Source organism: Procambarus clarkii, unplaced genomic scaffold, assembly GCF_040958095.1.
Source record: "Procambarus clarkii isolate CNS0578487 unplaced genomic scaffold, FALCON_Pclarkii_2.0 HiC_scaffold_438, whole genome shotgun sequence".
Taxonomy (NCBI): domain Eukaryota; kingdom Metazoa; phylum Arthropoda; class Malacostraca; order Decapoda; family Cambaridae; genus Procambarus; species Procambarus clarkii.
In genome coordinates, this window is record NW_027189471.1 from 6,549 (window position 1) to 150,727 (window position 144,179).

Below are 144,179 nucleotides of genomic sequence, written 5' to 3' on the forward strand. Positions count from 1 at the left end.
GTGTGTACTGGTGCATTATGGTGTGTTTAATGCACACTTTAGTGCGCGCGGCACTAGCTGGAAAAACAAGCGGGTTGTGCTCAAGCGTAAACACAAAAAAGTTTATAATCTTTTCACGCTGCTAACCTCAATTCTCGGGCTACGTTTTTCATTTTGGTATCAATGCGTTGGCAATAAAATTCTCTACAAGATCATATGCATAAAATGTCACCGAAGCATTTGGTATCCCACCACGAAGTAAATAAACACGAAGATGACTCGCCGTGACACCCAAACAGGAAGTAAATGTTCATACTCTTTCGTTTGTTGCCAGCCTCACAGTCATCCTACAGCGCTCATTTTGATATCACTGAACTCACAATAAAATTCCCCACCCAGACATATGCCTATCAATGTCTAATTATGGTATCGGGTGACCCGCACGAGTGTGGGAACTGGGCGAAGCATTAGCCGTGATTTCAGCAGGGAGGACACTGGTGTGATGCAGGGCTTTGAATGTTTATACTGATTTCACTGTCCTGACATTATTTCTGGAGCTACGTATTTCATTTTTATAGCAATGTGTTCGCAATAGAAAGTTCTATAAGAACATGGGTAGAGTTGGCTAACACAGCGTCAAATAAATTTGCGGCGAATAAAATCTTACGCGTGTTTGTACCCGTGAGCGTCAAAAGTTTTTACTTTGCTCATGTTTTTCAAGTTTATACTTGTTTCACACCGTTTTTTTTTTGTATAGTGTTCGGAATAAAATTCCCTACACAGACATATGCATATCAAATACAATTCCTTGGAATTCACAGCTGTAGAGATGACGGAAAACACACAACCGGAACCCGCTCTTGACACTCCAACTCACACCCGCAACACCCACAAAAAAAGTTTCTCTTGTTTCATGTATACTTACTTTAGTTTTCGTGCTACAGTTCTCATTTAGGTATCAAAATATTCCTAAGAAAATAGACTACAACACTGAAACAATCTAAGACAATTATGTGTACTTACCAAAGCAAAGACGATTGTAGTAAAATAAGTTGAGCATTTTATCTCCACTCCACCTCCTTCAGGTACTGATTCCTGAAGTTGCTCAACAGATGTTCCTAGGTGGAGTGAAGCTGATGTAGGTGGTTATTTCTTGTCCACCCAATACACCCTTTTCCTGTGATAAGTGGTGTAACAAGGTATGACGCAAAGTGGAACATCGCATGTCTTGCACGCTATACCAGTTTCCTTCCTGATACCCGACTTTGAACACACTTCACACCTGCGACGTTTGGGGATTTTTACCAGCTCATGTTTCAATTTATAGTTCAGGCGAGTCTCTGCTATAACAACACGTCGCTGTTGTCTCTGGGTTGGCAATAAACTACTGTCTGAATCGTCGCTCTCACTATTGTTTTCAAACACTAATGTGGAATATGAATTATCTTCATCAGATTCAGCTTCAGCACTAGGTGTAGACGTGAAGAGAGGGCGCCTCACACCCGACGGGCCAGGTGTTGACGGGTCGGCAGCAGGATACACAGGACCAGTGTCATGATTTATGTCTGGAGCATGAACTAGATGTGGAGATGGTGTAGTTGTTACAGGCCACTCTGCCTTGTCAAATTTCAATAAAGACCAAATAGCAACTTCATGGAACTAGAGCAGAGTTAGTTTCCTTCGATCATCTGTGTTGGCCTTGTACAATGCATGTACAATGCATTGAGTAAAGACCAAATAGCAACTTCATGGAACTAGAGCAGAGTTAGTTTCCTTCGATCATCTGTGTTGGCCTTGTACAATGCAACCACAAGTTGACATTGAATGTGAATTAACAATGAGACAAGTAAGATTTATACTAATACATTTATACTAACTCTGTTGAGCGTTGACCATTTATACATCAAATCTGTTGATGTGAGCACTTTAGTTTAGTCTGCCGTTTAAAGAAAAAAGAGCATATCAATGGTATATCACAGAAAACGAATTTATCATAAACTCATGTATTTGTCTTATCATATTGAACTGCATTCATATTTTTAATATATAACAATATGAATATACAAATTTCTGTAAATCCCCTACCTTGTTGGAATCTGTGGAAATGAATGAGCAAATGTGCTGGCTGAAGGCGCTGAAGGAAACCACATTGGTTTCATTTTGGATACAAATGTCCATGGAAATTCAAAATGGAAACTAATTATATAGTTGAACCTGCAGAGACGAGTTTAAGAATCTGTGTTGAGAGTGATGGACACAGCCTTCACAATTATACTTCAGAGAATGTAAACATCTAAGAGTCATTAGAAATATGTGCAGAATAATAAACCCTACATTGTTTGAGTTAGGGAAAACACCATTTGTGATATATAGATACTATAGCTGTTCCTAAAGATTCACCCTTTTTTGCACCAGCAAGATAACATATAAGATTTTAAGAGTTGACGAATGTTAATATTCTTGTTTGATAAACTGTGAACTTGAGACATAGTTAATAAGAACATATTAACACAACAAAATGTTTTCAGAATCTTTAACACCACTTTCCAGCAACTTATATAATTTATATAAATTATTTTAGAGAATAATACATAAATTATATATTTAAACATGATATAGTGTTTAGTGGAATGTATAAGGAGTCAAATTGTGTTAAAAAGAGCAATTTTTAGAAAATTTGGAAAAATACTTTTTTCTGTTCAAATTATAACTAAATGGATTTTAAAGGTTTCACTCAGCCAATATATATCATTCACAATTTATTAATGAATTTTACAAAAAAACACCATAAATTTTATATTTAAACATGTAAAAACTATTTGTTTTACATTTGGAAGAAAATAATTGTAGAAAAACAATTTATAATTAAACCTTTGTGTTTGGATTTTTTGAGTAAAAGTTTCTCAAAGGCTTTCCTGCACCATTCTCAATGCAAATCATTCCCACACCTATGGGAACAGATAGGCGAACGTTGTGTAGATGATTTGTGTTTGCTGGGTGGTCACATATGTCCCAATCCTCCCTCCAGTTTTCAAAATATCCCAAACATCCCAATTTCGAGGCCTGAGCCATATTTTGGTGCCAAATTCTGGCTCTCTACATGTATTCGCAGTTTGATATTACGACTTTTTATACCCAACATATGCCAAGTACTGAAAGAGGCGTTTGGTCACATTTGTCCCAATCCCCCCTGCAGTTTTCAAAATATCCCAAACATCCCAATATCGAGGCCTGAGCCATATTTTGGAGCCAAATTTTGGCTCTCTGCATGTATTCGCAGTTTGAAATTAGAACTTACTATACCGAACATATGCAAAGTACTGAAAGCGGCAATGAGTCACATTTTGCACAAAATCCCCTGCAGTTTTCAAAATATCCCAAACACCCCAATTTCGAAGCCGGAGCCATATTTTGAAGCCAAATTCAGGCTCTTTGCACGTATTCGCTGTTTGATATTACAAGTTTTTATACCCAACATATGCCAAGTACAGAAAGCCGTGTTTGGTCACATTTGTCCCTAACCTTCCTGCAGTTTTCAAAATATCCCAAACATCCCAATATCGAAGCCTGAGCCATATTTTGGAGCCAAATTCTGCTTCTCTGCACGTATTCGCTGATTGATATTACGAATTTTTATACCCAACATATGCCAAGTACTGAAAGCGGCAGTGAGTCACTTTTTGCACAAACTCCCCTGCAGTTTTCGAAATATCCCAAATATCCCAATTTCAAGGCATGGGCCATATTTTGGAGCCAAATTCTGGCTCTCTGCACGTATTCGCAGTTTGAAATTACAACTTTTTATACCAAACATATGCCTAGTACTGAAAGCAGCGTTTGGTCACATTTGTCCCAAACCTTCCTGCAGTTTTCAAAATATCCCAAACATCCCAATATCGAGGCCTGAGCCATATTTTGGAGCCAAATTCTGGCTCTCTGCTCGTATTCGCAGTTTGATATTACGAATTTTATACCCAACATATGCAAAGTACTGAAAGCGGCAGTGAATCACATTTTGCACAAACTCCCCTCCAGTTTTCAAAATATCCCAAAATCCCAATTTCAGGGCCTGAGCAATATTTTGGGGCCAAATTCTGGCTCTGCACGTGTTCGCAGTTTGAAATTACGACTTTTTTATACCCAACATATGCGAATTACTGAAAGCGGCGTTTGGTCACATTTGTCCCAAACCTCCCTCCAGTTTTCAAAATATCCCAAACATCCCAATATCGAGGCCTGAGCCATATTGTGGAGCCAAATTCTGGCTCTCTGCACGTATTCGCAGTTGGTTATTACGACTTTTTATACCCAACATATGCCAAGTACTGAAAGCGGCAGCGAGTCACATTTTGAATAAACTCCCCTGCAGTTTTCAAAATATCCCAAACTTCCCAATTTCGAGGCCTGAGCCATATTTTGGAGCCAAATTCACGCTCTCTGCACGTATTTGCAGTTTTAAATTACGACTTTTTATACCCAACATATACCAAGTCCTGAAAGCGGCAGTGAGTAACATTTTGCACAAACTCCCCTGCAGTTTTCAAAATATCCCAAACATCCCAATATCGAGGCCTGAGCCATATTTCGGAGCCAAATTCTGGCTCTCTGCACGTATTCGCAGATTGATATTACGACTTTTTATACCCAACATATGCCAAGTACTGAAAGCGGCGTTTAGTCACATTCGTCCCAATCCCCATTGCAGATTTCAAAATATCCCGAACATTCAAATTTTGAGGCCTGAGCCATATTTTGGAGCCAAATTCTGGCTCTTTACATGTATTCGCAGTTTGATATTATGACTTTTTATACCCAACATATGCCAAGTACTGAAAGCGGCGTTTGGTCACATTTGTCCCAATCCCCCCTGCAGTTTTCAAAATATCCCAAACATCCCAATATCGAGGCCTGAGCAATATTTTGGAGCCAAATTCTGGCTCTCAGCATGTATTCGCAGTTTTAAATTACAACTTTTTATACCCAACATATGCCAAATACTGAAAGCGGCGTTTGGTCACATTTGCCCCAAACCTCCCACCAGTTTTCAAAATATCCCAAACATCCCAATTTCGAGGCCTGAGCCATATTTTGGAGCCAAATTCTGGCTCTATGAACGTATTCGCAGTTTGATATTACGACTTTTTATACCCAACATATGCCAAGTCCTGAAAGCGGCGTTGAGTCACATTTTGCACAAACTCCTCTGCAGTTTTCAAAATATCCAAAACATCCCAATTTCGAGGCCTGAGCCATATTTTGTACCCAAATTCTGGCTCTCTGCACGTATTCGCAGTGTGAAATTACGACTTTTTTATACCCAACATATGCGAAGTACTGAAAGAGGCGTTTGGTCACATTTGTCCCAAACCTTCCTGCAGTTTTCAAAATATCCCAAACATCCCAATATCGAGGCCTGAGCCATATTTTGGAGCCAAATTCTGGCTCTCTGCACGTATTCGCAGTTTGATATTACGAATTTTATACCCAACAAATGCCAAGTACTGAAAGCGGCGTTTGGTCATATTTCTCCCAAACTCCCCTGCAATTTTCAAAATATCCCAAACTTCCCTATTTCGAGGCCTGAGTCATATTTTGGAACCAAATTCTGGCTCTCTGCACGTATTTCCAGTTTGAAATTACGACTTTTTATACCCAACATATGCCAAGTACTGAAAGCGGCAGTGAGTCACATTTGGGACAAACTCCCCTCCAGTTTTCAAAATATCCCAAATATGCCAATTTCGAGGCCTGAGCCATATTTTGGAGCCAAATACTGGCTCTATGCACGTATTCGCAGTTTGGAATTGCGACTTTTTTATACCCAACATATGCCAAGTGCTGAAAGCGGCGTTTGGACACATTTGTCCCAATCCCCCCTGCAGTATTCAAAATATCACAAACATCCCAATTTCGAGGCCTGAGCCATATTTTGGAGCCAAATTCAGGCTCTCTGCACGTATTCGCAGTATGAAATTGCGACTTTTTTATACTCAACATATGCCAACTACTGAAAGCGGCGTTTGGTCACATTTGTCCCAAATCTTCCTGCAGTTTTCAAAACATCTCAAATATCCCAATTTCGAGGCCTGAGCCATATTTTGGAGCCAAATTCTGGCTCTCTGTACGTATTCGCAGTTTGATATTACGACATTTTATACCCAAAATATGCCAAGTGCTGAAAGCGGCAGTGAGTCACATTTTGCATAAACTCCCCTGCAGTTTTCAAAATATCCAAAACTTCTCAATTTCGAGGCCTGAGCCATATTTTGGAGCCAAATTCAGGCTCTCTGCACGTATTCTCAGTTTTAAATTACGACTTTTTATACCCAACATATGCCAAGTCCTGAAAGCGGCAGTGAGTCACATTTTGCAAAACTCCCCTGCAGTTTTCAAAAATCCCAAATATCCCAATTTCGAGGCCCTGAGCCATATTTTTGAGCCAAATTCTGGCTCTTTGTATGTATTCGCAGTTTGAAATTACGTCTTTTTTATTCCCAACATATGCCAAGTACTGAAGGCGGCGTTTGGTCACATTTTGAACAAACTCCCCTGCAGTTTTCAAAATATCCCAAACATCCCAATATCGAGGCCTGAGCCATATTTCGGAGCCAAATTCTGGCTCTCTGCACGTATTCGCAGATTGATATTATGACTTTTTATACCCAACATATGCCAAGTACTGAAAGCGGCGTTTAGTCACATTTGTCCCAATCCCCCTTGCAGATTTCAAAATATCCTGAACATCCAAATTTTGAGGCCTGAGCCATATTTTGGAGCCAAATTCTGGCTCTTTACATGTATTCGCAGTTTGATATTACGACTTTTTATACCCAACATATGCCAAGTACTGAAAGCGGCGTTTGGTCACATTTGTCCCAATCCCCCCTGCAGTTTTCAAAATATCCCAAACATCCCAATATCGAGGCCTGAGCAATATTTTGGAGCCAAATTCTGGCTCTCAGCACGTATTCGCAGTTTTAAATTACGACTTTTTATACCCAACATATGCCAAATACTGAAAGCGGCGTTTGGTCACATTTGTCCCAAACCTCCCACCAGTTTTCAAAATATCCCAAACATCCCAATTTCGAGGCCTGAGCCATATTTTGGAGCCAAATTCTGACTCTATGCACGTATTTGCAGTTTGATATTACGACTTTTTATACCCAACATATGCCAAGTCCTGAAAGCGGCGGTGAGTCACATTTTGCACAAACTCCCCTGCAGTTTTCAAAATATCCAAAACATCCCAATTTCGAGGCCTGACCATATTTTGTACCCAAATTCTGGCTCTCTGCACGTATTCGCAGTATGAAATTGCGACTTTTTTATACCCAACATATGCCCACTACTGAAAGCGGCGTTTGGTCACATTTGTCCCAAATCTTCCTGCAGTTTTCAAAATATCTCAAATATCCCAATTTCGAGGCCTGAGCCATATTTTGGAACCAAATTCTGGCTCTCTGTACGTATTCGCAGTTTGATATTACGACATTTTATACCCAACATATGCCAAGTACTGGAAGCGGCAGTGAGTCACATTTTGCACAAGCTCCCCTGCAGTTTTCAAAATATCCCAAACATCCCAATTTTGAGGCCTGAGCCATATTTTGGAGCCAAATTCTGGCTCTCTGCACGTATTCGCAGTTTGAAATTACGACTTTTTTATACCCAACATATGCCAAGTACTGAAAGTGGCGTTTGGTCAATTTGTCCCAAACCTCTCTGCAGTTTTAAAATATCCCAAACATCCCAATTTCGAGGCCTGAGCCATATTTTGGAGCCAAATTCTAGCTCTATGCATGTATTCGCAATTTGAAATTAAGACTTTTTAAACCCAACATATGCCAAGTACTGAAAGCGGCGTTTGGTCATATTTGTCCCAAACCCCCATGCAGTTTTCAAAATATCCCAAACATCCCAATTTCGAGGCCTGAGCCATATTTTGGAGCCAAATTCAGGCTCTCTGTACGTATTCGCAGTTTTAAATTACAACTTTTTATACCCAACATATGCCAAGTACTGAAAGCGGTGTTTGGTCACATTTGTCACAAACCTCCCTCCAGTTTTCAAAATATCCCAAACATCCCAATTTCGAGGCCTCTGCAATATTTTGGAGCCAAATTCTGGCTCTCAGCACGTATTTGCAGTTTTATATTACGACTTTTTATACCCAACATATGCCAAATACTGAAAGCGGCGTTTGGTCACATTTGTCCCAAACCTCCCACCAGTTTTCAAAATATCCCAAACATCCCAATTTCGAGGCCTGAGCCATATTTTGGAGTCAAATTCTGGCTCTATGCACGTATTCGCAGTTTGATATTACGACTTTTTATACCCAACATATGCCAAGTCCTGAAAGCGGCGGTGAGTCACATTTTGCACAAACTCCCCTGCAGTTTTCAAAATATCCAAAACAATCCAATTTCGAGGCCTGAGCCATATTTTGTACCCAAATTCTGGCTCTCTGCACGTATTCGCAGTTTGAAATTACGACTTTTTTATACCCAACATATGCGAAGTACTGAAAGAGGCGTTTGGTCACATTTGTCCCAAACCTTCCTGCAGTTTTCAAAATATCCCAAACATCCCAATATCGAGGCCTGAGCCATATTTTGGAGCCAAATTCTGGCTCTCTGCACGTATTCGCAGTTTGATATTACGAATTTTATACCCAACATATGCCAAGTACTGAAAGCGGCAGTGAGTCACATTTTGCACAAACTCCCCTGCAGTTTTCAAAATATCCCAAATATCCCAATTTCGAGGCATGAACCATATTTTGGAGCCAAATTCTGGCTCTCTGCAAGTTTTCGCAGTTTGAAATTGCCACTTTTTTATACCCAACATATACCAAGTACTGAAAGCGGCGTTTGGTCATATTTCTCCCAAACTCCCCTGCAATTTTCAAAATATCCCAAACTTCCCAATTTCGAGGCCTGAGTCATATTTTGGAGCCAAATTCTGGCTCTCTGCACGTATTTCCAGTTTGAAATTACGACTTTTTATACCCAACATATGCCAAGTCTTGAAAGCGGCAGTGAGTCACATTTGGCACAAACTCCCCTCCAGTTTTCAAAATATCCCAAATATGCCAATTTCGAGGCCTGAGCCATATTTTGGAGCCAAATACTGGCTCTATGCACGTATTCGCAGTTTGGAATTGCGACTTTTTTATACCCAACATATGCCAAGTGCTGAAAGCGGCGTTTGGACACATTTGTCCCAATCCCCCCTGCAGTATTCAAAATATCACAAACATCCCAATTTCGAGGCCTGAGCCATATTTTGGAGCCAAATTCAGGCTCTCTGCACGTATTCGCAGTATGAAATTGCGACTTTTTTATACCCAACATATGCCCACTACTGAAAGCGGCATTTGGTCACATTTGTCCCAAATCTTCCTGCAGTTTTCAAAATATCTCAAATATCCCAATTTCGAGGCCTGAGCCATATTTTGGAGCCAAATTCTGGCTCTCTGTACGTATTCGCAGTTTGATATTACGACATTTTATACCCAACATATGCCAAGTACTGGAAGCGGCAGTGAGTCACATTTTGCACAAGCTCCCCTGCAGTTTTCAAAATATCCCAAACATCCCAATTTTGAGGCCTGAGCCATATTTTGGAGCCAAATTCTGGCTCTCTGCACGTATTCGCAGTTTGAAATTACGACTTTTTTATACCCAACATATGCCAAGTACTGAAAGTGGCGTTTGGTCAATTTGTCCCAAACCTCCCTGCAGTTTTAAAATATCCCAAACATCCCAATTTCGAGGCCTGAGCCATATTTTGGAGCCAAATTCTAGCTCTATGCATGTATTCGCAATTTGAAATTACGACTTTTTAAACCCAACATATGCCAAGTACTGAAAGCGGCGTTTGGTCATATTTGTCCCAAACCCCCATGCAGTTTTCAAAATATCCCAAACATCCCAATTTCGAGGCCTGAGCCATATTTTGGAGCCAAATTCAGGCTCTCTGTACGTATTCGCAGTTTTAAATTACAACTTTTTATACCCAACATATGCCAAGTACTGAAAGCAGCGTTTGGTCACATTTGTCCCAAACCTCCCTCCAGTTTTCAAAATATCCCAAACATCCCAATTTCGAGGCCTGAGCAATATTTTGGAGCCAAATTCTGGCTCTCAGCACGTATTCGCAGTTTTATATTACGACTTTTTATACCCAACATATGCCAAATACTGAAAGCGGCATTTGGTCACATTTGTCCCAAACCTCCCACCAGTTTTCAAAATATCCCAAACATCCCAATTTCGAGGCCTGAGCCATATTTTGGATCCAAATTCTGGCTCTATGCACGTATTCGCAGTTTGATATTACGACTTTTTATACCCAACATATGCCAAGTCCTGAAAGCGGCGGTGAGTCACATTTTGCACAAACTCCCCTGCAGTTTTCAAAATATCCAAAACATCCCAATTTCGAGGCCTGAGCCATATTTTGTACCCAAATTCTGGCTCTCTGCACGTATTCGCAGTTTGATATTACGACTTTTTTATACCCAACATATGCGAAGTACTGAAAGAGGCGTTTGGTCACATTTGTCCCAAACCTTCCATCAGTTTTCAAAATATTCCAAACATCCCAATATCGAGGCCTGAGCCATATTTTGGAGCCAAATTCTGGCTCTCTGCACGTATTCACAGTTTGATATTACGAATTTTATACCCAACATATTCCAAGTACTGAAAGCGGCAGTGAGTCACATTTTGCACAAACTCCCCTGCAGTTTTCAAAATATCCCAAATTTCCCAATTTCGAGGCATGAGCCATATTTTGGAGCCAAATTCTGGCTCTGCACGTTTTCGCAGTTTGAAATTGCCACTTTTTTATACCCAACATATGCCAAGTACTGAAAGCGCCGTTTGGTCATATTTCTCCCAAACTCCCCTGCAATTTTCAAAATATTCCAAACTTCCCAATTTCGAGGCCTGATTCATATTTTGGAGCCAAATTCTGGCTCTCTGCACGTATTTCCAGTTTGAAATTACGACTTTTTATACCCAACATATGCCAAGTCTTGAAAGCGGCAGTGAGTCACATTTGGCACAAACTCCCCTCCAGTTTTCAAAATATCCCAAATATGCCAATTTCGAGGCCTGAGCCATATTTTGGAGCCAAATACTGGCTCTATGCACGTATTCTCAGTTTGGAATTGCGACTTTTTTATACCCAACATATGCCAAGTGCTGAAAGCGGCGTTTGGACACATTTGTCCCAATCCCCCCTGCAGTATTCAAAATATCACAAACATCCCAATTTCGAGGCCTGAGCCATATTTTGGAGCCAAATTCAGGCTCTCTGCACGTATTCGCAGTATGAAATTGCGACTTTTTTATACCCAACATATGCCCACTACTGAAAGCGGCGTTTGGTCACATTTGTCCCAAATCTTCCTGCAGTTTTCAAAATATCTCAAATATCCCAATTTCGAGGCCTGAGCCATATTTTGGAGCCAAATTCAGGCTCTCTGTACGTATTCGCAGTTTGATATTACGACATTTTATACCCAACATATGCCAAGTACTGGAAGCGGCAGTGAGTCACATTTTGCACAAGCTCCCCTGCAGTTTTCAAAATATCCCAAACATCCCAACTTTGAGGCCTGAGCCATATTTTCGAGCCAAATTCTGGCTCTCTGCACGTATTCGTAGTTTGAAATTACGACTTTTTTATACCCAACATATGCCAAGTACTGAAAGTGGCGTTTGGTCAATTTGTCCCAAACCTCCCTGCAGTTTTAAAATATCCCAAACATCCCAATTTCGAGGCCTAAGCCATATTTTGGAGCCAAATTCTAGCTCTATGCATGTATTCGCAATATGAAATTACGACTTTTTAAACCCAACATATGCCAAGTACTGAAAGCGGCGTTTGGTCATATTTGTCCCAAACCCCCATGCAGTTTTCAAAATATCCCAAACATCCCAATTTCGAGGCCTGAGCCATATTTTGGAGCCAAATTCAGGCTCTCTATACGTATTCGCAGTTTTAAATTACAACTTTTTATACCCAACATATGCCAAGTACTGAAAGCGGCGTATGGTCACATTTGTCCCAAACCTCCCTCCAGTTTTCAAAATATCCCAAACATCCCAATTTCGATGCCTGAGCAATATTTTGGAGTCAAATTCTGGCTCTCAGCACGTATTTGCAGTTTTATATTACGACTTTTTATACCCAACATATGCCAAATACTGAAAGCGGCGTTTGGTCACATTTGCCCCAAACCTCCCACCAGTTTTCAAAATATCCCAAACATCCCAATTTCGAGGCCTGAGCCATATTTTGGAGCCAAATTCTGGCTCTATGCACGTATTCGCAGTTTGATATTACGACTTTTTATACCCAACATATGCAAAGTCCTGAAAGCGGAGGTGAGTCACATTTTGCACAAACTCCCCTGCAGTTTTCAAAATATCCAAAACATCCCAATTTCGAGGCCTGAGCCATATTTTGTACCCAAATTCTGGCTCTCTGCACGTATTCGCAGTTTGAAATTACGACTTTTTTATACCCAACATATGCGAAGTACTGAAAGAGGCGTTTGGTCACATTTGTCCCAAACCTTCCTGCAGTTTTCAAAATATCCCAAACATCCCAATTTCGAGTCCTGAGCCATATTTTGTACCCAAATTCTGGCTCTCTGCACGTATTCGCAGTTTGAAATTACGACTTTTTTATACCCAACATATGCCAAGTACTGAAAGCGGCGTTTGGTCATATTTCTCCCAAACTCCCCTGCAATTTTCAAAATATTCCAAACTTCCCAATTTCGAGGCCTGATTCATATTTTGGAGCCAAATTCTGGCTCTCTGCACGTATTTCCAGTTTGAAATTACGACTTTTTATACCCAACATATGCCAAGTCTTGAAAGCGGCAGTGAGTCACATTTGGCACAAACTCCCCTCCAGTTTTCAAAATATCCCAAATATGCCAATTTCGAGGCCTGAGCCATATTTTGGAGCCAAAAACTGGCTCTATGCACGTATTCTCAGTTTGGAATTGCGACTTTTTTATACCCAACATATGCCAAGTGCTGAAAGCGGCGTTTGGACACATTTGTCCCAATCCCCCCTGCAGTATTCAAAATATCACAAACATCCCAATTTCGAGGCCTGAGCCATATTTTGGAGCCAAATTCAGGCTCTCTGCACGTATTCGCAGTATGAAATTGCGACTTTTTTATACCCAACATATGCCCACTACTGAAAGCGGCGTTTGGTCACATTTGTCCCAAATCTTCCTGCAGTTTTCAAAATATCTCAAATATCCCAATTTCGAGGCCTGAGCCATATTTTGGAGCCAAATTCAGGCTCTCTGTACGTATTCGCAGTTTGATATTACGACATTTTATACCCAACATATGCCAAGTACTGGAAGCGGCAGTGAGTCACATTTTGCACAAGCTCCCCTGCAGTTTTCAAAATATCCCAAACATCCCAATTTTGAGGCCTGAGCCATATTTTCGAGCCAAATTCTGGCTCTCTGCACGTATTCGTAGTTTGAAATTACGACTTTTTTATACCCAACATATGCCAAGTACTGAAAGTGGCGTTTGGTCAATTTGTCCCAAACCTCCCTGCAGTTTTAAAATATCCCAAACATCCCAATTTCGAGGCCTAAGCCATATTTTGGAGCCAAATTCTAGCTCTATGCATGTATTCGCAATATGAAATTACGACTTTTTAAACCCAACATATGCCAAGTACTGAAAGCGGCGTTTGGTCATATTTGTCCCAAACCCCCATGCAGTTTTCAAAATATCCCAAACATCCCAATTTCGAGGCCTGAGCCATATTTTGGAGCCAAATTCAGGCTCTCTATACGTATTCGCAGTTTTAAATTACAACTTTTTATACCCAACATATGCCAAGTACTGAAAGCGGCGTATGGTCACATTTGTCCCAAACCTCCCTCCAGTTTTCAAAATATCCCAAACATCCCAATTTCGATGCCTGAGCAATATTTTGGAGTCAAATTCTGGCTCTCAGCACGTATTTGCAGTTTTATATTACGACTTTTTATACCCAACATATGCCAAATACTGAAAGCGGCGTTTGGTCACATTTGCCCCAAACCTCCCACCAGTTTTCAAAATATCCCAAACATCCCAATTTCGAGGCCTGAGCCATATTTTGGAGCCAAATTCTGGCTCTATGCACGTATTCGCAGTTTGATATTACGACTTTTTATACCCAACATATGCAAAGTCCTGAAAGCGGCGGTGAGTCACATTTTGCACAAACTCCCCTGCAGTTTTCAAAATATCCAAAACATCCCAATTTCGAGGCCTGAGCCATATTTTGTACCCAAATTCTGGCTCTCTGCACGTATTCGCAGTTTGAAATTACGACTTTTTTATACCCAACATATGCGAAGTACTGAAAGAGGCGTTTGGTCACATTTGTCCCAAACCTTCCTGCAGTTTTCAAAATATCCCAAACATCCCAATTTCGAGGCCTGAGCCATATTTTGTACCCAAATTCTGGGTTTCTGCACGTATTCGCAGTTTGAAATTACGACTTTTTTATACCCAACATATGCCAAGTACTGAAAGCGGCGTTTGGTCATATTTCTCCCAAACTCCCCTGCAATTTTCAAAATATCCCAAACTTCCCAATTTCGAGGCCTGAGTCAAATTTTGGAGCCAAATTCTGGCTCTCTGCACGTATTTCCAGTTTGAAATTACTACTTTTTATACCCAACATATGCCAAGTCTTTAAAGTGGCAGCGAGTCACATTTGGCACAAACTCCCCTCCAGTTTTCAAAATATCCCAAATATGCCAATTTCGAGGCCTGAGCCATATTTTGGAGCTAAATACTGGCTCTATGCACGTATTCGCAGTTTGGAATTGCGACTTTTTTATACCCAACATATGCCCACTACTGAAAGCGGCGTTTGGTCACATTTGTCCCAAATCTTCCTTCAGTTTTCAAAATATCTCAAATATCCCAATTTCGAGGCCTGAGCCATATTTTGGAGCCAAATTCTGGCTCTCTGTACGTATTCGCAGTTTGATAATACGACATTTTATACCCAACATATGCCAAGTACTGGAAGCGGCAGTGAGTCACATTTTGCTCAAGCTCCCCTGCAGTTTTCAAAATATCCCAAACATCACAATTTTGAGGCCTGAGCCATATTTTGGAGCCAAATTCTGGCTCTCTGCACGTATTCGCAGTTTGAAATTACGACTTTTTTATACCCAACATATGCCAAGTACTGAAAGTGGCGTTTGGTCAATTTGTCCCAAACCTCCCTGCAGTTTTAAAATATCCCAAACATCCCAATTTCGAGGCCTGAGCCATATTTTGGAGCCAAATTCTAGCTCTATGCATGTATTCGCAATTTGAAATTACGACTTTTTAAACCCAACTAATGCCAAGTACTGAAAGCGGCGTTTGGTCATATTTGTCCCAAACCCCCATGCAGTTTTCAAAATATCCAAAACATCCCAATTTCGAGGCCTGAGCCATATTTTGGAGCCAAATTCTGGCTCTCTGGACGTATTCGCAGTTTGATATTACGACTTTTTATACCCAACATATGCCAAGTACTGAAAGCGGCAGTGAGTCACACTTTGCACAAACTCCCCCTGCAGTTTTCAAAACATCCCAAACATCCCAATTTCGGGACCTGAGCAGTATTTTGGGGCCAAATTCTGGCTCTGCACGTATTCGCAGTTTGAAATTACGACTTTTTTATCCCCAACATATGCGAATTACTGAAAGCGGCGTTTGGTCACATTTGTCCCAAACCTCCCTGCAGTTTTCAAAATATCCCAAACATCCCAATATCGAGGCCTGAGCCATATTTTGGAGCCAAATTCTGGCTCTCTGCACGTATTTGCAGTTTGTTATTACGACTTTTTATACCCAACATATGCCAAGTCCTGAAAGCGGCAGTGAGTCACATTTTGCACAAACTCCCCTGCAGTTTTCAAAAATCCCATATATCCCAATTTCGAGGCCTTGAGCCATATTTTTGAGCCAAATTCTGGCTCTTTGTACGTATTCGCAGTTTGAAATTAACACATTTTTATACCCAACATATTCCAAGTACTGAAGGCGGCGTTTGGTCACATTTTGAACAAACTCCCCTGCAGTTTTCAAAATATCCCAAACATCCCAATATCGAGGCCTGAGCCATATTTCGGAGCCAAATTCTGGCTCTCTGCATGTATTCGCAGATTGATATTATGACTTTTTATACCCAACATATGCCAAGTACTGAAAGCGGCGTTTAGTCGCATTTGTCCCAATCCCCCTTGCAGATTTCAAAATATCCCGAACATCCAAATTTTGAGGACTGAGCCATATTTTGGAGCCAAATTCTGGCTCTTTACATGTATTCGCAGTTTGATATTACGACTTTTTATACCCAACATATGCCAAGTACTGAAAGCGGCGTTTGGTCACATTTGTCCCAATCCCCCCTGCAGTTTACAAAATATCCCAAACATCCCAATATCGAAGCCTAAGCAATATTTTGGAGCCAAATTCTGGCTCTCAGCACGTATTCGCAGTTTTAAATTACAACTTTTTATACCCAACATATGCCAAATACTGAAAGCGGCGTTTGGTCACATTTGTCCCAAACCTCCCAACAGTTTTCAAAATATCCCAAACATCCCAATTTCGAGGCCTGAGCCATATTTTGGAGCCAAATTCTGGCTCTATGCATGTATTCGCAGTTTGATATTACGACTTTTTATACCCAACATATGCCAAGTCCTGAAAGCGGCTGTGAGTCACATTTTGCACAAACTCCCCTGCAGTTTTCCAAATATCCCAAACATCCCAATTTCGAGGCCTGAGCCATATTTTGGAGCCAAATTCAGGCTCTCTGTACGTATTCGCAGTTTAAAATTACAACTTTTTATACCCAACATATGCCAAGTACTGAAAGCGGCGTTTGGTCACATTTGTCCCAAACCTCCCTCCAGTTTTCGAAATATCCCGAATATCTCAATTTCGAGGCCTAAGCCATATTTTGGAGCCAAATTCTGGCTCTCAGCACGTATTCGCAGTTTTAAGTTACGAATTTATATATCCAACATATGCCAAGTAGTGAAAGCGGCAGAGATCACATTTTGCACAAACTCCCCTGCAGTTTTCAAAATATCCCAAACATCCCAATTTCGAGGCCCGAGCAATATTTTAAAGCCAAATTCAGGCTCTCTGTACGTATTCACAGTTTAAAATTACGAATTATTATACCCAACATATGCAAAGTACTGAAAGCGGCGTTTGGTCACATTTGTCCCAAACCTCCCTCCAGTTTTCAAAATATCCCAAACATCCCCATTTCGAGGCCTGAGCCATATTTTGGAGCCAAATTCTGGCTATCTGCACGTATTCGCAGTTTGATATTACAAATTTTATACCCAACATATGCCAAGTACTGAAAGCGGCAGTGAGTCACATTTTGCTCAAACTCCCCTGCAGTTTTCAAAATATCCTAAATATCCCAATTTCGAGGCATGAACCATATTTCGGAGTCAAATTCTGGCTCTCTGCACGTATTCACAGCTTGAAATTACGACTTTTTTATACCCAACATATGCCAAGTACTGAAAGCGGCGTTTGGTCATATTTGTCCCAAACTCCCCTGCAATTTTCAAAATATCCGAAACTTCCCAATTTCGAGGCCTGAGTCATATTTTGGAGCCAAATTCTGGCTCTCTGCACGTATTTCCAGTATGAAATTACGACTTTTTATACCCAACATATGCCAAGTCTTGAGAGCGGCAGTGAGTCACATTTTGCACAAACTCCCCTGCAGTTTTCAAAATATCCCAAACATCCCAATTTTGAGGCCTGAGCAATATTCTGGAGCCAAATTCTGGCTCTCTGCACGTATTCGCAGTTGAAATTACGACTTTTTATACCCAACATATCCCAAATACTGAAAGCGGAGTTTGATCAATTTGTCCCAAACCTCCCTGCAGTTTTAAAATATCCCAAACATCCCAATTTCTAGGCCTGAGCCATATTTTGAAAACCAAATTCTAGCTCTATGCATGTATTCGCAATTTGATATTACGACTTTTTAAACCCAACATATGCCAAGTACTGAAAGCGGCGTTTGGTCATATTTGTCCCAAACTCCCCTGCAGTTTTCAAAATATCCAAAACATCCCAATTTCGAGGCCTGAGCCATATTTTGGACCCAAATTCAGGCTCTCTGCACGTATTCGCAGTTTGAAATTACGACTTTTTATATCCAACATATGCCAAGTACTGAAAGCGGCAGTGAGTCACATTTTGCATAAACTCCCCTGCAGTTTTCAAAATATCCAAAACTTCCCAATTTCGAGGCCTGAGCCATATTTTGAAAACCAAATTCTAGCTCTATGCATGTATTCGCAATTTGATATTACGACTTTTTAAACCCAACATATGCCAAGTACTGAAAGCGGCGTTTGGTCACATTTGTCCCAAACCTCCCTGCAGTTTTCAAAATATCCCAAATATCCCAATTTCGAGGCCCTGAGCCATATTTTCGAGCCAAATTCTGGCTCTTTGTATGTATTCGCAGTTTGAAATTACGACTTTTTTATACCCAACATATGCGAAGTACTGAAGGCGGCGTTTGGTCACATTTTGAACAAACTCCCCTGCAGTTTTCAAAATATCCCAAACATCAAAATATCGAGGCCTGAGCCACATTTCGGAGCCAAATTCTGGCTCTCTGCACGTATTCGCAGATTGATATTACGACATTTTATACCCAACATATGCCAAGTACTGAAAGCGGCGTTTAGTCACATTTGACCCAATCCCCCTTGCAGATTTCAAAATATCCCAAACATCCCAATTTTGAGGCCTGAGCCATATTTTGGAGCAAAATTCTGGCTCTCTGCACGTATTCGCAGTTTGAAATTACAACTTATTATACCCAACATATGCAAAGTACTGAAAGCGGCAATGAGTCACATTTTGCACAAACTCCCCTGCAGTTTTCAAAATATCCCAAACACCCCAATTTCGAAGCCAGAGCCATATTTTGAAGCCAAATTCTGGCTCTCTGCACGTATTCGAAGTTTGATATTACGAGTTTTTATACCCAACATATGCGAAGTACTGAAAGGGGCGTTTGGTCACATTTGTCCCAAACCTTCCTGCAGTTTTCAAAATATCCCAAACATTCCAATATCGAGGCCTGAGCCATATTTTGGAGCCAAATTCTGACTCTCTGCACGTATTCGCAGTTTGATATTAGGAATTTTATACCCAACATATTCCAAGTACTGACAGCGGCAGAGATCACATTTTGCACAAACTCCCCTGCAGTTTTCAAAATATCCCAAACAGCCCAATTTCGAGGCCTGAGCCATATTTTGGAGCCAAATTCAGGCTCTCTGTACGTATTCGCAGTTTGAAATTACGACTTTTTATACCAAACATATGCAAAGTACTGAAAGCGGCGTTTGGTCACATTTGTCCCAAACCTCCCTCCAGTTTTCGAAATATCCCGAATATCTCAATTTCGAGGCCTAAGCCATATTTTGGAGCCAAGTTCTGGCTCTCTGCACGTATTCGCAGTTTTAAGTTACGACTTTATATATCCAACATATGCCAAGTAGTGAAAGCAGCGTTTGGTCACATTTGTCCCAAAACTCCCTCCAATTTTCAAAATATCACAAACATCCCAATTTCGAGGCCTGAGCTATATTTTGGAGCCAAATTCTGGCTCTCTGCACGTATTCGCAGTTTGATATTACGACTTCTTATACCCAACATATGCCAAGTACTTGACGCGGCAGTGAGTCACATTTTGCACAAACTCCCCTTCAGTTTTCAAAATATCCCAAACATCCCAATTTCGAGAGCCATATTTTGGAGCCAAATTCAGGCTCTCTGTACGTATTCGCTGTTTGAAATTACAACTTTTTATACCCAACATATGCCAAGTACTGAAAGCAGCGTTTGGTCAAATTTGTCCCCAACACCCCTTCAGTTTTCAAAATATCCCTAATATCCCAATTTCGAGGCCTGAGCAATATTTTGGAGCCAAATTCTGGCTCTCAGCACGTATTCGCAGTTTTAAATTACGACTTTTTATAGCCAACATATGCCAAGTACTGAAAGCAGCGTTTGGTCACATTTGTCCCAAACCTCCCACCAGTTTTCAAAATATCCCAAACAATCCAATTTCGAGGCCTGAGCCATATTTTGGAGCCAAATTCTGGCTCTATGCACGTATTCGCAGTTTGATATTACGACTTTTTATACCCAACATATGCTAAGTCCTGAAAGTGGCGGTGAGTCACAATTTGCACAAACTCCCCTGCAGTTTTCGAAATATCCCAAATATTCCAATTTCGAGGACTGAGCCATATTTTGGAGCCAAATTCAGGTTCTCTGTACGTATTCGCAGTTTCAAGTTACGACTTTTTATACCCAACATATGCTAAGTACTGAAAGCGGCGTTTGGTCACATTTGTCCCAAACCTCCCTCCAGTTTTCAAAATATCCCAAACATAACAATATCGAGGCCTGAGCCATATTTTGGAGCCAAATTCTTGCTCTCTACATGTATTCGCAATTTGATATTACGACTTTTTATAGCCAACATATGCCAAGTCCTGAAAGCTGCGGTGAGTCACATTTTGCACAAACTCCCCTGCAGTTTTCAAAATATCCAAAACATCCCAATTTCGAGGCCTGAGCCATATTTTGGAGCCAAATTCTTGCTCTCTACATGTATTCGCAATTTGATATTACGACTTTTTATAGCCAACATATGCCAAGTCCTGAAAGCGGCAGTGAGTCACATTTTGCACAAACTCCCCTGCAGTTTTCGAAATATCCCAAATATCCCAATTTAGAGGACTGAGCCATATTTTGGAGCCAAATTCTGGCTCTCTGTACGTATTCGCAGTTTTAAGTTACGAATTTTTATACCCAACATATGTCAAGTACTGAAAGCAGCGTTTGGTCACATTTGTCCAAAACCTCCCTCCAATTTTCAAAATATCCCAAACCTCCCAATTTTGAGGCCTGAGCCATATTTTGGAGCAAAATTCTGGCTCTCTGCACGTATTCGCAGTTTGAAATTACAACTTATTATACCCAACATATGCAAAGTACTGAAAGGGGCGTTTGGTCACATTTGTCCCAAACCTTCCTGCAGTTTTCAAAATATCCCAAACATTCCAATATCGAGGCCTGAGCCATATTTTGGAGCCAAATTCTGACTCTCTGCACGTATTCGCAGTTTGATATTAGGAATTTTATACCCAACATATTCCAAGTACTGACAGCGGCAGAGATCACATTTTGCACAAACTCCCCTGCAGTTTTCAAAATATCCCAAACAGCCCAATTTCGAGGCCTGAGCAATATTTTGGAGCCAAATTCTGGCTCTCTGCACGTATTCGCAGTTTTAAATTACGACTTTTTATACCCAACATAGGCCATGTCCTGAAAGCGGCAATTAGTCACATTATGCACAAACTCCCCTGCAGTTTTCAAAATATCCCAAACATCCCAATTTCGAGGCCTGAGCCATATTTTGGAGCCAAATTCTGGCTCTCTGTATGTATTCGCTATTTGAAATTACAACTTTTTATACCCAACATATGCCAAGTACTGAAAGCGGCGTTTGGTCAAATTTGTCCCCAACACCCATTCAGTTTTCAAAATATCCCTAATATCCCAATTTCGAGGCCTGAGCAATATTTTGGACCCAAATTCTGGCTCTCTGCACGTATTCGCAGTTTTAAATTACGACTTTTTATACCCAACATATGCCAAGTACTGAAAGCTGCGTTTGGTCACATTTGTCCCAAACCTCCCACCAGTTTTCAAAATTTCCCAAACTTCCCAATTTCGAGGCCTGAGCCATATTTTGGAGCCAAATTCTGGCTCTATGCACGTATTCGCAGTTTGATATTACGACTTTTTATACCCAACATATGCTAAGTCCTGAAAGCTGCGGTGAGTCACATTTTGCACAAACTCCCCTGCAGTTTTCAAAATATCCAAAACATCCTAATTTCGAGGCCTGAGCCATATTTTGGAGCCAAATTCTGGCTCTCTGCATGTATTCGCAGTTTGATATTACGAATTTTATACCCAACATATGCCAAGTACTGAAAGCGGCAGTGAGTCACATTTTGCACAAACTCCCCTCCAGTTTTCAAAATATCCCAAATATCCCAATTTCGAGGCATGAGCCATATTTTGGAGCCAAATTCTGGCTCTCTGCACGTATTCACAGTTTAAAATTGCGACTTTTTTATACCCAATATATGCCAAGTGCTGAATGCGGCGTTCGGTCACATTTGTCCAAAACCTCCCTCCAGTTTTCAAAATATCCCAATATCGAGGCCTGAGCCATATTTTGGAGCCAAATTCTGGCTCTATGCACGTATTCGCAGTTTGAAATTACGACTTTTTATACCCAACATATGCAAAGTACTGAAAGCGGCGTTTGGTCACATTTGTCCCAAACCTCCCTCCAGTTTTCGAAATATCCCGAATATCTCAATTTCGAGGCCTAAGCCATATTTTGGAGCCAAATTCTGGCTCTCTGCACGTATTCGCAGTTTTAAGTTACGACTTTATATATCCAACATATGCCATGTAGTGAAAGCAGCGTTTGGTCACATTTGTCCCAAAACTCCCTCCAATTTTAAAAATATCACAAACATCCCAATTTCGAGGCCTGAGCTATATTTTGGAGCCAAATTCTGGCTCTCTGCACGTATTCGCAGTTTGATATTACGACTTCTTATACCCAACATATGCCAAGTACTTGACGCGGCAGTGAGTCACATTTTGCACAAACTCACCTTCAGTTTTCAAAATATCCCAAACAACCCAATTTCGAGGCCTGAGCCATAGTTTGGAGCCAAATTCAGGCTCTCTGTACGTATTCGCTGTTTGAAATTACAACTTTTTATACCCAACATATGCCAAGTACTGAAAGCGGCGTTTGGTCAAATTTGTCCCCAACACCCCTTCAGTTTTCAAAATATCCCTAATGTCCCAATTTCGAGGCCTGAGCAATATTTTGGAGCCAAATTCTGGCTCTCAGCACGTATTCGCAGTTTTAAATTACGACTTTTTATACCCAACATATGCCAAGTACTGAAAGCGGCGTTTGGTCACATTTGTCCCAAACCTCCCACCAGTTTTCAAAATTTCCCAAACATCCCAATTTCGAGGCCTGAGCCATATTTTGGAGCCAAATTCCGGCTCTATGCACGTATTCGCAGTTTAATATTACGACTTTTTATACCCAACATATGCTAAGTCCTGAAAGCGGCGGTGAGTCACATTTTGCACAAACTCCCCTGCAGTTTTCAAAATATCCAAAACATCCCAATTTCGAGGCATGAGCCATATTTTGGAGCCAAATTCTGGCTCTTTGCACGTATTCACAGTTTAAAATTGCGACTTTTTTATACCCAATATATGCCAAGTGCTGAAAGCGGCGTTCGGTCACATTTGTCCCAAACCTCCCTCCAGTTTTCAAAATATCCCAAACATCCCAATATCGAGGCCTGAGCCATATTTTGGAGCCAAATTCTGGCTCTATGCACGTATTCGCAGTTTGAAATTACGACTTTTTATACCAAACATATGCAAAGTACTGAAAGCGGCGTTTGGTCACATTTGTCCCAAACCTCCCTCCAGTTTTCGAAATATCCCGAATATCTCAATTTCGAGGCCTAAGCCATATTTTGGAGCCAAGTTCTGGCTCTCTGCACGTATTCGCAGTTTTAAGTTACGACTTTATATATCCAACATATGCCAAGTAGTGAAAGCAGCGTTTGGTCACATTTGTCCCAAAACTCCCTCCAATTTTCAAAATATCACAAACATCCCAATTTCGAGGCCTGAGCTATATTTTGGAGCCAAATTCTGGCTCTCTGCACGTATTCGCAGTTTGATATTACGACTTCTTATACCCAACATATGCCAAGTACTTGACGCGGCAGTGAGTCACATTTTGCACAAACTCCCCTTCAGTTTTCAAAATATCCCAAACATCCCAATTTCGAGGCCTGAGCCATATTTTGGAGCCAAATTCAGGCTCTCTGTACGTATTCGCTGTTTGAAATTACAACTTTTTATACCCAACATATGCCAAGTACTGAAAGCAGCGTTTGGTCAAATTTGTCCTCAACACCCCTTCAGTTTTCAAAATATCCCTAATATCCCAATTTCGAGGCCTGAGTAATATTTTGAAGCCAAATTCTGGCTCTCAGCACGTATTCGCAGTTTTAAATTACGACTTTTTATACCTAACATATGCCAAGTTCTGAAAGCAGCGTTTGGTCACATTTGTCCCAAACCTCCCACCAGTTTTCAAAATTTCCCAAACAATCCAATTTCGAGGCCTGAGCCATATTTTGGAGCCAAATTCTGGCTCTATGCACGTATTCGCAGTTTGATATAACGACTTTTTATACCCAACATATGCTAAGTCCTGAAAGTGGCGGTGAGTCACAATTTGCACAAACTCCCCTGCAGTTTTCGAAATATCCCAAATATCCCAATTTCGAGGACTGAGCCATATTTTGGAGCCAAATTCAGGTTCTCTGTACGTATTCGCAGTTTGAAGTTACGACTTTTTATACCCAACATATGCTAAGTACTGAAAGCGGCGTTTGGTCACATTTGTCCCAAACCTCCCTCCAGTTTTCAAAATATCCCAAACATAACAATATCGAGGCCTGAGCCATATTTTGGAGCCAAATTCTTGCTCTCTACATGTATTCGCAATTTGATATTACGACTTTTTATAGCCAACATATGCCAAGTCCTGAAAGCGGCAGTGAGTCACATTTTGCACAAACTCCCCTGCAGTTTTCGAAATATCCCAAATATCCCAATTTAGAGGACTGAGCCATATTTTGGAGCCAAATTCTGGCTCTCTGTACGTATTCGCAGTTTTAAGTTACGAATTTTTATACCCAACATATGCCAAGTACTGAAAGCAGCGTTTGGTCACATTTGTCCAAAACCTCCCTCCAATTTTCAAAATATCCCAAACCTCCCAATTTCGAGGCCTGAGCCATATTTTGGAGCAAAATTCTGGCTCTCTGCACGTATTCGCAGTTTGAAATTACGACTTTTTATACCCAACATAGGCCAAGTCCTGAAAGCGGCAATTAGTCACATTATGCACAAACTCCCCTGCAGTTTTCAAAATATCCCAAACATCCCAATTTCGAGGCCTGAGCCATATTTTGGAGCCAAATTCAGGCTCTCTGTACGTATTCGCAGTTTGAAATTACGACTTTTTATACCCAACATATGCAAAGTACTGAAAGCGGCGTTTGCTCACATTTGTCCCAAACCTCCCTCCAGTTTTCGAAATATCCCGAATATCTCAATTTCGAGGCCTAAGCCATATTTTGGAGCCAAATTCTGGCTCTCTGCACGTATTCGTAGTTTTAAGTTACGACTTTATATATCCAACATATGCCAAGTAGTGAAAGCAGCGTTTGGTCACATTTGTCCCAAAACTCCCCTTCAGTTTTCAAAATATCCCAAACATCCCAATTTCGAGGCCTGAGCCATATTTTGGAGCCAAATTCAGGCTCTCTGTACGTATTCGCTATTTGAAATTACAACTTTTTATACCCAACATATGCCAAGTACTGAAAGCGGCGTTTGGTCAAATTTGTCCCCAACACCCATTCAGTTTTCAAAATATCCCTAATATCCCAATTTCGAGGCCTGAGCAATATTTTGGACCCAAATTCTCGCTCTCAGCACGTATTCGCAGTTTTAAATTTCGACTTTTTATACCCAACATATGCCAAGTACTGAAAGCTGCGTTTGGTCACATTTGTCCCAAACCTCCCACCAGTTTTCAAAATTTCCCAAACATCCCAATTTCGAGGCCTGAGCCATATTTTGGAGCCAAATTCTGGCTCTATGCACGTATTCGCAGTTTGATATTACGACTTTTTATACCCAACATATGCTAAGTCCTGAAAGCGGCGGCGAGTCACATTTTGCACAAACTCCCTTGCAGTTTTCAAAATATCCAAAACATCCCAATTTCGAGGCCTGAGCCATATTTTGGAGCCAAATTCTGGCTCTCTGCATGTATTCGCAGTTTGATATTACGAATTTTATACCCAACATATGCCAAGTACTGAAAGCGGCAGTGAGTCACATTTTGCACAAACTCCCCTCCAGTTTTCAAAATATCCCAAATATCCCAATTTCGAGGCATGAGCCATATTTTGGAGCCAAATTCTGGCTCTCTGCACGTATTCACAGTTTAAAATTGCGACTTTTTTATACCCAATATATGCCAAGTGCTGAAAGCGGCGTTCAGTCACATTTGTCCCAAACCTCCCTCCAGTTTTCAAAATATCCCAAACATCCCAATATCGAGGCCTGAGCCATATTTTGGAGCCAAATTCTGGCTCTATGCACGTATTCGCAGTTTGAAATTATGACTTTTTATACCCAACATAAGCAAAGTACTGAAAGCGGCGTTTGGTCACATTTGTCCCAAACCTCCCTCCAGTTTTCGAAATATCCCGAATATCTCAATTTCGAGGCCTAAGCCATATTTTGGAGCCAAATTCTGGCTCTCTGCACGTATTCGTAGTTTTAAGTTACGACTTTATATATCCAACATATGCCAAGTAGTGAAAGCAGCGTTTGGTCACATTTGTCCCAAAACTCCCCTTCAGTTTTCAAAATATCCCAAACATCCCAATTTCGAGGCCTGAGCCATATTTTGGAGCCAAATTCAGGCTCTCAGTACGTATTCGCTATTTGAAATTACAACTTTTTATACCCAACATATGCCAAGTACTGAAAGCGGCGTTTGGTCAAATTTGTCCCCAACACCCATTCAGTTTTCAAAATATCCCTAATATCCCAATTTTGAGGCCTGAGCAATATTTTGGACCCAAATTCTGGCTCTCAGCACGTATTCGCAGTTTTAAATTACGACTTTTTATACCCAACATATGCCAAGTACTGAAAGCTGCGTTTGGTCACATTTGTCCCAAACCTCCCACCAGTTTTCAAAATTTCCCAAACATCCCAATTTCGAGGCCTGAGCCATATTTTGGAGCCAAATTCTGGCTCTATGCACGTATTCGCAGTTTGATATTACGACTTTTTATACACAACATATGCTAAGTCCTGAAAGCGGCGGTGAGTCACATTTTGCACAAACTCCCCTGCAGTTTTCAAAATATCCAAAACATCCCAATTTCGAGGCCTGAGCCATATTTTGGAGCCAAATTCTGGCTCTCTGCATGTATTCGCAGTTTGATATTACGAATTTTATACCCAACATATGCCAAGTACTGAAAGCGGCAGTGAGTCACATTTTGCACAAACTCCCCTCCAGTTTTCATAATATCCCAAATATCCCAATTTCGAGGCATGAGCCATATTTTGGAGCCAAATTCTGGCACTCTGCACGTATTCACAGTTTAAAATTGCGACTTTTTTATACCCAATATATGCCAAGTGCTGAATGCGGCGTTCGGTCACATTTGTCCCAAACCTCCCTCCAGTTTTCAAAATATCCCAAACATCTCAATATCGAGGCCTGAGCCATATTTTGGAGCCAAATTCTGGCTCTATGCACGTATTCGCAGTTTGAAATTACGACTTTTTATACCCAACATATGCAAAGTACTGAAAGCGGCGTTTGGTCACATTTGTCCCAAACCTCCCTCCAGTTTTCGAAATATCCCGAATATCTCAATTTCGAGGCCTAAGCCATATTTTGGAGCCAAATTCTGGCTCTCTGCACGTATTCGCAGTTTTAAGTTACGAATTTATATATCCAACATATGCCAAGTAGTGAAAGCAGCGTTTGGTCACATTTGTCCCAAAACTCCCTCCAATTTTCAAAATATCACAAACATCCCAATTTCGAGGCCTGAGCTATATTTTGGAGCCAAATTCTGGCTCTCTGCACGTATTCGCAGTTTGATATTACGACTTCTTATACCCATCATATGCCAAGTACTTGTTGCGGCAGTGAGTCACATTTTGCACAAACTCACCTTCAGTTTTCAAAATATCCCAAACAACCCAATTTCGAGGCCTGAGCCATATTTTGGAGCCAAATTCAGGCTCTCTGTACGTATTCGCTGTTTGAAATTACAACTTTTTATACCCAACATATGCCAAGTACTGAAAGCGGCGTTTGGTCAAATTTGTCCCCAACACCCCTTCAGTTTTCAAAATATCCCTTATGTCCCAATTTCGAGGCCTGAGCAATATTTTGGAGCCAAATTCTGGCTCTCAGCACGTATTCGCAGTTTTAAATTACGACTTTTTATACCCAACATATGCCAAGTACTGAAAGCGGCGTTTGGTCACATTTGTCCCAAACCTCCCACCAGTTTTCAAAATTTCCCAAACATCCCAATTTCGAGGCCTGAGCCATATTTTGGAGCCAAATTCCGGCTCTATGCACGTATTCGCAGTTTAATATTACGACTTTTTATACCCAACATATGCTAAGTCCTGAAAGTGGCGGTGAGTCAGATTTTGCACAAACTCCCCTGCAGTTTTCAAAATATCCAAAACATCCCAATTTCGAGGCATGAGCCATATTTTGGAGCCAAATTCTGGCTCTCTGCACGTATTCACAGTGTAAATTGCGACTTTTTTATACCCAATATATGCCAAGTGCTGAAAGCGGCGTTCGGTCACATTTGTCCGAAACCTCCCTCCAGTTTTCAAAATATCCCAAACATCCCAATATCGAGGCCTGACCCATATTTTGGAGCCAAATTCTGGCTCTATGCACGTATTCGCAGTTTGAAATTACGACTTTTTATACCCAACATATGCAAAGTACTGAAAGCGGCGCTTGGTCACATTTGTCCCAAACCTCCCTCCAGTTTTCGAAATATCCCGAATATCTCAATTTCGAGGCCTAAGCCATATTTTGGAGCCAAATTCTGGCTCTCTGCACGTATTCGCAGTTTTAAGTTACGACTTTATATATCCAACATATGCCAAGTAGTGAAAGCAGCGTTTGGTCACATTTGTCCCAAAACTCCCTCCAATTTTCAAAATATCACAAACATCCCAATTTCGAGGCCTGAGCTATATTTTGGAGCCAAATTCTGGCTCTCTGCACGTATTCGCAGTTTGATATTACGACTTCTTATACCCAACATATGCCAAGTACTTGACGCGGCAGTGAGTCACATTTTGCACAAACTCACCTTCAGTTTTCAAAATATCCTAAACAACCCAATTTCGAGGCCTGATCCATATTTTGGAGCCAAATTCAGGCTCTCTGTACGTATTCGCTGTTTGAAATTACAACTTTTTATACCCAACATATGCCAAGTACTGAAAGCGGCTTTTGGTCAAATTTGTCCCCAACACCCCTTCAGTTTTCAAAATATCCCTAATGTCCCAATTTCGAGGCCTGAGCAATATTTTGGAGCCAAATTCTGGCTCTCAGCACGTTTTCGCAGTTTTAAATTACGACTTTTTATACCCAACATATGCCAAGTACTGAAAGCGTCGTTTGGTCACATTTGTCCCAAACCTCCCACCAGTTTTCAAAATTTCCCAAACATCCCAATTTCGAGGCCTGAGCCAAATTTTGGAGCCAAATTCCGGCTCTATGCACGTATTCGCAGTTTGATATTACGACTTTTTATACCCAACATATGCTAAGTCCTGAAAGCGGCGGTGAGTCACATTTTGCACAAACTCACCTGCAGTTTTCAAAATATCCAAAACATCCCAATTTCGAGGCCTGAGCCATATTTTGGACCCAAATTCTGGCTCTCAGCACGTATTCGCAGTTTGAAATTACGACTTTTTTATACCCAACATATGCGAAGTACTGAAAGCGGTGTTTGGTCACATTTGTCCCAAACCTTCCTGCAGTTTTCAAAATATCCCAAACATCCCAATATCGAGACCTGAGCTATATTTTGGAGCCAAATTCTGGCTCTCTGCATGTATTCGCAGTTTGATATTACGAATTTTATTCCCAACATATGCCACGTACTGAAAGCGGCAGAGTCACATTTTGCACTAACTCCCCTCCAGTTTTCAAAATATCCCAAATATCCCAATTTCGAGGCCTGAGCCATATTTTGGAGCCAAATTCTGGCTCTCTGTACGTATTCGCAGTTTTAAGTTACGAATTTTTATACCCAACATATGCCAAGTCTTGAAAGTGGCAGTGATTCACATTTTGCACAAACTCCCCAACAGTTTTCGAAATATCTCAATTTCGAGGCCTAAGCCATATTTTGGAGCTAAATTCTGGCTCTCTGCACGTATTCGCAGTTTTAGATTACGAATTTTTATACCCAACATATGCCAAGTAGTGAAAGCGGCGTTTGGTCATATTTGTCACAAACCTCCCTCCAATTTTAAAAATATCACAAACATTCCAATTTCGAGGCCAGAGCCATATTTTGGAGCCAAATTCTGGCTCTCTGCACATATTCGCAGTATGAAATTGCGACTTTTTTATACCCAACATATGCCAACTACTGAAAGCGGCGTTTGGTCACATTTGTCCCAAACCTTCCTGCAGTTTTCGAAATATCCCTAATATCATAATTTCGAGGCCTGAGCCATATTTTGGAGCTAAATTCTGGCTCTCTGCACGTATTCGCAGTTTGATATTAGAACTTTTTATACAAAACATATGCCAAGTACTTGACGCGTCAGTGAGTCACATTTTGCACAAACTCCCCTGCAGTTTTCAAAATATCCCAAACATCCCAATTTTGAGGCCTGAGCCATAATATGGAGCTAAATTCAGGCTCTCTGTACGTAATCGCAGTTTAAAATTACAACTTTTTATACCCAACATATGCCAAGTACTGAAAGCGGCGTTTGGTCACATTTGTCCCAAACCTCCCTCCAGTTTTCAAAATACCCCAAACATCCCAATTTCGAGGCCTGAGCAATATTTTGGAGCCAAATTCTGGCTCTCAGCACGTATTCGCAGTTTTAAATTACGACTTTTTATACCCAACATATGCCAAGTACTGAAAGCGGCGTTTGGTCACATTTGTCATAAACCTCCCACCAGTTTTCAAAATATCCCAAACATCCCAATTTCGAGGCCTGAGCCATATTTTGGAGTCAAATTCTGGCTCTATGCACGTATTCGCAGTTTGATATTACGACTTTTTATACCCAACATATGCCAAGTCCTGAAAGCGGCAGTGAGTCACATTTTGCACAAACTCCCCTGCAGTTTTCAAAATATCCAAAACATCCCAATTTCGAGGCCTGAGCCATATTTTGTACCCAAATTCTGGCTCTCTGCACGTATTCGCAGTTTGAAATTACGACTTTTTTTATACCCAACATATGCGAAGTACTGAAAGCGGCGTTTGGTCATATTTCTCCCAAACTCCCCTGCATTTTTTAAAATATCCCAAACTTCCCAATTTCGAGGCCTGAGTCATATTTTGGAGCCAAATTCTGACTCTCTGCATGTATTTCCAGTTTGAAATTACGACTTTTTATACCCAACATATACCAAGTCTTGAAAGCGGCAGTGAGTCACATTTGGCACAAACTCCCCTCCAGTTTTCAAAATATCCCAAATATCCCAATTTCGAGGCCTGAGCCATATTTTGGAGCCAAATACTGGCTCTATGCACGTATTCGCAGTTTGGAATTTCGACTTTTTTATTCCCAACATATGCCAACTACTGAAAGCGGCATTTGGTCACATTTGTCCCAAACCTTTCTGCAGTTTTCAAGATATCCCAACCATCCCAATTTTGAGGCCTAAGCCATATTTTGGAGCCAAATTCTGGCTCTCTGCACGTATTCGCAGTTTGAAATTACGACTTTTTTATACCCAACATATGCCAAGTACTGAAAGTGGCGTTTGGTCAATTTGTCCCAAACCTCCCTGCAGTTTTAAAATAACCCAAACATCCCAATTTCGAGGCCTGAGCCATATTTTGGAGCCAAACTCTAGCTATATGCATGTATTCGCAATTTGATATTACGACTTTTTAAACCCAACAAATGCCAAGTACTGAAAGCGGCGTTTGGTCATATTTGTCCCAAACCCCCATGCAGTTTTCAAAATATCCAAAACATCCCAATTTCGAGGCCTGAGCCATATTTTGGAGCCAAATTCTGGCTCTCTGGACGTATTCGCAGTTTGATATTACGACTTTTTATACCCAACATATGCCAAGTACTGAAAGCGGCAGTGAGTCACACTTTGCACAAACTCCCCTGCAGTTTTCAAAACATCCCAAACATCCCAATTTCGGGGCCTGAGCAATATTTTGGGGTCAAATTCTGGCTCTGCACGTATTCGCAGCTTGAAATTACGACTTTTTTATACCCAACATATGCGAATTACTGACAGCGGAGTTTGGTCACATTTGTCCCAAACCTCCCTGCAGTTTTCAAAATATCTCAAACATCCCAATATCGAGGCCTGAGCCATACTTTGGAGCCAAATTCTGGCTCTCTGCACGTATTTGCAGTTTGTTATTACGACTTTTTATACCCAAAATATGCCAAGTGCTGAAAGCGGCAGTGAGTCACATTTTGCATAAACTCCCCTGCAGTTTTCAAAATATCCAAAAACCTCCCAATTTCAAGGCCTGAGCCATATTTTGGAGCCAAATTCAGGCTCTCTGAACGTATTCGCAGTTTTAGATTACGACTTTTTATTCCCAACATATGCCAAGTCCTGAAAGCGGCAGTGAGTCACATTTTGCACAAAGTCCCCTGAAGTTTTCAAAAATCCCAAATATCCCAATTTCGAGGCCCTGAGCCATATTTTTGAGCCAAATTCTGGCTCTTTGTACGTATTCGCAGTTTGAAATTACGACATTTTTATACCTAACATATGCAAAGTACTGAAGGCAGCGTTTGGTCACATTTTGAACAAACTCCCCTGCAGTTTTCAAAATATCCCAAACATCCCAATATCGAGGCCTGAGCCATATTTCGCAGCCAAATTCTTGCTCTCTGCACGTATTCGCAGATTGATATTATGACTTTTTATACCCAACATATGCCAAGTACTGAAAGCAGCATTTAGTCACATTTGTCCCAATCCCCCTTGCAGATTTCAAAATATCCCAAACATCCAAATTTTCAGGCCTGAGCCATATTTTGGAGCCAAATTCTGGCTCTCTACATGTATTCGTAGTTTGATATTACGACTTTTTATACCCAACATGTGCCAAGTACTGAAAGCGGCGTTTGGTCACATTTGTCGCTAACTTTCCTGCAGTTTTCAAAATATCCCAAACATTCCAATATCGAAGCCTGAGCCATATTTTGGAGCCAAATTCTGGCTTTCTGCACGTATTCGCTTAAATTACAACTTATTATACCCAACATATGCAAAGTACTGAAAGCGGCAATGAGTCACATTTTGCAAAAACTCCCCTGCAGTTTTCAAAATATCCCAAACACCCCAATTTCGAAGCCTGAGCCATATTTTAAAGCCAAATTTAGGCTCTCTGCACGTATTCGCAGTCTGATATTACGAGTTTTTATACCAAACATATGCCAAGTACTGACAGCGGCGTTTGGTCACATTTGTCGCTAACTTTCCTGCAGTTTTCAAAATATCCCAAACATTCCAATATCGAAGCCTGAGCCATATTTTGGAGCCAAATTCTGCCTCTCTGCACGTATTCGCAGATTGATATTAAGACTTTTTATACCCAACATATGCCAAGTACTTGACGCGTCAGTGAGTCACATTTTGCACAAACTCCCCTGCAGTTTTCAAAATATCCCAAACATCCCAATTTTGAGGCCTGAGCCATAATATGGAGCTAAATTCAGGCTCTCTGTACGTATTCGCAGTTTAAAATTACAACTTTTTATACCCAACATATGCCAAGTACTGAAAGCGGCGTTTGGTCACATTTGTCCCAAACCTCCCTCCAGTTTTCAAAATACCCCAAACATCCCAATTTCGAGGCCTGAGCAATATTTTGGAGCCAAATTCTGGCTCTCAGCACGTATTCGCAGTTTTAAATTACGACTTTTTATACCCAACATATGCCAAGTACTGAAAGCGGCGTTTGGTCACATTTGTCATAAACCTCCCACCAGTTTTCAAAATATCCCAAACATCCCAATTTCGAGGCCTGAGCCATATTTTGGAATCAAATTCTGGCTCTATGCACGTATTCGCAGTTTGATATTACGACTTTTTATACCCAACATATGCCAAGTCCTGAAAGCGGCAGTGAGTCACATTTTGCACAAACTCCCCTGCAGTTTTCAAAATATCCAAAACATCCCAATTTCGAGGCCTGAGCCATATTTTGTACCCAAATTCTGGCTCTCTGCACGTATTCGCAGTTTGAAATTACGACTTTTTTTATACCCAACATATGCGAAGTACTGAAAGCGGCGTTTGGTCATATTTCTCCCAAACTCCCCTGCAATTTTTAAAATATCCCAAACTTCCCAATTTCGAGGCCTGAGTCATATTTTGGAGCCAAATTCTGACTCTCTGCACGTATTTCCAGTTTGAAATTACGACTTTTTATACCCAACATATGCCAAGTCTTGAAAGCGGCAGTGAGTCACATTTGGCACAAACTCCCCTCCAGTTTTCAAAATATCCCAAATATCCCAATTTCGAGGCCTGAGCCATATTTTGGAGCCAAATACTGGCTCTATGCACGTATTCGCAGTTTGGAATTTCGACTTTTTTATTCCCAACATATGCCAACTACTGAAAGCGGCATTTGGTCACATTTGTCCCAAACCTTCCTGCAGTTTTCAAGATATCCCAACCATCCCAATTTTGAGGCCTAAGCCATATTTTGGAGCCAAATTCTGGCTCTCTGCACGTATTCGCAGTTTGAAATTACGACTTTTTTATACCCAACATATGCCAAGTACTGAAAGTTGCGTTTGGTCAATTTGTCCCAAACCTCCCTGCAGTTTTAAAATAACCCAAACATCCCAATTTCGAGGCCTGAGCCATATTTTGGAGCCAAACTCTAGCTATATGCATGTATTCGCAATTTGATATTACGACTTTTTAAACCCAACATATGCCAAGTACTGAAAGCGGCGTTTGGTCATATTTGTCCCAAACCCCCATGCAGTTTTCAAAATATCCAAAACATCCCAATTTCGAGGCCTGAGCCATATTTTGGAGCCAAATTCTGGCTCTCTGGACGTATTCGCAGTTTGATATTACGACTTTTTATACCCAAGATATGCCAAGTACTGAAAGCGGCAGTGAGTCACACTTTGCACAAACTCCCCTGCAGTTTTCAAAACATCCCAAACATCCCAATTTCGGGGCCTGAGCAATATTTTGGGGTCAAATTCTGGCTCTGCACGTATTCGCAGCTTGAAATTACGACTTTTTTATACCCAACATATGCGAATTACTGACAGCGGAGTTTGGTCACATTTGTCCCAAACCTCCCTGCAGTTTTCAAAATATCCCAAACATCCCAATATCGAGGCCTGAGCCATACTTTGGAGCCAAATTCTGGCTCTCTGCACGTATTTGCAGTTTGTTATTACGACTTTTTATACCCAAAATATGCCAAGTGCTGAAAGCGGCAGTGAGTCACATTTTGCATAAACTCCCCCTGCAGTTTTCAAAATATCCAAAAACCTCCCAATTTCAAGGCCTGAGCCATATTTTGGAGCCAAATTCAGGCTCTCTGAACGTATTCGCAGTTTTAGATTACGACTTTTTATTCCCAACATATGCCAAGTCCTGAAAGCGGCAGTGAGTCACATTTTGCACAAAGTCCCCTGAAGTTTTCAAAAATCCCAAATATCCCAATTTCGAGGCCCTGAGCCATATTTTTGAGCCAAATTTTGGCTCTTTGTACGTATTCGCAGTTTGAAATTACGACTTTTTTATACCCAACATATGCAAAGTACTGAAGGCGGCGTTTGGTCACATTTTGAACAAACTCCCCTGCAGTTTTCAAAATATCCCAAACATCCCAATATCGAGGCCTGAGCCATATTTCGCAGCCAAATTCTTGCTCTCTGCACGTATTCGCAGATTGATATTATGACTTTTTATACCCAACATATGCCAAGTACTGAAAGCAGCATTTAGTCACATTTGTCTCAATCCCCCTTGCAGATTTCAAAATATCCCAAACATCCAAATTTTCAGGCCTGAGCCATATTTTGGAGCCAAATTCTGGCTCTCTACATGTATTCGTAGTTTGATATTACGACTTTTTATACCCAACATGTGCCAAGTACTGAAAGCGGCGTTTGGTCACATTTGTCGCTAACTTTCCTGCAGTTTTCAAAATATCCCAAACATTCCAATATCGAATCCTGAGCCATATTTTGGAGCCAAATTCTGGCTTTCTGCACGTATTCGCTTAAATTACAACTTATTATACCCAACATATGCAAAGTACTGAAAGCGGCAATGAGTCACATTTTGCAAAAACTCCCCTGCAGTTTTCAAAATATCCCAAACACCCCAATTTCGAAGCCTGAGCCATATTTTAAAGCCAAATTTAGGCTCTCTGCACGTATTCGCAGTCTGATATTACGAGTTTTTATACCCAACATATGCCAAGTACTGAAAGCGGCGTTTGGTCACATTTGTCGCTAACTTTCCTGCAGTTTTCAAAATATCCCAAACATTCCAATATCGAAGCCTGAGCCATATTTTGGAGCCAAATTCTGCCTCTCTGCACGTATTCGCAGATTGATATTAAGACTTTTTATACCCAACATATGCCAAGTACTGAAAGTGGCAGTGAGTCACATTTTGCACAAACTCCCCTGCAGCTTTCGAAATATCCCAAATATCCCAATTTCGAGGCCTGAGCCATATTTTGGAGCCAATTTCTGGCTCTCTGCATGTATTCGCAGTTTGATATTAGAACTTTTTATACGCAACATATGACAAATACTTGACGCGGCAGTGAGTCACATTTTGCACAAACTCCCCTGCAGTTTTCCAAATATCCCAAACATCCCAATTTCGAGGCCTGAGCCATTTTTTGGAGCCAAATTCAGGCTCTCTGTACGTATTCGCAGTTTTATATTAGAACTTTTTATACCCAACATATGCCAAGTACTGAAGGTGGCGTTTGGTCAAATTTTGAACAAACTCCCCTGCAGTTTTCAAAATATCCCAAACATCCCAATATCGAGGCCTGAGCCATATTTCGGAGCCAAATTCTGGCTCTCTGCACGTATTCGCAGATTGATATTAAGACTTTTTATACCCAACATATGCCAAGTACTGAAAGCGGCGTTTAGTCACATTTGTCGCAATCCCCCTTACAGATTTCAAAATATCCCGAACATCCAAATTTTGACGCCTGAGCCATATTTTGGAGCCAAATTCTGGCTCTTTACATGTATTCGCAGCTTGATATTACGACTTTTTATACCCAACATATGCCAAGTACTGAAAGCGGCGTTTGGTCACATTTGTCCCAATCCCCCCTGCAGTTTTCAAAATATCCCAAACATCCCAATATCGAGGCCTGAGCAATATTTTGCAGCCAAATTCTGACACTCAGCACGTATTCGCAGTTTTAAATTACGACTTTTTATACCCAACATTTGCCAAATACTGAAAGCGGCGTTTGGTCACATTTGTCCCAAACCACCTACCAGTTTTCAAAATATCCCAAACATCCCAATTTCAAGGCCTGAGCCATATTTTGGAGCCAAATTCTGGCTCTATGCACGTATTCCCAGTTTGATATTACGACTTTTTATACCCAACATATGCCAAGTCCTGAAAGCGGCGGTGAGTCACATTTTGCACAAACTCCCCTGCAGTTTTCCAAATATCCCAAACATCCCAATTTCGAGGCCTGAGCCATATTTTGGAGCCAAATTCAGGATCTCTGTACGTATTCGCAGATTTAAATTACAACTTTTTATACCCAACATATGCCAAGTACTGAAAGCGGCGTTTGGTCACATTTGTGTCAAACCTCCCTCCAGTTTTCAAAATATCCCAAACATCCCAATTTCGAGGCCTGAGCAATATTTTGGAGCCAAATTCTGGCTCTCAGCACGTATTCGCAGTTTTAAATTACGACTTTTTATACCCAACATATGCCAAATACTGAAAGCGGCGTTTGGTCACATTTGTCCCAAACCTCCCACCAGTTTTCAAAATATCCCAAACATCCCAATTTCGAGGCCTGAGCCATATTTTGGAGCCAAATTCTGGCTCTATGCATGTATTCGCAATTTGAAATTACGACTTTTTAAACCCAACATATGCCAAGTACTGAAAGCGGCGTTTGGTCATATTTGTCCCAAACCCCCATGCAGTTTTCAAAATATCCAAAACATCCCAATTTCGAGGCCTGAGCCATATTTTGGAGCCAAATTCTGGCTCTCTGGACGTATTCGCAGTTTGATATTACGACCTTTTATACCCAACATATGCCAAGTACTGAAAGCGGCAGTGAGTCACACTTTGCACAAACTCCCCTGCAGTTTTCAAAACATCCCAAACATCCCAATTTCGGGACCTGAGCAATTTTTGGGGGCCAAATTCTGGCTCTGCACGTATTCGCAGTTTGAAATTACGTCTTTTTTATACCCAACATATGTGAATTACTGAAAGCGGCGTTTGGTCACATTTGTCCCAAACCTCCCTGCAGTTTTCAAAATATCCCAAACATCCCAATATCGAGGCCTGAGCCATATTTTGGAGCCAAATTCTGGCTCTCTGCACGTATTTGCAGTTTGTTATTACGACTTTTTATACCCAAAATATGCCAAGTGCTGAAAGCGGCAGTGAGTCACATTTTGCATAAACTCCCCTGCAGTTTTCAAAATATCCAAAACTTCCCAATTTCGAGGCCTGAGCCATATTTTGGAGCCAAATTCAGGCTCTCTGCACGTATTCGCAGTTTTAAATTACGACTTTTTATACCCAACATATGCCAAGTCATGAAAGCGGCAGTGAGTCACATTTTGCACAAACTCCCCTGCAGTTTTCAAAAATCCCAAATATCTCAATTTCGAGGCCCTGAGCCATATTTTTGAGCCAAATTCTGGCTCTTTGTACGTATTCGCAGTTTGAAATTACGACTTTTTTATACCCAACATATGCCAAGTACTGAAGGCGGCGTTTGGTCACATTTTGAACAAACTCCCCTGCAGTTTTCAAAATATCCCAAACATCCCAATATCGAGGCCTGAGCCATATTTCGGAGCCAAATTCTGGCTCTCTGCACGTATTCGCAGATTGATATTATGACTTTTTATACCCAACATATGCCAAGTACTGAAAGCGGCGTTTAGTCACATTTGTCCCAATCCCCATTGCAGGTTTCAAAATATCCCGAACATCCAAATTTTGAGGCCTGAGCCATATTTTGGAGTCAAATTCTGGCTCTTTACATGTATTCGCAGTTTGATATTATGACTTTTTATACCCAACATATGCCAAGTACTGAAAGCGGCGTTTGGTCACATTTGTCCCAATCCCCCCTGCAGTTTTCAAAATATCCCAAACATCCCAGTATCGAGGCCTGAGCAATATTTTGGAGCCAAATTCTGGCTCTCAGCACGTATTCGCAGTTCTAAATTACGACTTTTTATACCCAACATATGCCAAATACTGAAAGCGGCATTTGGTCACATTTGCCCCAAACCTCCCACCAGTTTTCAAAATATCCCAAACATCCCAATTTCGATTCCTGAGCCATATTTTGAAGCCAAATTCTGGCTCTATGAACGTATTCGCAGTTTGATATTACGACTTTTTATACCCAACATATGCCTAGTCCTGAAAGCGGCGGTGAGTCACATTTTGCACAAACTCCTCTGCAGTTTTCAAAATATCCAAAACATCCCAATTTCGAGGCCTGAGCCATATTTTGTACCCAAATTCTGGCTCTCTGCAAGTATTCGCAGTTTGAAATTACGACTTTTTTATACCCAACATATGCCAAGTCTTGAAAGCGGCAGTGAGTCACATTTTGCACAAACTCCTCTGCAGTTTTCAAAATATCCCAAATATCCCAATTTCGAGGCATGAGCCATATTTTGGAGCCAAATTCTGGCTCTCTGCACGTTTTCGCAGTTTGAAATTGCCACTTTTTTATACCCAACATATGCCAAGTACTGAAAGCGGCGTTTGGTCATATTTCTCCCAATCTCCCCTGCAATTTTCAAAATATCCCAAACTTCCCTATTTCGAGGCCTAAGTCATATTTTGGAGCCAAATTCTGGCTCTCTGCACGTATTTCCAGTTTGAAATTACGACTTTTTATACCCAACATATGCCAAGTCTTGAAAGTGGCAGTGAGTCACATTTGGGGCAAACTCCCCTCCAGTTTTCAAAATATCCCAAATATGCCAATTTCGAGGCCTGAGCCATATTTTGGAGCCAAATACTGGCTCTATGCACGTATTCGCAGTTTGGAATTGCGACTTTTTTATACCCAACATATGCCAAGTGCTGAAAGCGGCGTTTGGACACATTTGTCCCAATCCCCCCTGCAGTATTCAAAATATCACAAACATCCCAATTTCGAGGCCTGAGCCATATTTTGGAGCCAAATTCAGGCTCTCTGCACGTATTCGCAGTATGAAATTGCGACTTTTTTATACCCAACATATGCCAAGTACTGGAAGCGGCAGTGAGTCACATTTTGCACAAGCTCCCCTGCAGTTTTCAAAATATCCCAAACATCCCAATTTTGAGGCCTGAGCCATATTTTGGAGCCAAATTCTGGCTCTCTGCACGTATTCGCAGTTTGAAATTACGACTTTTTTATACCCAACGTATGCCAAGTACTGAAAGTGGCGTTTGGTCAATTTGTCCCAAACCTCCCTGCAGTTTTAAAATATCCCAAACATCCCAATTTCGAGGCCTGAGCCATATTTTGGAGCCAAATTCTAGCTCTATGCATGTATTCGCAATTTGAAATAACGACTTTTTAAACCCAACATATGCCAAGTACTGAAAGCGGCGTTTGGTCATATTTGTCCCAAACCCCCATGCAGTTTTCAAAATATCCAAACATCCCAATTTCGAGGCCTGAGCCATATTTTGGAGCCAAATTCTGGCTCTCTGGACTTATTCGCAATTTGATATTACGACTTTTTATACCCAACATATGCCAAGTACTGAAAGCGGCAGTGAGTCACACTTTGCACAAACTCCCCTGCAGTTTTCAAAACATCCCAAACATCCCAATTTCGGGACCTGAGCAATATTTTGGGGCCAAATTCTGGCTCTGCACGTATTCGCAGTTTGAAATTACGACTTTTTTATACCCAACATATGCGAATTACTGAAAGCGGCGTTTGGTCACATTTGTCCCAAACCTCCCTGCAGTTTTCAAAATATCCCAAACATCCCAATATCGAGGCCTGAGCCATATTTTGGAGCCAAATTCTGGCTCTCTGCACGTATTTGCAGTTTGTTATTACGACTTTTTATACCCAAAATATGCCAAGTGCTGAAAGCGGCAGTGAGTCACATTTTGCATAAACTCCCCTGCAGTTTTCAAAATATCCAAAACTTCTCAATTTCGAGGCCTGAGCCATATTTTGGAGCCAAATTCAGGCACTCTGCACGTATTCTCAGTTTTAAATTACGACTTTTTATACCCAACATATGCCAAGTCCTGAAAGCGGCGGTGAGTCACATTTTGCAAAACTCCCCTGCTGTTTTCAAAAATCCCAAATATCCCAATTTCGAGGCCCTGAGCCATATTTTTGAGCCAAATTCTGGCTCTTTGTACGTATTCGCAGTTTGAAATTACGACTTTTTTATTCCCAACATATGCCAAGTACTGAAGGCGGCGTTTGGTCACATTTTGAACAAACTCCCCTGCAGTTTTCAAAATATCCCAAACATCCCAATATCGAGGCCTGAGCCATATTTCGGAGCCAAATTCTGGCTCTCAGCACGTATTCGCAGTTTTAAATTACGACTTTTTATACCCAACATATGCCAAGTACTGAAAGCGGCGTTTAGTCACATTTGTCGCAATCCCCCTTGCAGATTTCAAAATATCCTGAACATCCAAATTTTGAGGCCTGAGCCATATTTTGGAGCCAAATTCTGGCTCTTTACCTGTATTTGCCGTTTGATATTACGACTTTTTATACCCAACATATGCCAAGTACTGAAAGCGGCGTTTGGTCACATTTGTCCCAATCCCCCTGCAGTTTTCAAAATATCCCAAACATTCCAATATCGAGGCCTGAGCAATATTTTGGAGCCAAATTCTGGCTCTCAGCACGTATTCGCAGTTTTAAATTACGACTTTTTATACCCAACATATGCCAAATACTGAAAGCGGCGTTTGGTCACATTTGTCCCAAACCTCCCACCAGTTTTCAAAATATCCCAAACATCCCAATTTCGAGGCCTGAGCCATATTTTGGAGCCAAATTCTGGCTCTATGCACGTATTCGCAGTTTGATATAACGACTTTTTATACCCAACATATGCCAAGTCCTGAAAGAGGCGGTGAGTCACATTTTGCACAAACTCCCCTGCAGTTTTCCAAATATCCCAAACATCCCAATTTCGAGGCCTGAGCCATATTTTGGAGCCAAATTCAGGCTCTCTGTACGTATTCGCAGTTTTAAATTACAACTTTTTATACCCAACATATGCCAAGTTCTGAAAGCGGCGTTTGGTCACATTTGTCCCAAACCTCCCTCCAGTTTTCAAAATATCCCAAACATCCCAATTTCGAGGCCTGAGCAATATTTTGGAGCCAAATTCTGGCTCTCAGAACGTATTCGCAGTTTTATATTACGACTTTTTATACCCAACATATGCCAAATACTGAAAGCGGCGTTTGGTCACATTTGTCCCAAACCTCCCACCAGTTTTCAAAATATCCCAAACATCCCAATTTCGAGGCCTGAGCCATATTTTGGAGCCAAATTCTGGCTCTATGCACGTATTCGCAGTTTGATATTACGACTTTTTATACCCAACATATGCCAAGTCCTGAAAGCGGCGGTGAGTCACATTTTGCACAAACTCCCCTGCAGTTTTCAAAATATCCAAAACATCCAAATTTCGAGGCCTGAGCCATATTTTGTACCCAAATTCTGGCTCTCTGCACGTATTCGCAGTTTGAAATTACGACTTTTTTATACCCAACATATGCGAAGTACTGAAAGAGGCGTTTGGTCACATTTGTCCCAAACCTTCCTGCAGTTTTCAAAATATCCCAAACATCCCAATATCGAGGCCTGAGCCATATTTTGGAGCCAAATTCTGGCTCTCTGCACGTATTCGCAGTTTGATATTACGAATTTTATACCCAACATATGCCAAGTACTGAAAGCGGCAATGAGTCACATTTTGCACAAACTCCCCTGCAGTTTTCAAAATATCCTAAATATCCCAATTTCGAGGCATGAACCATATTTTGGAGCCAAATTCTGGCTCTCTGTACGTTCTCGCAGTTTGAAATTGCCACTTTTTTATACCCAACATATGCCAAGTACTGAAAGCGGCGTTTGGTCATATTTCTCCCAAACTCCCCTGCAATTTTCAAAATATCACAAACTTCCCAATTTCGAGGCCTGAGTCATATTTTGGAGCCAAATTCTGGCTCTCTGCACGTATTTCCAGTTTGAAATTACGACTTTTTATACCCAACATATGCCAAGTCTTGAAAGTGGCAGTGAGTCACATTTGGCACAAACTCCCCTCCAGTTTTCAAAATATCCCAAATATGCCAATTTCGAGGCCTGAGCCATATTTTGGAGCCAAATACTGGCTCTATGCACGTATTCGCAGTTTGGAATTGCGACTTTTTTATACCCAACATATGCCAAGTGCTGAAAGCGGCGTTTGGACACATTTGTCCCAATCCCCCCTACAGTATTCAAAATATCACAAACATCCCAATTTCGAGGCTGAGCCATATTTTGGAGCCAAATTCAGGCTCTCTGCACGTATTCGCAGTATGAAATTGCGACTTTTTTAAACCCAACATATGCCCACTACTGAAAGCGGCGTTTGGTCACATTTGTCCCAAATCTTCCTGCAGTTTTCAAAATATCTCAAATATCCCAATTTCGAGGCCTGAGCCATATTTTGGAGCCAAATTCTGGCTCTCTGTACGTATTCGCAGTTTGATATTACGACATTTTATACCCAACATATGCCAAGTACTGGAAGCGGCAGTGAGTCACATTTTGCACAAGCTCCCCTGCAGTTTTCAAAATATCCCAAACATCCCAATTTTGAGGCCTGAGCCATATTTTGGAGCCAAATTCTGGCTCTCTGCACGTATTCGCAGTTTGAAATTACGACTTTTTTTATACCCAACATATGCCAAGTACTGAAAGTGGCGTTTGGTCAATTTGTCCCAAACCTCCCTGCAGTTTTAAAATATCCCAAACATCCCAATTTCGAGGCCTGAGCCATATTTTGGAGCCAAATTCTAGCTCGATGCATGTATTCGCAATTTGAAATTACGACTTTTTAAACCCAACATATGCCAAGTACTGAAAGCGGCGTTTGGTCATATTTGTCCCAAACCCCCATGCAGTTTTCAAAATATCCCAAACATCCCAATTTCGAGGCCTGAGCCATATTTTGTAGCCAAATTCAGGCTCTATGTACGTATTCGCAGTTTTAAATTACAACTTTTTATACCCAACATATGCCAAGTACTGAAAACGGCGTTTGGTCACATTTGTCCCAAACCTCCCTCCAGTTTTCAAAATATCCCAAACATCCCAATTTCGAGGCCTGAGCAATATTTTGGAGCCAAATTCTGGCTCTCAGCACGTATTCGCAGTTTTATATTACGACTTTTTATACCCAACATATGCCAAATACTGAAAGCGGCGTTTGGTCACATTTGTCCCAAACCTCCCACCAGTTTTCAAAATATCCCAAACATCCCAATTTCGAGGCCTGAGCCATATTTTGGAGCCAAATTCTTGCTCTATGCACGTATTCGCAGTTTGATATTACGACTTTTTATACCCAACATATGCCAAGTCCTGAAAGCGGCGGTGAGTCACATTTTGCTCAAACTCCCCTGCAGTTTTCAAAATATCCAAAACATCCCAATTTCGAGGCCTGAGCCATATTTTGGAGCCAAATTCTGGCTCTCTGCACGTATTCGCAGTTTGATATTACGAATTTTATACCCAACATATTCCAAGTACTGAAAGCGGCAGTGAGTCACATTTTGCACAAACTCCCCTGCAGTTTTCAAAATATCCCAAATATCCCAATTTCGAGGCATGAGCCATATTTTGGAGCCAAATTCTGGCTCTCTGCACGTTTTCGCAGTTTGAAATTGCCACTTTTTTATACCCAACATATGCCAAGTACTGAAAGCGGCGTTTGGTCATATTTCTCCCAAACTCCCCTGCAATTTTCAAAATATTCCAAACTTCGCAATTTCGAGGCCTGAGTCATATTTTGGAGCCAAATTCTGGCTCTCTGCACGTATTTCCAGTTTGAAATTACGACTTTTTATACCCAACATATGCCAAGTCTTGAAAGCGGCAGTGAGTCACATTTGGCACAAACTCCCCTCCAGTTTTCAAAATATCCCAAATATGCCAATTTCGAGGCCTGAGCCATATTTTGGAGCCAAATACTGGCTCTATGCACGTATTCGCAGTTTGGAATTGCGACTTTTTTATACCCAACATATGCCAAGTGCTGAAAGCGGCGATTGGACACATTTGTCCCAATCCCCCCTGCAGTATTCAAAATATCACAAACATCCCAATTTCGAGGCCTGAGCCATATTTTGGAGCCAAATTCAGGCTCTCTGCACGTATTCGCAGTATGAAATTGCGACTTTTTTATACCCAACATATGCCCACTACTGAAAGCGGCGTTTGGTCACATTTGTCCCAAATCTTCCTGCAGTTTTCAAAATATCTCAAATATCCCAATTTCGAGGCCTGAGCCATATTTTGGAGCCAAATTCTGGCTCTCTGTACGTATTCGCAGTTTGATATTACGACATTTCATACCCAACATATGCCAAGTGCTGAAAGCGGCGTTTGGACACATTTGTCCCAATCCCCCCTGCAGTATTCAAAATATCACAAACATCCCAATTTCGAGGCCTGAGCCATATTTTGGAGCCAAATTCAGGCTCTCTGCACGTATTCGCAGTATGAAATTGCGACTTTTTTATACCCAACATATGCCCACTACTGAAAGCGGCGTGTGGTCACATTTGTCCCAAATCTTCCTGCAGTTTTCAAAATATCTCAAATATCCCAATTTCGAGGCCTGAGCCATATTTTGGAGCCAAATTCTGGCTCTCTGTACGTATTCGCAGTTTGATATTACGACATTTTATACCCAACATATGCCAAGTACTGGAAGCGGCAGTGAGTCACATTTTGCACAAGCTCCCCTGCAGTTTTCAAAATATCCCAAACATCCCAATTTTGAGGCCTGAGCCATATTTTGGAGCCAAATTCTGGCTCTCTGCACGTATTCGCAGTTTGAAATTACGACTTTTTTATACCCAACATATGCCAAGTACTGAAAGTGGCGTTTGGTCAATTTGTCCCAAACCTCCCTGCAGTTTTAAAATATCCCAAACATCCCAATTTCGAGGCCTGAGCCATATTTTGGAGCCAAATTCTAGCTCTATGCATGTATTCGCAATTTGAAATTACGACTTTTTAAACCCAACATATGCCAAGTACTGAAAGCGGCGTTTGGTCATATTTGTCCCAAACCCCCATGCAGTTTTCAAAATATCCCAAACATCCCAATTTCGAGGCCTGAGCCGTATTTTGGAGCCAAATTCAGGCTCTATGTACGTATTCGCAGTTTTAAATTACAACTTTTTATACCCAACATATGCCAAGTACTGAAAACGGCGTTTGGTCACATTTGTCCCAAACCTCCCTCCAGTTTTCAAAATATCCCAAACATCCCAATTTCGAGGCCTGAGCAATATTTTGGAGCCAAATTCTGGCTCTCAGCACGTATTCGCAGTTTTATATTACGACTTTTTATACCCAACATATGCCAAATACTGAAAGCGGCGTTTGGTCACATTTGTCCCAAACCTCCCACCAGTTTTCAAAATATCCCAAACATCCCAATTTCGAGGCCTGAGCCATATTTTGGAGCCAAATTCTGGCTCTATGCACGTATTCGCAGTTTGATATTACGACTTTTTATACCCAACATATGCCAAGTCCTGAAAGCGGCGGTGAGTCACATTTTGCACAAACTCCCCTGCAGTTTTCAAAATATCCAAAACATCCCAATTTCGAGGCCTGAGCCATATTTTGTACCCAAATTCTGGCTCTCTGCACGTATTCGCAGTTTGAAATTACGACTTTTTTATACCCAACATATGCGATGTACTGAAAGAGGCGTTTGGTCACATTTGTCCCAAACCTTCCTTCAGTTTTCAAAATATCCCAAACATCCCTATATCGAGGCCTGAGCCATATTTTGGAGCCAAATTCTGGCTCTCTGCACGTATTCGCAGTTTGATATTACGAATTTTATACCCAACATATTCCAAGTACTGAAAGCGGCAGTGAGTCACATTTTGCACAAACTCCCCTGCAGTTTTCAAAATATCCCAAATATCCCAATTTCGAGGCATGAGCCATATTTTGGAGCCAAATTCTGGCTCTCTGCACGTTTTCGCAGTTTGAAATTGCCACTTTTTTATACCGAACATATGCCAAGTACTGAAAGCGGCGTTTGGTCATATTTCTCCCAAACTCCCCTGCAATTTTCAAAATATTCCAAACTTCGCAATTTCGAGGCCTGAGTCATATTTTGGAGCCAAATTCTGGCTCTCTGCACGTATTTCCAGTTTGAAATTACGACTTTTTATACTTAACATATGCCAAGTCTTGAAAGCGGCAGTGAGTCACATTTGGCACAAACTCCCCTCCAGTTTTCAAAATATCCCAAATATGCCAATTTCGAGGCCTGAGCCATATTTTGGAGCCAAATACTGGCTCTATGCACGTATTCGCAGTTTGGAATTGCGACTTTTTTATACCCAACATATGCCAAGTGCTGAAAGCGGCGTTTGGACACATTTGTCCCAATCCCCCCTGCAGTATTCAAAATATCACAAACATCCCAATTTCGAGGCCTGAGCCACATTTTGGAGCCAAATTCAGGCTCTCTGCACGTATTCGCAGTATGAAATTGCGACTTTTTTATACCCAACATATGCCCACTACTGAAAGCGGCGTTTGGTCACATTTGTCCCAAATCTTCCTGCAGTTTTCAAAATATCTCAAATATCCCAATTTCGAGGCCTGAGCCATATTTTGGAGCCAAATTCTGGCTCTCTGTACGTATTCGCAGTTTGATATTACGACATTTCATACCCAACATATGCCAAGTGCTGAAAGCGGCGTTTGGACACATTTGTCCCAATCCCCCCTGCAGTATTCAAAATATCACAAACATCCCAATTTCGAGGCCTGAGCCATATTTTGGAGCCAAATTCAGGCTCTCTGCACGTATTCGCAGTATGAAATTGCGACTTTTTTATACCCAACATATGCCCACTACTGAAAGCGGCGTGTGGTCACATTTGTCCCAAATCTTCCTGCAGTTTTCAAAATATCTCAAATATCCCAATTTCGAGGCCTGAGCCATATTTTGGAGCCAAATTCTGGCTCTCTGTACGTATTCGCAGTTTGATATTACGACATTTTATACCCAACATATGCCAAGTACTGGAAGCGGCAGTGAGTCACATTTTGCACAAGCTCCCCTGCAGTTTTCAAAATATCCCAAACATCCCAATTTTGAGGCCTGAGCCATATTTTGGAGCCAAATTCTGGCTCTCTGCACGTATTCGCAGTTTGAAATTACGACTTTTTTATACCCAACATATGCCAAGTACTGAAAGTGGCGTTTGGTCAATTTGTCCCAAACCTCCCTGCAGTTTTAAAATATCCCAAACATCCCAATTTCGAGGCCTGAGCCATATTTTGGAGCCAAATTCTAGCTCTATGCATGTATTCGCAATTTGAAATTACGACTTTTTAAACCCAACATATGCCAAGTACTGAAAGCGGCGTTTGGTCATATTTGTCCCAAACCCCCATGCAGTTTTCAAAATATCCCAAACATCCCAATTTCGAGGCCTGAGCCATATTTTGGAGCCAAATTCAGGCTCTATGTACGTATTCGCAGTTTTAAATTACAACTTTTTATACCCAACATATGCCAAGTACTGAAAACGGCGTTTGGTCACATTTGTCCCAAACCTCCCTCCAGTTTTCAAAATATCCCAAACATCCCAATTTCGAGGCCTGAGCAATATTTTGGAGCCAAATTCTGGCTCTCAGCACGTATTCGCAGTTTTATATTACGACTTTTTATACCCAACATATGCCAAATACTGAAAGCGGCGTTTGGTCACATTTGTCCCAAACCTCCCACCAGTTTTCAAAATATCCCAAACATCCCAATTTCGAGGCCTGAGCCATATTTTGGAGCCAAATTCTGGCTCTATGCACGTATTCGCAGTTTGATATTACGACTTTTTATACCCAACATATGCCAAGTCCTGAAAGCGGCGGTGAGTCACATTTTGCACAAACTCCCCTGCAGTTTTCAAAATATCCAAAACATCCCAATTTCGAGGCCTGAGCCATATTTTGTACCCAAATTCTGGCTCTCTGCACGTATTCGCAGTTTGAAATTACGACTTTTTTATACCCAACATATGCGATGTACTGAAAGAGGCGTTTGGTCACATTTGTCCCAAACCTTCCTTCAGTTTTCAAAATATCCCAAACATCCCAATATCGAGGCCTGAGCCATATTTTGGAGCCAAATTCTGGCTCTCTGCACGTATTCGCAGTTTGATATTACGAATTTTATACCCAACATATTCAAAGTACTGAAAGCGGCAGTGAGTCACATTTTGCACAAACTCCCCTGCAGTATTCAAAATATCACAAACATCCCAATTTCGAGGCCTGAGCCATATTTTGGAGCCAAATTCAGGCTCTCTGCACGTATTCGCAGTATGAAATTGCGACTTTTTTATACCCAACATATGCCCACTACTGAAAGCGGCGTTTGGTCACATTTGTCCCAAATCTTCCTGCAGTTTTCAAAATATCTCAAATATCCCAATTTCGAGGCCTGAGCCATATTTTGGAACCAAATTCTGGCTCTCTGTACGTATTCGCAGTTTGATATTACGACATTTTATACCCAACATATGCCAAGTCTTGAAAGCGGCAGTGAGTCACATTTGGCACAAACTCCCCTCCAGTTTTCAAAATATCCCAAATATGCCAATTTCGAGGCCTGAGCCATATTTTGGAGCCAAATACTGGCTCTATGCACGTATTCGCAGTTTGGAATTGCGACTTTTTTATACCCAACATATGCCAAGTGCTGAAAGCGGCGCTTGGACACATTTGTCCCAATCCCCCCTGCAGTATTCAAAATATCACAAACATCCCAATTTCGAGGCCTGAGCCATATTTTGGAGCCAAATTCAGGCTCTCTGCACGTATTCGCAGTTTGATATTACGACATTTTATACCCAACATATGCCAAGTACTGGAAGCGGCAGTGAGTCACATTTTGCACAAGCTCCCCTGCAGTTTTCAAAATATCCCAAACATCCCAATTTTGAGGCCTGAGCCATATTTTGGAGCCAAATTCTGGCTCTCTGCACGTATTCGCAGTTTGTAATTACGACTTTTTTATACCCAACATATGCCAAGTACTGAAAGTGGCGTTTGGTCAATTTGTCCCAAACCTCCCTGCAGTTTTAAAATATCCCAAACATCCCAATTTCGAGGCCTAAGCCATATTTTGGAGCCAAATTCTAGCTCTATGCATGTATTCGCAATATGAAATTACGACTTTTTAAACCCAACATATGCCAAGTACTGAAAGCGGCGTTTGGTCATATTTGTCCCAAACCCCCATGCAGTTTTCAAAATATCCCAAACATCCCAATTTCGAGGCCTGAGCCATATTTTGGAGCCAAATTCAGGCTCTCTATACGTATTCGCAGTTTTAAATTACAACTTTTTATACCCAACATATGCCAAGTACTGAAAGCGGCGTTTGGTCACATTTGTCCCAAACCTCCCTCCAGTTTTCAAAATATCCCAAACATCCCAATTTCGAGGCCTGAGCAATATTTTGGAGCCAAATTCTGGCTCTCAGCACGTATTTGCAGTTTTATATTACAACTTTTTATACCCACCATATGCCAAGTACTGAAAGCGGCAGAGAGTCACATTTTGCACAAACTCCCCTCCAGTTTTCAAAATATCCAAAACATCCCAATTTCGAGGCCTGAGCCATATTTTGTACCCAAATTCTGGCTCTCTGCACGTATTCGCAGTTTGAAATTACGACTTTTTTATACCCAACATATGCGAAGTGCTGAAAGAGGCGTTTGGTCACATTTGTCCCAAACCTTCCTACAGTTTTCAAAATATCCCAAACATCCCAATATCGAGGCCTGAGCCATATTTTGGAGCCAAATTCTGGCTCTCTGCACGTATTCGCAGTTTGATATTACGAATTTTATACCCAACATATGCCAAGTACTGAAAGCGGCAGTGAGTCACATTTTGCACAAACTCCCCTGCAGTTTTCAAAATATCCCAAATATCCCAATTTCGAGGCATGAACCATATTTTGGAGCCAAATTCTGGCTCTCTGCACGTTCTCGCAGTTTGAAATTGCCACTTTTTTATACCCAACATATGCCAAGTACTGAAAGCGGCGTTTGGTCATATTTCTCCCAAACTCCCCTGCAATTTTCAAAATATCACAAACTTCCCAATTTCGAGGCCTGAGTCATATTTTGGAGCCAAATTCTGGCTCTCTGCACGTATTTCCAGTTTGAAATTACGACTTTTTATACCCAACATATGCCAAGTCTTGAAAGCGGCAGTGAGTCACATTTGGCACAAACTCCCCTCCAGTTTTCAAAATATCCCAAATATGCCAATTTCGAGGCCTGAGCCATATTTTGGAGCCAAATACTGGCTCTATGCACGTATTCGCCAGTTGGACTTGAGACTTTTTTATACCCAACATATGCCAAGTGCTGAAAGCGGCGTTTGGACACATTTGTCCCAATCCCCCCTGCAGTATTCAAAATATCACAAACATCCCAATTTCGAGGCCTGAGCCATATTTTAGAGCCAAATTCAGGCTCTCTGCACGTATTCGCAGTATGAAATTGCGACTTTTTTATACCCATCATATGCCCACTACTGAAAGCGGCGTTTGGTCACATTTGTCCCAAATCTTCCTGCAGTTTTCAAAATATCTCAAATATCCCAATTTCGAGGCCTGAGCCATATTTTGGAGCCAAATTCTGGCGCTCTGTACGTATTCGCAGTTTGATATTACGACATTTTATACCCAACATATGCCAAGTACTGGAAGCGGCAGTGAGTCACATTTTGCACAAGCTCCCCTGCAGTTTTCAAAATATCCCAAACATCCCAATTTTGAGGCCTAAGCCATATTTTGGAGCCAAATTCTGGCTCTCTGCACGTATTCGCAGTTTGAAATTACGACTTTTTTATACCCAACATATGCGAAGTACTGAAAGAGGCGTTTGGTCACATTTGTCCCAAACCTTCCTTCAGTTTTCAAAATATCCCAAACATACCAATATCGAGGCCTGAGCCATATTTTGGAGCCAAATTCTGGCTCTCTGCACGTATTCGCAGTTTGATATTACGAATTTTATACCCAACATATTCCAAGTACTGAAAGCGGCAGTGAGTCACATTTTGCACAAACTCACCTGCAGTTTTCAAAATATCCCAAATATCCCAATTTCGAGGCATGAGCCATATTTTGGAGCCAAATTCTGGCTCTCTGCACGTTTTCGCAGTTTGAAATTGCCACTTTTTTATACCCAACATATGCCAAGTACTGAAAGCGGCGTTTGGTCATATTTCTCCCAAACTCCCCTGCAATTTTCAAAATATTCCAAACTTCCCAATTTCGAGGCCTGAGTCCTATTTTGGAGCCAAATTCTGGCTCTCTGCACGTATTCGCAGATTGATATTACGACATTTTATACCCAACATATGCCAAGTACTGGAAGCGGCAGTGAGTCACATTTTGCACAAGCTCCCCTGCAGTTTTCAAAATATCCCAAACATCCCAATATCGAGGCCTGAGCCATATTTTGGAGCCAAATTCTGGCTCTCTGCACGTATTCGCAGTTTGATATTACGAATTTTATTCCCAACATATGCCAAGTACTGAAAGCGGCAGTGAGTCACATTTTGCACAAACTCCCCTGCAGTTTTCAAAATATCCCAATTTCGAGGCATGAACCATATTTTGGAGCCAAATTCTGGCTCTCTGCACGTTCTCGCAGTTTGAAATTGCCACTTTTTTATACCCAACATATGCCAAGTACTGAAAGCGGCGTTTGGTCATATTTCTCCCAAACTCCCCTGCAATTTTCAAAATATCACAAACTTCCCAATTTCGAGGCCTGAGTCATATTTTGGAGCCAAATTCTGGCTCTCTGCACGTATTTCCAGTTTGAAATTACGACTTTTTATACCCAACATATGCCAAGTCTTGAAAGCGGCAGTGAGTCACATTTGGCACAAACTCCCCTCCAGTTTTCAAAATATCCCAAAGATGCCAATTTCGAGGCCTGAGCCATATTTTGGAGCCAAATACTGGCTCTATGCACGTATTCGCAGTTTGGACTTGAGACTTTTTTATACCCAACATATGCCAAGTGCTGAAAGCGGCGTTTGGACACATTTGTCCCAATCCCCCCTGCAGTATTCAAAATATCACAAACATCCCAATTTCGAGGCCTGAGCCATATTTTGGAGCCAAATTCAGGCTCTCTGCACGTATTCGCAGTATGAAATTGCGACTTTTTTATACCCATCATATGCCCACTACTGAAAGCGGCGTTTGGTCACATTTGTCCCAAATCTTCCTGCAGTTTTCAAAATATCTCAAATATCCCAATTTCGAGGCCTGAGGCATATTTTGGAGCCAAATTCTGGCGCTCTGTACGTATTCGCAGTTTGATATTACGACATTTTATACCCAACATATGCCAAGTACTGGAAGCGGCAGTGAGTCACATTTTGCACAAGCTCCCCTGCAGTTTTCAAAATATCCCAAACATCCCAATTTTGAGGCCTAAGCCATATTTCGGAGCCAAATTCTGGCTCTCTGCACGTATTCGCAGTTTGAAATTACGACTTTTTTATACCCAACATATGCCAAGTACTGAAAGTGGCGTTCGGTCAATTTGTCCCAAACCTCCCTGCAGTTTTAAAATATCCCAAACATCCCAATTTCGAGGCCTGAGTCATATTTTGGAGCCAAATTCTAGCTCTATGCATGTATTCGCAATTTGAAATTACGACTTTTTAAACCCAACATATGCCAAGTACTGAAAGCGGCGTTTGGTCATATTTGTCCCAAACCCCCATGCAGTTTTCAAAATATCCCAAACATCCCAATTTCGAGGCCTGAGCCATATTTTGGAGCCAAATTCAGGCTCTATGTACGTATTCGCAGTTTTAAATTACAACTTTTTATACCCAACATATGCCAAGTACTGAAAGCGGCGTTTGGTCACATTTGTCCAAAACCTCCCTCCAGTTTTCAAAATATCCCAAACATCCCAATTTCGAGGCATGAGCAATATTTTGGAGCCAAATTCTGGCTCTCAGCACGTATTCGCAGTTTTATATTACGACTTTTTATACCCAACATATGCCAAATACTGAAAGCGGGGTTTGGTCACATTTGCCCCAAACCTCCCACCAGTTTTCAAAATATCCCAAACATCCCAATTTCGAGGCCTGAGCCATATTTTGGAGCCAAATTCTTGCTCTATGCACGTATTCGCAGTTTGATATTACGACTTTTTATACCCAACATATGCCAAGTCCTGAAAGCGGCGGTGAGTCACATTTTGCACAAACTCCCCTGCAGTTTTCAAAATATCGAAAACATCCCAATTTCGAGGCCTGAGCCATATTTTGTACCCAAATTCTGGCTCTCTGCACGTATTCGCAGTGTGAAATTACGACTTTTTTATACCCAACATATGCGAAGTACTGAAAGAGGCGTTTGGTCACATTTGTCCCAAACCTTCCTTCAGTTTTCAAAATATCCCAAACATACATATATCGAGGCCTGAGCCATATTTTGGAGCCAAATTCTGGCTCTCTGCACGTATTCGCAGTTTGATATAACGAATTTTATACCCAACATATTCCAAGTACTGAAAGCGGCAGTGAGTCACATTTTGCACAAACTCACCTGCAGTTTTCAAAATATCCCAAATATCCCAATTTCGAGGCATGAGCCATATTTTGGAGCCAAATTCTGGCTCTCTGCACGTTTTCGCAGTTTGAAATTGCCACTTTTTTATACCCAACATATGCCAAGTACTGAAAGCGGCGTTTGGTCATATTTCTCCCAAACTCCCCTGCAATTTTCAAAATATTCCAAACTTCCCAATTTCGAGGCCTGAGTCCTATTTTGGAGCTAAATTCTGGCTCTCTGCACGTATTTCCAGTTTGAAATTACGACTTTTTATACCCAACATATGCCAAGTCTTCAAAGCGGCAGTGAGTCACATTTGGCACAAACTCCCCTCCAGTTTTCAAAATATCCCAAATATGCCAATTTCGAGGCCTGAGCCATATTTTGGAGCCAAATACTGGCTCTATGCACGTATTCGCAGTTTGGAATTGCGACTTTTTTATACCCAACATATGCCAAGTGCTGAAAGCGGCGTTTGGACACATTTGTCCCAATCCCCCCTGCAGTATTCAAAATATCACAAACATCCCAATTTCGAGGCCTGAGCCATATTTTGGAGCCAAATTCAGGCTCTCTGCACGTATTCGCAGTTTGATATTACGACATTTTATACCCAACATATGCCAAGTACTGGAAGCGGCAGTGAGTCACATTTTGCACAAGCTCCCCTGCAGTTTTCAAAATATCCCAAACATCCCAATTTTGAAGCCTGAGCCATATTTTGGAGCCAAATTCTGGCTCTCTGCACGTATTCGCAGTTTGTAATTACGACTTTTTTATACCCAACATATGCCAAGTACTGAAAGTGGCGTTTGGTCAATTTGTCCCAAACCTCCCTGCAGTTTTAAAATATCCCAAACATCCCAATTTCGAGGCCTAAGGCATATTTTGGAGCCAAATTCTAGCTCTATGCATGTATTCGCAATATGAAATTACGACTTTTTAAACCCAACATATGCCAAGTACTGAAAGCGGCGTTTGGTCATATTTGTCCCAAACCCCCCTGCAGTATTCAAAATATCACAAACATCCCAATTTCGAGGCCTGAGCCATATTTTGGAGCCAAATTCAGGCTCTCTGCACGTATTCGCAGTATGAAATTGCGACTTTTTTGTACCCATCATATGCCCACTACTGAAAGCGGCGTTTGGTCACATTTGTCCCAAATCTTCCTGCAGTTTTCAAAATATCTCAAATATCCCAATTTCGAGGCCTGAGCCATATTTTGGAGCCAAATTCTGGCTCTCTGTACGTATTCGCAGTTTGATATTACGACATTTTATACCCAACATATGCCAAGTACTGGAAGCGGCAGTGAGTCACATTTTGCACAAGCTCCCCTGCAGTTTTCAAAATATCCCAAACATCCCAATTTTGAGGCCTGAGCCATATTTTGGAGCCAAATTCTGGCTCTCTGCACGTATTCGCAGTTTGAAATTACGACTTTTTTATACCCAACATATGCCAAGTACTGAAAGTGGCGTTCGGTCAATTTGTCCCAAACCTCCCTGCAGTTTTAAAATATCCCAAACATCCCAATTTCGAGGCCTGAGCCATATTTTGGAGCCAAATTCTAGCTCTATGCATGTATTCGCAATTTGAAATTACGACTTTTTAAACCCAACATATGCCAAGTACTGAAAGCGGCGTTTGGTCATATTTGTCCCATACCCCCATGCAGTTTTCAAAATATCCCAAACATCCCAATTTCGAGGCCTGAGACATATTTTGGAGCCAAATTCAGGCTCTATGTACGTATTCGCAGTTTTAAATTACAACTTTTTATACCCAACATATGCCAAGTACTGAAAGCGGCGTTTGGTCACATTTGTCCCAAACCTCCCTCCAGTTTTCAAAATATCCCAAACATCCCAATTTCGAGGCATGAGCAATATTTTGGAGCCAAATTCTGGCTCTCAGCACGTATTCGCAGTTTTATATTACGACTTTTTATACCCAACATATGCCAAATACTGAAAGCGGCGTTTGGTCACATTTGTCCCAAACCTCCCACCAGTTTTCAAAATATCCCAAACATCCCAATTTCGAGGCCTGAGCCATATTTTGGAGCCCAATTCTGGCTCTCTGCACGTATTCGCAGTTTGAAATTACGACTTTTTTATACCCAACATATGCCAAGTCCTGAAAGCGGCGGTGAGTCACATTTTGCACAAACTCCCCTGCAGTTTTCAAAATATCCAAAACATCCCAATTTTGAGGCCTGAGCCATATTTTGTACCCAAATTCTGGCTCTCTGCACGTATTCGCAGTTTGAAATTACGACTTTTTTATACCCAACATATGCGAAGTACTGAAAGAGGCGTTTTGGTCACATTTGTCCCAAACCTTCCTTCAGTTTTCAAATTATCCCAAACATCCCAATATCGAGGCATGAGCCATATTTTGGAGCCAAATTCTGGCTCTCTGCACGTATTCGCAGTTTGATATTACGAATTTTATACCCAACATATTCCAAGTACTGAAAGCGGCAGTGAGTCACATTTTGCGCAAACTCACCTGCAGTTTTCAAAATATCCCAAATATCCCAATTTCGAGGCATGAGCCATATTTTGGAGCCAAATTCTGGCTCTCTGCACGTTTTCGCAGTTTGAAATTGCCACTTTTTTATACCAACATATGCCAAGTACTGAAAGCGGCGTTTGGTCATATTTCTCCCAAACTCCCCTGCAATTTTCAAAATATTCCAAACTTCCCAATTTCGAGGCCTGAGTCCTATTTTGGAGCCAAATTCTGGCTCTCTGCACGTATTTCCAGTTTGAAATTACGACTTTTTATACCCAACATATGCCAAGTCTTCAAAGCGGCAGTGAGTCACATTTGGCACAAACTCCCCTCCAGTTTTCAAAATATCCCAAATATGCCAATTTCGAGGCCTGAGCCATATTTTGGAGCCAAATTCAGGCTCTCTGCACGTATTCACAGTTTGATATTACGACATTTTATACCCAACATATGCCAAGTACTGGAAGCGGCAGTGAGTCACATTTTGCACAAGCTCCCCTGCAGTTTTCAAAATATCCCAAACATCCCAATTTTGAGGCCTGAGCCATATTTTGGAGCCAAATTCTGGCTCTCTGCACGTATTCGCAGTTTGTAATTACGACTTTTTTATACCCAACATATGCCAAGTACTGAAAGTGGCGTTTGGTCAATTTGTCCCAAACCTCCCTGCAGTTTTAAAATATCCCAAACATCCCAATTTCGAGGCCTAAGCCATATTTTGGAGCCAAATTCTAGCTCTATGCATGTATTCGCAATATGAAATTACGACTTTTTAAACCCAACATATGCCAAGTACTGAAAGCGGCGTTTGGTCATATTTGTCCCAAACACCCCTGCAGTATTCAAAATATCACAAACATCCCAATTTCGAGGCCTGAGCCATATTTTGGAGCCAAATTCAGGCTCTCTGCACGTATTCGCAGTATGAAATTGCGACTTTTTTATACCCATCATATGCCCACTACTGAAAGCGGCGTTTGGTCACATTTGTCCCAAATCTTCCTGCAGTTTTCAAAATATCTCAAATATCCCAATTTCGAGGCCTGAGCCATATTTTGGAGCCAAATTCTGGCTCTCTGTACGTATTCGCAGTTTGATATTACGACATTTTATACCCAACATATGCCAAGTACTGGAAGCGGCAGTGAGTCACATTTTGCACAAGCTCCCCTGCAGTTTTCAAAATATCCCAAACATCCCAATTTTGAGGCCTGAGCCATATTTTGGAGCCAAATTCTGGCTCTCTGCACGTATTCGCAGTTTGAAATTACGACTTTTTTATACCCAACATATGCCAAGTACTGAAAGTGGCGTTCGGTCAATTTGTCCCAAACCTCCCTGCAGTTTTAAAATATCCCAAACATCCCAATTTCGAGGCCTGAGCCATATTTTGGAGCCAAATTCTAGCTCTATGCATGTATTCGCAATTTGAAATTACGACTTTTTAAACCCAACATATGCCAAGTACTGAAAGCGGCGTTTGGTCATATTTGTCCCATACCCCCATGCAGTTTTCAAAATATCCCAAACATCCCAATTTCGAGGCCTGAGACATATTTTGGAGCCAAATTCAGGCTCTATGTACGTATTCGCAGTTTTAAATTACAACTTTTTATACCCAACATATGCCAAGTACTGAAAGCGGCGTTTGGTCACATTTGTCCCAAACCTCCCTCCAGTTTTCAAAATATCCCAAACATCCCAATTTCGAGGCATGAGCAATATTTTGGAGCCAAATTCTGGCTCTCAGCACGTATTCGCAGTTTTATATTACGACTTTTTATACCCAACATATGCCAAATACTGAAAGCGGCGTTTGGTCACATTTGTCCCAAACCTCCCACCAGTTTTCAAAATATCCCAAACATCCCAATTTCGAGGCCTGAGCCATATTTTGGAGCCCAATTCTGGCTCTCTGCACGTATTCGCAGTTTGAAATTACGACTTTTTTATACCCAACATATGCCAAGTCCTGAAAGCGGCGGTGAGTCACATTTTGCACAAACTCCCCTGCAGTTTTCAAAATATCCAAAACATCCCAATTTTGAGGCCTGAGCCATATTTTGTACCCAAATTCTGGCTCTCTGCACGTATTCGCAGTTTGAAATTACGACTTTTTTATACCCAACATATGCGAAGTACTGAAAGAGGCGTTTTGGTCACATTTGTCCCAAACCTTCCTTCAGTTTTCAAATTATCCCAAACATCCCAATATCGAGGCATGAGCCATATTTTGGAGCCAAATTCTGGCTCTCTGCACGTATTCGCAGTTTGATATTACGAATTTTATACCCAACATATTCCAAGTACTGAAAGCGGCAGTGAGTCACATTTTGCGCAAACTCACCTGCAGTTTTCAAAATATCCCAAATATCCCAATTTCGAGGCATGAGCCATATTTTGGAGCCAAATTCTGGCTCTCTGCACGTTTTCGCAGTTTGAAATTGCCACTTTTTTATACCAACATATGCCAAGTACTGAAAGCGGCGTTTGGTCATATTTCTCCCAAACTCCCCTGCAATTTTCAAAATATTCCAAACTTCCCAATTTCGAGGCCTGAGTCCTATTTTGGAGCCAAATTCTGGCTCTCTGCACGTATTTCCAGTTTGAAATTACGACTTTTTATACCCAACATATGCCAAGTCTTCAAAGCGGCAGTGAGTCACATTTGGCACAAACTCCCCTCCAGTTTTCAAAATATCCCAAATATGCCAATTTCGAGGCCTGAGCCATATTTTGGAGCCAAATACTGGCTCTATGCACGTATTCGCAGTTTGGAATTGCGACTTTTTTATACCCAACATATGCCAAGTGCTGAAAGCGGCGTTTGGACACATTTGTCCCAATCCGCCCTGCAGTATTCAAAATATCACAAACATCCCAATTTCGAGGCCTGAGCCATATTTTGGAGCCAAATTCAGGCTCTCTGCACGTATTCGCAGTTTGATATTACGACATTTTATACCCAACATATGCCAAGTACTGGAAGCGGCAGTGAGTCACATTTTGCACAAGCTCCCCTGCAGTTTTCAAAATATCCCAAACATCCCAATTTTGAGGCCTGAGCCATATTTTGGAGCCAAATTCTGGCTCTCTGCACGTATTCGCAGTTTGTAATTACGACTTTTTTATACCCAACATATGCCAAGTACTGAAAGTGGCGTTTGGTCAATTTGTCTTAAACCTCCCTGCAGTTTTAAAATATCCCAAACATCCCAATTTCGAGGCCTAAGCCATATTTTGGAGCCAAATTCTAGCTCTATGCATGTATTCGCAATATGAAATTACGACTTTTTAAACCCAACATATGCCAAGTACTGAAAGCGGCGTTTGGTCATATTTGTCCCAAACCCCCCTGCAGTATTCAAAATATCACAAACATCCCAATTTCGAGGCCTGAGCCATATTTTGGAGCCAAATTCAGGCTCTCTGCACGTATTCGCAGTATGAAATTGCGACTTTTTTTACCCATCATATGCCCACTACTGAAAGCGGCGTTTGGTCACATTTGTTCCAAATCTTCCTGCAGTTTTCAAAATATCTCAAATATCCCAATTTCGAGGCCTGAGCCATATTTTGGAGCCAAATTCTGGCTCTCTGTACGTATTCACAGTTTGATATTACGACATTTTATACCCAACATATGCCAAGTACTGGAAGCGGCAGTGAGTCACATTTTGCACAAGCTCCCCTGCAGTTTTCAAAATATCCCAAACATCCCAATTTTGAGGCCTGAGCCATATTTTGGAGCCAAATTCTGGCTCTCTGCACGTATGCGCAGTTTGAAATTACGACTTTTTTATACCCAACATATGCCAAGTACAGAAAGTGGCGTTCGGTCAATTTGTCCCAAACCTCCCTGCAGTTTTAAAATATCCCAAACATCCCAATTTCGAGGCCTGAGCCATATTTTGGAGCCAAATTCTAGCTCTATGCATGTATTCGCAATTTGAAATTACGACTTTTTAAACCCAACATATGCCAAGTACTGAAAGCGGCGTTTGGTCATATTTGTCCCAAACCCCCATGCAGTTTTCAAAATATCCCAAACATCCCAATTTCGAGGCCTGAGACATATTTTGGAGGCAAATTCAGGCTCTATGTACGTATTCGCAGTTTTAAATTACAACTTTTTATACCCAACATATGCCAAGTACTGAAAGCGGCGTTTGGTCACATTTGTCCCAAACCTCCCTCCAGTTTTCAAAATATCCCAAACATCCCAATTTCGAGGCATGAGCAATATTTTGGAGCCAAATTCTGGCTCTCAGCACGTATTCGCAGTTTTATATTACGACTTTTTATACCCAACATATGCCAAATACTGAAAGCGGCGTTTGGTCACATTTGTCCCAAACCTCCCACCAGTTTTCAAAATATCCCAAACATCCCAATTTCGAGGCCTGAGCCATATTTTGGAGCCAAATTCTGGCTCTATGCACGTATTCGCTGTTTTAAACTACGACTTTTTATACCCAACATATGCCAAGTCCTGAAAGCGGCAATTAGTAAGATTTTGCACAAACTTCTCTGCAGTTTTCAAAATATCCCAAACATCCCAATTTCGAGGCCTGAGCCATATTTTGGAGCCAAATTCTGGCTCTCTGCATGTATTCGCAGTTTGATATTACGAATTTTATACCCAACATATTCCAAGTACTGAAAGCAGCAGTGAGTCACATTTTGCACAAACTCCCCTGCAGTTTTCAAAATATCCCAAATATCCCAATTTCGAGGCATGAGCCATATTTTGGAGCCAAATTCTGGCTCTCTGCACGTTTTCGCAGTTTGAAATTGCCACTTTTTTATACCCAACATATGCCAAGTACTGAAAGCGGCGTTTGGTCATATTTCTCCCAAACTCCCCTGCAATTTTCAAAATATTCCAAACTTCCCAATTTCGAGGCCTGAGTCATATTTTGGAGCCAAATTCTGGCTCTCTGCACGTATTTCCAGTTTGAAATTACGACTTTTTATACCCAACATATGCCAAGTCTTGAAAGCGGCAGTGAGTCACATTTGGCACAAACTACCCTCCAGTTTTCAAAATATCCCAAATATGCCAATTTCGAGGCCTGAGCCATATTTTGGAGCCAAATACTGGCTCTATGCACGTATTCGCAGTTTGGAATTGCGACTTTTTTATACCCAACATATGCCAAGTGCTGAAAGCGGCGTTTGGACACATTTGTCCCAATCCCCCCTGCAGTATTCAAAATATCACAAACATCCCAATTTCGAGGCCTGAGCCATATTTTGGAGCCAAATTCAGGCTCTCTGCACGTATTCGCAGTTTGATATTACGACATTTTATTCCCAACATATGCCAAGTACTGGAAGCGGCAGTGAGTCACATTTTGCACAAGCTCCCCTGCAGTTTTCAAAATATCCCAAACATCCCAATTTTGAGGCCTGAGCCATATTTTGGAGCCAAATTCTGGCTCCCTGCACGTATTCGCAGTTTGTAATTACGACTTTTTTATACCCAACATATGCCAAGTACTGAAAGTGGCGTTTGGTCAATTTGTCCCAAACCTCCCTGCAGTTTTAAAATATCCCAAACATCCCAATTTCGAGGCCTAAGCCATATTTTGGAGCCAAATTCTAGCTCTATGCATGTATTCGCAATATGAAATTACGACTTTTTAAACCCAACATATGCCAAGTACTGAAAGCGGCGTTTGGTCATATTTGTCCCAAACCCCCATGCAGTTTTCAAAATATCCCAAACATCCCAATTTCGAGGCCTGAGCCATATTTTGGAGCCAAATTCAGGCTCTCTATACGTATTCGCAGTTTTAAATTACAACTTTTTATACCCAACATATGCCAAGTACTGAAAGCGGCGTTTGGTCACATTTGTCCCAAACCTCCCTCCAGTTTTCAAAATATCCCAAACATCCCAATTTCGAGGCCTGAGCAATATTTTGTAGCCAAATTCTGGCTCTCAGCACGTATTTGTAGTTTTATATTACGACTTTTTATACCCAACTTATGCCAAATACTGAAAGCGGCGTTTGGTCACATTTGCCCCAAACCTCCCACCAGTTTTCAAAATATCCCAAACATCCCAATTTCGAGTCCTGAGCCATATTTTGGAGCCAAATTCTGGCTCTATGCACGTATTCGCAGTTTGATATTACGACTTTTTATACCCAACATATGCAAAGTCCTGAAAGCGGCGGTGAGTCACATTTTGCACAAACTCCCCTGCAGTTTTCAAAATATCCAAAATATCCCAATTTCGAGGCCTGAGCCATATTTTGTACCCAAATTCTGGCTCTCTGCACGTATTCGCAGTTTGAAATTACGACTTTTTTATACCCAACATATGCGAAGTACTGAAAGAGGCGTTTGGTCACATTTGTCCCAAACCTTCCTGCAGTTTTCAAAATATCCCAAACATCCCAATTTCGAGGCCTGAGCCATATTTTGTACCCAAATTCTGGCTCTCTGCACGTATTCGCAGTTTGAAATTACGACTTTTTTATACCCAACATATGCCAAGTACTGAAAGCGGCGTTTGGTCATATTTCTCCCAAACTCCCCTGCAATTTTCAAAATATCCCAAACTTAACAATTTCGAGGCCTGAGTCAAATTTTGGAGCCAAATTCTGGCTCTCTGCACGTATTCGCAGTTTGATATTACGACTTCTTATACCCAACATATGCCAAGTACTGAAAGCGGCGTTTGGTCACATTTGTCCTAAACCTCCCTCCAGTTTTCGAAATATCCCGAATATCTCAATTTCGAGGCCTACGCCATATTTTGGAGCCAAATTCTGGCTCTCAGCACGTATTCGCAGTTTTAAGTTACGACTTTATATATCCAACATATGCCAAGTAGTGAAAGCAGCGTTTGGTCACATTTGTCCCAAAACTCCCTCCAATTTTCAAAATATCACAAACATCCCAATTTCGAGGCCTGAGCTATATTTTGGAGCCAAATTCTGGCTCTCTGCACGTATTCGCAGTTTGATATTACGACTTCTTATACCCAACATATGCCAAGTACTTGATGCGGCAGTGAGTCACATTTTGCATAAACTCCCCTTCAGTTTTCAAAATATCCCAAACATCCCAATTTCGAGGCCTGAGCCATATTTTGGAGCCAAATTCAGGCTCTCTGTACGTATTCGCTGTTTGAAATTACAACTTTTTATACCCAACATATGCCAAGTACTGAAACCGGCGTTTGGTCAAATTTGTCCCCAACACCCCTTCAGTTTTCAAAATATCCCTAATATCCCAATTTCGAGGCCTGAGCAATATTTTGGAGCCAAATTCTGGCTCTCAGCACGTATTCGCAGTTTTAAATTACGACTTTTTATACCCAACATATGCCAAGTACTGAAAGCGGCGTTTGGTCACATTTGTCCCAAACCTCCCACCAGTTTTCAAAATTTCCCAAACATCCCAATTTCGAGGCCTGAGCCATATTTTGGAGCCAAATTCTGGCTCTATGCACGTATTCGCAGTTTGATATTACGACTCTTTATACCCAACATATGCTATATCTTGAAAGCGGCAGTGAGTCACATTTTGCACAAACTCCCCTGCAGTTTTCAAAATATCCAAAACATCCCAATTTCGAGGCCTGAGCCATATTTTGTACCCAAATTCTGGCTCTCTGCACGTATTCGCAGTTTGAAATTACGACTTTTTTATACCCAACATATGCGAAGTACTGAAAGCGGCGTTTGGTAACATTTGTCCCAAACCTTCCTGCAGTTTTTAAAATATCCCAAACATTACAATATCGAGGCCTGAGCCATATTTTGGAGCCAAATTCTCGCTCTCTGCACGTATTCGCATTTTGATATTAGGAATTTTATATCCAACATATGCCAAGTACTGAAAGCGGCAGAGATCACATTTTGCACAAACTCCCCTGCAGTTTTCAAAATATCCCAAACATCCCAATTTCGAGGCCTGAGCCATATTTTAAAGCCAAATTCAGGCTCTCTGTACGTATTCACAGTTTAAAATTACGAATTTTTATACCCAACATATGCAAAGAACTGAAAGCAGCGTTTGGTCACATTTGTCCCAAACCTCCCTCCAGTTTTCAAAATATCCCAAACATCCCCATTTCGAGGCCTGAGCCATATTTTGGAGCCAAATTCTGGCTATCTGCACGTACTCGCAGTTTGATATTACAAATTTTATACCCAACATATGCCAAGTACTGAAAGTGGCAGTGAGTCACATTTTGCTCAAACTCCCCTGCAGTTTTCAAAATATCCTAAATATCCCAATTTCGAGGCATGAACCATATTTCGGAGTCAAATTCTGGCTCTCTGCACGTATTCAACGCTTGAAATTACGACTTTTTTATACCCAACATATGCCAAGTACTGAAAGCGGCGTTTGGTCATATTTGTCCCAAACTCCCCTGCAATTTTCAAAATATCCCAAACTTCCCAATTTCGAGGCCTGAGTCATATTTTGGAGCCAAATTCTGGCTCTCTGCACGTATTTCCAGTATGAAATTACGACTTTTTATACCCAACATATGCCAAGTCTTGAGAGCGGCAGTGAGTCACATTTTGCACAAACTCCCCTGCAGTTTTCAAAATATCCCAAACATCCCAATTTTGAGGCCTGAGCAATATTTTGGAGCCAAATTCTGGCTCTCTGCACGTATTCGCAGTTTGAAATTACGACTTTTTATAACCAACATATCCCAAATACTGAAAGCGGAGTTTGATCAATTTGTCCCAAACCTCCCTGCAGTTTTAAAATATCCCAAACATCCCAATTTCGAGGCCTGAGTCATATTTTGAAAACCAAATTCTAGCTCTATGCATGTATTCGCAATTTGATATTAGGCCTTTTTAAACCCAACATATGCCAAGTACTGAAAGCGGCGTTTGGTCATATTTGTCCCAAACTCCCCTGCAGTTTTCAAAATATCCAAAACATCCCAATTTCCAGGCCTGAGCCATATTTTGGACCCAAATTCAGGCTCTCTGCACGTATTCGCAGTTTGAAATTACGACTTTTTATACCCAACATATGCCAAGTACTGAAAGCGGCGTTTGGTCACATTTGTCCCAAACCTCCCTGCAGTTTTCAAAATATCCCAAACATCCCAATATCGAGGCCTGAGCCATATTTTGGAGCCAAATTCTGGCTCTCTGCACGTTTTCGCAGTTTGAAATTGCCACTTTTTTATACCCAACATATGCCAAGTACTGAAAGCGGCGTTTGGTCATATTTCTCCCAAACTCCCCTGCAATTTTCAAAATATTCCAAACTTCCCAATTTCGAGGCCTGAGTCATATTTTGGAGCCAAATTCTGGCTCTCTGCACGTATTTCCAGTTTGAAATTACGACTTTTTATACCCAACATATGCCATGTCTTGAAAGCGGCAGTGAGTCACATTTGGCACAAACTCCCCTCCAGTTTTCAAAATATCCCAAATATGCCAATTTCGAGGCCTGAGCCATATTTTGGAGCCAAATACTGGCTCTATGCACGTATTCGCAGTTTGGAATTGCGACTTTTTTATACCCAACATATGCCAAGTGCTGAAAGCGGCGTTTGGACACATTTGTCCCAATCCCCCCTGCAGTATTCAAAATATCACAAACATCCCAATTTCGAGGCCTGAGCCATATTTTGGAGCCAAATTCAGGCTCTCTGCACGTATTCGCAGTATGAAATTGCGACTTTTTTATACCCAACATATGCCCACTACTGAAAGCGGCGTTTGGTCACATTTGTCCCAAATCTTCCTGCAGTTTTCAAAATATCTCAAATATCCCAATTTCGAGGCCTGAGCCATATTTTGGAACCAAATTCTGGCTCTCTGTACGGATTCGCAGTTTGATATTACGACATTTTATACCCAACATATGCCAAGTACTGGAAGCGGCAGTGAGTCACATTTTGCACAAGCTCCTCTGCAGTTTTCAAAATATCCCGAACATCCCAATTTTGATGCCTGAGCCATATTTTGGAGCCAAATTCTGGCTCTCTGCACGTATTCGCAGTTTGAAATTACAACTTTTTTATACCCAACATATGCCATGAACTGAAAGTGGCGTTTGGTCAATTTGTCCCAAACCTCCCTGCAGTTTTAAAATATCCCAAACATCCCAATTTCGAGGCCTGAGCCATATTTTGGAGCCAAATTCTAGCTCTATGCATGTATTCGCAATTTGAAATTACGACTTTTTAAACCCAACATATGCCAAGTACTGAAAGCGGCGTTTGGTCATATTTGTCCCAAACCCCCATGCAGTTTTCGAAATATCCCAAACATTCCAATTTCGAGGCCTGAGCCATATTTTGGAGCCAAATTCAGGCTCTCTGTACGTATTCGCAGTTTTAAATTACAACTTTTTATACCCAACATATGCCAAGTACTGAAAGCGGCGTTTGGTCACATTTGTCCCAAACCTCCCTCCAGTTTTCAAAATATCCCAAACATCCCAATTTCGAGGCCTGAGCAATATTTTGGAGCCAAATTCTGGCTCTCATCACGTATTCGCAGTTTTATATTACGACTTTTTATACCCAACATATGCCAAATACTGAAAGCGGCGTTTGGTCACATTTGTCCCAAACCTCCCACCAGTTTTCAAAATATCCCAAACATCCCAATTTCGAGGCCTGAGCCATATTTTGGAGCCAAATTCTGGCTCTCTGCACGTATTCGCAGTTTGATATTACGACTTTTTATACCCAACATATGCCAAGTCCTGAAAGCGGCGGTGAGTCACATTTTGCACAAACTCCCCTGCAGTTTTCAAAATATCCAAAACATCCCAATTTCGAGGCCTGAGCCATATTTTGTACCCAAATTCTGGCTCTCTGCACGTATTCGCAGTTTGAAATTACGACTTTTTTATACCCAACATATGCGAAGTACTGAAAGAGGCGTTTTGGTCACATTTGTCCCAAACCTTCCTTCAGTTTTCAAAATATCCCAAACATCCCAATATCGAGGCCTGAGCCATATTTTGGAGCCAAATTCTGGCTCTCTGCACGTATTCGCAGTTTGATATTACGAATTTTATACCCAACATATTCCAAGTACTGAAAGCGGCAGTGAGTCACATTTTGCGCAAACTCACCTGCAGTTTTCAAAATATCCCAAATATCCCAATTTCGAGGCATGAACCATATTTTGGAGCCAAATTCTGGCTCTCTGCACGTTTTCGCAGTTTGAAATTGCCACTTTTTTATACCCAACATATGCCAAGTACTGAAAGCGGCGTTTGGTCATATTTCTCCCAAACTCCCCTGCAATTTTCAAAATATTCCAAACTTCCCAATTTCGAGGCCTGAGTCCTATTTTGGAGCCAAATTCTGGCTCTCTGCACGTATTTCCAGTTTGAAATTACGACTTTTTATACCCAACATATGCCAAGTCTTCAAAGCGGCAGTGAGTCACATTTGGCACAAACTCCCCTCCAGTTTTCAAAATATCCCAAATATGCCAATTTCGAGGCCTGAGCCATATTTTGGAGCCAAATACTGGCTCTATGCACGTATTCGCAGTTTGGAATTGCGACTTTTTTATACCCAACATATGCCAAGTGCTGAAAGCGGCGTTTGGACACATTTGTCCCAATCCCCCCTGCAGTATTCAAAATATCACAAACATCCCAATTTCGAGGCCTGAGCCATATTTTGGAGCCAAATTCAGGCTCTCTGCACGTATTCGCAGTTTGATATTACGACATTTTATACCCAACATATGCCAAGTACTGGAAGCGGCAGTGAGTCACATTTTGCACAAGCTCCCCTGCAGTTTTCAAAATATCCCAAACATCCCAATTTTGAGGCCTGAGCCATATTTTGGAGCCAAATTCTGGCTCTCTGCACGTATTCGCAGTTTGTAATTACGACTTTTTTATACCCAACATATGCCAAGTACTGAAAGTGGCGTTTGGTCAATTTGTCCCAAACCTCCCTGCAGTTTTAAAATATCCCAAACATCTCAATTTCGAGGCCTAAGCCATATTTTGGAGCCAAATTCTAGCTCTATGCATGTATTCGCAATATGAAATTACGACTTTTTAAACCCAACATATGCCAAGTACTGAAAGCGGCGTTTGGTCATATTTGTCCCAAACCCCCCTGCAGTATTCAAAATATCACAAACATCCCAATTTCGAGGCCTGAGCCATATTTTGGAGCCAAATTCAGGCTCTCTGCACGTATTCGCAGTATGAAATTGCGACTTTTTTATACCCATCATATGCCCACTACTGAAAGCGGCGTTTGGTCACATTTGTCCCAAATCTTCCTGCAGTTTTCAAAATATCTCAAATATCCCAATTTCGAGGCCTGAGCCATATTTTGGAGCCAAATTCTGGCTCTCTGTACGTATTCGCAGTTTGATATTACGACATTTTATACCCAACATATGCCAAGTACTGGAAGCGGCAGTGAGTCACATTTTGCACAAGCTCCCCTGCAGTTTTCAAAATATCCCAAACATCCCAATTTTGAGGCCTGAGCCATATTTTGGAGCCAAATTCTGGCTCTCTGCACGTATTCGCAGTTTGAAATTACGACTTTTTTATACCCAACATATGCCAAGTACTGAAAGTGGCGTTCGGTCAATTTGTCCCAAACCTCCCTGCAGTTTTAAAATATCCCAAACATCCCAATTTCGAGGCCTGAGCCATATTTTGGAGCCAAATTCTAGCTCTATGCATGTATTCGCAATTTGAAATTACGACTTTTTAAACCCAACATATGCCAAGTACTGAAAGCGGCGTTTGGTCATATTTGTCCCATACCCCCATGCAGTTTTCAAAATATCCCAAACATCCCAATTTCGAGGCCTGAGACATATTTTGGAGCCAAATTCAGGCTCTATGTACGTATTCGCAGTTTTAAATTACAACTTTTTATACCCAACATATGCCAAGTACTGAAAGCGGCGTTTGGTCACATTTGTCCCAAACCTCCCTTCAGTTTTCAAAATATCCCAAACATCCCAATTTCGAGGCATGAGCAATATTTTGGAGCCAAATTCTGGCTCTCAGCACGTATTCGCAGTTTTATATTACGACTTTTTATACCCAACATATGCCAAATACTGAAAGCGGCGTTTGGTCACATTTGTCCCAAACCTCCCACCAGTTTTCAAAATATCCCAAACATCCCAATTTCGAGGCCTGAGCCATATTTTGGAGCCAAATTCTGGCTCTCTGCACGTATTCGCAGTTTGAAATTACGACTTTTTTATACCCAACATATGCCAAGTCCTGAAAGCGGCGGTGAGTCACATTTTGCACAAACTCCCCTGCAGTTTTCAAAATATCCAAAACATCCCAATTTCGAGGCCTGAGCCATATTTTGTACCCAAATTCTGGCTCTCTGCACGTATTCGCAGTTTGAAATTACGACTTTTTTATACCCAACATATGCGAAGTACTGAAAGAGGCGTTTTGGTCACATTTGTCCCAAACCTTCCTTCAGTTTTCAAAATATCCCAAACATCCCAATATCGAGGCCTGAGCCATATTTTGGAGCCAAATTCTGGCTCTCTGCACGTATTCGCAGTTTGATATTACGAATTTTATACCCAACATATTCCAAGTACTGAAAGCGGCAGTGAGTCACATTTTGCGCAAACTCACCTGCAGTTTTCAAAATATCCCAAATATCCCAATTTCGAGGCATGAGCCATATTTTGGAGCCAAATTCTGGCTCTCTGCACGTTTTCGCAGTTTGAAATTGCCACTTTTTTATACCAACATATGCCAAGTACTGAAAGCGGCGTTTGGTCATATTTCTCCCAAACTCCCCTGCAATTTTCAAAATATTCCAAACTTCCCAATTTCGAGGCCTGAGTCCTATTTTGGAGCCAAATTCTGGCTCTCCGTATTTCCAGTTTGAAATAACGACTTTTTATACCCAACATATGCCAAGTCTTCAAAGCGGCAGTGAGTCACATTTGGTACAAACTCCCCTCCAGTTTTCAAAATATCCCAAATATGCCAATTTCGAGGCCTGAGCCATATTTTGGAGCCAAATACTGGCTCTATGCACGTATTCGCAGTTTGGAATTGCGACTTTTTTATACCCAACATATGCCAAGTGCTGAAAGCGGCGTTTGGACACATTTGTCCCAATCCGCCCTGCAGTATTCAAAATAACACAAACATCCCAATTTCGAGGCCTGAGCCATATTTTGGAGCCAAATTCAGGCTCTCTGCACGTATTCGCAGTTTGATATTACGACATTTTATACCCAACATATGCCAAGTACTGGAAGCGGCAGTGAGTCACATTTTGCACAAGCTCCCCTGCAGTTTTCAAAATATCCCAAACATCCCAATTTTGAGGCCTGAGCCATATTTTGGGGCCAAATTCTGGCTCTCTGCACGTATTCGCAGTTTGTAATTACGACTTTTTTATACCCAACATATGCCAAGTACTGAAAGTGGCGTTTGGTCAATTTGTCTTAAACCTCCCTGCAGTTTTAAAATATCCCAAACATCCCAATTTCGAGGCCTAAGCCATATTTTGGAGCCAAATTCTAGCTCTATGCATGTATTCGCAATATGAAATTACGACTTTTTAAACCCAACATATGCCAAGTACAGAAAGCGGCGTTTGGTCATATTTGTCCCAAACCCCCCTGCAGTATTCAAAATATCACAAACATCCCAATTTCGAGGCCTGAGCCATATTTTGGAGCCAAATTCAGGCTCTCTGCACGTATTCGCAGTATGAAATTGCGACTTTTTTATACCCATCATATGCCCACTACTGAAAGCGGCGTTTGGTCACATTTGTCCCAAATCTTCCTGCAGTTTTCAAAATATCTCAAATATCCCAATTTCGAGGCCTGAGCCATATTTTGGAGCCAAATTCTGGCTCTCTGTACGTATTCGCAGTTTGATATTACGACATTTTATACCCAACATATGCCAAGTACTGGAAGCGGCAGTGAGTCACATTTTGCACAAGCTCCCCTGCAGTTTTCAAAATATCCCAAACATCCCAATTTTGAGGCCTGAGCCATATTTTGGAGCCAAATTCTGGCTCTCTGCACGTATTCGCAGTTTGAAATTACGACTTTTTTATACCCAACATATGCCAAGTACTGAAAGTGGCGTTCGGTCAATTTGTCCCAAACCTCCCTACAGTTTTAAAATATCCCAAACATCCCAATTTCGAGGCCTGAGCCATATTTTGGAGCCAAATTCTAGCTCTATGCATGTATTCGCAATTTGAAATTACGACTTTTTAAACCCAACATATGCCAAGTACTGAAAGCGGCGTTTGGTCATATTTGTCCCAAACCCCCATGCAGTTTTCAAAATATCCCAAACATCCCAATTTCGAGGCCTGAGACATATTTTGGAGCCAAATTCAGGCTCTATGTACGTATTCGCAGTTTTAAATTACAACTTTTTATACCCAACATATGCCAAGTACTGAAAGCGGCGTTTGGTCACATTTGTCCAAAACCTCCCTCCAGTTTTCAAAATATCCCAAACATCCCAATTTCGAGGCATGAGCAATATTTTGGAGCCAAATTCTGGCTCTCAGCACGTATTCGCAGTTTTATATTACGACTTTTTATACCCAACATATGCCAAATACTGAAAGCGGCGTTTGGTCACATTTGTCCCAAACCTCCCACCAGTTTTCAAAATATCCCAAACATCCCAATTTCGAGTCCTGAGCCATATTTTGGAGCCAAATTCTGGCTCTATGCACGTATTCGCTGTTTTAAACTACGACTTTTTATACCCAACATATGCCAAGTCCTGAAAGCGGCAATTAGTAAGATTTTGCACAAACTTCTCTGCAGTTTTCAAAATATCCCAAACATCCCAATTTCGAGGCCTGAGCCATATTTTGGAGCCAAATTCTGGCTCTCTGCACGTATTCGCAGTTTGATATTACGAATTTTATACCCAACATATTCCAAGTACTGAAAGCGGCAGTGAGTCACATTTTGCACAAACTCCCCTGCAGTTTTCAAAATATCCCAAATATCCCAATTTCGAGGCATGAGCTATATTTTGGAGCCAAATTCTGGCTCTCTGCACGTTTTCGCAGTTTGAAATTGCCACTTTTTTATACCCAACATATGCCAAGTACTGAAAGCGGCGTTTGGTCATATTTCTCCCAAACTCCCCTGCAATTTTCAAAATATTCCAAACTTCCCAATTTCGAGGCCTGAGTCATATTTTGGAGCCAAATTCTGGCTCTCTGCACGTATTTCCAGTTTGAAATTACGACTTTTTATACCCAACATATGCCAAGTCTTGAAAGCGGCAGTGAGTCACATTTGGCACAAACTCCCCTCCAGTTTTCAAAATATCCCAAATATGCCAATTTCGAGGCCTGAGCCATATTTTGGAGCCAAATACTGGCTCTATGCACGTATTCGCAGTTTGGAATTGCGACTTTTTTATACCCAACATATGCCAAGTGCTGAAAGCGGCGTTTGGACACATTTGTCCCAATCCCCCCTGCAGTATTCAAAATATCACAAACATCCCAATTTCGAGGCCTGAGCCATATTTTGGAGCCAAATTCAGGCTCTCTGCACGTATTCGCAGTTTGATATTACGACATTTTATTCCCTACATATGCCAAGTACTGGAAGCGGCAGTGATTCACATTTTGCACAAGCTCCCCTGCAGTTTTCAAAATATCCCAAACATCCCAATTTTGAGGCCTGAGCCATATTTTGGAGCCAAATTCTGGCTCTCTGCACGTATTCGCAGTTTGTAATTACGACTTTTTTATACCCAACATATGCCAAGTACTGAAAGTGGCGTTTGGTCAATTTGTCCCAAACCTCCCTGCAGTTTTAAAATATCCCAAACATCCCAATTTCGAGGCCTAAGCCATATTTTGGAGCCAAATTCTAGCTCTATGCATGTATTCGCAATATGAAATTACGACTTTTTAAACCCAACATATGCCAAGTACTGAAAGCGGCGTTTGGTCACATTTGTCCCAAACCCCCATGCAGTTTTCAAAATATCCCAAACATCCCAATTTCGAGGCCTGAGCCATATTTTGGAGCCAAATTCAGGCTCTCTATACGTATTCGCAGTTTTAAATTACAACTTTTTATACCCAACATATGCCAAGTACTGAAAGCGGCGTTTGGTCACATTTGTCCCAAACCTCCCTCCAGTTTTCAAAATATCCCAAACATCCCAATTTCGAGGCCTGAGCAATATTTTGGAGCCAAATTCTGGCTCTCAGCACGTATTTGTAGTTTTATATTACGACTTTTTATACCCAACTTATGCCAAATACTGAAAGCGGCGTTTGGTCACATTTGCCCCAAACCTCCCACCAGTTTTCAAAATATCCCAAACATCCCAATTTCGAGTCCTGAGCCATATTTTGGAGCCAAATTCTGGCTCTATGCACGTATTCGCAGTTTGATATTACGACTTTTTATACCCAACATATGCAAAGTCCTGAAAGCGGCGGTGAGTCACATTTTGCACAAACTCCCCTGCAGTTTTCAAAATATCCAAAACATCCCAATTTCGAGGCCTGAGCCATATTTTGTACCCAAATTCTGGCTCTCTGCACGTATTCGCAGTTTGAAATTACGACTTTTTTATACCCAACATATGCGAAGTACTGAAAGAGGCGTTTGGTCACATTTGTCCCAAACCTTCCTGCAGTTTTCAAAATATCCCAAACATCCCAATTTCGAGGCCTGAGCCATATTTTGTACCCAAATTCTGGCTCTCTGCACGTATTCGCAGTTTGAAATTACGACTTTTTTATACCCAACATATGCAAAGTACTGAAAGCGGCGTTTGGTCATATTTCTCCCAAACTCCCCTGCAATTTTCAAAATATCCCAAACTTAACAATTTCGAGGCCTGAGTCAAATTTTGGAGCCAAATTCTGGCTCTCTGCACGTATTCGCAGTTTGATATTACGACTTCTTATACCCAACATATGCCAAGTACTGAAAGCGGCGTTTGGTCACATTTGTCCCAAACCTCCCTCCAGTTTTCGAAATATCCCGAATATCTCAATTTCGAGGCCTACGCCATATTTTGGAGCCAAATTCTGGCTCTCAGCACGTATTCGCAGTTTTAAGTTACGACTTTATATATCCAACATATGCCAAGTAGTGAAAGCAGCGTTTGGTCACATTTGTCCCAAAACTCCCTCCAATTTTCAAAATATCACAAACATCCCAATTTCGAGGCCTGAGCTATATTTTGGAGCCAAATTCTGGCTCTCTGCACGTATTCGCAGTTTGATATTACGACTTCTTATACCCAACATATGCCAAGTACTTGACGCGGCAGTGAGTCACATTTTGCATAAACTCCCCTTCAGTTTTCAAAATATCCCAAACATCCCAATTTCGAGGCCTGAGCCATATTTTGGAGCCAAATTCAGGCTCTCTGTACGTATTCGCTGTTTGAAATTACAACTTTTTATACCCAACATATGCCAAGTACTGAAACCGGCGTTTGGTCAAATTTGTCCCCAACACCCCTTCAGTTTTCAAAATATCCCTAATATCCCAATTTCGAGGCCTGAGCAATATTTTGGAGCCAAATTCTGGCTCTCAGCACGTATTCGCAGTTTTAAATTACGACTTTTTATACCCAACATATGCCAAGTACTGAAAGCGGCGTTTGGTCACATTTGTCCCAAACCTCCCACCAGTTTTCAAAATTTCCCAAACATCCCAATTTCGAGGCCTGAGCCATATTTTGGAGCCAAATTCTGGCTCTATGCACGTATTCGCAGTTTGATATTACGACTCTTTATACCCAACATATGCTATATCTTGAAAGCGGCAGTGAGTCACATTTTGCACAAACTCCCCTGCAGTTTTCAAAATATCCAAAACATCCCAATTTCGAGGCCTGAGCCATATTTTGTACCCAAATTCTGGCTCTCTGCACGTATTCGCAGTTTGAAATTACGACTTTTTTATACCCAACATATGCGAAGTACTGAAAGCGGCGTTTGGTAACATTTGTCCCAAACCTTCCTGCAGTTTTTAAAATATCCCAAACATTACAATATCGAGGCCTGAGCCATATTTTGGAGCCAAATTCTCGCTCTCTGCACGTATTCGCATTTTGATATTAGGAATTTTATATCCAACATATGCCAAGTACTGAAAGCGGCAGAGATCACATTTTGCACAAACTCCCCTGCAGTTTTCAAAATATCCCAAACATCCCAATTTCGAGGCCTGAGCCATATTTTAAAGCCAAATTCAGGCTCTCTGTACGTATTCACAGTTTAAAATTACGAATTTTTATACCCAACATATGCAAAGAACTGAAAGCAGCGTTTGGTCACATTTGTCCCAAACCTCCCTCCAGTTTTCAAAATATCCCAAACATCCCCATTTCGAGGCCTGAGCCATATTTTGGAGCCAAATTCTGGCTATCTGCACGTACTCGCAGTTTGATATTACAAATTTTATACCCAACATATGCCAAGTACTGAAAGTGGCAGTGAGTCACATTTTGCTCAAACTCCCCTGCAGTTTTCAAAATATCCTAAATATCCCAATTTCGAGGCATGAACCATATTTCGGAGTCAAATTCTGGCTCTCTGCACGTATTCAACGCTTGAAATTACGACTTTTTTATACCCAACATATGCCAAGTACTGAAAGCGGCGTTTGGTCATATTTGTCCCAAACTCCCCTGCAATTTTCAAAATATCCCAAACTTCCCAATTTCGAGGCCTGAGTCATATTTTGGAGCCAAATTCTGGCTCTCTGCACGTATTTCCAGTATGAAATTACGACTTTTTATACCCAACATATGCCAAGTCTTGAGAGCGGCAGTGAGTCACATTTTGCACAAACTCCCCTGCAGTTTTCAAAATATCCCAAACATCCCAATTTTGAGGCCTGAGCAATATTTTGGAGCCAAATTCTGGCTCTCTGCACGTATTCGCAGTTTGAAATTACGACTTTTTATAACCAACATATCCCAAATACTGAAAGCGGAGTTTGAACAATTTGTCCCAAACCTCCCTGCAGTTTTAAAATATCCCAAACATCCCAATTTCGAGGCCTGAGTCATATTTTGAAAACCAAATTCTAGCTCTATGCATGTATTCGCAATTTGATATTAGGCCTTTTTAAACCCAACATATGCCAAGTACTGAAAGCGGCGTTTGGTCATATTTGTCCCAAACTCCCCTGCAGTTTTCAAAATATCCAAAACATCCCAATTTCGAGGCCTGAGCCATATTTTGGACCCAAATTCAGGCTCTCTGCACGTATTCGCAGTTTGAAATTACGACTTTTTATACCCAACATATGCCAAGTACTGAAAGCGGCGTTTGGTCACATTTGTCCCAAACCTCCCTGCAGTTTTCAAAATATCCCAAACATCCCAATATCGAGGCCTGAGCCATATTTTGGAGCCAAATTCTGGCTCTCTGCACGTATTCGCAGTTTGTTATTACGACTTTTTATACCCAACATATGCCAAGTACTGAAAGCGGCGTTTGGTCACATTTGTCCCAAACCTCCCTCCAGTTTTCGAAATATCCCGAATATCTCAATTTCGAGGCCTAAGCCACATTTTGGAGCCAAATTCTGGCTCTCTGCACGTATTCGCAGTTTAAAGTTACGACTTTATATATCCAACATATGCCAAGTAGTGAAAGCAGCTTTTGGTCACATTTGTCCCAAAACTCCCTCCAATTTTCAAAATATCACAAACATCCCAATTTCGAGGCCTGAGCTATATTTTGGAGCCAAATTCTGGCACTCTGCACGTATTCGCAGTTTGATATTACGACTTCTTATACCCAACATATGCCAAGTACTTGACGCGGCAGTGAGTCACATTTTGCACAAACTCACCTTCAATTTTCAAAATATCCCAAACAACCCAATTTCGAGGCCTGAGCCATATTTTGGAGCCAAATTCAGGCTCTCTGTACGTATTCGCTGTTTGAAATTACAACTTTTTATACCCAACATATGCCAAGTACTGAAAGCGGCGTTTGGTCAAATTTGTCCCCAACACCCCATCAGTTTTCAAAATATCCCTAATATCCCAATTTCGAGGCCTGAGCAATATTTTGGAGCCAAATTCTGGCTCTCAGCACGTATTCGCAGTTTTAAATTACGACTTTTTATACCCAACATATGCCAAGTACTGAAAGCGGCGTTTGGTCACATTTGTCCCAAACCTCCCACCAGTTTTCAAAATTTCCCAAACATCCCAATTTCGAGGCCTGAGCCATATTTTGGAGCCAAATTCCGGCTCTATGCACGTATTCGCAGTTTGATATTACGACTTTTTATACCCAACATATGCTAAGTCCTGAAAGCGGCGGTGAGTCACATTTTGCACAAACTCCCCTGCAGTTTTCAAAATATCCAAAACATCCCAATTTCGAGGCCTGAGCCATATTTTGGACCCAAATTCTGGCTCTCAGCACGTATTCGCAGTTTGAAATTACGACTTTTTTATACCCAACATATGCGAAGTACTGAAAGCGGCGTTTGGTCACATTTGTCCCAAACCTTCCTGCAGTTTTCCAAATATCCCAAACATCCCAATATCGAGACCTGAGCCATATTTTGGAGCCAAATTCTGGCTCTCTGCATGTATTCGCAGTTTGATATTACGAATTTTATACCCAACATATGCCAAGTACTGAAAGCGGCAGAGAGTCACATTTTGCACAAACTCCCCTCCAGTTTTCAAAATATCCCAAATATCCCAATTTCGAGGCATGAGCCATATTTTGGAGCCAAATTCTGGCTCTCTGCACGTATTCACAGTTTAAAATTGCGACTTTTTTATACCCAATATATGCCAAGAGCTGAAAGCGGCGTTCGGTCACATTTGTCCCAAACCTCCCTCCAGTTTTCAAAATATCCCAAACATCCCAATATCGAGGCCTGAGCCATATTTTGGAGCCAAATTCTGGCTCTCTGTACGTATTCGCAGTTTTAAGTTACGAATTTTTATACCCAACATATGCCAAGTACTGAAAGCGGCGTTTGGTCACATTTGTCCCAAACCTCCCTCCAATTTTCAAAATATCCCAAACCTCCCAATTTCGAGGCCCGAGCCATATTTTGGAGCAAAATTCTGGCTCTCTGCACGTATTCGCAGTTTGAAATTACAACTTATTATACCCAAAATATGCAAAGTACTGAAAGCGGCAATGAGTCACATTTTGCACAAACTCCCCTGCAGTTTTCAAAATATCCCAAACACCCCAATTTCGAAGCCAGAGCCCTATTTTGAAGCCAAATTCAGGCTCTCTGCACGTATTCGCAGTTTGATATTACGAGTTTTTATACCCAACATGTGCGAAGTACTGAAAGGGGCGTTTGGTCACATTTGTCCCAAACCTTCCTGCAGTTTTCAAAATATCCCAAACATTCCAATATCGAGGCATGAGCCATATTTTGGAGACAAATTCTGACCCTCTGCACGTATTCGCAGTTTGATATTAGGAATTTTATACCCAACATATTCCAAGTACTGACAGCGGCAGAGATCACATTTTGCACAAACTCCCCTGAAGTTTTCAAAATATCCTAAACAGCCCAATTTCGAGGCCTGAGCAATATTTTGGAGCCAAATTCTGGCTCTCTGCGCGTATTCGCAGTTTGAAATTGCGACTTTTTTATACCCAACATATGTCAAATACTGAAAGCGGCGTTTGATCATATTTGTCCCAAACTCCCCTGCAGTTTTCAAAATATCGCAATCTTCCCAATTTCGAGGCTTGAGTCATATTTTGGAGCCAAATTCTGGCTCTCTGCATTTATTCGCAGTTTGAAAATATGACTTTTTATACCTAACATATGCCAAGTCCTGAAAGCAGCAGTGATTCACATTTTGCACAAACTCCCCTACAGTTTTCAAAATATCCGAAACATCCCAATTTCGAGGCCTGAGCCATATTTTGGAGCCAAATTCAGGCTCTTTGTACGTATTCGCAGTTTGAAATGACGACTTTTTATACCCAACATATGCAAAGTACTGAAAGCAGCGTTTGGTCACATTTGTCCCAAACCTCCCTGCAGTTTTCAAAATATCCCAAATATCCCAATTTCGAGGCCTAAGCCATATTTTGCAAACAAGTTCTGGCTCTCTGCATGTATTCGCAGTTTGATATTACTACTTTTTATACCCAACAAATGCCAAGTACTGGACGCGGTAGTGAGTCACATTTTGCACAAACTCCCCTGCAGTTTTCAAAATATCCCAAACATCCCAATTTCGAGGCCTGAGCAATATTTTGGAGCCAAATTCTGGCTCTCTGCACGTATTCGCTGTTTTAAATTACGACTTTTTATACCCAACATATGCCAAGTCCTGAAAGCGGCAATTAGTAAGATTTTGCACAAACTCCCCTGCAGTTTTCAAAATATCCCAAACATCCCAATTTCGAGGCCTGAGCCATATTTTGGAGCCAAATTCTGGTTCTCTGCACGTATTCGCATTTTCATATTACGAATTTTATACCCAACATATGCCAAGTACTGAAAGCAGCAGTGAGTCACATTTTGCACAAACTCCCCTCCAGTTTTCAAAATATCCCAAATATCCCAATTTCGAGGCCTGAGCCATATTTTGGAGCCAAATTCTGGCTCTCTACATGTATTCGCAATTTGATATTACGACTTTTTATAGCCAACATATGAAAAGTCCTGAAAGCGGCAGTGAGTCACATTTTGCACAAACTCCCCTGCAGTTTTCGAAATATCCCATATATCCCAATTTCGAGGCCTGAGCCATATTTTGGAGCCAAATTCAGGTTCTCTGTACGTATTCGCAGTTTGAAGTTACGACTTTTTATACCCAACATATGCTAAGTACTGAAAGCGGCGTTTGGTCACATTTGTCCCAAACCTCCCTCCAGTTTTCAAAATATCCCAAACATCCCATTTTCGAGGCCTGAGCCATATTTTGGAGCCAAATTCTGGCTCTATGCACGTATACGCAGTTTGATATTACGACTTTTTATACCCAACATATGCCAAGTCCTGAAAGCGGCAATGAGTCACATTTTGCACCAACTCCCCTGCAATTTTCGAAAAATCCCAAATATCCCAATTTCGAGGCCTGAGCCATATTTTGGAGCCAAATTCTGGCTCTCTGTACGTATTCGCAGTTTTAAGTTACGAATTTTTATACCCAACATATGCCAAGTACTGAAAGCGGCGTTTGGTCACATTTGTCCCAAACCTCCCTCCAATTTTCAAAATATCCCAAACCTCCCAATTTCGAGGCCTGAGCCATATTTTGGAGCCAAATTCTGGCTCTCTGCACGTATTCGCAGTTTTAAATTATGACTTTTTATACCCAACATATGCCTAGTCCTGAATGCGGCAATTAGTCACATTTTGCACAAACTCCACTGCAGTTTTCAAAATATCCCAAACATCCCAATTTCGAGGCCTGAGCAATATTTTGGAGCCAAATTCTGGCTCTCTGCACGTATTCGCAGTTTTAAATTACGACTTTTTATACCCAACATATGCAAAGTACTGAAAGCGGCATTTGGTCACATTTGTCCCAAACCTCCCTCCAGTTTTCAAAATATCCCAAACATCCCCATTTCAAGGCCTGAGCCATATTTTGGAGCCAAATTCTGGCCCAATGCACGTATTCACAGTTTGATATTACGACTTTTTATACCCAACATATGCCAAGTCCTGAAAGCGGCAGTGAGTCACAATTTGCACAAACTCCCCTACAGTTTTCGAAATATCCCAAATATGTCAATTTCGAGGCCTAAGCCATATTTTGGAGCCAAATTCTGGCTCTCTGCACGTATTCGCAGTTTTAAGTTACGACTTTTTTATACCCAACATATGCCAAGTAGGGAAAGCAGCGTTTGGTCACATTTGTCGCAATCCTCCCTCCAATTTTCAAAATATCACAAACATCCTAATTTCAAGGCCTGAGCAATATTTTGGAGCCAAATTCTGGCTCTCTGCACGTATTCGCAGTTTGAAATTGCGACTTTTTTATACCCAACATATGCCAACTACTGAAAGCGGCGTTTGGTCACATTTGTCCCAAACCTCCCTGCAGTTTTCAGAATATCCCTAATATCCCAATTTCGAGGCCTGAGCCATATTTTGGAGCCATATTCTGGCTCTCTGCACGTTTTCGCAGTTTGATATTACGACTTTTTATACCCAACATATGTCAAGTTCTTGACGCAGCAGTGAGTCACATTTTGCACAAACTCCCCTGCAGTTTTCAAAATATCCCAAACATCCCAATTTCGAGGCCTGAGCCATATTTTGGAGCCAAATTCAGGCTCTCTGTACGTATTCGCAGTTTGAAATTACAACTTTTTATACCCAACATATGCCAAGTAATGAAAGCGGCGTTTGGTCACATTTGTCCCAAACTCCCCTGCAGTTTTCAAAATATCCCAAACATCCCAATTTCCAGGCCTGAGCAATATTTTGGAACCAAATTCTGGCTCTCAGCACGTATTCGCAGTTTTAAATTACGACTTTTTATACCCAACATATGCCAATTACTGAAAGTGGCATTTGGGCTCTCTGCACGTATTCGCAGTTTGATATTACGAATTTTATACCCAACATATGCCAAGTACTGAAAGCGGCAGTGAGTCACATTTTGCACAAACGCCCCTCCAGTTTTCAAAATATCCCAAATATCCCAATGTCGAGGCATGAGCCATATTTTGGAGCCAAATTCTGGCTCTTTGCACGTATTCGCAGTTTTAAATTACGACTTTTTATACCCAACATATGTCAAGTACTGAAAGCGGCGTTTGGTCATATTTGTCCCAAACTCCCCTGCAGTTTTCAAAATATCCCAAACTTCCCAATTTCGAGGCTTGAGTCATATTTTGGAGCCAAATTCTGGCTCTCTGCATGTATTCGCAGTTTGAAAATATGACTTTTTATACCTAACATATGCCAAGTCCTGAAAGCGGCAGTGATTCACATTTTGCACAAACTCCCCTACAGTTTTCAAAATATCCCAAACATCCCAATTTCGAGGCCTGAGCCATATTTTGGAGCCAAATTCAGGCTCTTTGTACGTATTCGCAGTTTGAAATTACGACTTTTTATACCCAACATATGCCAAGTACTGAAAGCGGCGTTTGGTCACATTTGTCCCAAATCTCCCTGCAGTTTTCAAAATATCCCAAATATCCCAATTTCGAGGCCTAAGCCATAATTTGGAAACAAGTTCTGGCTCTCAGCACGTATTCGCAGTTTTAAATTACGACTTTTTATACCCAACATATGACAAGTACTGAAAGCGGCATTTGGGCTCTCTGCACGTATTCGCAGTTTGATATTACGAATTTTATACCCAACATATGCCAAGTACTGAAAGCGGCAGTGAGTCACATTATGCACAAACTCCCCTCCAGTTTTCAAAATATCCCAAATATCCCAATTTCGAAGCATGAGCCATATTTTGGAGCCAAATTCTGGTTCTTTGCACGTATTCACAGTTTTAAATTACGACTTTTTATACCAAACATATGCCAAGTCTTGAAAGCGGCAATTAGTCACATTTTGCACAAACTCCCCAGCAGTTTTCAAAGTATCCCAAACATTCCAATTTCGAGGCCTGAGCCATATTTTGGAGCCAAATTCCGGCTCTCTGTACGTATTCGCAGTTTGAAATTAGGACTTTTTATACCCAACATATGCCAAGTACTGAAAGTGGCGTTTGGTCACATTTGTCCCAAACCTCTCTCCAGTTTTTAAAATATCATAAACATCCCAATTTCGAGGCCTGAGCCATATTTTAAAGCGAAATTCTGGCCCTATGTACGTATTTGCAGTTTGATATTACGACTTTTTATACCAAACATATGCCAAGTCCTGAAAGCGGCAGTGAATCACATTTTGCACAAACTCCCCTGTAGTTTTCGAAATATCCCAAATACCCCAATTTTGAGGCCTGAGCCATATTTTGGAGCCAAATTCAGGCTCTCTGTACGTATTCGCAGTTTGAAGTTACGACTTTTTATACCCAACATATGCTAAGTACTGAAAGCGGCGTTTGGTCACATTTGTCCCAAACCTCCTTCCAATTTTCAAAATATCCCAAACATGCCAATTTCTAGGCCTGAGCCATATTTTGGAGCCAAATTCTGGCTCTATGCACGTATTCGCAGTTTGATATTACGACTTTTTATACCCAACATATGCCAAGTCCTGAAAGCGGCAATGAGTCACATTTTGCACAAACTCCCCTGCAATTTTTGAAAAATCCCAAATATCCCAATTTCAAAGCCTGAGCCATATTTTGGAGCCAAATTCTGGCTCTCTGTACGTATTCACAGTTTTAAGTTACGACTTTTTATACCCAACATATGCCAAGTACTGAAAGCGGCGTTTGGTCACATTTGTCCCAAACCTCCCTCCAGTTTTCAAAATATCCAAAACATCTCAATTTCGAGGCCTGAGCCATATTTTGGAGCCAAATTCTGGCTCTATGCACGTATTCGCAGTTTGATATTACGACTTTTTATACCCAACATATGCCAAGTCCTGAAAGCGGCAGCGAGTCACATTTTGCACAGACTCCCATGCAGTTTTTGAAATATCCCAAATATCCCAATTTCGAGGCCTGAGCCATATTTTGGAGCCAAATTCTTGCTCTCTGCACGTATTCGCAGTTTTAAATTGTGACTTTTTTATACCCAATATATGCCAACTACTGAAAGTGGTGTTTGGTCACATTTGTCCCAAACCTCCCTGCAGTTTTCAAAATATCCCTAATATCCCAATTTCGAAACCTGAACCATGTTTTGGAGCCAAATTCTCGCTCTCTGGACGTATTCGCAGTTTGATATTACGACTTTTTATACCCAACATATGCAAAGTACTGGACGCAACAGTGAGTCACATTTTGCACAAACTCCCCTGCAGTTTTCAAAATATCCCAAACATCCCAATTTCGAGGCCTGAGCCATATTTTGGACCCAAATTCTGGCTCTCTGCACGTATTCGCAGTTTGAAATTACGACTTTTTTATACCCAATATATGCCAAGTGCTGAAAGCGGCGTTTGGTCACATTTGTCCCAAACCTCCCTCCAATTTTCAAAATATCCCAAACATCCCAATTTCGAGGCCTGAGCCATATTTTGGAACCAAATTCTGGCTCTCTACATGAATTCGTAGTTTGATATTACGACTTTTTATACCCAACATATGCCAAGTACTGAATGCGGCAGTGAGTCACATTTTGCACAAACTCCCCTGCAGTTTTCAAAATATCCCAAACATACCAATTTCGAGGCCTCAGCAATATTTTGGAGCCAAAAACTGGCTCTCTGCATGTATTCGCAGTTTTAAATTACGAATTTTTATACGCAACATATGGGAAGTACTGGAAGCAGCGTTTGGTCATATTTGTCTCAAACTTTCCTGCAGTTTTCAAAATATCCCAAAGATCCCAATATCGTGGCCTGAGCCATATTTTGGAGCCAAATTCAGGCTCTCTATACGTATTCGCAGTTTGAAATTACGACTTTTTATACCCAACATATGCCAAGTACTGAAAGCGGCGTTTGGTCACATTTGTCCCAAACCTCCCTCCAGTTTTCAAAATATCCCAAACATCCCAATTTCGAGGCCTGAGCCATATTTTAGAGCCAAATTCTGGCTCTCTGCACGTATTCGCAGTTTGAAATGGCGACTTTTTTATACCCAACATATGTCAAGTACTGAAAGCGGCGTTTGGTCATATTTGTCCCAAACTCCCCAGCTGGTTTCAAAATATCCCAAACTTCCCAATTTCGAGGCCTGAGTCATATTTTGGAGCTAAATTCTGGCTCTCTGCATGTTTTCGCAGTTTGAAATTATGACTTTTTATACCCAACATATGCCAAGTACTGGACGCGGCAGTGAGTCACATTTTGCACAAACTCCCCTGCAGTTTTCAAAATATCCCAAACATTCCAATATCGAGGCCTGAGCCATATTTTGGAGCCAAATTCTGGCTCTCTGCACGTATTCGCAGTTTCATATTACGAATTTTATACCCAACATATGCCAAGTACTGAAAGCGGCAGTGAGTCACATTTTGCACAAACTCCCCTCCAGTTTTCAAAATATCCCAAATATCCCAATTTCGAGGCCTGAGCCATATTTTGGAGCCAAATTCTGGCTCTCTGCACGTATTCGCAGTTTGAAATTACGACTTTTTTATACCCAATATATGCCAAGTGCTGAAAGCGGCGTTTGGTCACATTTGTCCCAAACCTCCCTCCAGTTTTCAAAATATCCCAAACATCCCAATTTCGAGGCCTGAGCCATATTTTTGAACCAAAAACTGGCTCTCTACATGAATTCGTAGTTTGATATTACGACTTTTTATACCCAACATATGCCAAGTACTGGACGCGGCAGTGAGTCACATTTTGCACAAACTCCTTTGCAGTTTTCAAAATATCCCAAACATCCCAATTTCGAGGCCTGAGCCATATTTTGGACCCAAATTCTGGCTCTCTGCACGTATTCGCAGTTTGAAATTACGACTTTTTTATACCCAACATATGCGAAGTACTGAAAGCGGCGTTTGGTCACATTTGTCCCAAACCTTCCTGCAGTTTTCAAAGTATCCCAAACATTCCAATATCGAGGCCTGAGCCATATTTTGGAGCCAAATTCTGGCTCTCAGCAAGTATTCGCAGTTTCATATTACGAATTTTATACCCAACATATGCCAAGTACTGAAAGCGGAAGTGAGTCACATTTTGCACAAACTCCCCTCCAGTTTTCAAAATATCCCAAATATCCCAATTTCGAGGCCTGAGCCATATTTTGGAGCCAAATTCTGGCTCTCTGCACGTATTCACAGTTTGAAATTACGACTTTTTTATACCCAATATATGCCAAGTGCTGAAAGCGGCGTTTGGTCACATTTGTCCCAAACCTCCCTCCAGTTTTCAAAATATCCCAAACATCCCAATTTCGAGGCCTGAGCCATATTTTGGAACCAAATTCTGGCTCTCTACATGAATTCGTAGTTTGATATTACGACTTTTTATACCCAACATATGCCAAGTACTGAATGCGGCAGTGAGTCACATTTTGCACAAACTCCCCTGCAGTTTTCAAAATATCCCAAACATCCCAATTTCGAGGCCTGAGCAATATTTTGGAGCCAAAAACTGGCTCTCTGCATGTATTCGCAGTTTTAAATTACGAATTTTTATACGCAACATATGGGAAGTACTGGAAGCAGCGTTTGGTCATATTTGTCCCAAACTTTCCTGCAGTTTTCAAAATATCCCAAAGATCCCAATATCGTGGCCTGAGCCATATTTTGGAGCCAAATTCAGGCTCTCTATACGTATTCGCAGTTTGAAATTACGACTTTTTATACCCAACATATGCCAAGTACTGAACGCGGCGTTTGGTCACATTTGTCCCAAACCTCCCTCCAGTTTTCAAAATATCCCAAACATCCCAATTTCGAGGCCTGAGCCATATTTTGGAACCAAATTCTGGCTCTCTACATGAATTCGTAGTTTGATATTACGACTTTTTATACCCAACATATGCCAAGTACTGAATGCGGCAGTGAGTCACATTTTGCACAAACTCCCCTGCAGTTTTCAAAATATCCCAAACATCCCAATTTCGAGGCCTGAGCAATATTTTGGAGCCAAAAACTGGCTCTCTGCATGTATTCGCAGTTTTAAATTACGAATTTTTATACCCAACATATGCCAAGTACTGAAAGCGGCATTAGGTCACATTTGTCCCAAACCTCCCTCCAGTTTTCAAAATATCCCAAACATCCCAATTTCGAGGCCTGAGCCATATTTTAGAGCCAAATTCTGGCTCTCTGCACGTATTCGCAGTTTGAAATGGCGACTTTTTTATACCCAACATATGTCAAGTACTGAAAGCGGCGTTTGGTCATATTTGTCCCAAACTCCCCAGCAGTTTTCAAAATATCCCAAACTTCCCAATTTCGAGGCCTGAGTCATATTTTGGAGCTAAAGTCTGGCTCTCTGCATGTTTTCGCAGTTTGAAATTATGACTTTTTATACCCAACATATGCCAAGTACTGGACGCGGCAGTGAGTCACATTTTGCACAAACTCCCCTGCAGTTTTCAAAATATCCCAAACATCCCAATTTCGAGGCCTGAGCAATATTTTGGAGCCAAATTCTGGCTCTCTGCACGTATTCGCTGTTTTAAACTACGAATTTTTATACCCAACATATGCCAAGTCCTGAAAGAGGCAATTAGTAAGATTTTGCACAAACTTCTCTGCAGTTTTCAAAATATCCCAAACATCCCAATTTCGAGGCCTGAGCCATATTTTGGAGCCAAATTCTGGCTCTCTGCACGTATTCGTAGTTTCATATTACGAATTTTATACCCAACATATGCCAAGTACTGAAAGTGGCAGGAGTCACATTTTGCACAAACTCCCATGCAGATTTCGAAATATCCCAAATATCCCAATTTCGAGGCCCGAGCCATATTTTGGAGCCAAATTCTGGCTCTCTGCACGTATTCGCAGTTTGAAATTGTGACTTTTTTATACCCAATATATGCCAACTACTGAAAGTGGTGTTTGGTCACATTTGTCCCAAACCTCTCTGCAGTTTTCAAAATATCCCTAATATCCCAATTTCGAAACCTGAACCATGTTTTGGAACCAAATTCTGGCTCTCTGCACGTATTCGCAGTTTGATATTACGACTTTTTATACCCAACATATGCAAAGTACTGGACGCAGCAGTGAGTCACATTTTGCAAAAACTCCCCTGCAGTTTTCAAAATATCCCAAACATCCCAATTTCAAGGCCTGAGCTATATTTTGGACCCAAATTCTGGCTCTCTGCACGTATTCGCAGTTTGAAATTACGACTTTTTATACCCAACATATGCCAAGTACTGAAAGCTGCGTTTGGTCATATTTGTCCCAAACTCCCCTGCAGTTTTCAAAATATCCCAAACATCCCAATTTCGAGGCCTGAGCCATATTTTGGAGCCAAATTCTGGCTCTCTGCACGTATTCGCAGTTTGAAATTACGACTTTTTATACCCAACATATGCCAAGTACTGAAAGCTGCGTTTGGTCATATTTGTCCCAAACTCCCCTGCAGTTTTCAAAATATCCCAAACATCCCAATTTCGAGGCCTGAGCCATATTTTGGTGCCAAATTCTGGCTCTCTGCACTTTTTCGCAGTTTGAAATTGCGACTTTTTTATACCCAATATATGTCAAGTACTGAAAGCGGCGTTTGGTCATATTTGTCCCAAACTCCCCTGCAGTTTTCAAAATATCCCAAACTTCCCAATTTCGAGGCCTGAGTCATATTTTGGAGCCAAATTCTGGCTCTCTGCATGTATTCGCAGTTTGAAATTGCGAATTTTTTATACCCAACATATGCCAATTACTGAAAGCGCCATTTGGTCACATTTGTCCCAAACCTCCCGCAGTTTTCAAAATATCCCAAATATGCCAATTTCGAGGCCTGAGCCATATTTTGGTGACAAATTCTGGCTCTCTGCACGTGTTCGCAGTTTAATAATACATCATTTTATACCCAACATATGCCAAGTACTGGACGCGGCAGTGAGTCACATTTTGCTCAAACTCCCCTGCAGTTTTCAAAATATCCCAAACATCCCAATTTCGAGGCCTGAGCCATATTTTGGACCCAAATTCTGGCTCTCTGCATGTATTCGCAGTTTGAAATTGCGATTTTTTATACCCAACATATGCCAAGTACTGAAAGCGCCGTTTGGTCACATTTCTCCCCAACCTCCTTCCAGTTTTCAAAATATCCCAAATATCCCAATTTCGAGGCCTGAGCCATATTTTGGTGACAAATTCTGGCTCTCTGCACGTGTTCGCAGTTTAATAATATGACTTTTTATACCCAACATATGCCAAGTACTGGACACGGCAGTGAGTCACATTTTGCACAAACTCCCCTCCAGTTTTCAAAATATCCCAAATATCCCAATTTCGAGGCCTGAGCCATATTTTGGAGCCAAATTCTGGCTCTCTGCACGTATTCGCAGTTTGAAATTACGACTTTTTTATACCCAATATATGCCAAGTGCTGAAAGCGGCGTTTGGTCACATTTGTCGCAAACCTCCCTCCAGTTTTCAAAATATCCCAAACATCCCAACTTCGAGGCCTGAGCCATATTTTGGAACCAAATTCTGGCTCTCTACATGAATTCGTAGTTTGATATTACGACTTTTTATACCCAACATATGCCAAGTACTGAATGCGGCAGTGAGTCACATTTTGCACAAACTCCCCTGCAGTTTTCAAAATATCCCAAACATCCCAATTTCGAGGCCTGAGCAATATTTTGGAGCCAAAAACTGGCTCTCTGCATGTATTCGCAGTTTTAAATTACGAATTTTTATACCCAACATATGCCAAGTACTGAGAGCGGCATTTGGTCACATTTGTCCCAAACCTCCCTCCAGTTTTCAAAATATCCCAAACATCCCAATTTCGAGGCCTGAGCCATATTTTAGACCCAAATTCTGGCTCTCTGCACGTATTCGCAGTTTGAAATTACGACTTTTTTATACCCAACATATGCGAAGTACTGAAAGCGGCGTTTGGTCACATTTGTCCCAAACCTTCCTGCAGTTTTCAAAATATCCCAAACATTCCAATATCGAGGCCTGTGCCATATTTTGGAGCCAAATTCTGGCTCTCTGCACGTATTCGCAGTTTTATATTACGAATTTTATACGTAACATATGCCAAGTACTGAAAGCGGCAGTGAGTCACATTTTGCACAAACTCCCCTCCAGTTTTCAAAATATGCCAAATATCCCAATTTCGAGGCCTGAGCCATATTTTGGAGCCAAATTCTGGCTCTCTGCACGTATTCGCAGTTTGAAATTACGACTTTTTTTATACCCAATATATGCCAAGTCCTGAAAGCGGCGTTTGGTCACATTTGTCCCAAACCTCCCTCCAGTTTTCAAAATATCCCAAACATCCCAATTTCGAGGCCTGAGCCATATTTTGGAACCAAATTCTGGCTCTCTACATGAATTCGTAGTTTGATATTACGACTTTTTATACCCAACATATGCCAAGTACTGAAAGCGGCAGTGAGTCACATTTTGCACAAACTCCCCTGCAGTTTTCAAAATATCCCAAACATCCCAATTTCGAGGCCTGAGCCATATTTTGGAGCCAAATTCTGGCTCTATGCACGTATTCGCAGTTTAATATTACTACTTTTTATACCCAACATATGCCAAGTACTGGACGCGGCAGTGAGTCACATTTTGCACAAACTCCCCTGCAGTTTTCAAAATATCCCAAACATCCCAATTTCGAGGCCTGAGCAATATTTTGGAGCCAAATTCTGGCTCTCTGCACGTATTCGCTGTTTTAAACTATGAATTTTTATACCCAACATATGCCAAGTCCTGAAAGCGGCAATTAGTAAGATTTTGCACAAACTTCTCTGCAGTTTTCAAAATATCCCAAACATCCCAATTTCGAGGCCTGAGCCATATTTTGGAGCCAAATTCTGGCTCTCTGCACGTATTCGCAGTTTCATATTACGAATTTTATACCCAACATATGCCAAGTACTGAAAGTGGCAGGAGTCACATTTTGCACAAACTCCCCTCCAGTTTTCAAAATATCCCAAATATCCCAAATTCGATGCCTGAGCTATATTTTGGAGCCAAATTATGGCTCTCTGCAAGTATTCGCAGTTTGAAATTGCGACTTTTTTATACCCAATATATGCCAAGTGCTGAAAGCGGCGTTTGGTCACATTTGTCCCAAACCTCCCTCCTGTTTTCGAAATATCACAAACATCCCAATTTCAAGGCCTGAGCCATATTTTGGACCTAAATTCTGGCTCTCTACATGTATGCGCAGTTTGATAATACGACTTTTTATAGCCAACATATGCCAAGTCCTGAGAGCAGCAGTGATTAACATTTTGAACAAACTCCCCTGCAGTTTTCAAAATATCCCAAATATCCCAATTTCAAGGCCTGAGCCATATTTTGGAATAAATTCTGACTCTCTGCACGTATTCGCAGTTTAAAATTACAACTTTTTATATCCAACATATGCCAAGTACTGAAAGCGGCGTTTGTTCACATTTGTCCCAAACCTCCCTCCAGTTTTCAAAATATCCCAAACATCCCAATTTCGAGGCCTGAGCCATATTTTGGAGCCAAATTCTGGCTCTCTGCACGTATTCGCAGTTTCATATTACGACTTTTTATACTCAACATATGCCAAGTCCTGAAAGCGGCAGTGAATCACATTTTGCACAAACTCCCCTGTAGTTTTCGAAATATCCCAAATATCCCAATTTTGAGGCCTGAGCCATATTTTGGAGCCAAATTCAGGCTCTCTGTACGTATTCGCAGTTTGAAGTCACGACTTTTTATACCCAACATATGCTAAGTACTGAAAGCGGCGTTTGGTCACATTTGTCCCAAACCTCATTCCAGTTTTCAAAATATCCCAAACATCCCAATTTCGAGGCCTGAGCCATATTTTGGAGCCAAATTCAGGCTCTCTGCACGTATTCGCAGTTTGATATTACGAATTTTTAAACCCAACATATGCCCGAACTTGATGCGGCAGTGAGTCACATTTTTTTCACAAACTCCCCTGCAGTTTTCAATATATCCCAAACATCCCAATTTCGAGGCCTGAGCCATATTTTGGAGCCAAATTCAACCTCTCTGTACGTATTCGCAGTTTGAAATTACAACTTTTTATACTCAACATATGCCAAGTACTGAAAGCAACGTTTGGTCACATTTGTCCCAAACCTCCCTCCAGTTTTCAAAATATTCCAAACATCCCTATTTCGAGGCCTGAACAATATTTTGGAGCCAAATTCTGGCTCTCTGCACGTATTCACAGTTTTAAATTACGACTTTTTATATCCAACATATGCCAAGTACTGAAAGCGGCGTTTGGTCACATTTTTCCCAAACCTCCCTCCAGTTTTCAAAATATACCAAACATCCCAATTTCGAGCCCTGAGCCATATTTTGGAGCCAAATTCTGGCTCTCTGCACGTATTCGCAGTTTCATATTACGAATTTTATACCCAACAGATGCCAAGTACTGAAAGCGGCAGTGAGTCACATTTTGCAAAAACTCCTCTCCAGTTTTCAAAATATCCCAAATATCCCAATTTCGAGGCCTGAGCCATATTTTGGAGCCAAATTCTGGCTCTCTGCACGTATTCGCAGTTTGAAATTACGTCTTTTTTTATACCCAATATATGCCAAGTCCTGAAAGCGGCGTTTGGTCACATTGGTCCCAAACCTCCCTCCAGTTTTCAAAATATCCCAAACATTCCAATTTCGAGGCCTGAGGTTTATTTTGGAACCAAATTCTGGCTCTCTGCACGTATTCGCAGTTTGAAATTACGTCTTTTTATACCCAACATATGCCAAGTACTGAAAGCTGCGTTTGGTCATATTTGTCCCAAACTCCCCTGCAGTTTTCAAAATATCCCAAACATCCCAATTTCGAGGCCTGAGCTATATTTTGGTGCCAAATTCTGGCTCTCTGCAAGTATTCGCAGTTTGAAATTGCGACTTTTTTATACCCAATATATGCCAAGTGCTGATAGCGGCGATTGGTCACATTTGTCCCAAACCTCCCTCCAGTTTTCAAAATATCCCAAACATTCCAATTTCGAGGCCTGAGCCATATTTTGGAACCAAATTCTGGCTCTCTACATGATTTCGTAGTTTGATATTACGACTTTTTATACCCAACATATGCCAAGTCCTGAAAGCGGCAATTAGTAAGATTTTGCACAAACTTCTCTGCAGTTTTCAAAATATCCCAAACATCCCAATTTCGAGGCCTGAGCCATATTTTGGAGCCAAATTCTGGCTCTCTGCACGTATTCGCAGTTTCATATTACGAATTTTATACCCAACATATGCCAAGTACTGAAAGTGGCAGGAGTCACTTTTTGCACAAACTCCCCTCCAGTTTTCAAAATATCCCAAATATCCCAAATTCGATGCCTGAGCTATATTTTGGAGCCAAATTCTGGCTCTCTGCAAGTATTCGCAGTTTGAAATTGCGACTTTTTTATACCCAACATATGCGAAGTACTGAAAGCGGCGTTTGGTCACATTTGTCCCAAACCTCCCTCCAGTTTTCAAAATATCACAAACATCCCAATTTCGAGGCCTGAGCCATATTTTGGACCTAAATTCTGGCTCTCTACATGTATGCGCAGTTTGATAATACGACTTTTTATAGCCAACATATGCCAAGTCCTGAGAGCGGCAGTGATTCACATTTTGAACAAACTCCCCTGCAGTTTTCAAAATATCCCAAATATCCCAATTTCAAGGCCTGAGCCATATTTTGGAATTAATTCTGGCTCTCTGCACGTATTCGCAGTTTGAAGTTACGACTTTTTATACCCAACATATGCTAAGTACTGAAAGCGGCGTTTGGTCACATTTGTCCCAAATCTCCTTCCAGTTTTCAAAATATCCCAAACATCCCAATTTCGAGGCCTGAGCCATATTTTGGAGCCAAATTCTGGCTCTCTGCACGTATTCGGAGTTTGATATTACGAATTTTTATACAAAACATATGCCAAGTACTTGATGCGGCAGTGAGTCACATTTTTTTCACAAACTCCCCTGCAGTTTTCAATATATCCCAAACATCCCAATTTCGAGGCCTGAGCCATATTTTGGAGCCAAATTCAACCTCTCTGTACGTATTCGCAGTTTGAAATTACAACTTTTTATACTCAACATATGCCAAGTACTGAAAGCAACGTTTGGTCACATTTGTCCCAAACCTCCCTCCAGTTTTCAAAATATTCCAAACATCCCTATTTCGAGGCCTGAACAATATTTTGGAGCCAAATTCTGGCTCTCTGCACGTATTCACAGTTTTAAATTACGACTTTTTATATCCAACATATGCCAAGTACTGAAAGCGGCGTTTGGTCACATTTTTCCCAAACCTCCCTCCAGTTTTCAAAATATACCAAACATCCCAATTTCGAGCCCTGAGCCATATTTTGGAGCCAAATTCTGGCTCTCTGCACGTATTCGCAGTTTGAAATTACGACTTTTTATACCCAACATATGCCAAGTACTGAAAGCTGCGTTTGGTCATATTTGTCCCAAACTCCCCTGCAGTTTTCAAAATATCCCAAACATCCCAATTTCGAGGCCTGAGCCATATTTTGGAGCCAAATTCTGGCTCTCTGCACGTATTCGCAGTTTGAAATTACGACTTTTTATACCCAACATATGCCAAGTACTGAAAGCTGCGTTTGGTCATATTTGTCCCAAACTCCCCTGCAGTTTTCAAAATATCCCAAACATCCCAATTTCGAGGCCTGAGTCATATTTTGGAGCCAAATTCTGGCTCTCTGCATGTATTCGCAGTTTGAAATTGCGAATTTTTTATACCCAACATATGCCAATTACTGAAAGCGCCATTTGGTCACATTTGTCCCAAACCTCCCGCAGTTTTCAAAATATCCCAAATATCCCAATTTCGAGGCCTGAGCCATATTTTGGTGACAAATTCTGGCTCTCTGCACGTGTTCGCAGTTTAATAATACATCATTTTATACCCAACATATGCCAAGTACTGGACGCGGCAGTGAGTCACATTTTGCACAAACTCCCCTGCAGTTTTCAAAATATCCCAAACATCCCAATTTCGAGGCCTGAGCCATATTTTGGACCCAAATTCTGGCTCTCTGCATGTATTCGCAGTTTGAAATTGCGATTTTTTATACCCAACATATGCCAAGTACTGAAAGCGCCGTTTGGTCACATTTCTCCCCAACCTCCTTCCAGTTTTCAAAATATCCCAAATATCCCAATTTCGAGGCCTGAGCCATATTTTGGTGACAAATTCTGGCTCTCTGCACGTGTTCGCAGTTTAATAATATGACTTTTTATACCCAACATATGCCAAGTACTGGACACGGCAGTGAGTCACATTTTGCACAAACTCCCCTCCAGTTTTCAAAATATCCCAAATATCCCAATTTCGAGGCCTGAGCCATATTTTGGAGCCAAATTCTGGCTCTCTGCACGTATTCGCAGTTTGAAATTACGACTTTATACCCAATATATGCCAAGTGCTGAAAGCGGCGTTTGGTCACATTTGTCGCAAACCTCCCTCCAGTTTTCAAAATATCCCAAACATCCCAACTTCGAGGCCTGAGCCATATTTTGGAACCAAATTCTGGCTCTCTACATGAATTCGTAGTTTGATATTACGACTTTTTATACCCAACATATGCCAAGTACTGAATGCGGCAGTGAGTCACATTTTGCACAAACTCCCCTGCAGTTTTCAAAATATCCCAAACATCCCAATTTCGAGGCCTGAGCAATATTTTGGAGCCAAAAACTGGCTCTCTGCATGTATTCGCAGTTTTAAATTACGAATTTTTATACCCAACATATGCCAAGTACTGAGAGCGGCATTTGGTCACATTTGTCCCAAACCTCCCTCCAGTTTTCAAAATATCCCAAACATCCCAATTTCGAGGCCTGAGCCATATTTTAGACCCAAATTCTGGCTCTCTGCACGTATTCGCAGTTTGAAATTACGACTTTTTTATACCCAACATATGCGAAGTACTGAAAGCGGCGTTTGGTCACATTTGTCCCAAACCTTCCTGCAGTTTTCAAAATATCCCAAACATTCCAATATCGAGGCCTGTGCCATATTTTGGAGCCAAATTCTGGCTCTCTGCACGTATTCGCAGTTTTATATTACGAATTTTATACGTAACATATGCCAAGTACTGAAAGCGGCAGTGAGTCACATTTTGCACAAACTCCCCTCCAGTTTTCAAAATATGCCAAATATCCCAATTTCGAGGCCTGAGCCATATTTTGGAGCCAAATTCTGGCTCTCTGCACGTATTCGCAGTTTGAAATTACGACTTTTTTTATACCCAATATATGCCAAGTCCTGAAAGCGGCGTTTGGTCACATTTGTCCCAAACCTCCCTCCAGTTTTCAAAATATCCCAAACATCCCAATTTCGAGGCCTGAGCCATATTTTGGAACCAAATTCTGGCTCTCTACATGAATTCGTAGTTTGATATTACGACTTTTTATACCCAACATATGCCAAGTACTGAAAGCGGCAGTGAGTCACATTTTGCACAAACTCCCCTGCAGTTTTCAAAATATCCCAAACATCCCAATTTCGAGGCCTGAGCCATATTTTGGAGCCAAATTCTGGCTCTATGCACGTATTCGCAGTTTAATATTACTACTTTTTATACCCAACATATGCCAAGTACTGGACGCGGCAGTGAGTCACATTTTGCACAAACTCCCCTGCAGTTTTCAAAATATCCCAAACATCCCAATTTCGAGGCCTGAGCAATATTTTGGAGCCAAATTCTGGCTCTCTGCACGTATTCGCTGTTTTAAACTATGAATTTTTATACCCAACATATGCCAAGTCCTGAAAGCGGCAATTAGTAAGATTTTGCACAAACTTCTCTGCGGTTTTCAAAATATCCCAAACATCCCAATTTCGAGGCCTGAGCCATATTTTGGAGCCAAATTCTGGCTCTCTGCACGTATTCGCAGTTTCATATTACGAATTTTATACCCAACATATGCCAAGTACTGAAAGTGGCAGGAGTCACATTTTGCACAAACTCCCCTCCAGTTTTCAAAATATCCCAAATATCCAAAATTCGATGCCTGAGCTATATTTTGGAGCCAAATTCTGGCTCTCTGCAAGTATTCGCAGTTTGAAATTGCGACTTTTTTATACCCAATATATGCCAAGTGCTGAAAGCGGCGTTTGGTCACATTTGTCCCAAACCTCCCTCCTGTTTTCGAAATATCACAAACATCCCAATTTCAAGGCCTGAGCCATATTTTGGACCTAAATTCTGGCTCTCTACATGTATGCGCAGTTTGATAATACGACTTTTTATAGCCAACATATGCCAAGTCCTGAGAGCAGCAGTGATTAACATTTTGAACAAACTCCCCTGCAGTTTTCAAAATATCCCAAATATCCCAATTTCAAGGCCTGAGCCATATTTTGGAATAAATTCTGACTCTCTGCACGTATTCGCAGTTTAAAATTACAACTTTTTATATCCAACATATGCCAAGTACTGAAAGCGGCGTTTGTTCACATTTGTCCCAAACCTCCCTCCAGTTTTCAAAATATCCCAAACATCCCAATTTCGAGGCCTGAGCCATATTTTGGAGCCAAATTCTGGCTCTCTGCACGTATTCGCAGTTTCATATTACGACTTTTTATACTCAACATATGCCAAGTCCTGAAAGCGGCAGTGAATCACATTTTGCACAAACTCCCCTGTAGTTTTCGAAATATCCCAAATATCCCAATTTTGAGGCCTGAGCCATATTTTGGAGCCAAATTCAGGCTCTCTGTACGTATTCGCAGTTTGAAGTCACAACTTTTTATACCCAACATATGCTAAGTACTGAAAGCGGCGTTTGGTCATATTTGTCCCAAACCTCATTCCAGTTTTCAAAATATCCCAAACATCCCAATTTCGAGGCCTGAGCCATATTTTGGAGCCAAATTCAGGCTCTCTGCACGTATTCGCAGTTTGATATTACGAATTTTTATACCCAACATATGCCCGAACTTGATGCGGCAGTGAGTCACATTTTTTTCACAAACTCCCCTGCAGTTTTCAATATATCCCAAACATCCCAATTTCGAGGCCTGAGCCATATTTTGGAGCCAAATTCAACCTCTCTGTACGTATTCGCAGTTTGAAATTACAACTTTTTATACTCAACATATGCCAAGTACTGAAAGCAACGTTTGGTCACATTTGTCCCAAACCTCCCTCCAGTTTTCAAAATATTCCAAACATCCCTATTTCGAGGCCTGAACAATATTTTGGAGCCAAATTCTGGCTCTCTGCACGTATTCACAGTTTTAAATTACGACTTTTTATATCCAACTTATGCCAAGTACTGAAAGCGGCGTTTGGTCACATTTTTCCCAAACCTCCCTCCAGTTTTCAAAATATACCAAACATCCCAATTTCGTGCCCTGAGCCATATTTTGGAGCCAAATTCTGGCTCTCTGCACGTATTCGCAGTTTCATATTACGAATTTTATACCCAACAGATGCCAAGTACTGAAAGCGTCAGTGAGTCACATTTTGCAAAAACTCCTCTCCAGTTTTCAAAATATCCCAAATATCCCAATTTCGAGGCCTGAGCCATATTTTGGAGCCAAATTCTGGCTCTCTGCACGTATTCGCAGTTTGAAATTACGTCTTTTTTTATACCCAATATATGCCAAGTCCTGAAAGCGGCGTTTGGTCACATTGGTCCCAAACCTCCCTCCAGTTTTCAAAATATCCCAAACATTCCAATTTCGAGGCATGAGGTTTATTTTGGAACCAAATTCTGGCTCTCTGCACGTATTCGCAGTTTGAAATTACGTCTTTTTATACCCAACATATGCCAAGTACTGAAAGCTGCGTTTGGTCATATTTGTCCCAAACTCCCCTGCAGTTTTCAAAATATCCCAAACATCCCAATTTCGAGGCCTGAGCCATATTTTGGTGCCAAATTCTGGCTCTCTGCAAGTATTCGCAGTTTGAAATTGCGACTTTTTTATACCCAATATATGCCAAGTGCTGATAGCGGCGATTGGTCACATTTGTCCCAAACCTCCCTCCAGTTTTCAAAATATCCCAAACATTCCAATTTCGAGGCCTGAGCCATATTTTGGAACCAAATTCTGGCTCTCTACATGATTTCGTAGTTTGATATTACGACTTTTTATACCCAACATATGCCAAGTCCTGAAAGCGGCAATTAGTAAGATTTTGCACAAACTTCTCTGCAGTTTTCAAAATATCCCAAACATCCCAATTTCGAGGCCTGAGCCATATTTTGGAGCCAAATTCTGGCTCTCTGCACGTATTCGCAGTTTCATATTACGAATTTTATACCCAACATATGCCAAGTACTGAAAGTGGCAGGAGTCACTTTTTGCACAAACTCCCCTCCAGTTTTCAAAATATCCCAAATATCCCAAATTCGATGCCTGAGCTATATTTTGGAGCCAAATTCTGGCTCTCTGCAAGTATTCGCAGTTTGAAATTGCGACTTTTTTATACCCAACATATGCGAAGTACTGAAAGCGGCGTTTGGTCACATTTGTCCCAAACCTCCCTCCAGTTTTCAAAATATCACAAACATCCCAATTTCGAGGCCTGAGCCATATTTTGGACCTAAATTCTGGCTCTCTACATGTATGCGCAGTTTGATAATACGACTTTTTATAGCCAACATATGCCAAGTCCTGAGAGCGGCAGTGATTCACATTTTGAACAAACTCCCCTGCAGTTTTCAAAATATCCCAAATATCCCAATTTCAAGGCCTGAGCCATATTTTGGAATAAATTCTGGCTCTCTGCACGTATTCGCAGTTTGAAGTTACGACTTTTTATACCCAACATATGCTAAGTACTGAAAGCGGCGTTTGGTCACATTTGTCCCAAATCTCCTTCCAGTTTTCAAAATATCCCAAACATCCCAATTTCGAGGCCTGAGCCATATTTTGGAGCCAAATTCTGGCTCTCTGCACGTATTCGGAGTTTGATATTACGAATTTTTATACAAAACATATGCCAAGTACTTGATGCGGCAGTGAGTCACATTTTTTTCACAAACTCCCCTGCAGTTTTCAATATATCCCAAACATCCCAATTTCGAGGCCTGAGCCATATTTTGGAGCCAAATTCAACCTCTCTGTACGTATTCGCAGTTTGAAATTACAACTTTTTATACTCAACATATGCCAAGTACTGAAAGCGGAGTTTGGTCACATTTGTCCCAAACCTCCCTCCAGTTTTCAAAATATCCCAAACATCCCAATTTCGAGCCCTGAGCCGTATTTTGGAGCCAAATTCTGGCTCTCTGCACGTATTCGCAGTTTCATATTACGAATTTTATACCCAACATATGCCAAGTACTGAAAGCAGCAGTGAGTCACATTTTGCACAAACTCCTCTCCAGTTTTCAAAATATCCCAAATAACCAAATTTCGAGGCCTGAGCCATATTTTGGAGCCAAATTCTGGCTCTCTGCACGTATTCGCAGTTTGAAATTACGTCTTTTTTTATACCCAATATATGCCAAGTCCTGAAAGCGGCGTTTGGTCACATTGGTCCCAAACCTCCCTCCAGTTTTCAAAATATCCAAAACATCCCAGTTTCGAGGCCTGAGCCATATTTTGGAACCAAATTCTGGCTCTCTACATGAATTCGTAGTTTGATATTACGACTTTTTATACCCAACATATGCCAAGTACTGAAAGCGGCAGTGAGTCACATTTTGCACAAACTCCCCTGCAGTTTTCAAAATATCCCAAACATCCCAATTTCGAGGCCTGAGCCATATTTTGGAGCCAAATTCTGGCTCTATGCACGTATTCGCAGTTTAATATTACTACTTTTTATACCCAACATATTCCAAGTACTGGACGCGGCAGTGAGTCACATTTTGCACAAACTCCCCTCCAGTTTTCAAAATATCCCAAATATCCCAATTTCGAGGCCTGAGCCATATTTTGGAGCCAAATTCTGGCTCTCTGCACGTATTCGCAGTTTGAAATTACGACTTTTTTTATACCCAATATATGCCAAGTCCTGAAAGCGGCGTTTGGTCACATTTGTCCCAAACCTCCCTCCAGTTTTCATAATATCCCAAACATCCCAATTTCGAGGCCTGAGCCATATTTTGGAGCCAAATTCTGGCTCTCTGCACGTATTCGCTGTTTTAAACTACGACTTTTTATACCCAACATATGCCAAGTCCTGAAAGCGGCAATTAGTAAGATTTTGCACATACTTCTCTGCAGTTTTCAAAATATCCCAAACATCCCAATTTCGAGGCCTGAGCCATATTTTGGACCCAAATTCTGGCTCTCTGCACGTATTCGCAGTTTGAAATTACGACTTTTTTATACCCAACATATGCGAAGTACTGAAAGCGGCGTTTGGTCACAATTGTCCCAAACCTTCCTGCAGTTTTCAAAATATCCCAAACATTCCAATATCGAGGCCTGAGCCATATTTTGGAGCCAAATTCTGGCTCTCTGCACGTATTCGCAGTTTCATATTACGAATTTTATACCCAACATATGCCAAGTACTGAAAGCGGCAGTGAGTCACATTTTGCACAAACTTCCCTCCAGTGAGTCACATTTTGCACAAACTCCCCTGCAGTTTTCAAAATATCCCAAATATCCCAATTTCGAGGCCTGAGCCATATTTTGGAGCGAAATTCTGGCTCTCTGCACGTATTCGCAGTTTGAAATTACGACTTTTTTATACCCAATATATGCCAAGTGCTGAAAGCGGCGTTTGGTCACAATTGTCCCAAACCTCCCTCCAGTTTTCAAAATATCCCAAACATCCCAATTTCGAGGCCTGAGCCATATTTTGAAACCAAATTCTGGCTCTCTACATGAATTCGTAGTTTGATATTACGACTTTTTATACCCAACATATGCCAAGTACTGAATGCGGCAGTGAGTCACATTTTGCACAATCTCCCCTGCAGTTTTCAAAATATCCCAAACATCCCAATTTCGAGGCCTGAGCAATATTTTGGAGCCAAAAACTGGCTCTCTGCATGTATTCGCAGTTTTATATTACGAATTTTTATACGCAACATATGGGAAGTACTGGAAGCAGCGTTTGGTCACATTTGTCCCAAACCTCCCTGCAGTTTTCAAAATATCCCTAATGTCCCAATTTCGAAACCTGAACCATGTTTTGGAGCCAAATTCTGGCTCTCTGCACGTATTCGCAGTTTGATATTACGACTTTTTATACCCAACATATGCAAAGTACTGGACGCAGCAGTGAGTCACATTTTGCAAAAACTCCCCTGCAGTTTTCCAAATATCCCAAACATCCCAATTTCAAGGCCTGAGCCATATTTTGGACCCAAATTCTGGCTCTCTGCACGTATTCGCAGTTTGAAATTACGACTTTTTTATACCCAACATATGGGAAGTACTGAAAACAGCGTTTGGTCACATTTGTCCCAAACTTTCCTGCAGTTTTCAAAATATCCCAAAGATCCCAATATCGAGGCCTGAGCCATATTTTGGAGCCAAATTCTGGCTCTCTGCACGTATTCGCATTTTGAAATTACGACTTTTTATACCCAACATATGCCAAGTACTGAAAGCTGCGTTTGGTCATATTTGTCCCAAACTCCCCTGCAGTTTTCAAAATATCCCAAACATCCCAATTTCGAGGCCTGAGCCATATTTTGGTGCCAAATTCTGGCTCTCTGCACTTTTTCGCAGTTTGAAATTGCGACTTTTTTATACCCAACATATGTAAAGTACTGAAAGCGGGGTTTGGTCATATTTGTCCCAAACTCCCCTGCAGTTTTCAAAATATCCCAAACTTCCCAATTTCGAGGCCTGAGTCATATTTTGGAGCCAAATTCTGGCTCTCTGCATGTATTCGCAGTTTGAAATTGCGACTTTTTTATACCCAACATATGCCAAGTACTGAAAGCGCCATTTGGTCTCATTTGTCCCAAACCTCCCGCAGTTTTCAAAATATCCCAAATATCCCAATTTCGAGGCCTGAGCCATATTTTGGTGACAAATTCTGGCTCTCTGCACGTGTTCGCAGTTTAATAATACGACATTTTATACCCAACATATGCCAAGTACTGGACGCGGCAGTGAGTCACATTTTGCACAAACTCCCCTGCAGTTTTCAAAATATCCCAAACATCCCAATTTCGAGGGCTGAGCCATATTTTGGACCCAAATTCTGGCTCTCTGCACGTATTCGCAGTTTGAAATTACGACTTTTTTATACCCAACATATGCGAAGTACTGAAAGCGGCGTTTGGTCACATTTGTCCCAAACCTTCCTGCAGTTTTCAAAATATCCCAAACATTCCAATATCGAGGCCTGAGCCATATTTTGGAGCCAAATTCTGGCTCTCTGCACGTTTTCGCAGTTTCATATTACGAATTTTATACCCAACATATGCCAAGTACTGAAAGCGGCAGTGAGTCACATTTTGCACAAACTCCCCTCCAGTTTTCAAAATATCCCAAATATCCCAATTTCGAGGCCTGAGCCATATTTTGGAGCCAAATTCTGGCTCTCTGCACGTATTCGCAGTTTGAAATTACGACTTTTTTTATACCCAATATATGCCAAGTCCTGAAAGCGGCGTTTGGTCACATTTGTCCCAAACCTCCCTCCAGTTTTCAAAATATCCCAAACATCCCAATTTCGAGGCCTGAGCCATATTTTGGAACCAAATTCTGGCTCTCTACATGAATTCGTAGTTTGATATTACGAATTTTTATACCCAACATATGCCAAGTACTGAAAGCAGCAGTGAGTCACATTTTGCACAAACTCCTCTGCAGTTTTCAAAATATCCCAAACATCCCAATTTCGAGGCCTGAGCAATATTTTGGATCCAAATTCTGGCACTCTGCACGTATTCGCTGTTTTAAACTACGACTTTTTATACCCAACATATGCCAAGTCCTGAAAGCGGCAATTAGTAAGGTTTTGAACAAACTTCTCTGCAGTTTTCAAAATATCCCAAACAACCCAATTTCGAGGCCTGAGCCATATTTTGGAGCCAAATTCTGGCTCTCTGCTTGTATTCGCAGTTTCATATTACGAATTTTATACCCAACATATGCCAAGTACTGAAAGTGGCAGGAGTCACATTTTGCACAAACTCCCATGCAGTTTTCGAAATATCCCAAATATCCCAATTTCGAGGCCTGAGCCATATTTTGGAGCCAAATTATGGCTCTCTGCACGCATTCGCAGTTTGAAATTGTGACTTTTTTATACCCAATATATGCCAACTACTGAAAGTGGTGTTTGGTCACATTTGTCCCAAACCTCCCTGCAGTTTTCAAAATATCCCTAATATCCCAATTTCGAAACCTGAACAATGTTTTGGAGCCAAATTCTGGCTCTCTGCACGTATTCGCAGTTTGATATTACGACTTTTTATACCCAACATATGCAAAGTACTGGACGCAGCAGTGAGTCACATTTTGCAAAAACTCCCCTGCAGTTTTCAAAATATCCCAAACATCCCAATTTCAAGGCCTGAGCCATATTTTGGACCCAAATTCTGGCTCTCTGCACGTATTCGCAGTTTGAAATTACGACTTTTTTATACCCAACATATGGGAAGTACTGAAAACGGCGTTTGGTCACATTTGTCCCAAACTTTCCTGCAGTTTTCAAAATATCCCAAAGATCCCAATATCGAGCCTGAGCCATATTTTGGAGCCAAATTCTGGCTCTCTGCACGTATTCGCATTTTGAAATTACGACTTTTTATACCCAACATATGCCAAGTACTGAAAGCTGCGTTTGGTCATATTTGTCCCAAACTCCCCTGCAGTTTTCAAAATATCCCAAACATCCCAATTTCGAGGCCTGAGCCATATTTTGGTGCCAAATTCTGGCTCTCTGCACTTTTTCGCAGTTTGAAATTGCGACTTTTTTATACCCAACATATGTAAAGTACTGAAAGCGGGGTTTGGTCATATTTGTCCCAAACTCCCCTGCAGTTTTCAAAATATCCCAAACTTCCCAATTTCGAGGCCTGAGTCATATTTTGGAGCCAAATTCTGGCTCTCTGCATGTATTCGCAGTTTGAAATTGCGACTTTTTTATACCCAACATATGCCAAGTACTGAAAGCGCCATTTGGTCTCATTTGTCCCAAACCTCCCGCAGTTTTCAAAATATCCCAAATATCCCAATTTCGAGGCCTGAGCCATATTTTGGTGACAAATTCTGGCTCTCTGCACGTGTTCGCAGTTTAATAATACGACATTTTATACCCAACATATGCCAAGTACTGGACGCGGCAGTGAGTCACATTTTGCACAAACTCCCCTGCAGTTTTCAAAATATCCCAAACATCCCAATTTCGAGGGCTGAGCCATATTTTGGACCCAAATTCTGGCTCTCTGCACGTATTCGCAGTTTGAAATTACGACTTTTTTATACCCAACATATGCGAAGTACTGAAAGCGGCGTTTGGTCACATTTGTCCCAAACCTTCCTGCAGTTTTCAAAATATCCCAAACATTCCAATATCGAGGCCTGAGCCATATTTTGGAGCCAAATTCTGGCTCTCTGCACGTTTTCGCAGTTTCATATTACGAATTTTATACCCAACATATGCCAAGTACTGAAAGCGGCAGTGAGTCACATTTTGCACAAACTCCACTCCAGTTTTCAAAATATCCCAAATATCCCAATTTCGAGGCCTGAGCCATATTTTGGAGCCACATTCTGGCTCTCTGCACGTATTCGCAGTTTGAAATTACGACTTTTTTTATACCCAATATATGCCAAGTCCTGAAAGCGGCGTTTGGTCACATTTGTCCCAAACCTCCCTCTAGTTTTCAAAATATCCCAAGCATCCCAATTTCGAGGCCTGAGCCATATTTTGGAACCAAATTCTGGCTCTCTACATGAATTCGTAGTTTGATATTACGACTTTTTATACCCAACATATGCCAAGTACTGAAAGCGGCAGTGAGTCACATTTTGCACAAACTCCCCTGCAGTTTTTAAAATATCCCAAACATCCCAATTTCGAGGCCTGAGCAATATTTTGGAGCCACATTCTGGCTCTCTGCACGTATTCGCTGTTTTAAACTACGATTTTTATACCCAACATATGCCAAGTCCTGAAAGCGCCAATTAGTAAGATTTTGCACAAACTTCTCTGCAGTTTTCAAAATATCTCAAACATCCCAATTTTGAGGCCTGAGCCATATTTTGGAGCCAAATTCTGGCTCTTTGCACGTATTCGCAGTTTCATATTACGAATTTTATACCCAACATATGCCAAGTACTGAAAGTGGCAGGAGTCACATTTTGCACAAACTCCCCTTCAGTTTTCAAAATATCCCAAATATCCCAAATTCGATGCCTGAGCTATATTTTGGATCCAAATTCTGGCTCTCTGCAAGTATTCGCAGTTTGAAATTGCGCCTTTTTTATACCCAATATATGCCAAGTGCTAAAAGCGGCGTTTGGTCACATTTGTCCCAAACCTCCCTCCAGTTTTCAAAATATCACAAACATCCCAATTTCGAGGCCTGAGCCATATTTTGGAACCATATTCTGGCTCTCTACATGAATTCATAGTTTGTTATTACGAATTTTTATACCCAACATATGCCAAGTACTGAAAGCGGCAGTGAGTCACATTTTGCACAAACTCCTCTGCAGTTTTCAAAATATCCCAAACATCCCAATTTCGAGGCCTGAGCAATATTTTGGATCCAAATTCTGGCTCTCTGCACGTATTCGCTGTTTTAAACTATGAATTTTTATACCCAACATATGCCAAGTCCTGAAAGCCGCAATTAGTAAGGTTTTGCACAAACTTCTCTGCAGTTTTCAAAATATCCCAAACAACCCAATTTCGAGGCCTGAGCCATATTTTGGAGCCAAATTCTGGCTCTCTGCACGTATTCGCAGTTTCATATTACGAATTTTATACCCAACATATGCCAAGTACTGAAAGTGGCAGGAGTCACATTTTGCACAAACTCCCATGCAGTTTTCGAAATATCCCAAATATCCCAATTTCGAGGCCTGAGCCATATTTTGGAGCTAAATTCTGGCTCTCTGCACGTATTCGCAGTTTGAAATTGTGACTTTTTTATACCCAATATATGCCAACTACTGAAAGTGGTGTTTGGTCATATTTGTCCCAAACCTCCCTGCAGTTTTCAAAATATCCCTAATATCCCAATTTCGAAACCTGAACCATGTTTTGGAGCCAAATTCTGGCTCTCTGCACGTATTCGCAGTTTGATATTACGACTTTTTATACCCAACATATGCTAAGTACTGGACGCAGCAGTGAGTCACATTTTGCAAAAACTCCCCTGCAGTTTTCAAAATATCCCAAACATCCCAATTTCAAGGCCTGAGCCATATTTTGGACCCAAATACTGGCTCTCTGCACGTATTCGCAGTTTGAAATTACGACTTTTTTATACCCAACATATGGGAAGTACTGAAAACGGCGTTTGGTCACATTTGTCCCAAACTTTCCTGCAGTTTTCAAAATATCCCAAAGATCCCAATATCGAGGCCTGAGCCATATTTTGGAGCTAAATTCTGGCTCTCTGCACGTATTCGCATTTTGAAATTACGACTTTTTATACCCAACATATGCCAAGAACTGAAAGCTGCGTTTGGTCATATTTGTCCCTAACTCCCCTGCAGTTTTCAAAATATCCCAAACATCCCAATTTCGAGGCCTGAGCCATATTTTGGTGCCAAATTCTGGCTCTCTGCACTTTTTCGCAGTTTGAAATTGCGACTTTTTTATACCCAACATATGTAAAGTACTGAAAGCGGGGTTTGGTCATATTTGTCCCAAACTCCCCTGCAGTTTTCAAAATATCCCAAACTTCCCAATTTCGAGGCCTGAGTCATATTTTGGAGCCAAATTCTGGCTCTCTGCATGTATTCGCAGTTTGAAATTGCGACTTTTTTATACCCAACATATGCCAAGTACTGAAAGCGCCATTTGGTCACATTTGTCCCAAACCTCCCGCAGTTTTCAAAATATCCCAAATATCCCAATTTCGAGGCCTGAGCCATATTTTAGTGACAAATTCTGGCTCTCTGCACGTGTTCGCAGTTTAATAATACGACATTTTATACCCAACATATGCCAAGTACTGGACGCGGCAGTGAGTCACATTTTGCACAAACTCCCCTGCAGTTTTCAAAATATCCCAAACATCCCAATTTCGAGGGCTGAGCCATATTTTGGACCCAAATTCTGGCTCTCTGCACGTATTCGCAGTTTGAAATTACGACTTTTTTATACCCAACATATGCGAAGTACTGAAAGCGGCGTTTGGTCACATTTGTCCCAAACCTTCCTGCAGTTTTCAAAATATCCCAAACATTCCAATATCGAGGCCTGAGCCATATTTTGGAGCCAAATTCTGGCTCTCTGCACGTTTTCGCAGTTTCATATTACGAATTTTATACCCAACATATGCCAAGTACTGAAAGCGGCAGTGAGTCACATTTTGCACAAACTCCACTCCAGTTTTCAAAATATCCCAAATATCCCAATTTCGAGGCCTGAGCCATATTTTGGAGCCAAATTCTGGCTCTCTGCACGTATTCGCAGTTTGAAATTACGACTTTTTTTATACCCAATATATGCCAAGTCCTGAAAGCGGCGTTTGGTCACATTTGTCCCAAACCTCCCTCTAGTTTTCAAAATATCCCAAACATCCCAATTTCGAGGCCTGAGCCATATTTTGGAACCAAATTCTGGCTCTCTACATGAATTCGTAGTTTGATATTACGACTTTTTATACCCAACATATGCCAAGTACTGAAAGTGGCAGGAGTCACATTTTGCACAAACTCCCCTCCAGTTTTCAAAATATCCCAAATATCCCAAATTCGATGCCTGAGCTATATTTTGGATCCAAATTCTGGCTCTCTGCAAGTATTCGCAGTTTGAAATTGCGCCTTTTTTATACCCAATATATGCCAAGTGCTAAAAGCGGCGTTTGGTCACATTTGTCCCAAACCTCCCTCCAGTTTTCAAAATATCACAAACATCCCAATTTCGAGGCCTGAGCCATATTTTGGACCTAAATTCTGGCTCTCTACATGTATGCGCAGTTTGATAATACGACTTTTTATAGCCAACATATGCCAAGTCCTGAGAGCGGCAGTGATTCACATTTTGAACAAACTCCCCTGCAGTTTTTAAAATATCCCAAATATCCCAATTTCAAGGCCCGAGCCATATTTTGGAATAAATTCTGGCTCTCTGCACGTATTCGCAGTTTAAAATTACAACTTTTTGTACCCAACATATGCCAAGTACTGAAAGCGGCGTTTGGTCACATTTATCCCAAACCTCCCTCCAGTTTTCAAAATATCCCAAACATCCCAATTTCGAGGCCTGAGCCATATTTTGGAGCCAAATTCTGGCTCTCTGCACGTATTCGCAGTTTCATACTACGACTTTTTATACTCAACATATGCCAAGTCCTGAAAGCGGCAGTGAATCACATTTTGCACAAACTCCCCTGTAGTTTTCGAAATATCCCAAATATCCCAATTTTGAGGCCTGAGCCATATTTTGGAGCCAAATTCAGGCTCTCTGTACGTATTCGCAATTTGAAGTTACGACTTTTTATACCCAACATATGCTAAGTACTGAAAGCGGCGTTTGGTCACATTTGTCCCAAACCTCCTTCCAGTTTTCAAAATATCCCAAACATCCCAATTTCGAGGCCTGAGCCATATTTTGGAGCCAAATTCTGGCTCTCTGCACGTATTCGCAGTTTGATATTACAAATTTTTATACCCAACATATGCCAAGTACTTGATGCGGCAGTGAGTCACGTTTTTTTCACAAACTCCCCTGCAGTTTTCAATATATCCCAAACATCCCAATTTCGAGGCCTGAGCCATATTTTGGAGCCAAATTCAACCTCTCTGTACGTATTCGCAGTTTGAAATTACAACTTTATATACTCAACATATGCAAAGTACTGAAAGCAACGTTTGGTCACATTTGTCCCAAACCTCCCTCCAGTTTTCAAAATATTCCAAACATCCCAATTTCGAGGCCTGAACAATATTTTGGAGCCAAATTCTGGCTCTCTGCACGTATTCACAGTTTTAAATTACGACTTTTTATACCCAACATATGCCAAGTACTGAAAGCGGCGTTTGGTCACATTTGTCCCAAACCTCCCTCCAGTTTTCAAAATATCCCAAACATCCCAATTTCGAGCCCTGAGCCATATTTTGGAGCCAAATTCTGGCTCTCTGCACGTATTCGCAGTTTCATATTACGAATTTTATACCCAACATATGCCAAGTACTGAAAGCGGCAGTGAGTCACATTTTGCACAAACTCCTCTCCAGTTTTCAAAATATCCCAAATATCCCAATTTCGAGGCCTGCGCCATATTTTGGAGCCAAATTCTGGCTCTCTGCACGTATTCGCAGTTTGAAATTACGTCTTTTTTTGTACCCAATATATGCCAAGTCCTGAAAGCGGCGTTTGGTCACATTGGTCCCAAACCTCCCTCCAGTTTTCAAAATATCCCAAACATCCAAATTTCGAGGCCTGAGCCATATTTTGGAACCAAATTCTGGCTCTCTACATGAATTCGTAGTTTGATATTACGACTTTTTATACCCAACATATGCCAAGTACTGAAAGCGGCAGTGAGTCACATTTTGCACAAACTCCCCTGCAGTTTTCAAAATATCCCAAACATCCCAATTTCGAGTCCGTAGCCATATTTTGGAGCCAAATTCTGGCTCTATGCACGTATTCGCAGTTTAATATTACTACTTTTTATACCCAACATATTCCAAGTACTGGACGCGGCAGTGAGTCACATTTTGCACAAACTCCCCTGCAGTTTTCAAAATATCCCAAACATCCCAATTTCGAGGCCTGAGCAATATTTTGGAGCCAAATTCTGGCTCTCTGCACGTATTCGCTGTTTTAAACTACGACTTTTTATACCCAACATATGCCAAGTCCTGAAAGCGGCAATTAGTAAGATTTTGCACAAACTTCTCTGCAGTTTTCAAAATATCCCAAACATCCCAATTTCGAGGCCTGAGCCATATTTTGGAGCCAAATTCTGGCTCTCTGCACGTATTCGCAGTGTCATATTACGAATTTTATACCCAACATATGCCAAGTACTGAAAGTGGCAGGAGTCACATTTTGCACAAACTCCCATGCAGTTTTCGAAATATCCCAAATATCCCAATTTCGAGGCCTGAGCCATATTTTGGAGCCAAATTCTGGCTCTTTGCACGTATTCGCAGTTTGAAATTGTGACTTTTTTATACCCAATATATGCCAACTACTGAAAGTGGTGTTTGGTCACATTTGTCCCAAACCTCCCTGCAGTTTCCAAATATCCCTAATATCCCAATTTCGAAACCTGAACCATGTTTTGCAGCCAAATTCTGGCTCTCTGCACGTATTCGCAGTTTGATATTACGAATTTTTATACCCAACATATGCAAAGTACTGGACGCAGCAGTGAGTCACATTTTGCAAAAACTCCCCTGCAGTTTTCAAAATATCCCAAACATCCCAATTTCAAGGCCTGAGCCATATTTTGGACCCAAATTCTGGCTCTCTGCACGTATTCTCAGTTTGAAATTACGACTTTTTTATACCCAACATATGGGAAGTACTGAAAACAGCGTTTGGTCACATTTGTCCCAAACTTTCCTGCAGTTTTCAAAATATCCCAAAGATCCCAATATCGAGGCCTGAGCCTTATTTTGGAGCCAAATTCTGGCTCTCTGCACGTATTCGCAGTTTGAAATTACGACTTTTTATACCCAACATATGCCAAGTACTGAAAGCTGCGTTTGGTCATATTTGTCCCAAACTCCTCTGCAGTTTTCAAAATATCCCAAACATCCCAATTTCGAGGCCTGAGCCATATTTTGGTCCCAAATTCTGGCTCTCTGCATGTATTCGCAGTTTGAAATTACGACTTTTTTATACCCAACATATGCCAAGTACTGAAAGCGCCATTTGGTCACATTTGTCCCAAACCTCCCGCAGTTTTCAAAATATCCCAAATATCCCAATTTCGAGGCCTGAGCCATATTTTAGTGACAAATTCTGGCTCTCTGCACGTGTTCGCAGTTTAATAATACAACATTTTATACCCAACATATGCCAAGTACTGGACGCGGCAGTGAGTCACATTTTGCACAAACTCCCCTGCAGTTTTCAAAATATCCCAAACATCCCAATTTCGAGGCCTGAGCCATATTTTGGACCCAAATTCTGGCTCTCTGCACGTATTCGCAGTTTGAAATTACGACTTTTTTATACCCAACATATGCGAAGTACTGAAAGCGGCGTTTGGTCACATTTGTCCCAAACCTTCCTGCAGTTTTCAAAATATCCCAAACATTCCAATATCGAGGCCTGAGCCATATTTTGGAGCCAAATTCTGGCTCTCTACACGTATTCGCAGTTTCATATTACGAATTTTATACCCAACATATGCCAAGTACTGAAAGCGGCAGTGAGTCACATTTTGCACAAACTCCCCTCCAGTTTTAAAAATATCCCAAATATCCCAATTTCGAGGCCTGAGCCATATTTTGGAGCCAAATTCTAACTCTCTGCACGTATTCGCAGTTTGAAATTACGACTTTTTTTATACCCAATATATGCCAAGTCCTGAAAGCGGCGTTTGGTCACATTTGTCCCAAACCTCCCTCCAGTTTTCAAAATATCCCAAACATCCCAATTTCGAGGCCTGAGCCATATTTTGGAGCCAAATTCTGGCTCTCTGCACGTATTCGCAGTTTCATATTACGACTTTTTATACCCAACATATGCCAAGTACTGAAAGCGGCAGTGAGTCGCATTTTGCACAAACTCCCCTGCAGTTTTCAAAATATCCCAAACATCCCAATTTCGAGGCCTGAGCAATATTTTGGAGCCAAATTCAGGCTCTCTGTACGTATTCGCAATTTGAAGTTACGACTTTTTATACCCAACATATGCTAAGTACTGAAAGCGGCGTTTGGTCACATTTGTCCCAAACCTTCCTGCAGTTTTCAAAATATCCCAAACATTCCAATATCGAGGCCTAAGCCATATTTTGGAGCCAAATTCTGGCTCTCTGCACGTATTCGCAGTTTCATATTACGACTTTTTATACTCAACATATGCCAAGTCCTGAAAGCGGCAGTGAATCACATTTTGCACAAACTCCCCTGTAGTTTTCGAAATATCCCAAATATCCCAATTTTGAGGCCTGAGCCATATTTTGAAGCCAAATTCAGGCTCTCTGTACGTATTCGCAATTTGAAGTTACGACTTTTTATACCCAACATATGCTAAGTACTGAAAGCGGCGTTTGGTCACATTTGTCCCAAACCTCCTTCCAGTTTTCAAAATATCCCAAACATCCCAATTTCGAGGCCTGAGCCATATTTTGGAGCCAAATTCTGGCTCTCTGCACGTATTCGCAGTTTGATATTACAAATTTTTATACCCAACATATGCCAAGTACTTGATGCGGCAGTGAGTCACGTTTTTTTCACAAACTCCCCTGCAGTTTTCAATATATCCCAAACATCCCAATTTCGAGGCCTGAGCCATATTTTGGAGCCAAATTCAACCTCTCTGTACGTATTCGCAGTTTGAAATTACAACTTTTTATACTCAACATATGCCAAGTACTGAAAGCAACGTTTGGTCACATTTGTCCCAAACCTCCCTCCAGTTTTCAAAATATTCCAAACATCCCAATTTCGAGGCCTGAACAATATTTTGGAGCCAAATTCTGGCTCTCTGCACGTATTCACAGTTTTAAATTACGACTTTTTATACCCAACATATGCCAAGTACTGAAAGCGGCGTTTGGTCACATTTGTCCCAAACCTCCCTCCAGTTTTCAAAATATCCCAAACATCCCAATTTCGAGCCCTGAGCCATATTTTGGAGCCAAATTCTGGCTCTCTGCACGTATTCGCAGTTTCATATTACGAATTTTATACCCAACATATGCCAAGTACTGAAAGCGGCAGTGAGTCACATTTTGCACAAACTCCTCTCCAGTTTTCAAAATATCCCAAATATCCCAATTTCGAGGCCTGCGCCATATTTTGGAGCCAAATTCTGGCTCTCTGCACGTATTCGCAGTTTGAAATTACGTCTTTCTTTATACCCAATATATGCCAAGTCCTGAAAGCGGCGTTTGGTCACATTGGTCCCAAACCTCCCTCCAGTTTTCAAAATATCCCAAACATCCCAATTTCGAGGCCTGAGCCATATTTTGGAACCAAATTCTGGCTCTCTACATGAATTCGTAGTTTGATATTACGACTTTTTATACCCAACATATGCCAAGTACTGAAAGCGGCAGTGAGTCACATTTTGCACAAACTCCCCTGCAGTTTTCAAAATATCCCAAACATCCCAATTTCGAGGCCTGAGCCATATTTTGGAGCCAAATTCTGGCTCTATGCACGTATTCGCAGTTTAATATTACTACTTTTTATACCCAACATATTCCAAGTACTGGACGCGGCAGTGAGTCACATTTTGCACAAACTCCCCTGCAGTTTTCAAAATATCCCAAACATCCCAATTTCGAGGCCTGAGCAATATTTTGGAGCCAAATTCTGGCTCTCTGCACGTATTCGCTGTTTTAAACTACGACTTTTTATACCCAACATATGCCAAGTCCTGAAAGCGGCAATTAGTAAGATTTTGCACAAACTTCTCTGCAGTTTTCAAAATATCCCAAACATCCCAATTTCGAGGCCTGAGCCATATTTTGGAGCCAAATTCTGGCTCTCTGCACGTATTCGCAGTGTCATATTACGAATTTTATACCCAACATATGCCAAGTACTGAAAGTGGCAGGAGTCACATTTTGCACAAACTCCCATGCAGTTTTCGAAATATCCCAAATATCCCAATTTCGAGGCCTGAGCCATATTTTGGAGCCAAATTCTGGCTCTTTGCACGTATTCGCAGTTTGAAATTGTGACTTTTTTATACCCAATATATGCCAACTACTGAAAGTGGTGTTTGGTCACATTTGTCCCAAACCTCCCTGCAGTTTCCAAATATCCCTAATATTCCAATTTCGAAACCTGAACCATGTTTTGCAGCCAAATTCTGGCTCTCTGCACGTATTCGCAGTTTGATATTACGACTTTTTATACCCAACATATTCAAAGTACTGGACGCAGCAGTGAGTCACATTTTGCAAAAACTCCCCTGCAGTTTTCAAAATATCCCAAACATCCCAATTTCAAGGCCTGAGCCATATTTTGGACCCAAATTCTGGCTCTCTGCACGTATTCGCAGTTTGAAATTACGACTTTTTTATACCCAACATATGGGAAGTACTGAAAACGGCGTTTGGTCACATTTGTCCCAAACTTTCCTGCAGTTTTCAAAATATCCCAAAGATCCCAATATCGAGGCCTGAGCCATATTTTGGAGCCAAATTCTGGCTCTCTGCACGTATTCGCAGTTTGAAATTACGACTTTTTATACCCAACATATGCCAAGTACTGAAAGCTGCGTTTGGTCATATTTGTCCCAAACTCCTCTGCAGTTTTCAAAATATCCCAAACATCCCAATTTCGAGGCCTGAGCTATATTTTGGTGCCAAATTCTGGCTCTCTGCATGTATTCGCAGTTTGAAATTACGACTTTTTTATACCCAACATATGCCAAGTACTGAAAGCGCCATTTGGTCACATTTGTCCCAAACCTCCCGCAGTTTTCAAAATATCCCAAATATCCCAATTTCGAGGCCTGAGCCATATTTTAGTGACAAATTCTGGCTCTCTGCACGTGTTCGCAGTTTAATAATACGACATTTTATACCCAACATATGCCAAGTACTGGACGCGGCAGTGAGTCACATTTTGCACAAACTCCCCTGCAGTTTTCAAAATATCCCAAACATCCCAATTTCGAGGCCTGAGCCATATTTTGGACCCAAATTCTGGCTCTCTGCACGTATTCGCAGTTTGAAATTACGACTTTTTTATACCCAACATATGCGAAGTACTGAAAGCGGCGTTTGGTCACATTTGTCCCAAACCTTCCTGCAGTTTTCAAAATATCCCAAACATTCCAATATCGAGGCCTGAGCCATATTTTGGAGCCAAATTCTGGCTCTCTGCACGTATTCGCAGTTTCATATTACGAATTTTATACCCAACATATGCCAAGTACTGAAAGCGGCAGTGAGTCACATTTTGCACAAACTCCCCTCCAGTTTTCAAAATATCCCAAATATCCCAATTTCGAGGCCTGAGCCATATTTTGGAGCCAAATTCTGGCTCTCTGCACGTATTCGCAGTTTGAAATTACGACTTTTTTTATACCCAATATATGCCAAGTCCTGAAAGCGGCGTTTGGTCACATTTGTCCCAAACCTCCCTCCAGTTTTCAAAATATCACAAACATCCCAATTTCGATGCCTGAGCCATATTTTGGACCTAAATTCTGGCTCTCTACATGTATTCGCAGTTTGATAATACGACTTTTTATAGCCAACATATGCCAAGTCCTGAAAGCGGCACTGATTCACATTTTGAACAAACTCCCCTGCAGTTTTCAAAATATCCCAAATATTCCAATTTCAAGGCCTGAGCCATATTTTGGAATAAATTTTGGCTCTCTGCACGTATTCGCAGTTTAAAATTACAACTTTTTATACCCAACATATGCAAGTACTGAAAGCGGGGTTTGGTCACGTTTATCCTAAACCTCCCTCCAGTTTTCAAAATATCCCAAACATCCCAATTTCGAGGCCTGAGCCATATTTTGGACCCAAATTCTGGCTCTCTGCACGTATTCGCAGTTTCATATTACGACTTTTTATACTCAACATATGCCAAGTCCTGAAAGCGGCAGTGAATCACATTTTGCACAAACTCCCCTGTAGTTTTCGAAATATCCCGAATATCCCAATTTTGAGGCCTGAGCCATATTTTGGAGCCAAATTCAGGCTCTCTGGACGTATTCGCAGTTTGAAGTTACGACTTTTTATACCCAACATATGCTAAGTACTGAAAGCGGCGTTTGGTCACATTTGTCCCAAACCTCCTTCCAGTTTTCAAAATATCCCAAACATCCCAATTTCGAGGCCTGAGCCATATTTTGGAACCAAATTCTGGCTCTCTACATGAATTCGTAGTTTGATATTACGACTTTTTATACCCAACATATGCCAAGTACTGAAAGCGGCAGTGAGTCACATTTTGCACAAACTCCCCTGCAATTTTCTAAATATCCCAAACATCCCAATTTCGAGGCCTCAACCATATTTTGGAGCCAAATTCTGGCTCTATGCACGTATTCGCAGTTTAATATTACTACTTTTTATACCCAACATATTCCAAGTACTGGACTCGGCAGTGAGTCACATTTTGCACAAACTCCCCTGCAGTTTTCAAAATATCCCAAACATCCCAATTTCGAGGCCTGAGCAATATTTTGGAGCCAAATTCTGGCTCTCTGCACGTATTCGCTGTTTTAAACTACGACTTTTTATACCCAACATATGCCAAGTCCTGAAAGCGGCAATTAGTAAGATTTTGCACAAACTTCTCTGCAGTTTTCAAAATATCCCAAACATCCCAATTTCGAGGCCTGAGCCATATTTTGGAGCCAAATTCTGGCTCTCTGCACGTATTCGCAGTTTCATATTACGAATTTTATACCCAACATATGCCAAGTACTGAAAGCGGCAGGAGTCACATTTTGCACAAACTCCCATGCAGTTTTCGAAATATCCCAAATATCCCAATTTCGAGGCCTGAGCCATATTTTGGAGCCAAATTCTGGCTCTCTGCACGTATTCGCAGTTTGAAATTACGACTTTTTTTATAGCCAATATATGCCAAATCCTGAAAGCGGCGTTTGGTCACATTTGTCCCAAACCTCCCTCCAGTTTTCAAAATATCCCAAACATCCCAATTTCGAGGCCTGAGCCATATTTTGGAACCAAATTCTGGCTCTCTACATGAATTCGTAATTTGATATTACGACTTTTTATACCCAACATATGCCAAGTACTGAAAGCGGCAGTGAGTTACATTTTGCACAAACTCCCCTGCAGTTTTCAAAATAACCCAAACATCCCAATTTCGAGGCCTGAGCCATATTTTGGAGCCAAATTCTGGCTCTATGCACGTATTCGCAGTTTAATATTACTACTTTTTATACCCAACATATGCCAAGTACTGGACGCGGCAGTGAGTCACATTTTGCACAAACTCCCCTGCAGTTTTCAAAATATCATAAACATCCCAATTTCGAGGCCTGAGCAATATTTTGGAGCCAAATTCTGGCTCTCTGCACGTATTCGCTGTTTTAAACTACGACTTTTTATACCAAACATATGCCAAGTCCTGAAAGCGGCAATTAGTAAGATTTTGCACAAACTTCTCTGCAGTTTTCAAAATATCCCAAACATCCCAATTTCGAGGCCTGAGCCATATTTTGGAGCCAAATTATGGCTCTCTGCACGTATTCGCAGTTTCATATTACGAATTTTATACCCAGCATATGCCAAGTACTGAAAGTGGCAGGAGTCACATTTTGCACAAACTCCCCTCCAGTTTTCAAAATATCCCAAATATCCCAAATTCGATGCCTGGGCCATATTTTGGAGCCAAATTCTGGCTCTCTGCAAGTATTCGCAGTTTGAAATTGCGACTTTTTTATACCCAATATATGCCAACTACTGAAAGTGGTGTTTGGTCACATTTGTCCCAAACCTCCCTGCAGTTTTGCAGTTTTCAAAATATCCCTAATATCCCAATTTCGAAACCTGAACCATGTTTTGCAGCCAAATTCTGGCTCTCTGCACGTATTCGCAGTTTGATATTACAACTTTTTATACCCAACATATGCAAAGTACTGGACGCAGCAGTGTGTCACATTTTGCAAAAACTCCCCTGCAGTTTTCAAAATATCCCAAGCATCCCAATTTCAAGGCCTGAGCCATATTTTGGACCCAAATTCTGGCTCTCTGCACGTATTCGCAGTTTGAAATTACGACTTTTTTATACCCAACATATGGGAAGTACTGAAAACGGCGTTTGGTCACATTTGTCCCAAACTTTCCTGCAGTTCTCAAAATATCCCAAAGATCCCAATATCGAGGCCTGAGCCATATTTTGGAGCCAAATTCTGGCTCTCTGCACGTATACGCAGTTTGAAATTACGACTTTTTATACCCAACATATGCCAAGTACTGAAAGCTGCGTTTGGTCATATTTGTCCCAAACTCCCCTGCAGTTTTCAAAATATCCCAAACATCCCAATTTCGAGGCCTGAGCCATATTTTGGTGCCAAATTCTGGCTCTCTGCATGTATTCGCAGTTTGAAATTGCGACTTTTTTATACCCAACATATGCCAAGTACTGAAAGCGCCATTTGGTCACATTTGTCCCAAACCTCCCGCAGTTTTCAAAATATCCCAAATATCCCAATTTCGAGGCCTGAGCCATATTTTAGTGACAAATTCGGGCTCTCTGCACGTGTTCGCAGTTTAATAAAACGACATTTTATACCCAACATATGCCAAGTACTGGACGCGGCAGTGAGTCACATTTTGCACAAACTCCCCTGCAGTTTTCAAAATATCCCAAACATCCCAATTTCGAGGCCTGAGCCATATTTTGGACCCAAATTCTGGCTCTCTGCACGTATTCGCAGTTTGAAATTACGACTTTTTTATGCCCAACATATGCGAAGTACTGAAAGCGGCGTTTGGTCACATTTGTCCCAAACCTTCCTGCAGTTTTCAAAATATCCCAAACATTCCAATATCGAGGCCTGAGCCTTATTTTGGAGCCAAATTCTGGCTCTCTGCACGTATTCGCAGTTTCATATTACGAATTTTATACCCAACATATGCCAAGTACTGAAAGCGGCAGTGAGTCACATTTTGCACAAACTCCCCTCCAGTTTTCAAAATATCCCAAATATCCCAATTTCGAGGCCTGAGCCATATATTGGAGCCAAATTCTGGCTCTCTGCACGTATTCGCAGTTTGAAATTACGACTTTTTTTATACCCAATATATGCCAAGTCCTGAAAGCGGCGTTTGGTCACATTTGTCCCAAACCTCCCTCCAGTTTTCAAAATATCCCAAACATCCCAATTTCGAGGCCTGAGCCATATTTTGGAACCAAATTCTGGCTCTCTACATGAATTCGTAGTTTGATATTACGACTTTTTATACCCAACATATGCCAAGTACTGAAAGCGGCAGTGAGTCACATTTTGCACAAACTCCCCTGCAGTTTTCAAAATATCCCAAACATCCCAATTTCGAGGCCTGAGCCATATTTTGGAGCCAAATTCTGGCTCTATGCACGTATTCGCAGTTTAATATTACTACTTTTTATACCCAACATATGCCAAGTACTGGACGCGGCAGTGAGTCACATTTTGCACAAACTCCCCTGCAGTTTTCAAAATATCCCAAACATCCCAATTTCGAGGCCTGAGCAATATTTTGGAGCCAAATTCTGGCTCTCTGCACGTATTCGCTGTTTTAAACTACGACTTTTTATACCCAACATATGCCAAGTCCTGAAAGCGGCAATTAGTAAGATTTCGCAAAAACTTCTCTGCAGTTTTCAAAATATCCTAAACATCCCAATTTCGATGCCTGAGCCATATTTTGGAGCCAAATTCTGGCTCTCTGCACGTATTCGCAGTTTCATATTACGAATTTTATACCCAGCATATGCCAAGTACTGAAAGTGGCAGGAGTCACATTTTGCACAAACTCCCCTCCAGTTTTCAAAATATCCCAAATATCCCAAATTCGATGCCTGAGCCATATTTTGGAGCCAATTTCTGGCTCTCTGCAAGTATTCGCAGTTTGAAATTGCGACTTTTTTATACCCAATATATGCCAAGTGCTGAAAGCGGCGTTTGGTCACATTTGTCCCAAACCTCCCTCCAGTTTTCAAAATATCACAAACATCCCAATTTCGAGGCCTGAGCCATATTTTGGACCTAAATTCTGGCTCTCTACATGTATTCGCAGTTTGATAATACGACTTTTTATAGCCAACATATGCCAAGTCCTGAAAGCGGCAGTGATTCACATTTTGAACAAACTCCCCTGCAGTTTTCAAAATATCCCAAATATCCCAATTTCAAGGCCTGAGCCATATTTTGGAATAAATTCTGGCTCTCTGCACGTATTCGCAGTTTAAAATTACAACTTTTTATACCCAACATATGCCAAGTACTGAAAGCGGGGTTTGGTCACATTTATCCCAAACCTCCCTCCAGTTTTCAAAATATCCCAAACATCCCAATTTCGAGGCCTGAGCCATATTTTGGAGCCAAATTCTGGCTCTCTGCACGTATTCGCAGTTTGATATTACGAATTTTTATACCCAACATATGCCAAGTACTTGATGCGGCAGTGAGTCACATTTTTTCACAAACTCCCCTGCAGTTTTCAATATATCCCAAACATCCCAATTTCGAGGCCTGAGCCATATTTTGGAGCCAAATTCAACCTCTCTGTACGTATTCACAGTTTGAAATTACAACTTTTTATAGTCAACATATGCCAAGTACTGAAAGCAACGTTTGGTCACATTTGTCCCAAACCTCCCTCCAGTTTTCAAAATATCCCAAACATCCCAATTTCGAGGCCTGAACAATATTTTGGAGCCAAATTCTGGCTCTCTGCACGTATTCGCAGTTTTAAATTACGACTTTTTATACCCAACATATGCCAAGTACTGAAAGCGGCGTTTGGTCACATTTGTCCCAAACCTCCCTCCAGTTTTCAAAATATCCCAAACATCCCAATTTCGAGCCCTGAGCCATATTTTGGAGCCAAATTCTGGCTCTATGCACGTATTCGCAGTTTGATATTACGACTTTTTATACCCAACATATGGTAAGTCCTGAAAGCGGCAGTGAGTAACATTTTGCACAAACTCCCCTGCAGTTCTCGAAATATCCCAAATATCCCAATTTCGAGGCCTGAGCCATATTTTGGGGCCAAATTCTGGCTCTCTGCACGTATTCGCAGTTTGAAATTGCGACTTTTTTATACCCAACATATGCAAAGTAGTGAAAGCGGCGTTTGGTCACATTTGTCCCAAACCTTCCTGTAGTTTTCAAAATATTCCAAACATTCCCTATATCGAGGCCTGAGCCATATTTTGGAGCCTAATTCTGGCTCTGCACGTATTCGCAGTTTCATATTACGAATTTTATACCCAACATATGCCAAGTACTGAAAGCGGCAGTGAGTCACATTTTGCACAAACTCCTCTCCAGTTTTCAAAATATCCCAAATATCCCAATTTCGAGGCCTGAGCCATATTTTGGAGCCAAATTCTGTCTCTCTGCACGTATTCGCAGTTTGAAATTACGACTTTTTTTATACCCAATATATGCCAAGTCCTGAAAGCGGCGTTTGGTCACATTTGTCCCAAAACTCCCTCCAGTTTTCAAAATATCCCAAACATCCCAATTTTGAGGCCTGAACCATATTTTGGAACCAAATTCTGGCTCTCTACATGAATTCGTAGTTTGATATTACGACTTTTTATACCCAACATATGCCAAGTACTGAAAGCGGCAGTGAGTCACATTTTGCACAAACTACCCTGCAGTTTTCAAAATATCCCAAACATCCCAATTTCGAGGCCTGAGCCATATTTTGGAGCCAAATTCTGGCTCTATGCACGTATTCGCAGTTTAATATTACTACTTTTTATACCCAACATATGCCAAGTACTGGACGCGGCAGTGAGTCACATTTTGCACAAACTCCCCTGCAGTTTTCAAAATATCCCAAACATCCCAATTTCGAGGCCTGAGCAATATTTTGGAGCCAAATTCTGGCTCTCTGCACGTATTCGCTGTTTTAAACAACGACTTTTTATACCCAACATATGCCAAGTCCTGAAAGCGGCAATTAGTAAGATTTTGCACAAACTTCTCTGCAGTTTTCAAAATATCCCAAACATCCCAATTTCGAGGCCTGAGCGATATTTTGGAGCCAAATTCTGGCTCTCTGCACGTATTCGCAGTTTCATATTACGAATTTTATACATTACATATGCCAAGTACTGAAAGTGGCAGGAGTCACATTTTGCACAAACTCCCCTCCAGTTTTCAAAATATCCCAAATATCCCAAATTCGATGCCTGAGCCATATTTTGGAGCCAAATTCTTGCTCTCTGCAAGTATTCGCAGTTTGAAATTGCGACTTTTTTATACCCAATATATGCCAAGTGCTGAAAGGGGCGTTTGGTCACATTTGTCCCAAACCTCCCTCCAGTTTTCAAAATATCACAAACATCCCAATTTCGAGGCCTGAGCCATATTTTGGACCTAAATTCTGGCTCTCTACATGTATTCGCAGTTTGATATTACGACTTTTTATAGCCAACATATGCCAAGTCCTGAAAGCGGCAGTGATTCACATTTTGAACAAACACCTCTGCAGTTTTCAAAATATCCCAAATATCCCAATTTCAAGGCCTGAGCCATATTTTGGAATAAATTCTGGCTCTCTGCACGCATTCGCAGTTTAAAATTACAACTTTTTAGACCCAACATATGCCAAGTACTGAAAGCGACGTTTGGTCACATTTATCCCAAACCTCCCTCCAGTTTCCAAAATATCCCAAACATCCCAATTTCGAGGCCTGAGCCATATTTTGGAGCCAAATTCTGGCTCTCTGCACGTATTCGCAGTTTCATATTACGACTTTTTATACTCAACATATGCCAAGTCCTGAAAGCGGCAGTGAATCACATTTTGCACAAACTCCCCTGTAGTTTTCGAAATATCCCAAAAATCCCAATTTTGAGGCCTGAGCAATATTTTGGAGCCAAATTCAGGCTCTCTGTACGTATTCGCAGTTTGAAGTTACGACTTTTTATTCCCAACATATGCTAAGTACTGAAAGCGGCGTTTGGTCACATTTGTCCCAAACCTCCTCCCAGTTTTCAAAATATCCCAAACATCCCAATTTCGAGGCCTGAGCCATATTTTGGAGCCAAATTCTGGCTCTCTGCACGTATTCGCAGTTTGATATTACGACTTTTTATACCCAACATATGCCAAGTACTTGATGCGGCAGTGAGTCACATTTTTTTCACAAACTCCCCTGCAGTTTTCAAAATATCCCAAACATCCCAATTTCGAGGCCTGAGCCATATTTTGGAATAAATTCTGGCTCTCTGCACGTATTCGCAGTTTAAAATTACAACTTTTTATACCCAACATATGCCAAGTACTGAAAGCGGGGTTTGGTCACATTTATCCCAAACCTCCCTCCAGTTTTCAAAATATCCCAAACATCCCAATTTCGAGGCCTGAGCCATATTTTGGAGCCAAATTCTGGCTCTCTGCACGTATTCGCAGTTTGATATTACGAATTTTTATACCCAACATATGCCAAGTACTTGATGCGGCAGTGAGTCACATTTTTTCACAAACTCCCCTGCAGTTTTCAATATATCCCAAACATCCCAATTTCGAGGCCTGAGCCATATTTTGGAGCCAAATTCAACCTCTCTGTACGTATTCACAGTTTGAAATTACAACTTTTTATAGTCAACATATGCCAAGTACTGAAAGCAACGTTTGGTCACATTTGTCCCAAACCTCCCTCCAGTTTTCAAAATATCCCAAACATCCCAATTTCGAGGCCTGAACAATATTTTGGAGCCAAATTCTGGCTCTCTGCACGTATTCGCAGTTTTAAATTACGACTTTTTATACCCAACATATGCCAAGTACTGAAAGCGGCGTTTGGTCACATTTGTCCCAAACCTCCCTCCAGTTTTCAAAATATCCCAAACATCCCAATTTCGAGGCCTGAACAATATTTTGGAGCCAAATTCAGGCTCTCTGTACGTATTCGCAGTTTGAAGTTACGACTTTTTATTCCCAACATATGCTAAGTACTGAAAGCGGCGTTTGGTCACATTTGTCCCAAACCTCCTCCCAGTTTTCAAAATATCCCAAACATCCCAATTTCGAGGCCTGAGCCATATTTTGGAGCCAAATTCTGGCTCTCTGCACGTATTCGCAGTTTGATATTACGACTTTTTATACCCAACATATGCCAAGTACTTGATGCGGCAGTGAGTCACATTTTTTTCACAAACTCCCCTGCAGTTTTCAAAATATCCCAAACATCCCAATTTCGAGGCCTGAGCCATATTTTGGAATAAATTCTGGCTCTCTGCACGTATTCGCAGTTTAAAATTACAACTTTTTATACCCAACATATGCCAAGTACTGAAAGCGGGGTTTGGTCACATTTATCCCAAACCTCCCTCCAGTTTTCAAAATATCCCAAACATCCCAATTTCGAGGCCTGAGCCATATTTTGGAGCCAAATTCTGGCTCTCTGCACGTATTCGCAGTTTGATATTACGAATTTTTATACCCAACATATGCCAAGTACTTGATGCGGCAGTGAGTCACATTTTTTCACAAACTCCCCTGCAGTTTTCAATATATCCCAAACATCCCAATTTCGAGGCCTGAGCCATATTTTGGAGCCAAATTCAACCTCTCTGTACGTATTCACAGTTTGAAATTACAACTTTTTATAGTCAACATATGCCAAGTACTGAAAGCAACGTTTGGTCACATTTGTCCCAAACCTCCCTCCAGTTTTCAAAATATCCCAAACATCCCAATTTCGAGGCCTGAACAATATTTTGGAGCCAAATTCTGGCTCTCTGCACGTATTCGCAGTTTTAAATTACGACTTTTTATACCCAACATATGCCAAGTACTGAAAGCGGCGTTTGGTCACATTTGTCCCAAACCTCCCTCCAGTTTTCAAAATATCCCAAACATCCCAATTTCGAGCCCTGAGCCATATTTTGGAGCCAAATTCTGGCTCTATGCACGTATTCGCAGTTTGATATTACGACTTTTTATACCCAACATATGGTAAGTCCTGAAAGCGGCAGTGAGTAACATTTTGCACAAACTCCCCTGCAGTTCTCGAAATATCCCAAATATCCCAATTTCGAGGCCTGAGCCATATTTTGGGGCCAAATTCTGGCTCTCTGCACGTATTCGCAGTTTGAAATTGCGACTTTTTTATACCCAACATATGCAAAGTAGTGAAAGCGGCGTTTGGTCACATTTGTCCCAAACCTTCCTGTAGTTTTCAAAATATTCCAAACATTCCCTATATCGAGGCCTGAGCCATATTTTGGAGCCTAATTCTGGCTCTGCACGTATTCGCAGTTTCATATTACGAATTTTATACCCAACATATGCCAAGTACTGAAAGCGGCAGTGAGTCACATTTTGCACAAACTCCTCTCCAGTTTTCAAAATATCCCAAATATCCCAATTTCGAGGCCTGAGCCATATTTTGGAGCCAAATTCTGTCTCTCTGCACGTATTCGCAGTTTGAAATTACGACTTTTTTTATACCCAATATATGCCAAGTCCTGAAAGCGGCGTTTGGTCACATTTGTCCCAAAACTCCCTCCAGTTTTCAAAATATCCCAAACATCCCAATTTTGAGGCCTGAACCATATTTTGGAACCAAATTCTGGCTCTCTACATGAATTCGTAGTTTGATATTACGACTTTTTATACCCAACATATGCCAAGTACTGAAAGCGGCAGTGAGTCACATTTTGCACAAACTACCCTGCAGTTTTCAAAATATCCCAAACATCCCAATTTCGAGGCCTGAGCCATATTTTGGAGCCAAATTCTGGCTCTATGCACGTATTCGCAGTTTAATATTACTACTTTTTATACCCAACATATGCCAAGTACTGGACGCGGCAGTGAGTCACATTTTGCACAAACTCCCCTGCAGTTTTCAAAATATCCCAAACATCCCAATTTCGAGGCCTGAGCAATATTTTGGAGCCAAATTCTGGCTCTCTGCACGTATTCGCTGTTTTAAACAACGACTTTTTATACCCAACATATGCCAAGTCCTGAAAGCGGCAATTAGTAAGATTTTGCACAAACTTCTCTGCAGTTTTCAAAATATCCCAAACATCCCAATTTCGAGGCCTGAGCGATATTTTGGAGCCAAATTCTGGCTCTCTGCACGTATTCGCAGTTTCATATTACGAATTTTATACATTACATATGCCAAGTACTGAAAGTGGCAGGAGTCACATTTTGCACAAACTCCCCTCCAGTTTTCAAAATATCCCAAATATCCCAAATTCGATGCCTGAGCCATATTTTGGAGCCAAATTCTTGCTCTCTGCAAGTATTCGCAGTTTGAAATTGCGACTTTTTTATACCCAATATATGCCAAGTGCTGAAAGGGGCGTTTGGTCACATTTGTCCCAAACCTCCCTCCAGTTTTCAAAATATCACAAACATCCCAATTTCGAGGCCTGAGCCATATTTTGGACCTAAATTCTGGCTCTCTACATGTATTCGCAGTTTGATATTACGACTTTTTATAGCCAACATATGCCAAGTCCTGAAAGCGGCAGTGATTCACATTTTGAACAAACACCTCTGCAGTTTTCAAAATATCCCAAATATCCCAATTTCAAGGCCTGAGCCATATTTTGGAATAAATTCTGGCTCTCTGCACGCATTCGCAGTTTAAAATTACAACTTTTTAGACCCAACATATGCCAAGTACTGAAAGCGACGTTTGGTCACATTTATCCCAAACCTCCCTCCAGTTTCCAAAATATCCCAAACATCCCAATTTCGAGGCCTGAGCCATATTTTGGAGCCAAATTCTGGCTCTCTGCACGTATTCGCAGTTTCATATTACGACTTTTTATACTCAACATATGCCAAGTCCTGAAAGCGGCAGTGAATCACATTTTGCACAAACTCCCCTGTAGTTTTCGAAATATCCCAAAAATCCCAATTTTGAGGCCTGAGCCATATTTTGGAGCCAAATTCAGGCTCTCTGTACGTATTCGCAGTTTGAAGTTACGACTTTTTATTCCCAACATATGCTAAGTACTGAAAGCGGCGTTTGGTCACATTTGTCCCAAACCTCCTCCCAGTTTTCAAAATATCCCAAACATCCCAATTTCGAGGCCTGAGCCATATTTTGGAGCCAAATTCTGGCTCTCTGCACGTATTCGCAGTTTTATATTACGACTTTTTATACCCAACATATGCCAAGTACTTGATGCGGCAGTGAGTCACATTTTTTTCACAAACTCCCCTGCAGTTTTCAAAATATCCCAAACATCCCAATTTCGAGGCCTGAGCCATATATTGGAACCAAATTCAACCTCTCTGTATGTATTCGCAGTTTGAAATTACAACTTTTTATACTCAACATATGCCAAGTACTGAAAGCAACGTTTGGTCACATTTGTCCCAAACCTCCCTCCAGTTTTCAAAATATCCCAAACATCCCAATTTCGAGGCCTGAACAATATTTTGGAGCCAAATTCTGGCTCTATGCACGTATTCGCAGTTTGATATTACGACTTTTTATACCCAACATATGCCAAGTCCTGAAAGCGGCAGTGAGTCACATTTAGCACAAACTCCCCTGTAGTTCTCGAAATATCCCAAATATCCCAATTTCGTGGCCTGAGCCATATTTTGGGGCCAAATTCTGGCTCTCTGCACGTATTCGCAGTTTGAAATTGCGACTTTTTTATACCCAACATATGTGTAGTTCAGAAAGCGGCGTTTGGTCACATTTGTCCCAAACCTTCCTGCAGTTTTCAAAATATTCCAAACATTCCAATATCGAGGCCTGAGCCATATTTTGGAGCCAAATTCTGGCTCTCTGCACGTATTCGCAGTTTGATATTACGAATTTTATACCCAACATATGCCAAGTACTGAAAGCGGAAGTGAGTCACATTTTGCACAAACTCCCCTGCAGTTTTCAAAATATCCCAAACATCCCAATTTCGAGGCCTGAGCAATATTTTGGAGCCAAATTCTGGCTCTCTGCACGTATTCGCAGTTTGAAATTACGACTTTTTATACCCAACATATGCAAAGTAGTGAAAGTGGCGTTTGGTCACATTTGTCCCAAACCTCCTTCCAGTTTTCAAAATATACCAAACATCCCCATTTCAAGGCTTGAGCCATATTTTGGAGTCAAATTCTGGCTCAATGCACATATTCGCAGTTTGATATTACTACTTTTTATACCCAACATATGCCAAGTCCTGAAAGCGGCAGTGAGTCACATTTTGAACAAACTCCCCTACAGTTTTCGAAATATCCCAAATATCTCAATTTCGAGGCCTAAGCTATATTTTGGAGCCAAATTCTGGCTCTATGCGCGTATTCGCAGTTTTAAGTTACGACTTTTTATACCCAACATATGCCAAGTAGTGAAAGCGGCGTTTGGTCACATTTGTCCCAAACCTCCCTCCAATTTTCAAAATATCACAAACATCCCAATTTCAAGGCCTAAGCCATATTTTGGAGCCAAATTCTGGCTCTCTGCACATATTCGCAGTTTGAAATTGCGACTTTTTTATACCCAACATATGCCAACTACTGAAAGCGGCGTTTGGTCACCTTTGTCCCAAACCTCGCTGCAGTTTTCAAAATATCCCTAATATCCCATTTACGAGGCCTGAGCCATATTTTGGAGCCAAATTCTGACTCTCTGCACGTTTTCGCAGTTTGATATTACGACTTTTTATACCCAACATATGCCAAGTACTTGACGCGGCAGTGAGTCACATTTTGCACAAACTCCCCTGCAGTTTTCAAAAAATCCCAAACATCCCAATTTCGAGGCCTGAGCCATATTTTGGAGCCAAACTCAGGCTCTCTGTACGTATTCGCAGTTTGAAATTACAACTTTTTATACCCAACATATGCCAAGTACTGAAATCGGTGTTTGGTCACATTTGTCCCAAACCTCCCTCCAGTTTTCAAAATATCCCAAACATCCCAATTTCGAGGCCTGAGCAATATTTTGGAGCCAAATTCTGGCTCTCAGCACGTATTCGCAGTTTTAAATTACGACTTTTTATACCCAACATATGCCAAGTACTGAAAGCGGCATTTGGTCACATTTGTCTCAAACCTCCCTCCAGTTTTCAAAATATCCCAAACATCCCAATTTCGAGGCCTGAGCCATATTTTGGAGCCAAATTCCGGCTCTATGCACTTATTCGCAGTTTGATATTTCGACTTTTTATACCCAACAAATGCCAAGTCCTGAAAGAGGCAGTGAGTCACATTTTGCACAAACTCCCCTGCAGTTTTCAAAATATTCAAAACATCCCAATTTCGAGGCCTGAGCCATATTTTGGACCCAAATTCTGGCTCTCTGCACGTATTTGCAATTTGAAATTACGACTTTTTTATACCCAACATATGCGAAGTACTGAAAGAGGCGTTTGGTCACATTTGACCCAAACCTTCCTGCAGTTTTCAAAATATCCCAAACATCCCAATATTGAGGCCTGAGCCATATTTTGGAGCCAAATTCTTTCTCTCTGCACGTATTCGCAGTTTGATATTACGAATTTTATACCCAACATATGCCAACTACTGAAAGTGGCAGTGACTCACATGTTGAACAAACTCCCCTCCAGTTTTCAAAATATCCTAAATATCCCAATTTCGAGGCATGAGCCATATTTTGGAGCCAAATTCTGGCTCTTTGCACATATTCGCAGTTTTAAATTACGACTTTTTATACCCAACATATGCCAAGTACTTGACGCGGCAGTGAGTCACATTTTGCACAAACTCCCCTGCAGTTTTCAAAAAATCCCAAACATCCCAATTTCGAGGCCTGAGCCATATTTTGGAGCCAAACTCAGGCTCTCTGTACGTATTCGCAGTTTGAAATTACAACTTTTTATACCCAACATATGCCAAGTACTGAAAGCGGCGTTTGGTCACATTTGTCCCAAACCTCCCTCCAGTTTTCAAAATATCCCAAACATCCCAATTTCGAGGCCTGAGCAATATTTTGGAGCCAAATTCTGGCTCTCAGCACGTATTCGCAGTTTTAAATTACGACTTTTTATACCCAACATATGCCAAGTACTGAAAGCGGCATTTGGTCACATTTGTCTCAAACCTCCCTCCAGTTTTCAAAATATCCCAAACATCCCAATTTCGAGGCCTGAGCCATATTTTGGAGCCAAATTCCGGCTCTATGCACTTATTCGCAGTTTGATATTTCGACTTTTTATACCCAACAAGTGCCAAGTCCTGAAAGAGGCAGTGAGTCACATTTTGCACAAACTCTCCTGCAGTTTTCAAAATATTCCAAAAAATCCCAATTTCGAGGCCTGAGCCATATTTTGGACCCAAATTCTGGCTCTCTGCACGTATTTGCAGTTTGAAATTACGACTTTTTTATACCCAACATATGCGAAGTACTGAAAGAGGCGTTTGGTCACATTTGACCCAAACCTTCCTGCAGTTTTCAAAATATCCCAAACATCCCAATATTGAGGCCTGAGCCATATTTTGGAGCCAAATTCTCTCTCTCTGCACGTATTCGCAGTTTGATATTACGAATTTTATACCCAACATATGCCAACTACTGAAAGTGGCAGTGACTCACATGTTGAACAAACTCCCCTCCAGTTTTCAAAATATCCTAAATATCCCAATTTCGAGGCATGAGCCATATTTTGGAGCCAAATTCTGGCTCTTTGCACATATTCGCAGTTTTAAATTACGACTTTTTATACCCAACATATGCCAAGTACTTGACGCGGCAGTGAGTCACATTTTGCACAAACTCCCCTGCAGTTTTCAAAATATCCCAAACATCCCAATTTCGAGGCCTGAGCAATATTTTGGAGCCAAATTCTGGCTCTCAGTACGTATTGGCAGTTTGAAATTAGGACTTTTTATACCCAACATATGCCAAGTACTGAAAGCGGCGTTTGGTCACATTTGTCCCAAACCTCCCTCCAGTTTTCAAAATATCCCAAACATCCCAATTTCGAGGCCTGAGCCATATTTTGGAGCGAAATTCTGGCTCTATGTACGTATTCGCAGTTTTATATTACGATTTTTATACCAAACATATGCCAAGTCCTGAAAGCGGCAGTGAGTCACATTTTGCACAAACTCCCCTGCAGTTTTCGAAAAATCCCCAATATCCCAATTTCGAGGCCTGAGCCATATTTTGGAGCCAAATTCTGGCTCTCTGCACGTATTCGCAGTTTTAAGTTACGACTTTTTATACCCAACATATGCCAAGTACTGAAAGCGGCATTTGGTCACATTTGTCCCAAACCTCCCTCCAGTTTTCAAAATATCCCAAACATTCAATTTCGAGGCCTGAGCCATATTTTGGAGCCAAATTCTGGCTCTCTGCACGTATTCGCATTTTGATATTACGATTTTTTATACCCAACATATGCCAAGTACTTGATGCGACAGTAAGTCACATTTTGAACAAACTCCCCTGCAGTTTTCAAAATATCCCAAACATCCCAATTTCGAGGCCTGAGCCATATTTTCGAGCCAAATTCAAGCTCTCTGTACGTATTCACAGTTTGAAATTACAACTTTTTATACTCAACATATGCCAAGTACTGAAAGCGGCGTTTGGTCACATTTGTCCCAAACCTCCCTCCAGTTTTCAAAATATCCCAAACATCCCAATTTCGAGGCCTGAGCAATATTTTGGAGCCAAATTCTGGCTCTCTGCACGTATTCGCAGTTTGATATTACGACTTTTTATACCCAACATATGCCAAGTCCTGGAAGCGGCAGTGAGTCACATTTTGCACAAACTCCCCTGCAGTTCTCGAAATATCCCAAATATCCCAATTTCGAGGCCTGAGCCATATTTTGGGGCCAAATTCTGGCTCTCTGCACGTATTCGCAGTTTGAAATTGCGACTTTTTTATACCCAACATATGCGAAGTACTGAAAGCGGCGTTTGGTCACATTTGTCCCAAACCTTCCTGCAATTTTCAAAATATCCCAAACATTTCAATATCGAGGCCTAAGGGGCCATGGTACCCGAAAATCCGATGAAAAATGGAATATTTACGAAAAATTACGCAAAATACTACAACGTTCTGGCAACACTGTGGTCCAAACCGTTTAATGATATTTTGAAAAATAACGTAATTAGAGTCAAATTTCTCGCTGCAACTTTCGTGAATCTGGTCCTCGCACCGTGAGCGCCGCGGGGTATTGTATCTTACGTTGTAGATGTCTTATTTTTCGTAATAGCGTTGAAAATAACATGTTATGCATAAAATGAATATAAAATCACACATATGGAGACAGTATCGTCTGACAGAGAGGCTGGTGCCGTCAGTGACTGCGTGTCTCTCATGGAGAGAGGATGTATGCTGACGCGCTCACACAATATCTCCCAGAACATGCTATTTTTGCTATTTGTACTGCAATATGACTTACCAAACGAACAAGAGAAAAGCATTGACAGCTAGATGCATGCGAGCTCTCCATACGAGCTGGCCGTAGTGCGTAAATCACCACTCACGAGTGACCGCAGGTAGAGTAACTTGTCGCGCGCGCTACGCAACTCCAACTTTTACAACTAGATCTGCTTTCACAGCCTTTATTTATTATTCAATTTACATGAAACTTGGACATTATATGTAGAGTTTATGCCTCTAAAAACTCAAGTGGATTTTCTTATCTACGTAGATTTATTGATTTTATAAATAATGATACATTTCATTTTGTTGCATACGTTTTTGGGAAACATTTAAAAATCTGTATTATTGCACTAAATACATCTGGGATAAAGATCTTACTAGACAATCTTTATTATATAGTAAGGTCATAGCGAAGGTCGTAGAAATGATTTTAGTTCAAAATTGTGGGCTGTGAAAGCAATTGAACATTGTTGAAAAATATTTATTTTTTTTATTTTTTATTTTTTTCTCCGTCTCTATTTAGGCTGAGATGCTGAAACTTGTCCTAGGTGCAGCACCTTTCACATGTATCAGGATAATAAATTATGAATACCCTAAAACAACTTTAATATTTCGGAGGAGATGCCCCCTAAGCCATATTTTGGAGCCAAATTCTGGCTCTCTGCACGTATTCGCGGTTTGATATTACGACTTTTTATACCCAACATATTCCAAGTACTGAAAGCGGAATTGAGTCACATTTTGCACAAACTCCCCTGCAGTTTTCAAAATATCCCAAAAAAAACAATTTCGAGGCCTGAGCAATATTTTGGAGCCAAATTCAGGCTCTCTGCACGTATTCGCAGTTTTAAATTACGACTTTTTATACCCAACATATGCCTAGTCCTGAAAGCGGCAATTAGTCACATTGTGCACAAACTCCCCTGCAGTTTTCAAAATATCCCAAACATCCCAATTTCGAGGCCTGAGCCATATTTTGGAGCCAAATTCAGGCTCTCTGTACGTATTCGCAGTTTGAAATTACGACATTTTATACCCAACATATGCCAAGTAGTGAAAGCGGCGTTTGGTCACATTTGTCCCAAACCTCCCTCCAATTTTCATAATATCACAAACATCTCAATTTCAAGGCCTGAGCCATATTTTGGAGCCAAATTCTGGCTTTCTGCACGTATTCGCAGTTTGAAATTGCGACTTTTTTATACCCAACATATGCCAACTACTGAAAGCGGCGTTTGGTCACATTTGTCCCAAACCTCCCTGCAGTTTTCAAAATATCCCTAATATCCCAATTTCGAGGCCTGAGCCATATTTTGGAGCCAAATTCTGGCTCTCTGCACGTTTTCGCAGTTTGATATTACGACTTTTTATACCCAACATATGCCAAGTACTTGACGCGGCAGTGAGTCACATTTTGCACAAACTCCCCTGCAGTTTTCAAAATATCCCAAACATCCCAATTTCGAGGCCTGAGCAATATTTTGGAGCCAAATTCTGGCTCTCAATACGTATTGGCAGTTTGAAATTAGGACTTTTTATACCCAACATATGCCAAGTACTGAAAGCGGCGTTTGGTCACATTTGTCCCAAACCTCCCTATACTTATACAGTGCCCACAGCTAAGTACCTTTTATTTGATGCATCATTTACAGGTTTAATAATAGCGGGGTGATTGCACGTCACGCGGCGAGATAACACCTAATAACAGGTGATTAGAATTCCATCTGTAGATATCAATAATCTTGAATATGAATTGAGTAGTTAAATCAATTGCTACTGGTAGTTATTTATCTTGCAGCTCGAGAGACGAATTCCTCATGCTGTCTTCTCCATGTTAACCGTGCCATTCATCAGTGTACCAGACTTGGAGCTTAAGAGGACTTCCAGGGTTATCTAAAGGAACCTACTACAAGCTAAGGCTTATTTCTTTTTTTCCATATTCTAGCAATTTGATACATTCAGAATGTTTCAACATAATGTGTGATTTACTGTAACTCATTGCTATGCTCATATTCATGTCCTTCTTTATATGAATAATATTATATTCAACATTATTTATAGGATTAGATTATTATTAATTGAATTAGTGAACGAACCACGCTGATTCCTGGACGTACTGACCTCCAGTAATAACCCCCCAATGTAGGTGTTTGAGGTTTGTTTCTTTAATAATACAGCCCATTAATTATTCTTATGATCATACTTTCTAGTCTTATCCATAGTCACTGGTTTTCTCTAGAATTTTATCTAATGATCTGAAATCCTCAGTTTCCCTCTTTACTTTAAAAGCGGGTGGTCCTTCGTAATTTAATTTACTATTTTAATTATTAATTAATCAGAATCAAGCCCAAATATCCCACAATATGGTCCTTATCGAACCGGATTGGCATTAAATTTATAATTAAAATATTAACCATTAATAACTAATCCTTGTGTGATAGATGCTAGACTAACTATTTAATTAATTGTGTCAACTAACATTGTAACACATCAGTTAGCCTAGATCACACTAACATATTGCTACTTTTACCTCATGTATAAAGTGGCTTTAGTGGGTCATAGCCAATTACCCACAACATTTAGACCAACACTTCATACTGAAGTAGAATCTTTAGGTCACCAAGAGCAACAGCTCATAACCTTATATTAATCACTAACACCAATTAAGTGTTAACCATTTAGGCTATACCAATGCTTCAATATATGGCTGTCAGCAGACTGTCCATTATAGCCTGAATCCATGTTAAAATTACTGATTCACTCAAGTCAGTGGATCATTAACATTTAGGGATCCAGTATACTAATATAAATTACTGATCTCATACTAATTAATCATTACTAACCCTGATAATATTTTATTCCGCAATTAGGAGTACATTCAGGAGTTAGATAATATTTACGGCAGTAGAATACTTGCCAAACACAATTAATTCCTTTGTGTTCATTTAATTTCTCATACACATAATTACACAAGTATATTATATAAAACAAAACAAAAAAAACAAAAATACAGCACAACTATATTTACCTTATTGCACCACAATAATCTTTACCCATGTTATTAGGTAGAATTTAGGCTGAGATTGTGCTGAATTTGGTACAAGCCCAGACTAAATAATTTTATAGTTCTTAGCTAGGAATTATTACGACTAGATCTAAAACTAGTCAGTGTTGTGTGTATATTATATTATCTGTGCTGACCCTCTATAGGGTGGGATAAATTTTGAGATAACTCTGATTGGAGTGTCTCCATAATATTTCTCTTGTATGCATTATTTTGTGTATCTATTTTGTGTATTGCTGGATTATCTCCATTAACTCTGATGGTGATATGGATGAGCTAACCGGACGAGAACTAGTGGTGAGATTCAGACAGTACACAAAATATCTAGCTATTTTGTGTTAGGTAGGTAAAGCCATAGTCTATACAAGTATATTAGGCTATTCCCATTGATATTGAAACCCACTGAATGAATCAATATCCCAGTTACTTCAGTAATAAGTATTTACTGACCAATCAGCCTTTACCCAACAAGATGGATACGGCTACCAAAATGAAAAGGACCCTTGTCGGTCTGAAAGGTCATTTGACCCGACAGATTAATAAAAGTCAAAATCTGTCACAACAGTGTTATGATCTCAGCCTGCAGGAGAAACGAGTCTCCCTCCTTGAGAGTTATTCAGCAAGCCTGACCTAACTAAAAGTTCTAGCAAATATTGAGGTGATAACCCATATGTAAAATGGTTGCTTGGATATGTATAACAGTTTGAGATTATGGGCAATGAAGAAGAAAACAGAGATATGACTGGCGAGGAGATGTGGACATTTTGCTGGAGGCGTGAGGCTCGCTTCCGGAGGACCTTGACCTCACTTGAGTGCCAGACATCGCAGGGAGAAGCCGCGCTCCGTTGAGCTCCCGTCAGAAGGGAACCCCTAGTGATATATCTCTAAGAGAAGAGAAGTGTGCAGACGTGCCAGCTGTGGAATTGAGCTGAGAACGTTGTGGTGTCAAGTCTTGGACGGAGAGGAGAGTTTAATAAGCTGCTCAAAGGCATTTTCGTGGGCTGTGTGGAGCGCCCTGACCAGACGCCGTCAGAGGGAAAGCGCCCTCGATCAATTAATCTGTGGTAAGCACGATATACGCCAGTTCATAGTGATCACTTGTAGTTGGTCGTGTGCCCAGCGACAGTAGCGATGTTTATTTTATAAGTTAGACATGTTTTAATAAGGCAGAAAGCCTGAAATAAGAGAGTGGAGAGGGAGGAACACGGAGCGACGTCCGCCCCCTCTGAGCGCTGGTGGACGACTGAGGGAGCCTGGCTCCTGATGGAGGAAGACCCTCCCAGCGAGTGAGGACCGCCACCAGGCGAGGTGGAGTATGGACCCGCCCAAAGCGGGGGAGTCCACTCTCACTGTATGTAGAGGACAGATAGAGGTTTGAGGCAAGCATATTGTGTGGTTATTTTTGTTTATGTGTTAAAGGGGAACATTTTATTGGAGTGTCGATGGGTTGCAGGTTTGTCCTTGGGGGAAGAAGTTGCTGAGGACTTCGAAGCCAGCACAGATGAAGTAGTTGATGAGACTCCAAGGTAGTGGAGGAGAGGACCTCGAGCTGTGAGGAGAAGCAGCAGTGAAGAGGAGTGTCACATGCTTCTGTAGAGGTGGAGAAGCACCATAGTTGCTCGAGGAAACTTCATGGTGTAGCAGCCAAGAGAGCTGTGTGGAGGAGCCTAGCAGAAGGGTGAAGCACCGTAGTTGCTCAAGGAAACTTCATGATAGCAGCCTGGAGGAGCTGCAGAGGATCCTGGTAGTGAAGCCCGGAAGAACCTAAGGATATTAGGGTAGTGAACTTCCAGAGGTGGAAGGGGAAGTTCTGGTGGATTACTTATAGGGAGTTGATAGTGTTTGGTTGTCATTAGCGTGCAAGACACAATGAGAGGTGAGTGACTGTTTGCATTCTTATGTCAAGGAGTGATTTATTCTGAAGCTTAGAGTTGCAGTCGTAGGCTTGATTACCTACAGATGTATGTGCTCGAGGACTGACAGTGATCGATTAATCATTGTTGTGTATCAATGAACATTTATACTGATATATGTTATGGCATTCAAATGCTGGTTTTCTATATATACATTATCTTGCTGATAGTGCAACAGTGTATGTAGGCTTGATCAACTTGAGGAGGTTAATAGTATCAGGTGGTGAACCAGGAGATAGGATACCACTTGATAAGCTGATAATAGAGTTTTGATGGTGTTGGAGTGCAACCTGATTGTGATATTATAGAGTATAGGATTCATTATTACTATATGTGTGTATGTATCGTGTATGTGCTTTGTCCAGTAAATGTGTCACAATTTGCTGGTGTTTGCCCTTGTCCTAGTGAGACTTCCCAGGAGGTAGTAAAGAAGGAGAGAGAAAGAGAGAAAGAACCAAGAACCACTCCTGTGGACAGGGTAGGAGGTAATACTAGTAAGTCATAGGGGATTGAGGAGATCATATCTCATAAGGAGAGAGTGGGGAGTCACAGCGGCTCGAGTGGGTGTGTGCACGTGACAACGAGGCAAAGTGTTGGAGCCGCATCCCCTAAACGTGTGACGTTGAGCCCCTCTCCAAGAGCCAGAAGCGCCAAGGGTGATCTCCTAGTATAAGCACTCTATCGAGTTGTGGGTTGGGTTGTCCGTAGAGAAGGATCAACGACGACAACACCAACCAACCCACGACTATATAATAAATTGGGGGCCTGTGTCCGGGATCGTGAACTGACATACCCACACCCTGTCCAAGAGTGGATTTGTACACCCTTGCTGAGATAAACTGTGTGACCGCAGGTGTATACTCTCTCTCTTGGGAAGACTCACAGGACAAGATGGATAAGGTGCAAGCGTTTGTGGAGTCAGGCAAGCCTGAGGACTTAGAAGGTTGCACGAGGGATCAATTGAAACAAATAGCAGAAAAATGTGGCATCAGGTTGAAAGCATCTAAAGTAGCTGGGATGAAGGATGAGATCCTGAGGCAGTTAATAGCCAAAAATGAAGCGGCAGAACAAGTAGCCCAGAAAGGTGCTGAAAGTGGAAAGGAGGATGATGGGCAGGATGAAGTGAGATCCCAGGGATCGAGTAGGAGCAGCAAGAGTAGCCGCAGGAGTAGGAGTAGCCGAAATAGGAGCTTGGAGAGATTCCAGTTAGAGCTCCAGATCCAACAACAGCGTGAGGAGAGACAGTTCCAGCTGGAAAAGATGAAATTAGAACTCCAGATGAAAAATGAAGCCGAGAAGGAAAAAGAGAAAACCAGGCTGGAAGTAGAAAAAGAGAAAACCAGGCTGGAAGTAGAGAGAGCAAGACTAGAGGTGGAGAAAGAAAAAGAGAAAACCAGAATAAGAGAACTGGAGTTGGAACAGGAGAAGGAAAAAGAAAAAGCCCAGGTCGAAAAAGAAAAAGAGAGAACAAAACAAATGCAGATAGAAGCGAATAGAACCTTGGCTGAGCAAAGGATTGAACATGGGTTGCCAGAGAGCACCACCCAGGTATCACACCCACCAGATGTTAGGGTTAGGGAGAAGGACATTCCCTTGTTTGTTCCCGAAGAGGCAGAGAGCTTCTTCGAGCATTTTGAGAAAGTAGCCAGTATCAAGGAGTGGCCACAGGAGGAATGGGCCCAGCTGGTCCAGTTAAGATTGACCGGTGCAGCCAGGGAGGCATACACCCAATTGTCACTGGAAGAGTGCCAGGATTATGCCACAGTAAAGAGCAGCATATTGCGCTCGTTTCAGTTAACCCCAGAAGCTTATAGAAAGCGCTTCAGAGAGATGATCAAAGTTGGAGCGTGTACTTTTGCTGAGACAGCAAGAGATCTGGAAAGACGATTCCAGAAGTGGATTGAGGCTGCTGGAGTTGGATCTTACGCTGACCTGAAGCAACTGATGGTCATGGAGAAGTTCTTGGAGATGAAGCATCCTGAAACAAAGTTCAAGATCCAAGAAGCAGGGATAAAGGAGGTGAGAGATGCCGCAGATAGGGCGGATATGATTACTGAAGCGTACAAGAGCTTAAGGGAGAACAGAGTGAGAAGCGAGGTGAGACGCAGCAATGGCAGGCCCAGTGGAGTCTGGGGAGGAAGAAATTATGAGAGACCCAAAAGAGTCTGGGATGAGAAAAATTTTGATAAATGGGCAGATAAAAGTAAGTACCCTAAAACTCAGAAGAGTAGGTCGCGCACTTCATCTGAAAGTGAAGATGGAGGAGCCAAACGAGAAACTATTCGTGATCCAGGGAATCAAGAGTCCAGTAAAGCCCCACAGAGTGCAGGTAGTGTACCTGGCTCGAGGAACTCTTATGTGAGTGGACAAAGTCAGAGCCGCTTTGGTACGTATAGGAGAGATTTCTCCCAGATGAGATGTTACCAATGTAACGGATTGGGTCACGTGATGCGAGATTGTCGGCAGGGCAAGAGAGTTGTGACCCTGGCCGTGTGTGACCCCCGAAGTAAATATACTAATGTGTTCCGAGACAAACCACAGAAGATGAACTTAGTGAACGAGAGGTATAGGCCGTTCATGAGCAAAGGTTGGATCAGTATAGGAGGCCAACCTGAGGTAGAAGTTGGTATCTTAAGAGATACCGGAGCTAATCAGAGCTTGATTACGAGAAGCCTGATTGGGAATCATCGACGGTTAGCTGGCAGGAGTAGGATGAAAGTATATGGGTTATTGTCGGAGAGTGACATGCCCGTTTGTACTGTCCAGCTAAGGTCAGAATATGTGTCGGCAGAGGTGATGTTGGGAGTATGCCCCGACATACCTGTTCCAGGAGTCCAAGTGATCCTGGGGAATGACTTGTGCGGGACAAAGGTGTTGCCGAGAGTCGTAGCGGAGACTGTGCCAGAGGAGTGCCCAGAAGGCCACGGCACGTGTGGGACACCTGAGAGTGTGAACCTGACTGACATCCGAGGAGATGAGTCAGGAGACCGCCAAGCCATTGAGTACCCTGTCTCGGTAGTGATGAAGGCAGAGGTGGCCGACGAGGGAGACGCTGGAGAAGATGAGACAGTGTCGATTCAACCGGTGGAAGATATCGACGTAGATATAGCATGGCTGTTTGATGAAAGTCCAGCCCAGAAAAATGAAGTCTCGGTGAGGTCAAAAGTGAAGACGGCCCAGCCGAAGAAGAATCATGTGAAGAGAGCGGACCTGAGTAAAGCCCAGACTTCTGAAACTAAGAGTCGGAAGGTGAATGCAACTGTGCTGAGTAGGAATGAGGAAAGATGTGGACATACTGAGGACGGGAGTAGAGCGTCACGTTGTCCACGAGCACAGAGGCATATGGATAGTGGAGTTAAGTTGTGGGAGATGTCAGGAGTTGACATGTTTCACAGAAAACGTGGCGGAGAGATAGTGAAGAAGAGTAGTAGCCGAGAATATGAAAGGAGAAGAGACAGTATGTGTGGAGAGATGCTTACGAGCACTCTGGGAGAGGTAGAGCGACATGTATGGTCGAGTGCTGTTGGATGTAGTACAGTGCCCGAAGAAACTTTTAGGGAACGAAGAAGAGTTGAAGGAGAAGAAATGGAGTGGTACAGAGGTGAGGAGTGTGAGAAGAGGATGAGGATACAAGCATGGAGGAGTAGAAGAAAGCCGAGGACTCGGTGGGAGTCGAACAGGATGAGGTCTCAGATAAATGAGGAGACGAAAGGGAGGAGCGTCGGTGAAGACGAGGGGTGAAGTATGATGACAGGAGACGAAAGTATAACGGCAGTAGATGGAAGTGTGAAGACGACAGAGGAGGTACAGACAGTAGATGTCTGACTCTGGACGGGAAGAGAAGAAGACGAGGAAACGGAGGGTGGAGACAGTAAGTAGAGTGGACCAATGGATTGCAGGCGTCCAAGGAGGACAGCCTAGCCAAGAGGTGCCAGAGAAGTCAAATCGTTTATGAGAAGATCGTGTTTCTGGAGAGTTGTGAGCCAGATGTTGCAAGGTGCAACGAATTAATTGTAGACTCCTAAGAGAGTATATTGGTTGAAGAACGAGACAGTGTGGTGGCGGATGTATTATCCCGAGCTTTGCCACTGGAATAACTCTCAAAAATAAGGGGAGGGGAGTGTTATGATCTCAGCCTGCAGGAGAAACGAGTCTCCCTCCTTGAGAGTTATTCAGCAAGCCTGACCTAACTAAAAGTTCTAGCAAATATTGAGGTGATAACCCATATGTAAAATGGTTGCTTGGATATGTATAACAGTTTGAGATTATGGGCAATGAAGAAGAAAACAGAGAAATGACTGGCGAGGAGATGTGGACATTTTGCTGGAGGCGTGAGGCTCGCTTCCGGAGGACCTTGACCTCACTTGAGTGCCAGACATCGCAGGGAGAAGCCGCGCTCCGTTGAGCTCCCGTCAGAAGGGAACCCCTAGTGATATATCTCTAAGAGAAGAGAAGTGTGCAGACGTGCCAGCTGTGGAATTGAGCTGAGAACGTTGTGG